Source organism: Ovis aries, chromosome X (genome assembly GCF_016772045.2).
Source record: "Ovis aries strain OAR_USU_Benz2616 breed Rambouillet chromosome X, ARS-UI_Ramb_v3.0, whole genome shotgun sequence".
In the NCBI taxonomy this organism is placed as follows: domain Eukaryota; kingdom Metazoa; phylum Chordata; class Mammalia; order Artiodactyla; family Bovidae; genus Ovis; species Ovis aries.
This window is the reverse complement of record NC_056080.1, coordinates 99,727,287-99,856,520: the sequence shown is the minus strand read 5'-3', so window position 1 is coordinate 99,856,520 and position 129,234 is coordinate 99,727,287. Positions and strand designations below refer to the sequence as shown.

The following is a 129,234-nucleotide window of genomic DNA, read 5'->3' as shown; positions in this document are numbered from 1 at the left end:
AAAGAGTCGGACACGACTGAGCGACTTCACTCTCACTTTTCACTTTCATGCACTGGAGAAGGAAATGGCAACCCACTGCAGTGTTCTTGCCTGGAGAATCCCAGGGATGGGGGAGCCTGGTGGGCTGCCGTCTATGGGGTCGCACAGACGGACACGACTGAAGCGACTTAGCAGCAGCAGCAGTTAAGGCAAATTCTGAACAGAAGATACAAAGAAACCAAAAAAAAAAAAAAAAAACTAAACGCAACTGCCACTTTTGAAGAGCCGTGAGCAAAAGCAGGGTACTTACCGAGCATGCTCCCTGCGCACAACAACATCAAGGAGAGGGCAAAACTAAGGCATCCCTCCAGCCAGACTCCTGGACACACCTCTACCCTCACCCTATATAAGGAACAAGCTTGCCCCACGTGGAGGAGTGAGCAAGCAAGTGAAGTTGTTTGTTCTTGCTCCCTGCTACTGCAGCAGGGGGCACCAGTAAAGTCTTGCCTAAATTTCTTGTCTGGCCTCTAGTTAGTTTCTATTGATTTGGGTAGACCAAGAACCTGTAAAATCTGTTACTTTTCTCAATATCTTTAAAACTCTTACAGGCTGCACCTGACAAGCCTCAGAAATAGCCCCAGACTCTGGAGTCTGGAACAGTGCACACTATCTCCATGTGCAACCTTCCCTGGACAGTGGGCAGCTTAATATCCATAGCATCTAGTGGTTGTCCAGCCTTTCCCTTCCCATTTATCAAGTTGAGTATTTCCACTCTATTCTCAGTTTTTGGAGTGACTTTATCATGAAAGGTTGTGGCATTATGTCAAATGTTTTTTTTAATTGAGATGATCATGTGATTTTGGCCTTTCCTATTAACATGGTGTACAACATTGATTTTCAAGTTTAACCAACCTTGTGTTCCTGGGATAAATCCCACTTGGTCATTGCTATGGACTGAATTCTGTCCCCTAAAATATATATGCTAAAGTCCTCAGACCTCAGAATGTGACTGAATTTGGAGATAGGGTTTGTAAAGGTGTAATTGGTTAAAAGGAGGTCATTAGGATGACACTGATTCAATATCAGTTCAATATCAAATTCCATTTATCAACCCTTGTAAGAGGAAAATTTGACACAGATTCAGATAGAGGGAAGGCAAAGAAATAAAATAACCATCTATAAGCCAAGGAAAGAGGCCTTAGGAAAAAATCAACCTTGTTGACATCTTGTTCTTGGACTTCTCAGCCTCTAAAATTGTGAGAAAATGAATTTCTTTTGTTTAAGCCACCCAGTCTGTGATACTTTGTTATGGCAGTCCTAGAAAACCTACAGTCATTGCAGACAGTTCTTTTATGTGTTACTGGATTGATTTGAGGATTTTTGCCTTTGAATTCATAAAGGACATTGGTCTTTAGTTATTTATTTTTTCTTGTGTTGTTTCCATCTAGTTTTTGTATCAGTTAGAATGAGTTTGGAAGTATTCTCTCCTATTCTGTTTTTTTTGGAAGAGTTTGGGAAGGATTGCTATTCATTCTTCGTAAAATGATTGGTAGACTTCAACAGTGAATCAATCTAGACCTGGATGTGTGTGTGTGTGTGTGTTTGTGAAGGGCTTTACTTACTAATTCAATCTCTTTACTTGCTATAGATTTATTCAGATTTTCTGTTTCTTTCTTATAAGGGTTTTTGGGATTATGCTTAATTTTTATAACAGCATTATTGAGATATATTGTTACTGTTAGTAACTCAGTTGTGTCTGACTCTTTGTGACCCCATGGCCCATAGCCTGCCAGGCTCTTTGTCTATGGGATTTCCCAGGCACGAATACTGGAATGGGTTGCCATTCCCTTCTCCACGGGATCTTCCCCACCCAGGGATTGAACCGGGGTCTTCTGCACAGCAGGCAGATTCTTTACTGTCTGAGCCACTGGGGAAGCCCCTTATTGAGATATGATTCACATACTATTGAAAATTGCTCAGTTGTGTGCAACTCTTTGCAACCCCATGGACTATATAGTCCATGGAATTCTCCAGCCTAGAGTACTGGAGTGGGTAGCCTTTCCCTTCTCCAGGGGATCTTTCCAATCCAGGGAGTGAACCCAGGTCTCCTGCATTGTGGGCAGATTCTTTACCAGCTGAGCAAAGGGAAGCCCTCGTATACTATAGTACTGACCTATTTATACAATTAAATGTCTATTTCTTCTTTGGTTAGTTTTGATCATTTTTGTCTTTCTAGGTCATCTAATTTTTTAGCATACAGTTGTTCATATCATTGTCTTATAGTCCTTTTTATATATAGGGATGTCCTCTCTTTCCTGATTTTAGCAATTTGAGTCTCTTTCTTTGGTGGGTCTAAGTAAAGGTATATTGATTTCCTGATCATTTCAAAGAACAAACTTTTGATTTCATTTATATTCTCCCTTTCTTCTCTATTGTCAACTTCATTTATTTCTGCTCTGATCTTTGATTTCTTTCCTTCTGCTTGCTTTGGGTTTAGATCACTCTTCTTTTTCTAGTGTCTTATGGTAGAAGGTTAGATTATTGATATGATATCTTTGTCCTTACTCTGCAATTTCTAAATTGATTCTCACTAATACTCTTTAGTTGCTCTCACAATAAGGCCCAACACCCCAGTGGGCCCTTGGCTTGGCAACTTCATCTTGGATCCCTTACACTGGGTCAGCTGTCAAGGTGCCCAGACATACCACAGGTGCTCAGAGACACCAGCATTCTGAAAAACCTCCTGTGAACATACACTGCCTTGCTGTCTCCCTTTCCTCCAGACACTGAGTCTCATTTCTCTATTTTTCTTAGCATAGTGCTTGGCTCTGGCGTAAGCCCTCATCAATTTTTACAGACTGACTGATAAACTGACCAGTGGACCTATCATGCTATGCGGTAACTGCCTATTCCCTTGGCCATATCCCTCTTATTAGAAGTTCAGGTTCAATGCATGATACTGGATGCTTGGGGCTGGTGCACTGGGACGACCCAGAGGGATGGCACAGGGAGGGAGGAGGGAGGGGGGTTCAGGATGGGGAACACGTGTATACATGGTGATGTATGGGAAAACCAATACAATATTGTAAAGTAATTAACCTCCAATTAAAATAAATAAATTTATTAAAAAAAAAGAAGTTCAGTGAAGGCAGGACCTTGTCTGCCTTGCTCCCTGAATCAGTTGAGACCAGTCAGTTTAAAAGAAAACATTACAGGCATTTCAAGAAGGAAAAAAAAACCTAATGCTGGAATTAGATGTTGACTAATCTGTTTAAGGTCTGGAGGAGCAAAGGTCAAGGACTATGGATACCACAAAGAAATTAGCACAGTGCCGAAATTAGTATGTACCGAACCCATAGAGCTTTCCTGATACCCCAGTGCTGGAGACTGACAGGTAAGGGTGCTATTCAGGAAAGCTGCAGGAACCTCCACCCCTTAAGCCTGCCACCACCAATATTAGAGAAAGAATGCATTCCTTCTGGCCTCCACATCTTGCAGCAATGTCTCTCAGAGAGACTGTGATTCGAACCTTACCTGCAAGTGGTTATGGGCATGAGAATGGGTCCAAATGCAAACAAAACCCAGCAGTAATGACTTGCTTGAGTAAACTGTGTGTGGTCCTATGAGCATGCAACATTTGGCTGATACCTGCCTTTTATATTCTGACTCCCTTTATGGATCCCAATAGTAATTTATCATGGACTTATTTCTTAATCACAACTACTATTTATTAAGTGCTTACATCACTATGCCATCCAATCGCTCTGCCAAATACTTTCCATTTATATAGTCATTTAATTAATATTTGTTGAATGCTATGAGCCAGACAACTCTTCTGAGCACTTAGAATAAATCAGTGAACAAAGAGACATAAACCTTGGTCCTTAGAACTAACCTTCTCGTGGCGGGAGAAGGGTAGATGATAAAAGCAAAAAAAAAAAAAAAAGCAAAACATGTGGTATGTTGGAAAGTAACAAGTGCCATGGAAAAAAAAATATCAAGACAACGAAGTTCTGGAGTGCTGGGGAGGATTGGTGAGTCGTATTTTAGAATAGGGTAGTCAGGGTAAGCTTCATTAGGAAATAATAATTAAGCAAGGGCTTGAAGGAAGTTAGGGAGGTAGATATTTGGAGTAAGAACTATCCAGGGTAAAACTTTAAAAGCATAATCTTTAAGATCAAGATAAAGACAAAGGAAACTCCTGAGACTAAAGGTTTTAACAAGGTTTATAATGCAACAAAAATCAGTTTTAGGGTTGGAAAGGAAGATACAAAACAATCATTCTTTTTTTTTTTTTAAATATACTTTACAGATGATAGCATTTTCTACTTAGAAACACAAAGAACCAGATATTAATTTCTGGAATTAATAGGAAAATTTAGCAAGGGTGCTAGATGTAAAGTCAATATAAAAATCAATTTTATTTCTACCAAACAATCCAATAGAAAACTGGATAGAACATATGAAAGAAACAGTTGTTAAAGGAGGAAACCAAATTGCCAATAGACGTTGACAACACACTCAGCTTCATCAGTAACTGGAGAAATGTAGATTAAATAGACAATGACAAGCCAATTCACATGTCTCAGATTGGCACAGATTTTAATTTGGTTATATCAAGAACTGGAAAGAATGTGGTGGTACAACTTAGACACTTTGGAAAACAAATTGGAATTAGCTGTTAAGTGTTGAGATGCACATACATTTTGACTCTGGATATCACTCCTCAGTGTCTACCATAGAGAAACTCATATATGCATGAGCAGACAAGTAGAAGCATGTTCATATCAGTACCGTTTGTACTAGCAAACACTAGAAATAACCCGTATGTCCATCAATAAGCCCCTAAAACAGTGCCTGGCACATAGCAGCATCCATTAACTCTAGGGAGAGGAGCTGCATAGATACATAAACTATGAACGATTCATAAAATGGCATGTTACTTAGCCTTCTACTCAAAGTGTGGTCCAGGACCTCAGGGTTTATTCTTGCCTTCCTTCTTGCTGACTTGCAACTTCTTTTTCCGACAGTGAAGAACCTGACTTTCAATGTCCCATGTAGGTATTTTTATTTTTACCAGAATGGTGCTTTATTATAGGTCTCATCCTGTTTCTTACATTTTTTCATTTGCACTGGTCAAGATCTTCCTATGTTGCTGTGTGTACATCTAGTCTCTTACTTCCAACTGCTGCTGCTGCTTCTAAATCGCTTCAGTCGTGTCCGACTCTGTGCGACCCCATAGATGGCAGCCCACCAGGCTCCCCCGTCCCTGGGATTCTCCAGGCAAGAACACTGGAGTGGGTTGCCATTTCCTTCTCCAATGCATGAAAGTGAAAAGTGAAAGAGAAGTCGCTCAGTCGTGTCCAACTCTTAGCGACCCCATGGACTGCAGCCCACCAGGCTCCTCTGTCCATGGGATTTTCCAGGCAAGAGTACTGGAGTGGGGTGCCATACTTTCAACTACAGCATACTATTTCATCATATGTATCCCCCTGTCTTACTGACTTGCATCATTCTTTGCAGAAAAATATATGTTACCACCAAAAAGATCTTAAGCAAAGACCTCATCAACAGTCCCTAGGGAGAATCAACCTCAATGTCTTTGCAATCGCTGTTTCCTCAGCCTGGAATGCTCTTCCTCTAGCTTTTTCATGGCTATTTCTTTCCCACAATCCCTTGGATTTCAGCTCAAATGTAATCTTAGAGTTCTTTTCCGTACAGGATTCTATAAAAGTGTTCTCTCCTCCTTCTACCATGAAACATCTTATCACATATTCAAATACTGCTCTATTCTCTTTATGTCCCTGGTCACTAGCTTCAAAATCTTATTTACTGATTTATTTACAAATGTACTGCCAGTCTCCCTCAACTCAGATATTGACTTCTTTTTAAATTTCATTCTTACACTTTTTAATGTTCAGGATTCCATAAAATGCTGAGTTTCCAGAAAATAGGGTTAGTTTCAGGGCTGTCGCGTGAAGCTCCTTGGGTTGTGCACTGCATATTTACATCGTATTCTGTTGTGACTGCATAGGCTTCCAGGGAAAATTGCTAGGAGGCCGGGAGATGTGACTCTTGACTGGTCCTTCAGGAGCAACTCTCAGAGGCACATCTCCAAACCTGCCCATCTTGGAAGCTGCTTGCTCTGCCAGTCAGGAAGGTGGGGAGGGGAATTTGCTGGATTTATTCATTGGAACTTTCATCTCAGGATCTGGAAGCTGTCTCTTGCCACCACCATACCTGCCTCTCAGCTCCCAGGAAGCTATTGATTGGTCACTGAGAAACTGCTACAGAAAAATCAACATCTCCATGACTACACTTGCCAGCATAAAAAAGAATTTCAGTTTCTTGAGGGCAGGGATTCCGTTGGCATTTTTCTCTGCTATGTTTCTAGCACCTAGAACAATTCCTGGCATTAAAGAATAATTGAATGAAAGAAAGTTAATGTTCTGGGCAATTCCAGATGACCTATAGGGAGGATACATTTCATAACCAAGATGAGTCAGACCAAATCAGAATATTTTACTTTCCCACTTGTCCCTTACTCAACAGACTTCATCCCTACTCCAGATAGTGTTAATGTTATACAGCTGGCTGTAAGCAGAGGGGTGTTTCTCAGAAGTTAACGTGGTTCAGTCCTTAACCCTTCCTCATCTTGATTTTGTGACCTGCCCTTAGGGCTCAGGCTATGGCAATAACTTGCAAGTAAAATCACCCGATAACATGGAGTTTCTGTGATATTGGTGACATTAACTCCTCAGTGTAAGTGAAGTGCAGTCTGTAGTAAAATGATGTTTTAAAGCTACAAAGGGTCTTTTGCCAATAAATATTTTACTAATGTTTACAGAAACAACTCTCTAAACTTACAGTAGCATTGCTTTTAACTTTATTTAATTATTTATTTGGCTGTGTTGGGTCTTAGCTGCAGCACACAGGATCTTTATTGCATCATGTGGGATATTTTGCAGGACACAGTCTCTCTAGTTATGGCACATGGGCTCATCATTCTAAGGCATGTGGGGTCTTAGTTCCCTGACCAAGGATCGAACCTACGTTCCCTGCATTTAAAAGCAGATTCTTAACCACTGAACCGCCAGGGAAGTCTCTCTCCTTCACTTCTGAAGGATGTATTCACAAATATAGAATTTGGGTATACGTTTATGGGTGGTAAACTGAACCACAGATTAATCCTGGTCCGTACCACTTCTTTCATTGTCGATGCTTCAAGTTTGCCTTTTTTCCCTTGACCATGTAGGTAGGACAATTGTCTAATCAGTGTATATAAATCTGTTGGGTTTCTTAAGAAGTCACATGGATGCCATAGAGATGTTCAAGTGTGCCGAACAGGCATTTTGAGAAAGCGTTAATACTCAGATCAGCCCTTCTTGTGAAACTGGGATGGAGTCATGGTGACTCTACCTCTTGCAGACAGGTTTCAAAAAGTTATGACTAAAAGGAGATATGAGGATTTTTCCACTTCCTTAAATAGTCTTGAAAACATGGTCAAGTTTGGGTTGGACTTGGTTTAAAATAAAGATGAAATGGGCTTTTGAACACACCAGTAAGAAATGCCATGTATGAGGGCAAGGCAAATGAAAACCTGAGTGATTTCTGTGCAGGGTCCAGGGCAAACAAAGGATTAAGACAAGTGTTTAGAAATCACTATGAGGTATGAAGAAGTTTAGTACGTGCCAACTCAAAATATGCCGTTTCAGTTATACTGATTATTTTTATCTGACGTCATTTGAAAAAGGAGAAGGCAATGGCCCACTCCAGTACCCCACTCCAGTACTCTTGCCTGGAAAATCCCATGGATGGAGGAGCCTGGTGGGCTGCAGTCCATGGGGTCGCTAAGAGTTGGACATGACAGAGTGACTTCACTTTCACTTTTCACTTTCACTCATTGGAGAAGGAAATGGCAACCCACTCCAGTGTTCTTGCCTGGAGAATCCCAGGGACGGGGGAGCCTGGTGGGCTGCCGTCTATGGAGGTCGCACAGGGTCGGACACAACTGAAGCAACGCAGCAGCAGACTGCCCATATCCTCCCTCCCCTATCCCTGGCAAAGTGGCATTCAGTTCAGTTCAGTTCAGTTCAGTCGCTCAGTTGTGTCCGACTCTTTGCGACCCCATGAATCACAGCACGCCAGGCCTCCCTGTCCATCACCAACTCCCGCAGTTCACTCAGACTCACGTCCATTGAGTCAGTGATGCCACCCAGCCATCTCATCCTCTGTCGTCCCCTTCTCCTCCTGCCCCCAATCCCTCCAGGCTATGGTTTTTCCAGTAGTCATGTATGGATGTGAGAGTTTGACTGTGAAGAAGGCTGAGCACCGAAGAATTGATGTGTTTGAACTGTGGTGTTGGAGAAGACTCTTGAGAGTCCCTTGGACTGCAAGGAGATCCAACCAGTGCATTCTGAAGGAGATCAGCCCTGGGATTTCTTTGGAAGGAATGATGCTAAAGCTGAAACTCCAGTACTTTGGCCACCTCATGTGAAGAGTTGACTCATTGGAAAAGTGGCATTATAAGATCTCAAATCTCACTGTCTTTCTGGGTATTTTTTTTCTTATGATGCCCATGCTGAAATAATATTAAAAATTAAGAAGTATATATACATTTTCTGTTAATCTGCATGTTGTCAGTTTTTTTTAATTGACCTATGAAGTGTATATAGCTGATAGAGTAGAGGGAAAATCTGCTCCCAAGCAGGTAAAATGTAAGGACAATGGGGCAATTCAAGAATAGAGAAATACACAGCATCAAGCGAATATACCAGAAAGGGAAAAAATATGCGTGTGGATTTGGTGAAACTCTATAGTGCAGAGTTACCAGGGGGAAAAATTATGAATTAAAGAAAAGTTGGGACTTCCCTGGTAGCTCAGAATGTAAAGAGTCCACCTGCAAAGCAGGAGACCTGGGTTCCATCCCAGGGTCGGGAAGATACCCTGGAGAAGGAAATGGTTACCCACTCCAGTATTCTTGCCTGGAGAATTCCTTGGACAGAGGACCCTGGTGGGCTATATACTCCATGGGGTCACAAAGAGTCGGGCACCAATGAGCGACCAACACACACATACACACAAACACACAGTGGGTTGACTGCCCTGGTTTTCTGCGGAGTCAGGGAAGGGGATGGTGTAAAGGGGCAGAGCGCTCCGGGCGGGCTTTCCTTGCAGAATAACGCATTCTGCAAAAGGATCCCTGGAGGGCAGCGCCTTCCGAACCATTCAGGCCCTCCGGCTCTCTTTTTGGGAGTCCAGGAGGAGGCGGGGCTTGTCGGAGGGGCGGATCCCGGGGGTGGGGCGGATCCCGGGGGTGGGGCAGAGTCGCTGGCAGCAGCTCTGTGGTACCCGGCAAGGGGCGGGGCCACGTTAGGGGTGGAACTGTGCTGGCTGTCGCCAATGTGCGTGCAGGCAGGGGGCGGAGCTGTCCCTGGACAGCTCAGGCCTGGCCTTGGATGTGGCAGAGGAGGCAGTGGGAGACCATCCCCCGAAGGGAGACTGAAGGCGGGGCGCGGCGGGGAGGGGCGAGGTGGGATGTGACTGCTGTCTGCCAGGAGCTCCAGGCATCGAGTCCGCTTGCCCGCCAGCTCGTGCTGCGGTCGGTCCGCGGGTCCCGCGCCGGCCCGGGCCCATGGCGGCGTCGGGGGCTCTGTCTGCGGCGGCGGCAGCAGCGGCCCTGTCGGGCGTGGCAGTGCGGCTAGCGCGCTCAGCCGCGATCCGCGGGTCGTACGGCGCCTTCTGCAAGGGGCTCACGCGCACGTTGATCACCTTCTTCGACCTGGCCTGGCGTCTGCGCATGAACTTCCCCTATTTCTACATCGTGGCCTCGGTGATGCTCAACGTGCGCCTGCAGGTGAGGATCGAGTGAACGCCCACTACCACCTCCGCCCGGCCGCGATGGCCGCATCGGCTTGAAGGATTACGGGGCCGGGGGCCTCCAGGACGTGCCGGGGAAGGGGCGGCCCAGGCCTCTAAGCCCTAGACCACAGCGGAGGACGAAGCCACCGAGACCCGGCTCCAGCCAGCCACGTCGCGGCTGGTGACGAACTGCACAGAAAGCTAGCGAAAAGGGCCCTTTCCGTCGAACTCAAGAAAATTATCTGAATGCAGCCGACCTGTTGCCTCACTTTGGCCGAAGGGGGGAGCAGAAGGAAGAAATTCTTCAATAGGAACATGAATGATTGACCCTGACCGAAAAGGTAGGAGGCCAGAGGTTGGACTTGCAGGCTGGAGGGAGGCGGTTGCCATGGCATCTAGATATCCAGCCCCTGGGCGGCTTGGGGGAGGAAGGGACCCGTGGAAGCCAGCCTGGAAAGCTGCCGAGCTGAGAGCAGGCAAGGCAGGGTGCACGCAGGCCCTCTGGACTCCCTTGTCATATTTCCAACTTGGGGATGAGAGGCGGCTTCCTGGGCATCTCCGAGGGTCAGCCCATCACCTCGGCCCACAGCCCCGGTAGTGTCACCTGAACACGGGGGGAATGGAGGGAAATGGCCCTGGAGAGGCCCGGAGAAAGCCCTAGAAGAGAGCGGATGCTGGCCCCCTTGTCCTCCACCCCTCGAGAGACAGCCTGGATGGATGGTTGTGTTCTTGGCCCAAGCTCAGGTCTGCCTCTTTCTCAGCCCTTCACAAGACTTCCTCCTGGCGGGTCTCTGGGACTGCTCTCTGCCTGCTCCTGCTGTCTCTGTTGCTCCTCTCCACCCTCCAAAGCTTTGCATCAGGGGACAGGGAAGAGTGGGAAAGACGTGTTCCTCCCAGCCCTGCCCCGTCTCAGCCACGCTCCCTCCACCTCCTACCAGTACCCTCCCGGTGCCACCGAATGTGCTGCTCCAGTCCTGGACAGCCTCCAGCAGCCCCTGTGTCCCACAGGATTTGGGAAAGTGAGGGTCTCGTTGAGTGGAGGGCAGCTGTCAGGCTGGGATGGGAGAGCAGATGGAGAAGAGGCTTGTAGGGTAGGTGACAGTTGGGGAGACGAGGATGTCTCTGGGTGAGGAGGCAACTCTCAAGTCCCCATGTTTTTCTTGCAGGAACTGGTGTTATAGAAGGTGAACCGCCCCTTCTGTGGTCTTGAGAGAGTCAAATCCCTGCCTGGGGCAACCCTGACCCTAGAGTTGCCTGGAGAGCAGCCAAGAGAAGGGCCTGACCCCCCCCCACCCCCCGAGGAGAGGAAGGGCCTTCCAGGCAGAGAGCCCGAGGGGTGGAGTGACCTAGTGGTCCGGTTCTGGCATGGGGAAGGAAGTACAGAGCTAGAGACACTCTGGCGAAGCTCTGTTCTCCCCGCCCGCTGGGCTCTGGGAAGGGAGACATTTGCCCTTGTCACATAGATCACAAGTGGGGGAGCTGAACCTGCCTCCGGGCCTGCATTCCCCACCTGCCCCCAGTCTCTGGGAGACCTGGCACAGTGGGATGGGGAAAGGGAGCACAAGCTCCCAAGAGGTCTAGAGAGAGAAAGGCCCATGGCAGGGAAGGTGGGGTGTATGGCAAGTCACAGGGAAGAACCAGGGGACAGTCTAAGCTGAAATGGTCACAGGAGAGATGAGTCCCAGACCCCCCTGGGGAGCAAGGTCCTCACACACAGTCAGGCCTCCCCACCCCAACCCAAGCCCCACCCAAGGCTTAACCAAGGATTCCTTGGTGTTGAGTGGCACAGGCCTCTCAGTTTGGGTGGGGGTGTTGGCTGGCTCCTGGGCCCAAGTGTAATAGGAGGGAAGGGATACATGTGGGTGGGGTGGAGCTGAGACCCACGCATGACCCCATGTCTCTGTCTCCAGGCTGCCCCTCCTGCTAGGATCACACAGGAGCGTCTGCTCTGGACGGGCCTGCAGCGGCCCTGGCTGTGCTGCTGATTGGTGCACCAGGAGCGGCACTGAGGGGAGCCGGGAGAGGCCCTGGCCCTCACCCCCCATCCCAGATCCACATCTGCCCCCTCACTGATTGCTCGCGGTCCTGGTCCTCAGTTCCTGGGACTAAGAGCCACAGCAGCCTGGTTGCCCCTGGGACAGAGGGGCTGAGCCTCACACCATGTGCCCTTCTCAGCCACCCAGGTCCCGGCTGAAGATCTCTGCCTGCCTCACCCCGAGGCCTGAGGCTGCACCCGGGCTACCACATGCCCCCCGCAGATTCCCACAGACGGAAGGGCGCTGATGGCTTCCTCCCTTGTGCCAAGTTGCCTGGAAACCCCTGGTCCTGGTGGCCCCTCCTCCACCCCAACTGTGTTCCTCCAGGACCATTTCCGGGAGACTGCCAGCCTTTGGAGTGCATCCCTGGAGTTCTGAGAGACTGTGACATGGGGCTGCAGGGGTGGAGAGGAGCGGAGGACCAGGGGCCTCCTTGGGGCTAATGCACAAATGTGTGCACTTTTCAAGTACATGTCTCACCCTCTGGGTGACTGGATCCCCAGCCGCAGCCTCTTCCTGGGCCAGCCTGAGAGGACCTGGGGAGGGCACTAGGGAGGGTCTTTACTTAATATGTGCGTGCCTGTGTGTGAATGTGTGTGCGAGTGCACATGTTGAGTGCATGTGTGAGTGTGGGATGTGTGTGGGGATGTATGTGCGAGTATGTATGCACATGCATGAGGGCTTGAGTGTGTGTGTGGGGGTGTGTGTGGATGAGGGTGTGGGTATGAGTGCAGATGCATGAATGCACAGATGTTTGTGTGTGAATGTATGGATGTGAGTGTGTGTGTGTGAATACACATGTGTCAGTGTGCATTTGTGAATGGGTGTATGTCTGTGCACAAGTGTGTGATTACTTGTGCACACACGAGTGACTACGCGCTGCAGAGGGTGCAGAGCTGTTTAGCGGGTGTGCAGTGCAGGAAGGGCTCCCTGTCCTTCCCGGGCTTGTGGCTCTGTTGGAGCTGCCTGGGCCCTGGGAGGCCGCTTCCCAAAGTGGAGAAAGTATGTTGGAGATTCAGGGGCCTCGAGCAGAGACCCTTCGCCACCTGCAGAGAATCCCCCCTCCTTGTGGGGCTCTGGCTGGGGGCTGTCCGCCCCCAAAGATATTGGCCGTGGGAGGGGCGGGGACACGTCCTCAGCACGTGCTCCTGCCACTGCTTTTCTTACTGTTTTGATCTTGAGTACTTTGCTGCTTCTGCTCTCCCACCACTTCCTCATCTCCCGACTGGGCCCCTGCTGCTCTCTATGCACTTTGTTTGCAGTCTGTTTTTCAGGCAGTGGAGCTTATATACACAATCACTGACTTGAATAAGACAACTTTTCCTTTTCTGTGTGTGATGAACTCGGCACCAGTCAGCGCAATCTGGTCAGAGAAATGTTCTTGTTTCCAGTGTTGTCAAATCTTGTGTCTATCTAAGTTAATAAAAAATATTCTTTGAATTGAATAAAATACAAACTGGAGGCCTCTTGTTTCTGGTGTGGTGCCCCCTTGGAGGAGAGGGGCTGGTGGTGAGCTCACCCCACTCTGGTGGCCAGAAGCTGGGGGAGGGGAGCATCCTGAGGGCTGTAAGTGGGTGGGGTCATGGCAGGGATGGTGGCCTGTTCAGAAGTTGCTCTGAGACAGGACTTGACTTGGAACACTGTTCCCGGGATGAGAACTCAGCAGCATAGGCCTGGCCTAAGATATGGCAATTGTCCCAGTTTGTCCCATTCACAAACTATTTGAAAAACCAGACAGCTAAGCGTTTTCTTTATTTTAAAGCCTGGTGTTAGAAAGCACTTAATTCAGTTGAACCCAAGGATGGGCTGAGGTGAAATGGACCATCTGCAGATCATTTTGTGTCACCTGGAGGCCCCTCTGCAGCAGCAGGTGGCAGGGACCCATCGCTTCCCTGGCAGCCAGGTTGGTGCCCAATTTTGGAGAAGATCAACGTTGGGGACCAGAGACCAGCTTCCCTTCCCTCCACCTTAGACGCAAGCTGTCCCATCACAGGGCCCGGAGTGGGGACTCTGAGACTGCCGTAGAGGAAGAGGGGGTGGTGGTCAGAGGCTGGGGGAGGGAGGCCTGCAGAGAAGCACAGCACCCACCTCAGAGGAAGGAAGGTAGGGCCCTCTTCTGCTCACAGAAACAGAAACGTCAGGTCATGGGGTGGCTGAGACCTGTGCTTAAGCAGAGTCCCACGACAGGACCAAGGCTCTGAGCTACTGGCAGATCTTAAGGCCCGGCCCTGGCATCCCCTGAGGGTCCTGTCACCCCACTGGAGGGACTCATTCTCTGCTCTCCATCCTCCCTGTCTGTCTCCTGACTCTGCCCACCCTTAGACCAGGATCCAGCTCAGACCCCACCTCCACACCTGCACTCACCTACCCAGGCAGGGAGGAAGAGCACACAGCTCTCCCAGCCCTTATCTGGGCACCCTCGGCCCCCCAAGAGATGATTCTGTCTGCTCTCCCTCCTTAGCCTCAGCCTCTGGTCTCAGCCAGACCTCTCCTGCTGTGTCTTTCCTGCTGCCTCCTCCTCTGCTCCTTCACTTCCACCACCCTGAGCTAAGGGCTCACTCAGCATCTGGGCCCAGGCACAGCCCGTGACTTTCGGTCCAGTGTTCTCGCTGCCTCTGGGTCTCCTTCTTGGCACCCATGATTGTCCTGGAGCTGAGGCTGCTTCTGAGCCTGCACCCTGCACCCCGTCCAGCTCTCAGCTCCCTGCACCCACTTGCCCAGCCCCTCCAGGGAGGCCCGTTCCAGCCCTTCTGCTGCCCTCCCCCCACACCCAACCAGGCAGGAGGAAGACAGACAGTGCCTACCCATGAAAGCCAGCATGGTGGGGCTTCCCCTCTGGCCAGAGCACCTCCTGGGGCCTATAACTGACTTTCCCAACCTCCACAAACAGCAGGCCTCCATGGGCCACAGCTCCCCACCAAGGCACTGGGTATCCCCCCCAATCCTGTGCACTCAGAGACTATCTCACTCCCCACTGCCGTGCTGACAGTGGCAGAAGCTCCTGATTATCTTGAGGCTGTGTTCCACCTCAGCCCTGGGAACCAGGCGGAACCTGGGAGCCTCTGCCTCTTCTGCAGAGCAGTCCCCAAGGCTACCTTAGGCCAGCTTCTCCCTTGCCTGGTCACCAAGCCTTTCTCGAGGCTTCCCTCAGTGGCTGCCATGACAGCCCTCCCTCTCTGTGGCCACCACAGGATCCATCTGCAGCAACCGCCACTGTTCATCTACCCACAACACCCCTTAGCCAGAAATCAAAAGCCTTCTCAGGAATCCCTCCTTCCCCTGCCTCCCACATCCCAATTTATGCCACACATCCCCTGTAGCTCATTAACATTCACCCTGATAATGGGGTCACAGTGGCACCCAGAGGGCCTCAGGGAAGGCAGTTCTTCAGAGACCCTCAGCCGCTCATTTGGCAAGACATATTTCCTGGGCTCCTCTCCATGCCCGACCCCAAAGTAGGCCCTGAGCACAGAACCCATGGGCCAGTCAGAGGAGCCCACACAGGCCATGTGAGAGCAAAATAGGTGCAGGGCTCATGGGAGGGTTCAGTCAGGAGGAATGCAACCCCTCATGTACCCAGGAAGTAATCTGGGGTGTCATTGCTATGGCCAGCTCCAGGTACAAGGTTAACTCAGAGCAGCCTGGCCACCCAGACCAGCAGAGCCATAGGTGACTTTCCCAGTTCCCAGAGACTGGCAGCCAAAGATTGCATTTTTACATGGTGTAGATTAAAAAGAAATGTCAGGACACATGTGGCAGGAATTCCAATGAATGCACCAGACACAACTGGAAGGTAATTCCATCGATGTTCTCGAGGAAATTTTTCTGGAAAGTCTTATCTAAAGTTGTTTCCAGGTGAATACCACGGCAGATCTGAGCACTTTTTAAAACGTTTTTTATTCAGATATTGTGCACATCCTTAACCCAGACCCTTTAGAGTGTTCTCCATCCTGCTTTTCCTACCTCCCTCTACAACAGGGTTTTGCACCCAGGAGTACAGAGGGCAGAGCCCCAGCCCAGGAATCAAAGGCCCGGTGGGGTTCCAGCTCCACAAATCACCAGCTATGGGGATGTGGGCATGGCACTGTGCCTCACTGCACCTGTTTCCTGGCCTACAGGCACAGTAGTGCAGGCCCCAAGGAAGCAACATCTCAATTCTTTTTGATGTTTTGAGACCAGTAGACTATTTTCTCTATGTTTCTGTTTTCTCATTTTCTATGACTTCATGATGATGGCAACTCTCCATGTACACGCCACCTGCAAAATACTGCAGTTTGACCTTGCCCTTCTGGGCGCCCTTTCCGCAAGGTCAAGTTTAACAGAAAGTCAGTCTCTGTCACCCTGGGAATCCCAGTCATATGGCTAAAGCAGAGGCTCTACAACCTCATTTTGACACTCATTCCTCCCACTCCCTTTCTGTGCCCCAAGACCTCTCTTCTCATTCCTTTAGCTTGTGCCTGTTGGCCATCTATATGTCTTTTTTTTTTTTTTTTTAAGAAATGTCTGTTTAGCTTTTCTGCCCATTTTTTTTTTCATGTTTTAAAATATTGAGTTTCCTGATTTGTTTGTATATTTTGGAAATTAAACCCTTGATAAATTAGGAGTATGGTATTAATGTACACACACTGCTGCTGCTGCTAAGTCGCTTCAGTCGTGTCCGACTCTGTGCGACCCCATGGACGGCAGCCCACCAAGCTCCCCTGTCCCTGGGATTCTCCAGGCAAGAACACTGGAGTGGGTTGCCCTTTCCTTCTCCAATGTATGAAAGTGAAAAGTGAAAATGAAGTCGCTCAGTCATATCTGACTCTTAGCGACTCCATGGACTGCAGCCTACCAGGCTCCTCCATCCACAGGATTTTCCAGGCAAGAGTACTGGAGTGGGGTGCCATCGCCTTCTCCAGTATACACACTACTATATATAAAATAAACAAGGATTTACTGTAAAGCATAGGGAACGATATTCACTATTTTCTAGTAACAGAAAAATTTTAAAAAGAATATACATATATAAAACCAAATCACTTTACTGTGCTCTTAAAACTAACACAATATTGTATATCAGCTATACTTCAATTTAAAAAACAAAACTGACTGTATATGGATGACTGCTTCTGTCAATGAAGTTCCTGTTCACACAATACCTATGGGATTTTCTGATATAGTTCAAGGAATCCACCAGCACTGGCCAGCCTTGGACTGGAGCATGGAGCCTTCACCAAGTTTTGGCAGAATTTGCTTTCTGTAATGAACACACCATGAGGATGAGATATACAGGTTTTCGAGTTATAGGAGGTGCAAGATCTTGAGCAAATAAGAATCTATGAACTGACTATGTGCTTCAGATTTCTATGCATACCACAAGATTTGCAAATACATCTGGGATGCAGGGTACCCCCTTAAGTCACCAGGGACTTTTCAGAACACCAGCAGTACTTGAAATTGTCATTACCTTTTGTACACCAGGCACATGGTGCTTAGAGCAGACTTGGGAGGGGAGACTAGCTGGTTTCGAACCCGGACTCTTGAGTGGAGTCATTTTGGCCAGGTCCTTCAGATTCTCTGGGCTTCCCTGGTGGGCTGAGTGGTAAAGAATCTGCTTGAAACCCGCTTGAGAGGCGGGTTCGATCCCTGGGTCTGGAAAATCCCCTGGAGAAGGGAATGGCTACCCACTCCAGTATTCTTGCCTGGAGAATTTCAGGGACAGAGGAGCCTGGTGGGCTATGGTCCATGGGGGGTCATAAAGGATCAGACAGGACTGAGTGACTGAGCACATTCAGATTCTCTGTCTTTCACTTCATCTGCGAGATGGTGAGTAATTCCGTGGTTCTCTGAGGAACATGTGAACCAATACACATCAATCACTGAACACTGAGCACGGTGACTGACTCGTGGAAGTGGTCTGTATATGAGACCTTGTCTTTGTTAGTGATCAGCTTGATTCAGAGCTGGTCAGAAGAGCTACTCAGTCTCAGGATATCAAAAGACAAGCTGCTCTTGCTGAAGCTGGGGAGGGGCTGGTGACTAGAGTCCTGCCTCTGGCCTTCCATCCACACCAGCAGTGAGAGCCCTTGAGCCACTTCTGTAGTGTACGCTTGCCTGCTACTCACAGTGTGGTCCAGGGACCAGCAGCATCAGTATCACCTGGGAACTTGTCACTCTGAGGCCTCCACCACAGACCTATTGAATTAGGACTTACACTTTCATAATAACTGGTGATTCCAGTGCACATTAGAGTTTGAAAAGCACTACCCCCTGGTATCTTGAGAGTCAAGAGGTTGACATAAGTAAAGTGTATTTTAAATGAACTAAAAAAAGACTTACAGTGATGTACCCAAAACCACAAAACTAATGGGTGGAAGAGCCAAGATTAGCATCCAGGTTTCCTGACTTTCAGCTCAGGCTTTTCTGCACTATTCTGGTCAGTTGCACCCTGTGGCAGATTCCCCTCTGGTCCCAGAGGACAAGTTCATGCCTTGTTTCTGCAACCAAGCCCCTGTCATATGTCCTTGCATCTAAATCCATGACTTGTGAGACTTCCTTGGTGATCCAGCAGTTAAGATTTCACCTTCCAGTGCTCCCTTGATGGTTGGTTCAGTGGTTGAGAATCATCCTGCCAGTTCACTGCACAAGGCTTCCGTCTCTGGTCCAGGAAGATTCCACTTGCCACAGAGCAACGAAGCCAGGGAGCCACAACTATTGAAGCCTTCTGGCCCTAGAGCCTGTGCTCCGAAACAAGAGAAGCCACGGCAATGAAAAGCCCACGTACTGAAACCAAGAGTAGCCCTGGCTCGCTGTAGCCAGAGAAAAGAAGACCCAGCACAGCCAAAATAAATAACCTAGGAACCGACTACATTCTCCCGATTTCTGAGTGGAGCAGCGCCACCTGCTGGTTGATTCCTTGAACTACATCAGAAAGCCCTAAAGGTGTTGTGTTGCCAAGGCCTTCAGCGACAGGGACAGTCATCCGTGCACAGCCAGTTTTGATAAGGGCAAGATAAGAAAGAGAAGAGAGGCCTTGGGACACACGAAGGGAGTGGGAGGAATATACGTCAACGTGAGGGTGCAGAGCCTCGTATAACTCGAAAACCCAGTGGAGCTGCGCCGTCTACTGGTGGATTCTTTGAATTACATCAGAAAACCCTGGGGGTGTTGTGTTGGCAATCCACATCACATCAATCAGTGGACACTGAGCACAGTGGCTGACACGCAGAAGCGGTCTATCCATGAGGACCCGTCTTCGTTAGTGATCAGCTTGATTCTTAGCTGGTCAGAAGAGCTGCTTAGTCTTAGGACGTCAAAACGCAGCACCGCGTCAGGGTCAAGGGCATCAACTCTCTAGACACAGCAGCTCTACCACTTAACTGGGACAGGCTACTGGGCCTTTCTGAGCCGCAGCCTCATGACTGGTCAAATTGGCGTGGGTAGCACCCACCTGGTGACTATTGTGGGTCCGATGCGGCCGCGAGCATGGGTAAGGGCCTGGCTCGTCCTGGGACCGGTTCGGTGGGTGGCAGCTTCTGTGTGAAGCCGGCTGCGGGGTCGCCTTCACTGCGCACCATCCGGAAACAACTCACTCCTTCCGCCTCGTCTGTAGCTCCTTCACCCGGTTCTCATCTGCTTGCCCTCAGCTGCACAGAGTGGGTAGGCGAGATCCAAAGGAAGAAAAAAGAACACAGGAAATGGAAGGGATTCATTCATCAACCTTCCCTGGATTTGGGAAAGACAAAGCCACCCTGTGACTTTCAGGGCGTACTTCAGCTGAAACCCCCTCATAGTCTCCCCCTGCTGCCTCTTTGGTGTACCTGAACCTTTGGCCTCCCGCAGCCACAGGAGCAAGCCAGTTGGTACTACTGCCTCTCCTCCCGGGTGCGGGGAGGTGGCCCGGTGGGAGGACAACTGAAGGCTGAGACCTCCGCTAGATTCCTGCCCTCACTCGGTTCTGCCCTCTGCTTCCACCAATCCCTGTCGATGCTTTTCCATCACCTGTGTGCTCCATGGAGCATACGGATTTGCTCAGCCTTTTATGCCACAGAGGACTTAAACCTGCAAAGTCAGCCACATTGTTTTCCTCTGGAAAATTTATGGAACTGTAGACTATTATTTTTCACCTGGGGCTTCTCAGGTCCCCAGTTAAAATACATCTGTTCTGGCTTCACTTTCCTTCAAGAATACCTTCTGCTTTCTAATTCGTGTTGGTATTTTACCCTGACCATTATAGTTCCCACTGTAGTTCTCATCGTGAAAGCTGCTTAGCATTCTAGCTTGTAGATCAGTCTCTGGTGAGTATATCTTAATTTTTGACTCTTGCAAAAATGAGTTCATTACCCTGCAATATCAAGAACCAACCCTTAGTGGTAACCAAGCAGATTCTCATCAGAGATCTAGCTGCTTTTGGCACAGTCTAGTGTTCATAGTCAAACTGTTCCAAGTTGAATTTGTCTTTTCTAAAAACCCAAAATACCCTTCTCTTCTTTTTTGGTTCCCTATTTTGTGTGGTGTCACCACCATCCACTCCAAAATCAGGAGTCGTCTCTGAATTGGCTGTGTCCTTCTCCCTCATGCATCCAGTTAGTAAGACTCCACTTCCTGTTGTTTCTTGAATCCATCTCCCTATCAGCTTTGCTTTGGTTTAGATACAGCTTATTTTGCTGTTGACTCTCTACAAGTTTCCTGTCACTGTTTACCCATTCCCAGGTTTTCAGCCCCACCCCAAGCAATGCCAAGTTCACCCTCCTTCTCCTAGATAATTCGGTTCAAGGAAATCATAAATATAGCCATTCCATTCTTCTCTCAATATCTTTCAACAAATCTCAAAGTTTAGGATTAAACTGCATCTCCAGAGCACCTCTGATCCCTTCTCGCTGATGCACATTGTGCACTATGAGGTTTATTTTCTTGCTCTCCAGAGAATAATGAGCTTAAAAGAGCACTTCATGTGCAGAAGGGCCTGAACTTGTAGCTTCTCGCCAAACAGATTGCATTTCACAAACTTCACGACAATGATCAAAACACATGGAAGTTGAAAAATAATACAGAGAAACTGCATGTTCTCATTATCTACGAGCAATAAGTATCAACCCATACTCAATCAGAATGGATCTCTGCCCCCTTCTCTTTCCTACCACCATGGAATTAATTCAAAATCAATCCTATATGAGTACATACAGGAAATTGCTTTCAAAAGGTGAACTGGAAAGCCTTATGAATAACACTAAATAAGCAATTTTTGGATCTGTTGTATTCATCCATTTTATTGGCTTGTGAGATAATTCAGACATCCCCCATGCAGGAATAATGTTTTGAGTTTCTAGGTCCATGAACAATACACAGCCTTATAGGAAGAGAAACCTTTGCAGGTGACTCCAGCTGATGCAAGTGAGTGTACTAGGCCATGTGGTGTGGTGCATGATGGTGCTGTATTGCATATCAGGTGGCTGTAAGAAGTCTATGTCAAGCCAATAGATGAGAGTCTTCCTGGCATATACTAGAGGAACTGCATGCTCTCTTCATCTTTTCATTGCCTCCCTGATACTAGATGACTAAATGCCCCACTGTGAGATACCAGGTCTCTCAAGCTGCCCTGCATAATTGGTGATTTCTGAGGCTTAACGATTCATTAAGGAAAGAGAGTAGGTAAATAAATAGATCCCTATGAGAAATTATCCTTTGGGCCACAACACAAAGGCCACACATACATATTTGAGGACTATAAGAATGTTTAAGGAAATCTCCTGACCCTGCTAAGGTAAGGCAGAATTAGAGTGATTGGTATGGTCCTAGGCATGGTCACAGAAGAAGTCAGGAGGTTCTGACACAAAAAGCAAAGGAACAAAAGCAAAAACTAAGCAAGTGGGGCTATATCAAACTAAAAGGCCTCTGCCCAGCAAAGGAAACCATCAATGAAATGAAAAGGCAACTACTAAATGGGTGAAAATATTTGCATGTCATATATCTGATAAGGGGCTAATATCCAAAAAAAAAGTATGGGAACTTCCCTGGTGGCTCAGATGGTAAAGAATCTGCCTGCAACTCAGGAGACCCAGGTTTGACCCCTGGGTAGGGAAGATCACCTGAAGGAAGAAATAGAATATATAAAAACCTCATACAACTCAAGAGCAGAAAAGCGAATAGTGCCATTAAAACTGGGCAGAGGATCTGAATAGAAATTTTCCCAAAGACATACAGATGACCAGTGTTACTCGCTCAGTTGTGTCCAACTCTTTGCAGACTCCATGGACTTTAGCTGGCCAGGCTTCTCTGTCCATGGACTTCTCCAGGCAAGAATACTGGAGTGGGTTGCCATTCCCTTCTCCAGCGGATCTTCCCAACCTAAGGATCAAACCCAGGTCTCTCACATTGCAGGCAGATTCTTTACTTCTGAGCCACCAGGGAAGCCCAGATGGCCAACAGGTACATTAAAAGATGCTCTCACCACTATTATTCAACATAGTTTTGGAAGTCCTAGCTACAGCAATCAGAGAAGAAAAAGAAACAAAAGGAATCCAGACTGGAAAAGAAGTAAAGCTCTCACTGTTTGCAGATGACATGATACCATACAAAAAAAAACCCCTAAAGATACTATCAGAAAATTACTAGAGCTAACCAGTGAATTTAGCAATGTTGCAGGATACAAAATCAATACACAGAAATAAATTGCATCCCTATACACTAACAGTGGAAAATCAGGAAAAGAAATTAAGGAATCAATCCTATTCACCATTGCAACAAAAAGAATAAAATATATAGGAATAAACCTACCTAAGGAGACAAAAGAATTGTATACTGTATACAGAAAATTAGAAGACATTGATGAAAGAAATCAAAGATTTAAAAAAAAACAGGTAGAGAGATATTCCATGTTCCTGGGTAGGAAGACTCAATATTGTGAAAATGACTATACTACCAGATGCAATATACAGATTCAATGTGATCCCTATCAAATTACCAATGGCATTTTCACAGAACTAGAACAAAAATTTCACAGTTCATCTGAAAATACAAAAGACCCTGAATACCCAAAGCAGTCCTGAGAAAGAAGAATGGAGCTGGAGGAATCAACCTTCCTGACTTCAGATACTACTACAAAGCTACAGTCATCAAGACAGCATGGTACTGGCACAAAAACAGAAACATAGACCAATGGAAAAATATCCAGAAATAAACTCATGCATCTATCCATACCTTATTTTTGACAAAGCAGGTAAAAATATACAATGGGGCAAAGATAGCCTCTTCAATAAGGGGTGCTGGGAAAACTGGACAGCTACATGTAACAGAATGAAATTAGAACACTTCCTAACACCATACGCAAAGATAAACTCAAAAAGGATTAAAGACCTACATGTAAGACCAGAAACTATAAAACTCTTAGAGGAAAACATAGGCAGAAAACTTGATGACATAAATCAAAGCAAGATCCTCTATGATCCACCTCCTAGAGTAATAGAAATAAAAACAAAAGTAAACAAGTGGGGCCTAATTAAACTTAAAAGCTTTTGCACAGCAAAGGAAACTATAAACAAGGTGAAAAGACAACCCTCAGAATGGGAGAAAATAATAGCAAATGAAACAATTGACAGAGGATTAATTTGCAAAATATATAAGCAGCTCATACAACTCAATACCAGAAAAAGAAACAACCCAATCCAAAAGTGGGGAAAAGACCTAAACAGACATTTCTCCAAAGACATACAGACGGCTAACAAGTACATGAGAAGATGCTCAACATCGCTTATTATTAGAGAAATGCAAGTCAAAACTACAATGAGATATCACCTCACACCAGTCAGAATGGCCATCATCAAAAAGTTTACAAACAATAAATGTGGAAAAAAAGGAACCCTCTTGTGCTGTTGGTGGGAATGTAAATTGATACAGCCACTATGGAAGATGGTATGGAGATTACTTAAGAAACTAGGAATAAAACCACCATATGACCAAGCAATCCCACTCACAGGCATATACCCTGAGGAATCCAAAATTGAAAAAGACACATGTACTCCACTGTTCATTGCAGCACTATTTACAATAGCTAGAACATGTAAGCAACCTAGATGTCCATCAACAGATGAATGGATAAAGAAGTTGTGGTACATATACACAAAGGACTATTACTCAGCCATAAAAGGAATGCATTTGAATCAGTTCTAATGAGGTGGATGAAACTAGAGCCTATCAGAGTGAAGTAAGTAGAAAGAGCAAGATAAATGTCATACACTAATGCATATATCAAGAAGGTCAAGGTCAAGAAGCAACAGTTAGAAGTGTACATGGAACAATAGACTGGTTCCAAATCAGGAAAGGAGTATGTCAAGGCTGTATATTGTCACCCTGCTTATTTAACTTATATGCAGAGTACATCATGAGAAATACCAGGCTGGATGAAGCACAAGCTGGAATCAAGATTGCCGGGAGAAATATCAATAACCTCAGATATGTAGATGACACCACCTTTATGGCAGAGAGCGAGGAAAAACTAAAGAGCCTCTTGGTAAAAGTGAAAGAGGAGGAAAAAAAGCTGGCTTAAAACTCAACATTCAGGAAACTAAGCTCATGGCATCTGGTCCCATCACTTCATGGCAAATAGATGGGGAAACAATGGACACACTGACAGACTTTATTTTCTTGGGCTCCAAAATCACTGCAGATGCAGCCATGAAATTAAAAGATGCTTGCTCCTTGGAAGAAAAGCTATGACCAACCCACTGCTGCTGCTGCTAAGTCGCTTTAGTCGTGTCCAACTCTGTGTGACCCCATGGACAGCAGCCCACCAAGCTCCCCCGTCCCTGGGATTCTCCAGGCAAGAACACTGGAGTGGGTTGCCATTTCCTTCTCCAATGCATGAAAGTGAAAAGTGAAAGTGAAGTCACTCAGTCGTGTCCAACTCTTAGCGACTCCATGGACTGCAGCCTACCAGACTCCTTCATCCATGAGATTTTCCAGGCAAGAGTACTGGAGTGGGGTGCCATTGCCTTCTCCGATGACCAACCTTTTTAACAGCATGTTAAAAAGCAGAGACATTACTTTGCCAACAAAGGTCTATCTAGTCAAAGCTATGGTTTTTCCAGTAGTCATGTATGGATGTGAGAGTTGGACTATAAAGAAAGTTGAGTGCTGAAGAATTAATGCTTTTGAACTGTGGTGTTGGAGAAGACTCTTGAGAGTCTCTTGGACTGGAAGGAGATCCAACCAGTCAATACTAAAGGAAGTCGGTCTTGAATATTCATTGACTGATGCTGATGCTGAAACTCCAATACTTTGGCCACCCGATGCAAAGAACTGACTCATTGGAAAACACCCTGATGCTGGGAAAGATTGAAGGCGGGAGGAGAAGGGGACGACAAAGGATGAGATGGTTGGATGGCATCACCGACTCAATGGACATGAATTTGAGTAAACTCCGGGAGTTGATGATGGACAGGGAAGCCTGGCATGCTGCAGTCCATGGGATCGCAAACAGTCGGACACGACTGAGCGATTGAACTGAATGCATATACATGAAATCTAGAACGATGGTAACAAAGAATTTATTTGCAGGACAGCAGTGGAGAAACAGACATAGAGAACAGACTAATGGACACAGGGAGAGGGGAGGAGAGGGTGAAATGTATGGAGAGTAACATGGAAACTTAAATTACCATATGTAAAATAGATAGGCAATGGGAATTTGCTGTATGTTTCAGGGAAATCAAACAGGGCCTCTGTTTGAGACCCACAACCTAGAGGGATGGGATGGGTAGGGAGATAGGAGGAAGGTTCAAGAAGTAGGGGACATATATATACCTAAGGCTGATTCATTTTGAGGTTTGACAGAAAACAACAAAATTCTGTAAAGCAATTATCTTTTAATTAAAAATAGAAAAAAAAGGTGCACTATGCTGTTAACCATCAAGGAAATGCAAATCAAAATGATGATATGATATCACGTCACACTTGTTAGAATGGCCATTATGAAAAAGATGAGCTATAACAAGTATTGACAAAAATGTGAAGAAATATGAATCTTCCTACACCACTGGTGGAAATGTAATTGGTGCAGCCACTATGGAAAACAATATGGATGTTCCTCAGAAACAAACAAATAGAGCTACCATATGATCCAGCAATTCCACTCCTGGGTACATATCAAAAAAGAAAAAGAAAAATGCTAGCTTGAAAAGATACATGTGAGCCCTTTCCCAAGTGTTTTGGAGGAGACAAACCCAGTTGGCAGAAGAATCTGTAAAATACTTATGTTTTTCAGGAAGATATGTATATTGAAAAAGCTCCCACTTGTAGATGTTATTATTTGTGATGACTACAAGCATGATTGATGAAGATATGGCTCTGTGTGCATCACTCCAGGTTACCGAGTGGGACTCTGGGCTCAGTAATCTGGGCATTGATGAGAGGTCGTGGGTGGTAAAAGAAGGGGTCTCCAGGCCGGAATTGAAGTTCTCCCCTTGTTAAGGTAAGAAAGGTTGTAGGTAATCTGACACCTTCCTATGTGAAGTGATCATTTTGCCTACTACATGAGGGCCACAATACATGTTCAGATATTGTGGGGGTGTTGGGCAGTTCCTGGTAGAGTGAGGCAAAGTTAGGGTGACCAGCACGGTTCTGCAGAACATCATTGCAGAAGTCACAGGGAACAAAACTGGAACTAGTGAGCATGCAGAGTAAGATGGTAATTGATGTGAATGGTAAGTCTCATAAGGGTGTACCCTCTCCCCACTGCAGCCACTGTAATAGCCCCATACAGATCTTATGATGTCACCAAGCTGATGTTGCTCCTACTTGGAATGTTTCCCTTGAAGCCTGAGCAGAGGAGGCCCATATACAGTAGCAAAAGCATGGGGTATAACAGGAGACCTAACTTGGTCTAAAATCTGCCACCTGTAATCCACATGACTCTGTGGATGCCGCGTCCTGTATCTGAATTTCTTTGTATGTCAAAGAGAAATATAAATGTAAGGGACACCATGAGGTTAAAGCCTACCTAACAAGAACAAACAATAATAGTTGGGAAGCACGTGCCTGCAAACCAGAAAAGGATTTTAAAAATATCAGGGACTGCTGCTTCTGATGCAGCGAGGGGTCTGGCCAGGAGGACCAAAAGCCTCTTAACTCGAGTCCCGGGACAATCCTAGTCATGACTTTCGGAGATCGGGGTCCTAACCAGGCGAACTTCCCGGTAGAAAAGGCCACCGGCTGTTGGAATGCGATTCAGTAGTAATCTGGATGCAAGACACGCAGCAAGTCGGGGGTTCCGAGATCGCGGACGGTCGCAGGAGACAGCCTCCTTCGCGGCGCCGCTAGGACTCCCTTGAGCCCGAGACTCGGTGACCTGAACTGTCCTCTTTTTTTTCTGCATCCGGGGCTGAACCCAGGATGGGGCGGACGTGCGGGACACTTCCGGACTCGCGCGCGCGCGACCCCAGACGTGCGGGACACTTCCGGACTCGCGCGCGCGCGACTCCGCAGGTGGCGGGAGGGCGGTTATGGGCGTGGCTATCACGCAGCCACCGGAAGCCACACTCTCTCTTCCGGTTGGCGCCCGGCCCGCAGCACGAGACCCCAAAATGGCGTGGCGGGGTACGGTCTCGAAGCGCTAGAGGGGTCGCGCCGGGGACTGAACTTCCAAGGTCCGTGCGCTCCCGGGGCCTCGCGCCTTCCCGGCACAGCCCCCGGGGGCGCGGGAACCCGGACCTGCCTTCCTCCCCGCGACGGCGTGAGGTGTGGTGACTCCATAGCCGAGCCCAGAGAGGGAAGTGGCATCCACGGAAGCCAGAGCTGGGTGGAGGTAATCGAGAAGCTGATTTTCCTTCTGGGTTTGGTCAGGAGACCCCCGAGAAATAACCCCCGATACCCTTAGAGATACCTCACGAGCCAGCTGCGTTGCGGTGAGCGGGGGTGGGGGAAGGGCGGAAGTTAGCCGGGGCGCAGCCTTTTCGTTTCGCTGTGGCGTCTTTGCCGGGAGGCGGGTGGCTCTGAGAACCGGCGGTACCTGTTCTCGAGGAGGCCGGTACTCAGACAGTCACATCTAACCTCCGGAAGCAAACTTTTGTACACTGTGTGGAAATAACACCCAGGGTTGCTGCTGAAGTAGACTCGGAGGCTGCTGGTGTGTTGAGAGCTTTTGGTACTTTCGACGCAGAAGGTGTAGGTGGGGCATAGGGCAGTAAAGCCTACCAGTGCACCCAGCGAAACTTGCCCGTTTCTGCTGGCTTATGAGCATATTACTGGTGAACTTGAAAGTCGCTCAGTTGTGTCCCAACTTTTATGAATACAGTCCGTGGAATTCTCCAGGCCAGAGTACTGGAGTGGGTAGCGTCTTCCCAACCCAGGGGTCGAACCTAGGTCTCCCACATTGTGGGTGGATTTTTTTACCACCTGAGCCACAAGGGAAGTCCAAGAATATAGGAGTGGGTAGCCTATCCCTTTTCCAGCAGGTCTTCCCCGGCCTAGGAATCGAACTGGGGTCTCCCGCATTGCAGGTGGATTCTTTACTAACTGAGCTATCAGGGAAGCTCCGAGAAAGAGATCATTTCAGCCTCCAAGACATTAGTGTCTGCTGACAGAGAAATGCAGGAAGTGTCCCTGTACCTCTCGAGCCTAGATAGGCAGCAGGAACCAGCCATTTCTTTGAATACCTGTGGCTTCCTTGAAAGAGCTTTGTTGTTGTTTCTCTTGGGTCACCTCTGAGAAAATCAAACTCTCAAGGCCATCCTCAGCCTTGCTTAAAAATGTCTATGACCCTGAGAAAATGTAAAGTCAAGACAAGGGTTACCTTTTCTAGGACCTTTCTTGTTTCCGAAGCACCTTAATCGTCGCTGTTTCTCCCCCCCCCCTTTTTTTTTTTACAGTGTGACCCTTTGGATATCTTGTAAACAAAGCCAGCTGTGAGTTTTCCTAGTAAAGTGAGCAGAAATTTTCATACATAGGTAGAAAGGGGCAGTGACTTTTATAAGTGTTCCCAGGAGGTACGAAAGAAGCAGTGTTGATGCCATCTGATAGCTTAGTGGGGAAACTTGCTGAAAGGAATAAGGTTACTTTTCCTCTAATTCTTTCCTGATCTGGGTGTCTCAGTTTCCTTTCCAGTATTAATATGATGGAAAAGAGAATATAGATGTTCCATGAAGCAAAGGAATCAGTCTTCATAAGAAGATGAAGGGACAGAGCAGTTATCCCTCATCTCACTGAGGATAAGAAACTGGAAAGATCTATTAAAATGTAGAGAAAGTCAAATACCCCCGTTTATAAAGGTGGGACAGGAAGTGCACAGATCTTATGATGTCACCAAGCTGATGTTGCTCCTACTTGGAATGTTTCCCTTGAAGCCTGAGCAAAGAGGAGGCCCGTATACTTGCTCTTAGGCACTAAAACGGCATTCCAACAGGGGTCTTCACCTAGTCCCCAGATCAGCCCCCCTTCTGGTAAGCTTTCACCAGTGGTAAAGAACCCATCTGCCAGTGCAGAAGATGTAAGAGACACGGGTTCCATCCCTGGGTCAAGAAGATTCCCTGGAAGAGGACATGGTAACCCACTCCAGTATTCTTGCTTCCACCTATAAAGTTGTTTGCTGCTCAGTATCGCATCTTGATTCCTTGGGTGACTCCAAAGTTGAAGTGTTTAGAGGAAAGAAAATCCTTTTACACAGATTTTACACAGTTTCTTTTTACTTAGTGTTTCAAACATATTAGCCAAAACATAACTATGGAAGGGATCTGGGTGTTATGGATTTAAATTATAAGTAAGTTATAAACCTTTAATTATGCATAGTTTTATAATGGAAAACATGGGTCAATGAATGCTTAAACCACTAATCATATTACTAATATGTAAGGAAATTTAAGTGAATTACAACCTGTCTTCCTGGAGTCTATAGTCATTTAACTTTTTTCCTTTTCTTTGAAGCATATAAGCATATAAGCCATAGTAGGTTATAAGGAAAACTGGAGAGATCATCATACTTCTTTCCATATTCATTTTAAATGGCTAACTGTATAATCTAATTTCTTTTCAAGACAATTATAAGGAATAACTTTTAGCAGATTAATACTAAATTTCACATGGTTTAAAAATCTCACTATTTAAAAAAGAGGAAAAGAAAATGCCTTTATCTGACCATCCTCACTGGTTAGTGACTGAGCTGAAAGGTAAGCCTGGGAATTATCCAGAAGCAACAAGGCTCTGACTTCTCTTCCATTGTCATAAAACATTCGGTTGAGAATGCCTGAAAACGACTCCCTGGTGAAGCAAACATCTTTACTAGTTTTACAATCACAGATAATGCACTGCGTCCTCTCACACTTTTGGGCAGCTTTGCTCTGCAAATAAGGATTAACCTTATCTTCTGAGTGTAATCTTAGTTTGCATGTTAAAAGGCGGAAAGGCGCTCCTTGTTTATTTTCCTCCTTGGCTTGCAGATCTCTGGTATCCTTGCCAGAGTAGTTTCTCACACTGATTTTTCACACTGACGTCAGTTTCGTCTCCACTGTACAACTGAGTTACACATAGTTTCTCCTCTTTGATTCTTATAGATAACTTTTGTCCAAATGGCTCAATACTAGGTAAAAAGTGAAAATTTGGAGACACTGACAACCTGAGATATCTGGGTTCTTAGAAGGATGCCTTCTCCAAAGAACTATGCTAAGCACTACAGGACGTGTAAGACCAAACAAGATTCCTGTCCTTCAGGGAAGCATAATATAGTAGCAAAAGCATGGGGTATAACAGGAGACCTAACTTGGTCTAAAATCTGCCACCTGTAATCCACATGACTCTGTGGATGCCGCGTCCTGTATCTGAATTTCTTTATATGTCAAAGAGAAGTATAAATGTAAGGGACACCATGAGGTTAAAGCCTACCTAACAAGAACAAACAATAATAGTTGGGAAGCACGTGCCTGCAAACCAGAAAAGGATTTTAAAAATATCAGGGACTGCTGCTTCTGATGCAGCGAGGGGTCTGGCCAGGAGGACCAAAAGCCTCTTAACTCGAGTCCCGACAATCCTGGTCATGACTTTCGGAGATCGGGGTCCTAACCAGGCGAACTTCCCGGTAGAAAAGGCCACCGGCTGTTGGAATGCGATTCAGTAGTAATCTGGATGCAAGACACGCAGCAAGTCGGGGGTTCCGAGATCGCGGACGGTCGCAGGAGACAGCCTCCTTCGCGGCGCCGCTAGGACTCCCTTGAGCCCGAGACTCGGTGACCTGAACTGTCCTCTTTTTTTCTGCATCCGGGGCTGAACCCAGGATGGGGCGGACGTGCGGGACACTTCCGGACTCGCGCGCGCGCGCGACCCCAGACGTGCGGGACACTTCCGGACTCGCGCGCGCGCGACTCCGCAGGTGGCGGGAGGGCGGTTATGGGCGTGGCTATCACGCAGCCACCGGAAGCCACACTCTCTCTTCCGGTTGGCGCCCGGCCCGCAGCACGAGACCCCAAAATGGCGTGGCGGGGTACGGTCTCGAAGCGCTAGAGGGTCGCGCCGGGACTGAACTTCCAAGGTCCGTGCGCTCCCGGGGCCTCGCGCCTTCCCGGCACAGCCCCCGGGGGCGCGGGAACCCGGACCTGCCTTCCTCCCCGCGACGGCGTGAGGTGTGGTGACTCCATAGCCGAGCCCAGAGAGGGAAGTGGCATCCACGGAAGCCAGAGCTGGGTGGAGGTAATCGAGAAGCTGATTTTCCTTCTGGGTTTGGTCAGGAGACCCCCGAGAAATAACCCCGATACCCTTAGAGATACCTCACGAGCCAGCTGCGTTGCGGTGAGCGGGGGTGGGGAAGGGCGGAAGTTAGCCGGGGCGCAGCCTTTTCGTTTCGCTGTGGCGTCTTTGCCGGGAGGCGGGTGGCTCTGAGAACCGGCGGTACCTGTTCTCGAGGAGGCCGGTACTCAGACAGTCACATCTAACCTCCGGAAGCAAACTTTTGTACACTGTGTGGAAATAACACCCAGGGTTGCTGCTGAAGTAGACTCGGAGGCTGCTGGTGTGTTGAGAGCTTTTGGTACTTTCGACGCAGAAGGTGTAGGTGGGGCATAGGGCAGTAAAGCCTACCAGTGCACCCAGCGAAACTTGCCCGTTTCTGCTGGCTTATGAGCATATTACTGGTGAACTTGAAAGTCGCTCAGTTGTGTCCCAACTTTTTATGAATACAGTCCGTGGAATTCTCCAGGCCAGAGTACTGGAGTGGGTAGCGTCTTCCCAACCCAGGGGTCGAACCTAGGTCTCCCACATTGTGGGTGGATTTTTTTTTACCACCTGAGCCACAAGGGAAGTCCAAGAATATAGGAGTGGGTAGCCTATCCCTTTTCCAGCAGATCTTCCCCGGCCTAGGAATCGAACTGGGGTCTCCCGCATTGCAGGTGGATTCTTTACTAACTGAGCTATCAGGGAAGCTCCGAGAAAGAGATCATTTCAGCCTCCAAGACATTAGTGTCTGCTGACAGAGAAATGCAGGAAGTGTCCCTGTACCTCTCGAGCCTAGATAGGCAGCAGGAACCAGCCATTTCTTTGAATACCTGTGGCTTCCTTGAAAGAGCTTTGTTGTTGTTTCTCTTGGGTCACCTCTGAGAAAATCAAACTCTCAAGGCCATCCTCAGCCTTGCTTAAAAATGTCTATGACCCTGAGAAAATGTAAAGTCAAGACAAGGGTTACCTTTTCTAGGACCTTTCTTGTTTCCGAAGCACCTTAATCGTCGCTGTTTCTCCCCCCCCCCCTTTTTTTTTTTTTACAGTGTGACCCTTTGGATATCTTGTAAACAAAGCCAGCTGTGAGTTTTCCTAGTAAAGTGAGCAGAAATTTTCATACATAGGTAGAAAGGGGCAGTGACTTTTATAAGTGTTCCCAGGAGGTACGAAAGAAGCAGTGTTGATGCCATCTGATAGCTTAGTGGGGGAAACTTGCTGAAAGGAATAAGGTTACTTTTTCCTCTAATTCTTTCCTGATCTGGGTGTCTCAGTTTCCTTTCCAGTATTAATATGATGGAAAAGAGAATATAGATGTTCCATGAAGCAAAGGAATCAGTCTTCATAAGAAGATGAAGGGACAGAGCAGTTATCCCTCATCTCACTGAGGATAAGAAACTGGAATGATCTATTAAAATGTAGAGAAAGTCAAATACCCCCGTTTATAAAGGTGGGACAGGAAGTGCACAGATCTTATGATGTCACCAAGCTGATGTTGCTCCTACTTGGAATGTTTCCCTTGAAGCCTGAGCAAAGAGGAGGCCCGTATACTTGCTCTTAGGCACTAAAACGGCATTCCAACAGGGGTCTTCACCTAGTCCCCAGATCAGCCCCCCTTCTGGTAAGCTTTCACCAGTGGTAAAGAACCCATCTGCCAGTGCAGAAGATGTAAGAGACACGGGTTCCATCCCTGGGTCAAGAAGATTCCCTGGAAGAGGACATGGTAACCCACTCCAGTATTCTTGCTTCCACCTATAAAGTTGTTTGCTGCTCAGTATCGCATCTTGATTCCTTGGGTGACTCAAAGTTGAAGTGTTTAGAGGAAAGAAAATCCTTTTACACAGATTTTACACAGTTTCTTTTTACTTAGTGTTTCAAACATATTAGCCAAAACATAACTATGGAAGGGATCTGGGTGTTATGGATTTAAATTATAAGTAAGTTATAAACCTTTAATTATGCATAGTTTTATAATGGAAAACATGGGTCAATGAATGCTTAAACCACTAATCATATTACTAATATGTAAGGAAATTTAAGTGAATTACAACCTGTCTTCCTGGAGTCTATAGTCATTTAACTTTTTTCCTTTTCTTTGAAGCATATAAGCATATAAGCCATAGTAGGTTATAAGGAAAACTGGAGAGATCATCATACTTCTTTCCATATTCATTTTAAATGGCTAACTGTATAATCTAATTTCTTTTCAAGACAATTATAAGGAATAACTTTTAGCAGATTAATACTAAATTTCACATGGTTTAAAAATCTCACTATTTAAAAAAGAGGAAAAAGAAAATGCCTTTATCTGACCATCCTCACTGGTTAGTGACTGAGCTGAAAGGTAAGCCTGGGAATTATCCAGAAGCAACAAGGCTCTGACTTCTCTTCCATTGTCATAAAACATTCGGTTGAGAATGCCTGAAAACGACTCCCTGGTGAAGCAAACATCTTTACTAGTTTTACAATCACAGATAATGCACTGCGTCCTCTCACACTTTTGGGCAGCTTTGCTCTGCAAATAAGGATTAACCTTATCTTCTGAGTGTAATCTTAGTTTGCATGTTAAAAGGCGGAAAGGCGCTCCTTGTTTATTTTCCTCCTTGGCTTGCAGATCTCTGGTATCCTTGCCAGAGTAGTTTCTCACACTGATTTTTCACACTGACGTCAGTTTCGTCTCCACTGTACAACTGAGTTACACATAGTTTCTCCTCTTTGATTCTTATAGATAACTTTTGTCCAAATGGCTCAATACTAGGTAAAAAGTGAAAATTTGGAGACACTGACAACCTGAGATATCTGGGTTCTTAGAAGGATGCCTTCTCCAAAGAACTATGCTAAGCACTACAGGACGTGTAAGACCAAACAAGATTCCTGTCCTTCAGGGAAGCATAATATAGTAGCAAAAGCATGGGGTATAACAGGAGACCTAACTTGGTCTAAAATCTGCCACCTGTAATCCACATGACTCTGTGGATGCCGCGTCCTGTATCTGAATTTCTTTATATGTCAAAGAGAAGTATAAATGTAAGGGACACCATGAGGTTAAAGCCTACCTAACAAGAACAAACAATAATAGTTGGGAAGCACGTGCCTGCAAACCAGAAAAGGATTTTAAAAATATCAGGGACTGCTGCTTCTGATGCAGCGAGGGGTCTGGCCAGGAGGACCAAAAGCCTCTTAACTCGAGTCCCGACAATCCTGGTCATGACTTTCGGAGATCGGGGTCCTAACCAGGCGAACTTCCCGGTAGAAAAGGCCACCGGCTGTTGGAATGCGATTCAGTAGTAATCTGGATGCAAGACACGCAGCAAGTCGGGGGTTCCGAGATCGCGGACGGTCGCAGGAGACAGCCTCCTTCGCGGCGCCGCTAGGACTCCCTTGAGCCCGAGACTCGGTGACCTGAACTGTCCTCTTTTTTTCTGCATCCGGGGCTGAACCCAGGATGGGGCGGACGTGCGGGACACTTCCGGACTCGCGCGCGCGCGCGACCCCAGACGTGCGGGACACTTCCGGACTCGCGCGCGCGCGCGACTCCGCAGGTGGCGGGAGGGCGGTTATGGGCGTGGCTATCACGCAGCCACCGGAAGCCACACTCTCTCTTCCGGTTGGCGCCCGGCCCGCAGCACGAGACCCCAAAATGGCGTGGCGGGGTACGGTCTCGAAGCGCTAGAGGGGTCGCGCCGGGGACTGAACTTCCAAGGTCCGTGCGCTCCCGGGGCCTCGCGCCTTCCCGGCACAGCCCCCGGGGGCGCGGGAACCCGGACCTGCCTTCCTCCCCGCGACGGCGTGAGGTGTGGTGACTCCATAGCCGAGCCCAGAGAGGGAAGTGGCATCCACGGAAGCCAGAGCTGGGTGGAGGTAATCGAGAAGCTGATTTTCCTTCTGGGTTTGGTCAGGAGACCCCCGAGAAATAACCCCCGATACCCTTAGAGATACCTCACGAGCCAGCTGCGTTGCGGTGAGCGGGGGTGGGGGAAGGGCGGAAGTTAGCCGGGGCGCAGCCTTTTCGTTTCGCTGTGGCGTCTTTGCCGGGAGGCGGGTGGCTCTGAGAACCGGCGGTACCTGTTCTCGAGGAGGCCGGTACTCAGACAGTCACATCTAACCTCCGGAAGCAAACTTTTGTACACTGTGTGGAAATAACACCCAGGGTTGCTGCTGAAGTAGACTCGGAGGCTGCTGGTGTGTTGAGAGCTTTTGGTACTTTCGACGCAGAAGGTGTAGGTGGGGCATAGGGCAGTAAAGCCTACCAGTGCACCCAGCGAAACTTGCCCGTTTCTGCTGGCTTATGAGCATATTACTGGTGAACTTGAAAGTCGCTCAGTTGTGTCCCAACTTTTTATGAATACAGTCCGTGGAATTCTCCAGGCCAGAGTACTGGAGTGGGTAGCGTCTTCCCAACCCAGGGGTCGAACCTAGGTCTCCCACATTGTGGGTGGATTTTTTTACCACCTGAGCCACAAGGGAAGTCCAAGAATATAGGAGTGGGTAGCCTATCCCTTTTCCAGCAGATCTTCCCCGGCCTAGGAATCGAACTGGGGTCTCCCGCATTGCAGGTGGATTCTTTACTAACTGAGCTATCAGGGAAGCTCCGAGAAAGAGATCATTTCAGCCTCCAAGACATTAGTGTCTGCTGACAGAGAAATGCAGGAAGTGTCCCTGTACCTCTCGAGCCTAGATAGGCAGCAGGAACCAGCCATTTCTTTGAATACCTGTGGCTTCCTTGAAAGAGCTTTGTTATTGTTTCTCTTGGGTCACCTCTGAGAAAATCAAACTCTCAAGGCCATCCTCAGCCTTGCTTAAAAATGTCTATGACCCTGAGAAAATGTAAAGTCAAGACAAGGGTTACCTTTTCTAGGACCTTTCTTGTTTCCGAAGCACCTTAATCGTCGCTGTTTCTCCCCCCCCCCCCTTTTTTTTTTACAGTGTGACCCTTTGGATATCTTGTAAACAAAGCCAGCTGTGAGTTTTCCTAGTAAAGTGAGCAGAAATTTTCATACATAGGTAGAAAGGGCAGTGACTTTTATAAGTGTTCCCAGGAGGTACGAAAGAAGCAGTGTTGATGCCATCTGATAGCTTAGTGGGGGAAACTTGCTGAAAGGAATAAGGTTACTTTTTCCTCTAATTCTTTCCTGATCTGGGTGTCTCAGTTTCCTTTCCAGTATTAATATGATGGAAAAGAGAATATAGATGTTCCATGAAGCAAAGGAATCAGTCTTCATAAGAAGATGAAGGGACAGAGCAGTTATCCCTCATCTCACTGAGGATAAGAAACTGGAATGATCTATTAAAATGTAGAGAAAGTCAAATACCCCCGTTTATAAAGGTGGGACAGGAAGTGCACAGATCTTATGATGTCACCAAGCTGATGTTGCTCCTACTTGGAATGTTTCCCTTGAAGCCTGAGCAAAGAGGAGGCCCGTATACTTGCTCTTAGGCACTAAAACGGCATTCCAACAGGGGTCTTCACCTAGTCCCCAGATCAGCCCCCCTTCTGGTAAGCTTTCACCAGTGGTAAAGAACCCATCTGCCAGTGCAGAAGATGTAAGAGACACGGGTTCCATCCCTGGGTCAAGAAGATTCCCTGGAAGAGGACATGGTAACCCACTCCAGTATTCTTGCTTCCACCTATAAAGTTGTTTGCTGCTCAGTATCGCATCTTGATTCCTTGGGTGACTCAAAGTTGAAGTGTTTAGAGGAAAGAAAATCCTTTTACACAGATTTTACACAGTTTCTTTTTACTTAGTGTTTCAAACATATTAGCCAAAACATAACTATGGAAGGGATCTGGGTGTTATGGATTTAAATTATAAGTAAGTTATAAACCTTTAATTATGCATAGTTTTATAATGGAAAACATGGGTCAATGAATGCTTAAACCACTAATCATATTACTAATATGTAAGGAAATTTAAGTGAATTACAACCTGTCTTCCTGGAGTCTATAGTCATTTAACTTTTTTCCTTTTCTTTGAAGCATATAAGCATATAAGCCATAGTAGGTTATAAGGAAAACTGGAGAGATCATCATACTTCTTTCCATATTCATTTTAAATGGCTAACTGTATAATCTAATTTCTTTTCAAGACAATTATAAGGAATAACTTTTAGCAGATTAATACTAAATTTCACATGGTTTAAAAATCTCACTATTTAAAAAAGAGGAAAAAGAAAATGCCTTTATCTGACCATCCTCACTGGTTAGTGACTGAGCTGAAAGGTAAGCCTGGGAATTATCCAGAAGCAACAAGGCTCTGACTTCTCTTCCATTGTCATAAAACATTCGGTTGAGAATGCCTGAAAACGACTCCTGGTGAAGCAAACATCTTTACTAGTTTTACAATCACAGATAATGCACTGCGTCCTCTCACACTTTTGGGCAGCTTTGCTCTGCAAATAAGGATTAACCTTATCTTCTGAGTGTAATCTTAGTTTGCATGTTAAAAGGCGGAAAGGCGCTCCTTGTTTATTTTCCTCCTTGGCTTGCAGATCTCTGGTATCCTTGCCAGAGTAGTTTCTCACACTGATTTTTCACACTGACGTCAGTTTCGTCTCCACTGTACAACTGAGTTACACATAGTTTCTCCTCTTTGATTCTTATAGATAACTTTTGTCCAAATGGCTCAATACTAGGTAAAAAGTGAAAATTTGGAGACACTGACAACCTGAGATATCTGGGTTCTTAGAAGGATGCCTTCTCCAAAGAACTATGCTAAGCACTACAGGACGTGTAAGACCAAACAAGATTCCTGTCCTTCAGGGAAGCATAATATAGTAGCAAAAGCATGGGGTATAACAGGAGACCTAACTTGGTCTAAAATCTGCCACCTGTAATCCACATGACTCTGTGGATGCCGCGTCCTGTATCTGAATTTCTTTATATGTCAAAGAGAAGTATAAATGTAAGGGACACCATGAGGTTAAAGCCTACCTAACAAGAACAAACAATAATAGTTGGGAAGCACGTGCCTGCAAACCAGAAAAGGATTTTAAAAATATCAGGGACTGCTGCTTCTGATGCAGCGAGGGGTCTGGCCAGGAGGACCAAAAGCCTCTTAACTCGAGTCCCGACAATCCTGGTCATGACTTTCGGAGATCGGGGTCCTAACCAGGCGAACTTCCCGGTAGAAAAGGCCACCGGCTGTTGGAATGCGATTCAGTAGTAATCTGGATGCAAGACACGCAGCAAGTCGGGGGTTCCGAGATCGCGGACGGTCGCAGGAGACAGCCTCCTTCGCGGCGCCGCTAGGACTCCCTTGAGCCCGAGACTCGGTGACCTGAACTGTCCTTTTTTTTTTCTGCATCCGGGGCTGAACCCAGGATGGGGCGGACGTGCGGGACACTTCCGGACTCGCGCGCGCGCGCGACTCCGCAGGTGGCGGGAGGGCGGTTATGGGCGTGGCTATCACGCAGCCACCGGAAGCCACACTCTCTCTTCCGGTTGGCGCCCGGCCCGCAGCACGAGACCCCAAAATGGCGTGGCGGGGTACGGTCTCGAAGCGCTAGAGGGTCGCGCCGGGGACTGAACTTCCAAGGTCCGTGCGCTCCCGGGGCCTCGCGCCTTCCCGGCACAGCCCCCGGGGGCGCGGGAACCCGGACCTGCCTTCCTCCCCGCGACGGCGTGAGGTGTGGTGACTCCATAGCCGAGCCCAGAGAGGGAAGTGGCATCCACGGAAGCCAGAGCTGGGTGGAGGTAATCGAGAAGCTGATTTTCCTTCTGGGTTTGGTCAGGAGACCCCGAGAAATAACCCCGATACCCTTAGAGATACCTCACGAGCCAGCTGCGTTGCGGTGAGCGGGGGTGGGGGAAGGGCGGAAGTTAGCCGGGGCGCAGCCTTTTCGTTTCGCTGTGGCGTCTTTGCCGGGAGGCGGGTGGCTCTGAGAACCGGCGGTACCTGTTCTCGAGGAGGCCGGTACTCAGACAGTCACATCTAACCTCCGGAAGCAAACTTTTGTACACTGTGGAAATAACACCCAGGGTTGCTGCTGAAGTAGACTCGGAGGCTGCTGGTGTGTTGAGAGCTTTGGTACTTTCGACGCAGAAGGTGTAGGTGGGGCATAGGGCAGTAAAGCCTACCAGTGCACCCAGCGAAACTTGCCCGTTCTGCTGGCTTATGAGCATATTACTGGTGAACTTGAAAGTCGCTCAGTTGTGTCCCAACTTTTTATGAATACAGTCCGTGGAATTCTCCAGGCCAGAGTACTGGAGTGGGTAGCGTCTTCCCAACCCAGGGGTCGAACCTAGGTCTCCCACATTGTGGGTGGATTTTTTTACCACCTGAGCCACAAGGGAAGTCCAAGAATATAGGAGTGGGTAGCCTATCCCTTTCCAGCAGATCTTCCCGGCCTAGGAATCGAACTGGGGTCTCCCGCATTGCAGGTGGATTCTTTACTAACTGAGCTATCAGGGAAGCTCCGAGAAAGAGATCATTTCAGCCTCCAAGACATTAGTGTCTGCTGACAGAGAAATGCAGGAAGTGTCCCTGTACCTCTCGAGCCTAGATAGGCAGCAGGAACCAGCCATTTCTTTGAATACCTGTGGCTTCCTTGAAAGAGCTTTGTTGTTGTTTCTCTTGGGTCACCTCTGAGAAAATCAAACTCTCAAGGCCATCCTCAGCCTTGCTTAAAAATGTCTATGACCCTGAGAAAATGTAAAGTCAAGACAAGGGTTACCTTTTCTAGGACCTTTCTTGTTTCCGAAGCACCTTAATCGTCGCTGTTTCTCCCCCCCCCTTTTTTTTTTTACAGTGTGACCCTTTGGATATCTTGTAAACAAAGCCAGCTGTGAGTTTTCCTAGTAAAGTGAGCAGAAATTTTCATACATAGGTAGAAAGGGGCAGTGACTTTTATAAGTGTTCCCAGGAGGTACGAAAGAAGCAGTGTTGATGCCATCTGATAGCTTAGTGGGGGAAACTTGCTGAAAGGAATAAGGTTACTTTTTCCTCTAATTCTTTCCTGATCTGGGTGTCTCAGTTTCCTTTCCAGTATTAATATGATGGAAAAGAGAATATAGATGTTCCATGAAGCAAAGGAATCAGTCTTCATAAGAAGATGAAGGGACAGAGCAGTTATCCCTCATCTCACTGAGGATAAGAAACTGGAATGATCTATTAAAATGTAGAGAAAGTCAAATACCCCCGTTTATAAAGGTGGGACAGGAAGTGCACAGATCTTATGATGTCACCAAGCTGATGTTGCTCCTACTTGGAATGTTTCCCTTGAAGCCTGAGCAAAGAGGAGGCCCGTATACTTGCTCTTAGGCACTAAAACGGCATTCCAACAGGGGTCTTCACCTAGTCCCCAGATCAGCCCCCCTTCTGGTAAGCTTTCACCAGTGGTAAAGAACCCATCTGCCAGTGCAGAAGATGTAAGAGACACGGGTTCCATCCCTGGGTCAAGAAGATTCCCTGGAAGAGGACATGGTAACCCACTCCAGTATTCTTGCTTCCACCTATAAAGTTGTTTGCTGCTCAGTATCGCATCTTGATTCCTTGGGTGACTCAAAGTTGAAGTGTTTAGAGGAAAGAAAATCCTTTTTACACAGATTTTACACAGTTTCTTTTTACTTAGTGTTTCAAACATATTAGCCAAAACATAACTATGGAAGGGATCTGGGTGTTATGGATTTAAATTATAAGTAAGTTATAAACCTTTAATTATGCATAGTTTTATAATGGAAAACATGGGTCAATGAATGCTTAAACCACTAATCATATTACTAATATGTAAGGAAATTTAAGTGAATTACAACCTGTCTTCCTGGAGTCTATAGTCATTTAACTTTTTTTCCTTTTCTTTGAAGCATATAAGCATATAAGCCATAGTAGGTTATAAGGAAAACTGGAGAGATCATCATACTTCTTTCCATATTCATTTTAAATGGCTAACTGTATAATCTAATTTCTTTTCAAGACAATTATAAGGAATAACTTTTAGCAGATTAATACTAAATTTCACATGGTTTAAAAATCTCACTATTTAAAAAAGAGGAAAAAGAAAATGCCTTTATCTGACCATCCTCACTGGTTAGTGACTGAGCTGAAAGGTAAGCCTGGGAATTATCCAGAAGCAACAAGGCTCTGACTTCTCTTCCATTGTCATAAAACATTCGGTTGAGAATGCCTGAAAACGACTCCCTGGTGAAGCAAACATCTTTACTAGTTTTACAATCACAGATAATGCACTGCGTCCTCTCACACTTTTGGGCAGCTTTGCTCTGCAAATAAGGATTAACCTTATCTTCTGAGTGTAATCTTAGTTTGCATGTTAAAAGGCGGAAAGGCGCTCCTTGTTTATTTTCCTCCTTGGCTTGCAGATCTCTGGTATCCTTGCCAGAGTAGTTTCTCACACTGATTTTTCACACTGACGTCAGTTTCGTCTCCACTGTACAACTGAGTTACACATAGTTTCTCCTCTTTGATTCTTATAGATAACTTTTGTCCAAATGGCTCAATACTAGGTAAAAAGTGAAAATTTGGAGACACTGACAACCTGAGATATCTGGGTTCTTAGAAGGATGCCTTCTCCAAAGAACTATGCTAAGCACTACAGGACGTGTAAGACCAAACAAGATTCCTGTCCTTCAGGGAAGCATAATATAGTAGCAAAAGCATGGGGTATAACAGGAGACCTAACTTGGTCTAAAATCTGCCACCTGTAATCCACATGACTCTGTGGATGCCGCGTCCTGTATCTGAATTTCTTTATATGTCAAAGAGAAGTATAAATGTAAGGGACACCATGAGGTTAAAGCCTACCTAACAAGAACAAACAATAATAGTTGGGAAGCACGTGCCTGCAAACCAGAAAAGGATTTTAAAAATATCAGGGACTGCTGCTTCTGATGCAGCGAGGGGTCTGGCCAGGAGGACCAAAAGCCTCTTAACTCGAGTCCCGACAATCCTGGTCATGACTTTCGGAGATCGGGGTCCTAACCAGGCGAACTTCCCGGTAGAAAAGGCCACCGGCTGTTGGAATGCGATTCAGTAGTAATCTGGATGCAAGACACGCAGCAAGTCGGGGGTTCCGAGATCGCGGACGGTCGCAGGAGACAGCCTCCTTCGCGGCGCCGCTAGGACTCCCTTGAGCCCGAGACTCGGTGACCTGAACTGTCCTCTTTTTTTTTCTGCATCCGGGGCTGAACCCAGGATGGGGCGGACGTGCGGGACACTTCCGGACTCGCGCGCGCGGGACTCCGCAGGTGGCGGGAGGGCGGTTATGGGCGTGGCTATCACGCAGCCACCGGAAGCCACTCTCTCTTCCGGTCGGCGCCCGGCCCGTAGCTCGAGACCCCAAAATGGCGTGGCGGGGTACGGTCTCGAAACGCTAGAGGGTTCGCGCCGGGGACTGAACTTCCAAGGTCCGTGCGCTCCCGGGGCCTCGCGCCTTCCCGGCACAGCCCCCGGGGGCGCGGGAACCCGGACCTGCCTTCCTCCCCTCGACGGCGTGAGGTGTGGTGACTCCATAGCCGAGCCCAGAGAGAGGGAAGTGGCGTCCACGGAAGCCAGAGCTGGGAGGAGGTAATAGAGAAGCTGATTTTCGTTCTGGGTTTGGTCAGGAGACCCCCAAGAAATAACCCCCGATACCCTTAGAGATACCTCACGAGCCAGCTGCGTTGCGGTGAGCGGGGGTGGGGGAAGGGCGGAAGTTAGCCGGGGCGCAGCCTTTTCGTTTCGCTGTGGCGTCTTTGCCGGGAGGCGGGTGGCTCTGAGAACCGGCGGTACCTGTTCTCGAGGAGGCCGGTACTCAGACAGTCACATCTAACCTCCGGAAGCAAACTTTTGTACACTGTGGAAATAACACCCAGGGTTGCTGCTGAAGTAGACTCGGAGGCTGCTGGTGTGTTGAGAGCTTTTGGTACTTTCGACGCAGAAGGTGTAGGTGGGGCATAGGGCAGTAAAGCCTACCAGTGCACCCAGCGAAACTTGCCCGTTTCTGCTGGCTTATGAGCATATTACTGGTGAACTTGAAAGTCGCTCAGTTGTGTCCCAACTTTTTATGAATACAGTCCGTGGAATTCTCCAGGCCAGAGTACTGGAGTGGGTAGCGTCTTCCCAACCCAGGGGTCGAACCTAGGTCTCCCACATTGTGAGTGGATTTTTTTTACCACCTGAGCCACAAGGGAAGTCCAAGAATATAGGAGTGGGTAGCCTATCCCTTTTCCAGCAGATCTTCCCCGGCCTAGGAATCGAACTGGGGTCTCCCGCATTGCAGGTGGATTCTTTACTAACTGAGCTATCAGGGAAGCTCCGAGAAAGAGATCATTTCAGCCTCCAAGACATTAGTGTCTGCTGACAGAGAAATGCAGGAAGTGTCCCTGTACCTCTCGAGCCTAGATAGGCAGCAGGAACCAGCCATTTCTTTGAATACCTGTGGCTTCCTTGAAAGAGCTTTGTTATTGTTTCTCTTGGGTCACCTCTGAGAAAATCAAACTCTCAAGGCCATCCTCAGCCTTGCTTAAAAATGTCTATGACCCTGAGAAAATGTAAAGTCAAGACAAGGGTTACCTTTTCTAGGACCTTTCTTGTTTCCGAAGCACCTTAATCGTCGCTGTTTCTCCCTTTTTTTTTTTATAGTGTGACCCTTTGGATATCTTGTAAACAAAGCCAGCTGTGAGTTTTCCTAGTAAAGTGAGCAGAAATTTTCATACATAGGTAGAAAGGGGCAGTGACTTTTATAAGTGTTCCCAGGAGGTACGAAAGAAGCAGTGTTGATGCCATCTGATAGCTTAGTGGGGGAAACTTGCTAAAAGGAATAAGGTTACTTTTTCCTCTAATTCTTTCCTGATCTGGGTGTCTCAGTTTCCTTTCCAGTATTAATATGATGGAAAAGAGAATATAGATGTTCCATGAAGCAAAGGAATCAGTCTTCATAAGAAGATGAAGGGACAGAGCAGTTATCCCTCATCTCACTGAGGATAAGAAACTGGAATGATCTATTAAAATGTAGAGAAAGTCAAATACCCCCGTGTATAAAGGTGGCACAGGAAGTGCACAGATTAAGTACTGGATAACATCAAAGCTCCTTTTAGCAAATGCATGCAAGTTTTTTCATCCCTCAACCTTAAAGAAAAAGTGATGAACTAACATTTGTCTTTCCAGAGCTGTATATTTGTTTCAAAGTTGGGTAACAGAAGAAAGGTTGAGAACATGTCCTGAGTCTTGAGCCTTCAGGAATGGCAGTTAATTTTAAAGAGGAGGCAGAACAGTTACTTTCTGTTCCTCCTTTTCTGATAACTTTCTGTTCCTTCTTCTTTGATAACTATAAATAGTAAATGTGCGTCATGTGGCTTTATTCTTGATGTGTACTTTTTTTTTTCCTCCCCTCTCTCAGTGCCCTTGGGGAGAAGATCCACTCACTGGTTTTGTACCAAACCTGACAAGGCCTCAGTTATCAGGTGGCCCAGGAGGATGTCACAAGTAGGAGAAAAAGTGTTCCCAGAGCAAATAATGATGAGCCATGTGGAGGCGAATGCATGCTTGTACCCACATGTGGAGGTTTTGCAGGGTACTAAGAGGTCTGTGAAAGAGAGTTCCGATAAGAGTAAGAAATCCAGCCCACAGATGGGCAGTCTTAGTCCTGAGAGTGCTCGCCAGCGCTTCCGGAGCTTCTGTTATCATGACGCACCTGGACCATATGAGGTTATCAGCCAACTGCAGGAATTATGCTATCAGTGGCTGAGGCCACAGATCCACTCAAAAGAGCAAATCTTGGAATTGCTGGTGCTGGAGCAGTTCCTGGATGTTCTGCCCAGTCATATCCAGAACTGGGTGCAGAAGTATCATCCACAGAACATCAAAGAGGCTGTTGCCCTGGTAGACCGCTTTAAGAGAGAATCTGGTGGAATAAGCAATGAGGTGAGCAGAAAGATTCCTTACATGTACACTGTGAAAGAGGGTGAAAGTGGGGTCAATAATTGGAGAATGAGATGGATTAAGTCACTCTTCTGTTGTTCCTTTAGAATAACTAAGTGCGATCTGAAATCACAGACTTGAGCAGTGATAGCTTCCAGGTTTGGGAGTTCCTGAGAGTCTTTTCCTAGCCTTAGAAAAAAGAAATGCATTTTGCCCTCTTTAGGACCAGGGTGAATTGAAGGTGGTGGGCCTGGCCTAGATGGCCAAGGAGACAGGACTTAGCAGCCAAGAAATAAAAGGCAAGAAAATGCTAGAAAGGGAGGAAAAAAACCTCTGAATGCAGGGTTTTAAAGGTCAAAGGCAGGAGAGGGTAGCAGCCAAAGTATAAGTCAAACCTTTCTGGGGAGACTGCAAAGAAAGAGAAGAAATGGAAAGAGAAAAGGGAAACAAGGATCAGAAAGGAGAAAAAAGCTAACAGAAAAATGGAGAAAATCTGAATGCTGAGGGGTGGTGCTCTCTGGGATGGGAACACACATCTCAGGGCCAGGAGAAAACAGCCTCTGTGGCCTTCCTTCATGCTTTCCCTTGGCCTTGCTGGTGAGTGGGTAACCAGGTATGCCTTGGGGAGATGGCAGCATACTTCCTCTCCTTGAGAGCCCACCTTGAGGAGCACAAGTGTCTTATACACCTGAAGTGTATGGAGGAAAGTTGAATCCAGTTCTTCCCCCATTTTTTCCTCTGCTGCATCCCCTTTCTCCATGAAATTGTTCCCTGGACGTGGGAGGATTGGAAAATCTAACTGACTGAAAACCCTTTTTTATTCATTTTCTTATTCTTTAGAGAAAACTAGAAAATAAAAGTCCACTAAATCAAGGATCCAAGTCTAGAAAGCGAGAGAGTGGAGGCAGTGAGAGAACAGGCAGCCTGCCCCTACCCTGCTCTTGGCCTGAGCCGTGGCTGTCCAAGGAGGTGTGGAGGCCAGCAACAGTCATAGCTTCTCTCATTTTAATCTGATTTCCCCAGATCATGTGTACAGTTTCTTGTGAGAAAATCATGGCACAATATCTCTTCATTTTTTAAAATTACTTCCCTACACACTCCCCAAACGTGGACTCGACTCTTGTTTGTTCTTCTGTCACCACCCCAAAACCAAAAGCTCTTTGCTAATGAGGATGGGCATTATTTCTAGGTCACAGCCCATGAACTGGGAAAGGACACAGTGCTCTTGGGAGGAACAGCAGTGGCCCCAGGCTTTAAGTGGAAGCCAGCAGAGCCCCAACCAATGGGTGTGTTCCAGGAAGAATGTTCGAATATATACCAGGTACTGCAAGAGCCGGGCTGGAATACTCACAAAGAAACCCAGCCTGTGTATGAAGGAGGTGAGGAGTTTTATCATAATTATCTTTTCCTGGGAGCTGTGATAGTAATTGGTTCAGGTAGCATGTCATGGGAATTTTCCAGGTGCCCAGTCATGCTTTCAGTTAGGATGTCTTTCTAGTGGGAGTACAGTAGGTCAGTGGTGGGTGACGGTGAAGGTCATTCTGGGGTGCAGAAGCATCCAGACCACAGAACCCTGGTGTTCACAGTGTGGACCTTTTTCTATAGAAATTTGAGAGGGGAGAAGAAGGTAGAGCAGGGACAAGGCGGGGTCATCTCACCGTTAGAGGAGAAATTGGGATCAGAAATGGGCTGTCAGTGGCAGAATGGGAAGAGAATTGTACACCAGGAAAAAAGTAATAAAAGAAATCTCCCATGTTTCCCACCATACACTGGAGGACCCAAGGTTTTAATTTTCAAACACCTCTAATGCTTGCCCAGCTCAGTGAACATTTTCTTCAATGAGAGGAAAAACAATGGATTTCCTTTTATTTAATGAAACCTGGGAACCAGTTCTATGGAGTGGTGGCTTTTTGGTTTTAATTTATAAGGAGAAGGCCACTTCTGGTGCACATATGTGAGCAAGTGCATGCGCACACACGCGCACGCACACATGTGAAGGTGAGCTGTCTTTACTGAAGGAGTCCTAAACTGTAGAAATTGGTTTGGGGTGTTCATAAACAGAAAATATATTTTTTTTTCTGGCTTCTTCCCCACAGCTGTGCCTGATGAAGAGAATCTAACCTTTTGTGAGCAGAAAAGCACCCTAAGCTGGAAGATGGCGTCTGAGCTCACCTTGCCTAAGTCCCAGGTGAGCTGTACTTTACAAGCTTTTTCAGGTAGCCTGAATGGGGCCTTGTCCACTTTTCTCTGCTGCCCATGATCCTACCTTACACAGCAGATGCTCTGAGGCACATTAGCCCCAGGTGTTCCCTAGGCAACTAAGATTGACGCTGTGGGATTGGGCACCTCCCAAGCTGTGTACTGATCTCTTGGGCACCTTTTCTGTCATCTCACTTCTTTTCCCTTGAATCTTAACTTTTTTGGTAACTCTCCCATGTAATTCAGAGATGAGTGATAGGATGGCTTCTGTTGTAGCGAGTACTGAACTACAACTTACTCTCTTCTTTAGAGGCCGTTGACATTTGAAGATGTGGCCTTGTATTTTTCCGAGGAAGAATGGCTAATAATGGACCCTAATCAGAGGACCCTCTACCTTGATGTAATGCAGGAACTCTATGAGAATGTCACCTCTCTAGGTAAAGAGTCTTCCTTTCTTTTGTATAGCAATTGAGCAATCTGTTACATCCTCAGTTCATGGAAAATACACACCGGTGAGAGTGTCCCAGCAGTGGGTTGGTTTTCAGCTTGATGGTGTGAGGGAAAGGGAAGGCAGATCCAGATCACCTGGAGAGCTTTTTACACACGTCTTTCTCCTAAGTAGACTGCTTGATTTATCATACTCTTGCCCTACCCTGCAAGCCCACTCTTTCCACATCTTTTCCATGTCAGTAGAAAGGACAGTTTACCCAGTTGTTCAGGCCCCAAACCTCTCAGTTATCCTTTTTTCCAGTCCTTTTGTTATACCCTACCCCCCAGCCAATCAGTGAGCAAGTACTCTTAACTCTGTCTTCAAAATAAGTCCTGAATACAACCATGTCTCAACCTCTTCTGCTCTTACCATCCTGGTCTCTGCCACCTCATCTCTAACCAGGTCTGCTGGAATACCACAGGACTCCCAGTCCCATGACGTTTCCATGTGTCCTTAGGGTTAGTTCCTAGCTTCCTCATTGCACATCCACTCACAGCCACGGTAGAATATAAAGAAGATATTGAGTTTAAGATTCCGCCCATTTAAATGTTTGGAGTAAATAAAAGTATAAAGAGTTATTCACTTTTTCTGAAATAGTCTAGAATTTAGATGGCAGTCCATGACCTCCAAGTTTTATTCTCAGAGCATTATCATTGCACCCTACAAGGGCAAGAACCATAGACCTAACGTCCCTAAGAGTTCAAGGACATTCTTGGAGAGTCTCTTTGAGGTAAATGTACATATAGGAAAAGGAGAAAATTCCTTAATAGGAGCCTTTATAAGGGCTTAACAATTTTAAGATTTTGTTCCTACATATTAAAAAAATTAACCTCTTTATTGACTTATTTGTAGATTCACATGCATATTTTAAATGTAATACAAAGAACCCATATACACTTTACCCGTTTTCCCTCAATGATAACTTTTGCAAACGTATATAATGTCACAACCAGGATAATAAAATGGGTACAGTCCACTGACCTTATTCATATTTCTATTTTTCCTTGTATTCATTTGTGGGTGTGTATATATTTAGTTCTGTAAGGTTTTATCACATGTGGAGGTTTGTATATTCACCACCCCAATCAAGATACATTACCACAAGGATGCTTCCTGTTGCCCTTTTATCAATATAACAACACACACTTCCCTCCCACACCCTACCTCGTCACCAACCTAGGCCAACCACTGATCTGCTTACAGTTTTTAAAAATTTTGCCATTTCAAAAATATATGATTAGAGTCATAAAATACGTAGCTTTGGGAGATTAACTTGTCTCCTTCACAATAATTCCCTGGAAATTCATCTAAGTTATTGTGTGTATCAGTAGTTCATTCATTTTTACTGCTGAGAAGCATTCCGTAATATTGATAAACCACAATTTGTTTAACCATTCATCCATTGAAAGATATTTTTGCTGTCTTCAGTCTTGGGCTATTGCGAATAAAGCTGCCATGAACATTGCTGTACAGAATTTTGTGTAGAGATGGTAAGTTTTCGTTTCTCTGGGATAAAGAGTGAAAGAATGAAATTGCTGTTTCATGTGGTAATTAGATGTTTAATGCTAAACTGTTTTTCAGAGTGGCTGCATCATTTTACCTTCCTAGCCAGCAATGGATGTGATCCAGTTTCTCCACATTCTTGCCATTGTTTAATAGTATTACCATTAAAAAAATTTTTTTTTGGCATTCTGTTAAGTATGTAATGTTATCTCATTGTGGCTTGGACTTGGATTTTGCTAATAGCTAATGATGTTGTAGTTTTTCATGTGTTTAGTTGCCATCTTTATATTATCTTCAGTGAAACGGCCTTTGCCATGGTTTTCATTAGGTTGTTTTTTAACTGTTGAATTTTGAGAGTTCTCTTACAGATTGTAGTGCTTTCTTGGGTATATGGTTTGCAAGTAGTTTCCCCAAATCTGTATATTTTTCTTTTTATCCTCTTCCCATGGGTTTCCACAGAGTAAGTTTTTTATTTTGATGCCCAATTTTTCACTTTTCCTTTTACTGATTTTATTTTTGCTATCAGGGCTAGCCATAGATCCCTAAAATTTTCTGTGTTTTTCCTAAAAGTTTTTTAAGTTTGCATTTTAGTCTGTGATTCATATTGAGTAAATTCTATATAAGATACGAAGTTTAGATTGAAGCTCATTTGTTTTTTTGCCTATGTAGGTCCAGTTGCTTCAGCTTTGTTTATTGAAAAGGCTGCCCTTCCTCCCTTGAGTTGTTTTTGCACTTTTGTCAAAATCAGTTGGGCATACTTGTGTATCTGCTTTGTTCCATCGAGTTATGTGTCTATACCTCTGCCAATATTGCACTGTCTTGATTACTGTAGCTGTACAATATAGAAAGCCTGAATCAGATAGAGTCTCTCTTGCCACTTTATTCTTTTGTCAAGATAAATTTTAAGCTATGCTAGGGCCTGTCCCTTTCCATGTAAATTTTAGAATAAGCTTATCTAGAAGAAACTTTTTTGGAATTTTGCTAGAAATTACATTAAACCATATGTTAATTTGAGGAGGAATGATATCTTTATTGTGTTGATTTTTCCAAATAATGAACACAGTATGTTTGTTCAAGTTTTCTTTGATTTCTTTCATCATTTAAAAATTATTTATTTATTTATTTTGGCTTCACTGGGTCTTTATTGTGGTGTGCAGGTTTCTCTAGTTACCGCTTGAGGGCTCTCTCTAGTTACACCGTGCTAGCTTCATTACCTGGAGAAGGCAATGGCACCCCACTCCAGTACTCTTGCCTGGAAAATACTATGGACGGAGGAGCCTGGTAGGCTGCAGTCCATGGGGTTGCTAAGAGTCAGATACGACTGAGCGACTTCACTTTCACTTTTCACTTTCATGCACTGGAGAAGGAAATGGCAACCCACTCCAGTGTTCTTGCCTGGAGAATCCCAGAGACGGGGGAGCCTGGTAGGCTGCCATCTGTGGGGTCGCACAGAGTCGGAACGACTGAAGCGACTTAGCAGCAGCAGCAGCAGCAGCAGCTTCAATGCCCTGGGGCATGTGGGATTTTAGTTCTCCAACCAGGGATCAAACCTGAGTCCCCTGCATTGGAAGGTGGATTCTTAACCACTGGACCACCAGGGAAGTCCCATCACCAACTTTTTGATAGGAAAAAAGTTCATTTTATTTACGTTTTTGTTGGAGTATAGTAGTTCATCTACTTTTTATAATTTTCAGTCTGCATATCCTCTACATGTTTGCCAAATATATGCAGAAGCATTTAATTTTCATTGGCACAGCTGTAAATGTTCACTGTTTTTATATAGGTATGCCTCTAATTTTATGTTTTATTCTTTTATCCTGTGACCCTACTGAACTTGCTTATTCTAAGAAGGTTTTTCCTGGGATTTTTATACATAGTCACATGATCTACAGTCCTTTTTATTTATTTTTTACCTTGTTGCAATAGGTCCAACTTCTGGTACAATGTTGAATAAGAATGGTGAGAGCAAACATCCTTGCCTTCTTCCCAATTTTATCATGGAAACGTTATGTCTTTCACTATTACATGTGATGTCAGTGCAGGGTTTTTATTGATATTTTATCAAGTTGATATAATTCCTAACTTTCCTAGGGTTTTATTTATTTATTTTTGGCTCTGCTGGCTCTTCGTTGCAGCACTCAGGATCTTTTTAGTTGAAGTGTGTGAACTCTTAGTTTTGGCATACAAATTCTTAGTTGCATCATTTCAGTGTCTAGTTCCCTGACCAGGAATTGAACCTGGGCCCCTTGTATTGGGAATGTGGAGTCTTAGCCACTGGTCCACCAAGGAGGTCCTTCTTGAAGTTTTTTTTTTTTTTAATCGTTAATGGATGTAGGGTTTGTCAAATACTTTTCTGTGTCAGTTGATGGGATTATGATCTTTCAAAGCTTGTCGGTATATGGTGGGTTATGTTGATTGATTTCAAATATTGAAATCCTACTTGATCATGGTATATAATGCTTACATATTGTTACATTCTGATTGCCAATATTTTGTTGAGGATTTTTGTGTTGAAGTTCATGGGAGATGTTAGTCTGTAGTTTTCCTTTTTAGTACTGTCTTTGTGTGATTTTGTTATCAGGGTAATTACTGGCCTTATGAAATGGTTTGGGTAGTATTTTTTCTTTTCTGGAAGAGATGATATAAAAGTGGTGTTAATTGTATAGATATTTTGTAGAATCCTCCAGTAGCACTATATGAATCTGGAGATGTCTGTTTTGGCAGCTTTTTAATTATGAATTCAATTTTTAATTTTCAGTGTGCTGTTCAGATTATCTATTTCACACTGGTTGAATTCTGATAGCTTGTAGATTTTGAGAAATTTACCCATTTTCCCCTAACTTAAAATTTGTGAACATAAGTTGGTTATAGTATTCCCTTATTACCTCTTTAATTGCTGCAGAATGTGTAGTGATAGACCCAATTTCCTTCCTAATATGGATGGTTTGCGTCTTCTTTCATTTTTGCCTAAGTTAATACAGGTTTATCAATTTTATTAATTTTTTGAGGAGCAAGTTTTTTGTTTAATTTCTGCTATGATCTTTATTATTCCTTTCTTCAACTTTTATTTTCCTATTTTTCTGGTTTCTTGAGGTAGAAACTTAGATTATTTGAGAGCTTTCCTCTTTTCTATTGTATGCCTTTAGGGCTATACATTTTCCTCTGAGCATTGCTATAGCTGCATTCCACATATTTTGATATATTATAATTTCATTTTCATTTAATTATGTATTTTTAAATTTCCCTTGAGACTTTCTCTTTGAATCATGGATTATTTAGAAGTATATTTCCATTTGTTTCCATATATTTAAATTTTTTCTATTGTCTTTCTGGTTTTGATTACCAATATGATTCCATTTTTGTCAGATTGCCTTTTTCACTCAAATTGTGATTTTTTTTTTTTTTTTTTTGGTTCTAGGTGTGCTGTGTGATTTATTTTTTTGTATCCTGATCATTTTGTCTATTATGTTAGGAGAGTCTGGGTCCTATTTAAATATTTTAATGGGCAGTCACTCTGTTTTAGTTTAGCATGTAAGTTCTTTCCTACTTTGTGGGATATGTGTCTAGTGACATAATTTTCAGAGCCTTTATGGTATTATTTTGGTTTCCTTGATTTATGTGGTACTGCTGGGATTCCCATGTGCTCATGCTCATGCTGCCAAAGAGTGAGGAATGAGGAAGATCTTTACTTAGGCTAGAGTGTCTCTCGGTAGGAATCTCTGACCCATAGGAATGAAGAAGCTTCCTGGGGCAGGCTGCTAGTGGCTGGTTAGCGAGGTCCATCTTGCTAGTTCTGCATGACAAATCTGATGTCTCCGATTGGAGTTCTGATGTTGTCAGAAGGTTTCCCATTTCAGATTGCAGATGGAGTAAGCCTATTCAGGTAGCCTTCTGTTGCTCAGTTGAGATTTAGAAAACACTAGATCTGGGTTGCCTACATTTTTTGGATGTGGGGATGTAAGATACCTACTGTGTTACTCTTATAGTCCTGGAGTCCCAAACAATTTTGCCTTCCTCTTACCACTTTTTAGAATTCTCTGTTCATTGTATCTTGCATTCTTGAATGGATTTGTTGTTGTGCCCAGAAAGGAAGACCAGGGAGAAATGGGTCTGTGCCATTTTGTCCAGATTGGACCAAAAATCCCTTGTTCCTGTATTTTTAAAAAGCTGTCAGCGTTGATTTTTCTTTCCATGCCTGCAGTTTTCTTGTTCTGGGAAACAGGTGGCTGATTCTTCTGTTTATTCCAACAGGGTTAAAGCTCAAAAATGACACTGGAAATGACCCACCTGTATCTCTTCCTACATTAGAGATACAACCATCAGGATGCGAAGTAGTAAGAAAGGCCACAATGAAAGATGCTGAGACAACAATGGGCAATGAAAATTACGGTTGTACATGCAGGGTACGGAAACGAGTTCGTGCTTTTCCAGGGAGGAAAAGAAAGAAACTTAAAACTTGTAAACAAGAGCTTCCAAAACCTGTAGGAGTTCATGGGAAAGGCTATGAGGGAGAGAAACCTTTTAAATGTCAGGAATGTGGAAAAAGCTTCAGAGTTAGCTCTGACCTTATTAAGCACCAGAGGGTTCATACTGAAGAGAAACCCTATAAATGTCAACAATGTGATAAGCAGTTTAGATGGAGTTCAGATCTTAGTAAGCACTTAATGGCACACCAAGGAATTAAACCATATAGGTGCTCATGGTGTGGAAAAAGCTTTAGTCATAACACAAATCTACACACACACCTAAGAATTCACACTGGAGAGAAGCCCTTTAAATGTTATGAATGTGGGAAAAGATTCATTCAGAACTCCCACCTTATTAAACACCAGAGAACCCACACAGGTGAGCAGCCTTATACCTGTAGCATATGCAAGAGAAATTTTAGCAGACGTTCAAGCCTTGTTAGACACCAGAAACTCCACAAGAGAAGGGAATCATGTCCAGTGTCTCCAGTCTGAGGAAAGTCACCATTTAGAGATAGATCCTGGATGTGATGAAAGAGTGCATAATGTTGAAGTAGCCAGTAACAATGTTTTTAGGAGGGGCACATGGGATGTTTTGCAAAAAGGAATCTAAACTCTCTGTTTTATGCAGCTTTGTATCTTCAGTGCCTACTACCAATACCTGGCAAGTTCTTTATAAATAAAAGAGTGGAATTGTTCTTGTATATCTGAAGTTACCTGTTTGTATCTGTCTGGTTACTCAGCCTCCCCATCCTCCATGATCTAAATTCTTCAGGTATCAGGTACTCAGTAAATACATGATGGTGAGGAATCCTACTCCCATTCTTTCTCAGTAGAGATGGATCATAAGAGTACACAGTTTCTCTGAAGGGAGCTCAGAATGAATTACTAAGTTTGAGGCAGTATCTGTGGCTGTCATCCTATCTACATGAACAGCCTAAGTCCAGGGTTCAGGGAACTGTATCCTGAAACAGGAAGAGAAGTTTCAGTGTTTGCCCTGGGAGAAGTACCCCCATTCTAGTTGCCTCTCCCCTGAGCACCCACTACTGCAGTGTTTTCTGTCAATTAATTCTAGCATTAAGCAAAGGCCTGGGGGCCTTGGAAACACTTGATACCTTTCTTCCTGCTGAGCCTTCAGCACTGAGGTATTTAGACTGAAATGATGAAGGAGGCAGCCTGGGCTCTCTTCCGAGTACCTATCTCCATAGAAGGGATAGGGCATGTGAGTGGCCTTTTTGTTTTTTTTTTTTTTAACTTTCGTTATATGGACTAGAAAACTTTGAAGTTGATGCCACCCTGCTCCAGGACCTAACAGGAGGCCAACTTGTATGGCACTTGAGGCATTGCTTCATATGTATGGATGCTTTGCAGGAAGATCTGGAGATTTTGCAAACTGAATTATTCAGAATGGTAAGGAGAGCTCTATGGCCTCATGGTCTTGTAGCCTCAGTGAACATTGGATGCTAGGAGGGGATGTCCAGTCAGAGCAGGGTAAGGCCTATGACTTAAAAGTGATGGCTCACTGAAAGCCAAGTCAGACAGAAACTGGTTTGTTCACATTGGGATTTTAGTTCCCAGACCAGGGATCAAACCTGTGCCCCCTGCAGTGGAAGCATGGAGTCCTAACCACTGAATAGCCAGGAGAGTCCATGTGTAGCATTTAGAAAGAAGAGATGGACTCAAAAATTGAAGGAAGTACTGTGCAGATGGAGCCAGTAGTTATTGCCCATTCACCAAAGTTCCTGAGAACAGGTTGGCAAAACGGCACTCCATCTTCCCAAAGCTGCTGTCCCCACTCAGAACACTTGTAGCTTCAGCACCTGGCTGGGCTCTGTGTTGGACAGCAACTTCTCACCTGCTACAGAGATTTTTTTTTTTTTTTAAGGCATAAATGGCAGGAAGACCTTTTAGATGTAAATAGAAACAGGAAGAGGATTGGGAATTCCTGGTTCCAAGTTCAGATACTCCACTTCTCCAGGAAGAAAGGACATTCTTGTAGTGGAACAGAATGTAGAAGTTGGGTCTCCTGACTGACTCATTAGTACCTATTTTTCCCTTTCAACCCTCTGCCACGGCCTCGCAGGGCCCCTTTCCCCATGCATCTTGACCACTCATATCAGCCCTCACCATCTCAGAAGTGGGCACTAAGGGAAGAAATGGCAGGATGGAATGAAGGAGAGATGTCATTCTGCTTCATACTCGCTAGCCATCTCCCCAGAATGTGGCTAAAGAGGTGAGAACTCCAATGCTTTTCTCAGGACAACGGAGACAACATACAAAATCCAGGGGACTGGAGATGCAGGCTGGATATTCATTCAGGGGACAAAATGGAGAGACCACTTAAGATCCCACAGGCAGAGATGGCACTGAAGAGAAGAAAGATGACCAGAGCCGGGCGTGAGGGCTGTGGGCTCCTCTATTTCCACCACTGTGCTCCAACTCAGAGCAAGTGAGAGATATCAGGGAAAAGATTGGCTGAGAATGGAGCCAGGAGAGCAGCAGGCAGTGGTCTTTTGCCTTCCAATCTCTGTGATGCCTGAGGTTGGGAGTCAAGGGCTCAGGGAGCAGAGTGCCACTGCCCACTGTGACCAAGGTACCAGGACCTGTCCTCATGTGTAGGCCAGTTCATTCAAGACATGTTTCTTCAACTTCTGCCCAGAAAACTGACATGGCTGCTACCAAAGAGCCTGTGGGGCGTCCCTTCCAGCCCTTCTCCCATCCCAGCAGCCTCTTCCTCCATCACTACCTTGCTCCCTTGGCCATGGCCATGCCCGCTTCAGCCGCCACGAATTGTGAGTGTCAACTGTCCCTCTGTCCCCAGGGGAATAGGCACAGTGACTGAGAATGGGCAGGAAGAGAAGAATGAAATTATGGTCTTCTTGTCAGATTCAAAAGCTCTCTTTGCTACCTCTTCTCTGTAGTTTTTGAAAAGCATGAGATGTTAGGTTGTTGGTCACCATGTTGACCCTGTTGGGGTGGGATGGAGGGAAGCTATTCCTAATGAGGGGATTCCCTACAAAAGCCTGTCCCAGGCTGGGTGGTCAGACGTAGTGGCTGTGAAAGCCGTCCATTCCTGTCACTGTCTTTGCCTTCTTCCCTCCCTCTGTGCCACCTCCTCCTCCCTACCATCATGGGCCAGGCGAGGGATGCAGCTGTGGAAAAAGTGAAGGGGAGGAAGGGCCATCCTCCTGAGGATCAACAGTCATGAGCACGTGAGGAGGAGTGGTGAGCACCTGTCACCTCTTGATCTTCCAGACCACCTGGGGAAGGAGGGAGGGAGGAGGCCAGGCCAGCTCTGGGAAGCAGTTCTGCCCCAGGGTTGGCATTTCAGGTGAAGTAGAAAGATGGAGAAGGAAATGGCAACCCACTCCAGTGTTCTTGCCTGGAGAATCCCAGGGACGGGGGAGCCTGGTGGGCTGCTGTTTAAGGGGGTGCACAGAGTCAGACATGACTGAAGCGACTTAGCAACAGCAGAGAGAAAGAGCCAGGAAACGCCAAGAGAGGTTTCCCTCATCCATCCTTAGGCTCTGATGTGTGACCGGGGGTGACAGGAAAGAACTGACTCCAACCCCTGGGCTGCAGACACCTCAGAGGAACTTGAGTTTGGTGACAGATCTCATGGCTGAGAGTGTTCTCTCTCGAGGTAGTACCCATATATCTGCCATCCCCAGGCCTCCCTTGGGGAGGCCCTTAGCTTCCCTAACGGGTGTTATTGTGGGTTTTCTTCTTAACCTTATGCCCCATTCACTGAAGTGTCAGCACCATATTTTTTGGGCATTCCCCATGCTGGAGCCAGTGCAGGTTCTCACATAAAGTTGAGGTGGTACAGGCACAAGCTATCTGCGCATTTTGTGTGTGTGTGTAAAAAGTAAACCTAAAGGGAAACATCTAATCCCTTGCCAAGACTGAAAAATAGCCATCTTAACTCTGTCTATTGTTTGCTTTTAAGGAATAGTTAGGGAGTTTTGGGGAGAAGGCAATGGCACCCCACTCCAGTACTCTTGCCTGGAAAATCCCATGCGTGGAGGAGCCTGGTAGGCTGCAGTCCATGGGGTCGCTAAGAGTCAGACACGACTGAAGTGACAGCAGCAGGAGGGAGGTTTGGATGGACATGTACGCACTGCTGTGTTTAAAATGGATAACCAACTGTAGGGCACAGGGAATTCTACCCAATGTTGTGTGGCAGCCTGGATGGCAGGGGAGTTTGGGGGAGAATAGATACACGTGTATACATATGGCTGAGTCCCTGGGCTATGCACCTGAAACTATCACAACATTGTTAATCGGCTATACCCCAAAACAAAAGTTAAAAAAAGGCCCTTCTTAAAACAGGTAAGCAGGAATGTGAGCTGAGAGAAATGTAACAGCAGGGGGCAGTCTATGTGGCTCATATTCTGCTTTGTCCAGCCCTTACCCCCACAGATCCTGACACAACGGGTGAAACCTTTCTGAAAATTCACAACAAGGGAGAAAATTCTCAGGTCTTCAGGCTCAGTGGACACAGGCCTACCCAGGCCCAGGCTCCTAATGGTCCTTGTACAAAGACTCGCCCCTCCTTTGCCAAAGCCTTTCTGCCTATTGTGCTGGCCAGGGCCCCTCTGGGAGCTGGCATCCCTGTGGGGTAGATCAGCATGAAAACAATATATCTTCCCTTCAGTGGTCTTCGACAAGTCTGGGAAGAAAGGCTTCCTTATCTGTGGTCCATGGATGAGTTCAAAGGACTTTCAAAATTCTGAGTATGTGGGCATTTCTCTGAGAAGCTAGGTGGTAACTTTTGTGGATTATTGAAAGTCTTTGTGACCCCTGAGCCTTTAGGCACAATTACTGCTGCAGTTACTTAAAGCTGTGTCCCTGACTCCTCAAGTCTTGTAGTGCATTAGGGCTGAAGGGCCCTTGGAAAAGCCAGGGAGACCATTCCCCTGGATTTACAGAATAGGCAACTGAAGCTTAGATGGTTTCCTTTCCAGGGTTTTGAGGTAGAAGGGGGATTGCAATAGAGTCTCCCAAGATCCAAGCCTTGAGACTAAGGTCCCTCTCTCCACACATCACAGTAACTTCACCCTGGCAGTGGCATCTCAGGAAGTGTCATCACTTTCAAAAGGTGATCGCTTGGCTATCTCCCATGGGACTAGGGACTAGGAATTCGTTTTTAGCGATGGTCTGTTTTGTTGTTGCTTCCCAGGTGGCTCAGTGGTAAAGAATCTGCCTTCCAATGGAGGAGACATAAGAGACAGGTTCAATCCCTGGGTCAGGAAGATTCCCTGGAGGAGGTCATGGCAACCCACTCCAGTATTATTGCCTGGGAAATCCCATGGACAAAGGAGCCTGGTAGGATACAACCCATGGGGTTGCAAAGACTCGGACACAGCTCAGTGACTAAACAGCAACAATATCCTTGCACAGGCAGGTCCAAAATCCTCTGATAAAGGAGAACACACTTCAGAAGTTGGGGTGCTGCAGTTCCCTAGCCCCTGCCAGTCAGCAGAAGCCTGGGTGCTCGAGGCCCAGAGAGGCTTCTTGGAGATGCTGTCTGAGGAGTACCTCTGATGAGTCCTTTAGTCCAACAGGCTTCAAACCAAGGTTCACTTATGCCTGGGGGGCACCCAAAGACTGCCCAAGGGAGACTGGGCACAGATAGTTTTAAAGGAATCTATTTCTGGGGCCTCCTTGGTGGTCCAGTGGTCAAGACTCTGCACTCCTAATGCAGGGGGTGAGGATTCGATACCTGAATAGGGAACTAAGAGTTCGCCTAGTGGCCCAAAATAAATATGTAAAAGAATCTATTTCCAAATCCTTAGTTTCATATCTTTTTCTTCCTAAAACTGATCTGGGGAGACCCAAAGGACAGTATTCCATTCCCACCTTCCCTTCTCCTCAAGCCTCCCACCACCCTCCCCTGCCCTGACCTCACCATGGTACCCCACCCCAGAGTGAAAAGTGTTTGAGGAGCCAAAGAGGCCTCATTATTAGTGCTGTTTGGAATCTTGGTGAAGAAATCGTCACCTGCCCCAAGGTCATGAAGATATTTTCCCATGTTTTCATTTACAATTTTACTTTATATATTTAGATCTATAATTCTTCTGGAATTGATTTCTTAAACAAAATGTAGCATATCCATTCAATGGGTAATTATCTAGCCAAAAAAAGAATGAAACATTGACACATGTATAATATGCTGCTGCTGCTGCTGCTGCTAAGTCGCTTCAGTCATGTCTGACTCTGTGCGACCCCATAGACAGCAGCCCACCAGGCTCCTCCGTCCGTGGGATTCTCCAGGCAAGAACACTGGAGTGGGGTTGCCATTGCCTTCTCCGATGTATAATGTTAATGAACTTCAAAAAACAATATGCTAAATAAATCAGGCACCAAAGGTCACATATGATTCCACTTACTTTAAATACCCAGGAGAGGTAAACCCATAGAGACAGAAAGCAGATAAATTTTCCAGAGGCTGAGGAGGCTGGAGTTTGGGTTGATGAGAGTGTTTTCAAAGTTGATGGATGTCATGGATGCACAGCATAGTGAATGAACTAAGTGCTACTAAACTGTAGCATTTTTTGAGGTACACTTTTTGAGGTCCATCAGTGTTGTAGCGTGTGTCAGTTTTCATTTCTTTTTATAGCTGGATTAGATTCCATTGAATAGATAGGCATATTTTGTATCCATTCTTTCACTGAAGGACATTAGGGGTATTTTGATCTTTTGGCTATTGTGAATAGTACCATATGAAGATTCATGTACACATATTTGGATGCCTCTTTTCAAAATAGGGATTCCCTAGTGGCTCAGATGGTAAAGAATCAGCTTGCAATGAAGGAGACCTGGGTTTGATCCCTGGGTCAGGAAAATCCCCTTGAGAAAGGAATAGTTACCCACTCCAGTATTTTTGCCTGGAGAATTCCATGGACAGAGGAGGCTGGCAGGCTCCTCAAAATAACTGAAAAAAGCAATTCTTTTAGGTATATACCTAAGAATAGAATTTCTTGGCCACATGGTAGTTGTATGTTTAACTTTCTGAGCAAACTCCAAATGGTTTTCCACAGCATATGCACCATTTTACATTCTCACCATCCAAGTACAAGGGTTCCAATTTCTCCACATCTTCACCAAGTCTTGTTAATGTCCATTTACTTTTCATTATAGTCATTCTAGTGGATGTGAGGTTGTACCTATCATTGTGGTTTTGATTAGATTTCCCCAATGACTAATAATTGAGCATCTTTTCATGTGCTTGTTGGTCATATGTATATATTCTTTGAAGACATGTCTGTTTGAGCCCTTTGCCAATTTTTAATTGGGTTGTGTTTTTTTGCAGTTTGTTATTTATATATTCTGTTTATTATTTATATATTCTGTTATATATTATTATAAGTAATAGTTATTTTATATATTCTATATATAATAAATAATAGTTATTTATATATTCTGGATGCTTGAACCTTACCCTATATGTGATTTGCAAATATCTTCTCCTATTCTGGAGAAATGCATCACTTTCTTGCACAGAAGTTTTTACTTTCATGAAGTCCTATTTTTTTCTTTAATTTCTTATGATTTTGGTGCTATATCTAAAAACCATTGTCAAACACAAGGTCATGAAGATTTGACCTATGTTTTCCTCAGAATTTTTATGTTTTAGCTCTAACATTTAGGTCTTTGATCCATTTTGAGTTAATTTTTGGTTGTATTGTAAGGTAGGGGTCCAACTTCAAACTTTTTCATGCGGATATACAATTATCCCAACACTATTTTTTGAAGAGCCTATTTTTCCTCATTGAATGATTCTGACACCCTTGTCAAGAATCATTTGATAGTAGATGTATGGGCTTGTTTCTGAACTCTCAATTTTATTTCATTTGTCTATATGTCTGTCTTTATGCCAGTACCATACTGATTTGATTACAATAGCTTTATGACAAATTTTGAAAAAATCAGAAAGTGGGGGTCCTCCAATATTGTTCCTCCTTTTCCATGTTGTTCTGATTATCGGCATGTCTTGCAATTCCATAGGAATTTTAGGGTTGGCTTTTCTGTTTCTGCCAAAAGAGCTGTTGAAATGTTGATAGAGATCATATTGAGTTTATAGATTGCTTTGTGTAGTATTGTCATTCTATCAATAAATCTTTCAATCCATGAACACAAATAGTTTGCATAATCAAAGAAGGAATTACTTTGATGATTAAGGTCTTTTTAAAAATGCAGCTTTTAAGTAGATAAACATCAGGTAGATCTGGGTGGGCCATATTCCAGGCCTTGTAAAATCCACTATAAGACCAATTGTAAAGAAGGCAGAGAAGAAAAAGGTAATAGGTAAGAAACTTCTAATTGCATATTAATTACTTGATCATATGAAATATTTACTATGCCTGGAAAGCAACTCCAAAAGGTATATTCTGTAATGACTGAATGGTACTGATTTGGTTAGTGCTTTCATTTGCAACAACATCTCTCCAATACTAAATAAGCTTGTTCTAAAATTTTAAGTTATAACTAATATTTTAAGAAATATTAGACTCGATTATACTTACCAAAGGAACATTAATATTTTCCTTTGTGTTAAATATGGATTTAGACTTTTACTTAAAAAGGAATTAATGTGATCAAACTGATTAATTCCAGTCATCATTGTTGGGTCACACCTAGTACCAATCAGTCTCTGAAACTTTTGCTTCTGTCTTCCCTTTCATGGCACGGTTCCTAGTCAACGTACTCAGTTGGATTTGGGGGCAGACCATTAGGAGGCTTCACAAAAGCTATAACATTCCTTTCCTCAGGTGGCCCTGGCATTCTAGGAGCTCTGGGTCAGCATAATGGCTCATTCTGATAACTGTGTGAGGATGATCCCAGGGCAAGGTACACTTATGTCCTTGTACATTTAACTTATAATTTGCACATGACTGTGCACAACTGGCAGGAAATTACAGATACAAAGGGTCAGCATTTCCACATATTTTGGTGGGAGGGGGGCAGAAATTCAACCCATAACATCCTGTTTTAATTTGTATTGGACTGTATTAACTATTTTATGTGGGATTGAAGGTTCAAGGTCTTCCATTTTATAGAGCAAATTGTGTCAAAGACTTTATTTTTCATTAAATCAGAGCATATTTTAGGGTAATGGGCTATGGAGGAATTTATGCAAGGCAACAATTCTGATGGTTACAGTGAGGTATAGTTTTTGTCCTCTATTTTTGTGTTTGGTAACTCTCTCCAAACTAAGAGTAATAGGTTCCTTTTTAAAATTTAGTGAAGACCCCCAGGTATAACTGTGTTTCCTAAGCCTGGTGCTGATTAAGGCTATGAAGCTTTGCCAATTGGTGCATATGAACAGATCCTAAAGTTAATTTAGAACCTATATTGTAAGGGTACAAAAGCCAATTCAGTTCAGTTCAGTTGCTCAGTCATGTCTGACTCTTTGCAACCCCACGGACTGCAGCACGCCAGGCCTCCCTGTCCATCACCAACTCCCAGAGCCTATTCAAACTCATGTCCATCGAGTTCGTGATGCCATCCAGCCATCTCACCCTCTGTCGTCCCCTTCTCCTCCTGCCCCCAATCCTTCCAAGCATCAGAGTCTTTTCCAATGAGTCAACTCTTCGCATGAGGTGGCCAAAGTAGTGGCGTTTCAGCTTTAGCATCATTCCTTCCAAAGAACACCCAGGACTGCTCTCCTTTAGAATGGACTGGTTGGATCTCCTTGTAGTCCAAGGGACTCTCAAGAGTCTTCACTCATAAATCAAAGACCTGTGAGAAGTCCAAGAGATTCTACACCTATATAGAAAAAATAGCACAGGCTGTGGTGGGTGGGCTTCTGTTTAGTTGTGGCCTGTGGGTTCCAGAGTACGTTTGCTCAGTAGTTGTGGCATGTGGGTTTAGTTACCCTGCAGTATGTGGCATCTTAGTTCCATGACCAGGGATCACATCCCTGTCCCCTACATTGAAAGGCAGATGCTTAACCACTGGACGGCCAGGGAAGTCCTGGCTCTTCCTTGACTTGAGCAAAATCTCTCTGTTAAAACTTCTCCCATGGGAGGAAATACAAAAAGTATCCTATGTTCATTGCATTTCAACAGGTCTGCTGGGTAATGTCAGCAATTATGGTCTCAAGATCCAATCATCCAATGAAAGCTTCAAGGCAATTCAATTCAAGGTAGGATTCTCTATACTTCCTTGATCTCATTGCCAGGCTTGGCAATGAGTCTCAAATTATTGCTTTTTGTTAAACACCAATTCACATAAATGGGGTGTTAAGTTGTAGAAAATATAGTTGTGAGTGGTCAGACTTCTCACACTGTATTACTTTGTGAGTCTCTGATATAGAACAACTAGATAGTTAATGTTAAAAGTGTGTGACCCATGTGGATATTGTCTCAAAGTAGGACATAGATTTCTACAGGATGTTTTTATTAACAGTGAAGACTGGACTTTGTGTTTTTTACAGTACTACTGTTTAAGGAACTAAAATGACTATTATGAGGAAATGTGACTTGGCCCCACACTGGCTGCCCTGCTCAGTCTCACATGACAACTGAGGAAACCGAGATATGGATGCCTGGAAGAGGGACCCAGGCCATGTGCCCCCTTCCTTGAGTGGCAGGGAAGGCTTGGCCATCCGGGTTTCCTCTCAACCATGTAGGACCATGTAAAGGCACTAAGATACTGTTTTCCATGTTCAGAACAAATAGAGGGATGGGAATTGTTTCCTTGTCTTCCATAAGGATCAAGAGGAGGCAAACTGAAGGGGTAGAAGGCTGGGGCCCTTATGCCAAACAAACTGGGTTCACTTCCTGGTTCTGCCACATACCAGCTGTATGACCTTGGGCCAATTACATGATTTTCCTGTACCTCAGTGCCCTCTTCTGGGTAAGTGGGCGTGACAATGGACCCACCAAAGCTATTATGACATTACATGAGCCAGAGTATGTTAAGCCCTTTGGAGAAGTGCCTAGCAGACAGACACCCTGAGCAGAGGTCTGCTGCCGCTGCCGCTGTTCTTATCAGGAATGTATTCCTCATAAAATGGAAGCCTGAGACTGGAGAATGCATATCATCACCTTCTCTTTCTCTCCTGAATGAGAACCTCTTAAAGCCACAGACTGGTAGAGAGTCTTCCCTGGCAAAGTCTGTGCCCTTGCCTTGAACTCTAGTTACAGGTTGGTTCACTGTTTGTTTGTCTGGGGGTTTTGATATCTTTCTTCTGAGCCCCAATGCTCTTTTCTTGGAGAAAACAGGCTGAATTTGGGTCAACCTGCCTTGATATTTGCACTCTCTGTGTCTCAAATTTATGCTTCCAGGAATCTTTTTTAAATTTAAATAGTTTTATAGAATTGACTCACATTTTTAGATTCTTGTAGAAAATACAAGAATTATATCTACAGAGATCAACTAATAATCCATCTCTCTACCCCTTCTCTGTATTCCCCCATCTTACACTCCTACCCCAGAAGAACTGCCATTTGCTTGCTGTAAACATTTCAGATTTTATTCTTTGCATTTACTTTTATCAATATAGATGACTCTGAAGAAATACAAATGTGATACTAAGACACATATTGTTTTTCAAGTTTCTTTCTTCAACTATCATTTCTTGGATATTCTTTCCAGGTCAGTACATAGAGGACCCCTTCACCATTTTCAGTAGCTGCATTTTATATCATACTATTGATATACTATAATTTATTTACATAAGGAAAAATTGCCTTTGTCTTAAATGGCTGTCTCTTTGGAATAACAAGTTATTCACCCAGATATTTTATAAAAACTATTGGATATCAGTTAAATACATAAAAGAAGATATGTGTCTAACAATAAAATATGAAATAGTAGAAATGATGTGTCCATTTCACACTGACTACAAAACACACATGAATATAATTTTTAAAACTAGAGAGAAATGTGCTTAAAGCTTTTTATTTTCTGTTTTAAGACTAAAAATACCATTTCTTGCATGACAGGAAAATTAATTACTGCCATCCTATCAGTTCTTCCCAAAATACATCTTTGAATTCAGTGCGAGCACAGTCATGAACCTCAACAGGATTTTGCCATGAAATGAACAGTTTATTCAATCAAATAAAAGAGAATCTATGTGAAAGCTTCGCAGGTGGCTCAGTGGTAAAGAGTCCTCTTGCGTGTTTGATCCCTGAGTCAGAAAGATCCCCTGGAGGAGGAAATGGCAACCCACCCCAGTATTCTTGCCTGGAGAATCCCATGGACAGAGGAGCTTGGTGGGTTACAGTCCATGGGGTCACAAAGAGTTGACATAACTGAGCAACTAAACAAGATGTGGAAACAGCCATGATTGTGAGCTGTTTCAAGATGTGAAAATCTATACTATAGATTTAGCGACTAAAACAAGAATCAAAAATATGTCAGTGGAACAGAACAGAGATTCTCAACACAGACCCATGTATATGACAGAATGAAGGAAATGATAAGGTTGACATTTCAAATTATACTATGCCCGAAAGCAATATCTTATGACCACTTGCTGAAAGCAAGTGTGTGTGGCAAGAAGGTGGCAGGGGTGTGGGGCAAGAAGTCCCTCGGTCCACTGGATTAAGTGGGTTTCCCATCTTTTTCAGGCCCTCTCAGCTGTGCTCTCTTCTGAAAGCTGTCTGTGGAATCAACCAGTCATGGATAAAGGAACCTCTAAAGTCAGTCCTAACACACCCATACCAATCATCAGAAGGCTGGCAGATAAATACCTAAAACCCACCTTGGCTTCCAAAAACATAAAGAGTTTTTTACTTGGTAGGCAACTGGGAAGGCACAGAAATGATCTGGATTTGTCCAAATGGCTGTGGATGCTGACACGAGCTGCACCAGGGTGGAGTTGGCCATTGCCAAAAAGTCATATAACCTACCTGCTTATGCCTGTCCATAATCTTGGAAAATGCAAAAAAAAAGTAAAATAACAAAATCCTCCCTTGTTTCACTGGTTAAAATGAAAGATGCCTGTCAGTCCTTCTAGTTTGATATGTTTTTATGTTGATATAATTTTCCTGGGTTACACTGTAGAGGAAATTCTATTCATTCTAACAGTCTTTGCAGGGGCTCTCAGACACAGTGGAGATGGTGAGCTCACACTTCATATCAGATTTCTTTCAGCTTTAATCTGAAAAAAACATCAAGGGAATAGTTGGGTAGTTCTAGGTCACTCAAGGACCCAAGACTCCTGTCCCCTAGGAAAGACATTCACTGCCATTCACTGCCAAGGAAGCACACTGCTTCTCTGCTGGGCCTGAAGCTGCCCTCCCCACTCCCCCAAGAGACACTCTGCTGCTGGGAGACACCAGCAAAGGGAAGCAGGCCACAAAGAGCCCAGGCCCAGGAAATACTCCCCAGCCCCACTGGTCCCTGCCTCTTGCCTCCAGAAGCTCCCCACATAGCAAGCATTCCTGTCTCTGGAGGCAGCAGAGGGAATCCTTTCCCTCACCTAGAATCCCAAGGTGGCCTGGCCTGGGAAAACTCCTTCCATTTCCCCAGGCAGCATCCCCAGGAACTCAAGGAAGCCCCAGTAGCCTGCAATAAACCAAGCAAGACAAAGGCCCCACAAAGGCTCTGAAAATCTCGCTGTCCACACAACCACAGCCCAGAGTAGGAGGCCAGGGCCTGCTCTCCAAACCCAAACAGGGAGACTACCTGCTACACTACCAAGCTTCCAGAGAACCCAGTGTCTCCTAACATGACACCAAAAGTCCAGGACACAATGGAAAATCACCCTTCATACAGAGAAGCAGGAGATTCACAACTTGAATGACAAAAGACAACCAAGTAACACTAACTCCAAAATGAATTAGGGGTCAGAATTATCTGACTGTGATTTTAAAGCAACAACCATAAAAATAATTCAGCAATTAAATGTTCATACCAGCTTGTTTGGGGCTTCCCAGGTGATGCTAGTGGTAAACAACCCATCTGCCAATGCAGGAGACATAAAAGACGGGGGTTTGAGCCCTGGGTGGGGAAGATCCCCTGGAGAAGGGCATAGCAACCCACTCCAGTATTCTTGCCTGGAGAATCCCCATGGACATAGGAGCTTGGTGGGCTACAGTTCATGGGGTCACAGAGTTGGACACGAATGAAGTGACTTAGCACACACACACATACCAGCTTGTTTGTAATAGCCAAAAGCTGGAAATCACCCCCAGGTCCTTCAGTGGGTGAGTGGTTCAACAAACTGTGATACATACATACCATAGCATGCTACTCAGCAATAAAAAGGAACAGATATTGTTACACAGAAGGATTTATATAAATCTCTGGAGAATCATGGTGAATGGGGAAAAAGCCATCTCAAAAGGTTACAAACTATGATTCAATTTATAAAACATTCTTAAAATGACAAACTTCTAGAAAAGGAGAACAGGTTGGTGGTTGCCAGGGGTGAGGGGTTTGGGAGTGGATAGGAGAGGGGTGAATGGGAAGGACAAGATGAGGGTGAGTCTATGAAAGAAAAGCAGGAGGGCCCTTACAGTGATGAACTAACTGTTCTGTATCCCGACTGTATTCATGTCAATATTCTGGGTGTACCTTGTGCTGCAATTTTGCAAGTTATTACTACCAGGGCTTCCCTGGTGGCTCAGATGGTAAAGAATCTGCCCACAATGCAGGAGACCTGGGTTCAGTCCCTGGGTTGGGAAGATCCCCTGGAGGAGGAAATGGCTACCCACCCCAGTAGTCTTGCCTAGAGAATCCCATGGACAGTGGAGGCTGGCAGGTTACAGTCCACGAGGCTGCAAAGAGTTGGACATGACTGAGCGATTTTCACTTCACACCACTAGGGAAATGAGGGAAAGGGGAAAGAGACATCTCTATTTCTTTCAACTGCCTGTCAATCTACAGTAATATCAAAATGAAAAGTTTAATTTAAAAGCGGGACTCGAAGACATGCTCCTCCCTTCCAGAAAGACCCCAAACCACCATTTCTGAGGTCTTTCACTCCACACTCACTCCACCTTGACTTCCGAAACTCTCTCTTGTTAGTAGCCACGCTCCATCCTGTCAGTGAGGCCATTCCACAGCCCTGACTGCTGACCTTAATACAACACCTAACAACTTCGTTTGTTTGGTGGTGGAGGGCGAGGTCTCGTGATGTTGCCCAGGCTGGAGGGCAGTGGCTACTCACAGGTGCAGTGTGGTACTGATCAGCAGGGCAATTTTGACCTCTATAGGCCACCTGGTGGTCCCCTGCTGCTGGGATGTCCCCTTGTGGATGATCACAGAGTGCCCTGGATCCCAGAAGTCCTGAGCTCAAGAAGATCTCCTGTGTCAGCCTCAGGAGCAGCAGGGTGTGCCATAAGCAGAAATCGCACCAGGCCTGCTCAGTTTTAAGCATCGACTATGTGATCCAAATGTACACGCTGCTGCTGCCAAGTCGCTTCAGTCGTGTCCGACTCTGTGAGACCCCAGAGACGGCAGCCCACCAGGCTCCCCCGTCCCTGGGATTCTTCAGACAAGAACACTGGAGTTGGTTGCCATTTCCTTCTCCAATGTACACTCTGGTCTCCCTTAAATCCTCAAAATCCCAGATGCCATTTTACCAAAAGGGAATTGAGGCCCAAAGAGGAAAGTGATTTGCCCCAAGTCACGTTGCCACTGAGCAGCAGGCAGAGCCAGGATCCAAAACCCTCTGATCCAAGATGACACTGACTATTTGCAGCAGTGACCTGCCTCCCTGTGAAGACAGGCACTCTACACTGTTCCTCTGTGTGCTTGGGTTGGGGGTGGAATCTGGAGGATGAAAGTTCCAGACTAAACTACAAAGTCACTTGCCCATGTCGTTCTACTCAGGAGACTACTGAGGGGAAGTAAGAGATTGTGATGTCCCAGTTGGGGCCACCGAAGCGCACATAAAACATCTCTCAGTCACCTCTTCCCTCATTCTCGAAAGCTCTGTCTGCATGCATTTTAAAAGAGTCACAGCTTCTTGGCAAGTTTATCTATCAGATGGTGCAGAAGCTGCATGTGCACCCTGCTGTGGGTCTCCTGGGACAGGATGGTCAGGAACTGTTCCATCACCAGCAGCTTCAGGACTTGCTCCATGCGCTTCTCCAGCCAAAGGCACACATCCATGGCAAAGCTCAAGGAGCTGCCTAAGTGATTCCGGGGACCAGCAGCGGAATCCACAGAAGTGCAGATGAGAGGCCCTGGAGCTGGGCCTCCTTTGGCTCTAGCCACAGAAACTACTCTGGTTTCACAATGAGGACCACTTTTTGCTCTTGAGAGTTAGGGTCAAACGCAGACCATCTTGGCTGGGAAACCATCCAAAACAGCTGGTGAAGGCACCTGGTGCCCCATGCAACAATACACAAAATCTGCAGGAGTCAGCGTGTCCCTGGTGCCAAGTCCCAGTCCATGAGCCCAACTCCAGCTCAGACAGAGCTGTTTGAAGTGCTTTGGCCTCTGTGGGTTTGGGATGGTGGTGTGCCTGCCTGTCTAGCTTCCACCAGCGCCTCTGGGAGGCACAGTTGCCGGCAGCTCTTTCCTCTCTGTCTTGGACCAACACCAAAGTTTGGCGTCCAAAGAGACACACACACACACCCAGCCCAGGCACACACACACACACACACACACCCAGCCCAGGCACACACACACACCCACACACACACACCCAGCCCAGGTCAAATGTGAGGACACACACACAAACTAGCTCGGGCCAAATGTGAGGACTACATCTTCCGGATGACATCATTGCCTCTGGCCTGGCCAAAACACCGCTGACCACCCAGAAGTGAAAATTTGACTCCAGAGGCGGGAACAGCGAAAGACCAATTGGAAGACAAGAGGCGGGGCCGTGTTGGCGACCTAAAGATTCAAGAGCTCTCTAGTGGCAGCCGAAATCAGAGAGGGGTATCAGTCCTGAATATTCATTGGAAAGACTGATGCTGAAGCTGAAACTCCAATACTTTGGCCACCTGATGCGAAGAACTGACTCATTTGAAAAGACCCTGATGCTGGGAAAGATTGAAGGCGGGAGGAGAAGGGGACGACAGAGGATGAGATGGTTGGATAGCATCACCGACTCAGTGCACATGAGTTTGAGTAAACTCCGGCAGTTGGTGATGGACAGGGAGGCCTGGCGTGCTACAGTCCATGGGGTCGCAAAGAGTCGGACACGACTGAGCGACTGAACTGAACTGAACTGAACTGAGCTTCGTCAAATCCTAGTTCTTTAAGAGGAAAATACAAAGATAGCTCAAGGGCACTATGATACGGAAGGGAAAGATCAGGGTCATTATCCCCAGGAAAGCTTATTAAAATGCGAATCCTCCAGCTCACGCGAGATCCAATGCATACGGGTGTCGGGGGAGAGCCCAGAAAGCTGAATTTTTAACAGGTCCTCACAAGAAATTCTTCCTAAAAAGAGGTTTGAGAAGCATTGATCCAGTCATAACAGATTTCAGGAAGTCCCCAGCCGCTCCAGTTACTCTAGGGCTGATGGGAAAGAAGCCATCGCTAGGATCTAGAACAGCGGCATGCCCCACCCAATCCCCGGGCGTTTAAGACCGGAAGTGGGATCGCTTCCAAAGCGGCCTCGGGACCGAAGGAGGCCAAGGAAAATCCCAGCCTCTCCCGCGTCAGCATCCTTAGAGACTGAGATCGCTGGGCGAGTGTTGTGGAGCCTGCCGGGAGTTGTAGTCCGCAGCGCGGCCGCGCGCCTGCGCCATGGGCAGCTGCACCCGGTGAGCCTGGGAGAGCCGCGGGCGCTGAGGCGGTGAGTCCCGGAGCGGCCAGAGGGCGTGGCCGTCCCTGGGGCGCGGGCGCGGGGAGCCGGGCTCCCATCTCTCTCGGTCTGAGCTAACCCGCCGCCTCCAGTCCCGATCGGGCGGCGGGCGCGGGAAGGAGCGACAGGCGGAGGGCCCATGTCCGGCCCGGGTCCCCGCCGCCGTCCCCTGCGACCCGCCGGGCCTTCCCGGGCTTCTCCCGGGCGGGGAGCGCAACATCCTCCCCGGGGAGCACGCTGGGGCCGCGCAGCACCGCGGGTACCCGATTTTCAACCCGCTTTTTGGCTTGTCCCCCGATCCTTTTCCCGAGTGCCCTCTCTTTACACCCTTATTCATCCACGGGCCCTGTGGGCCCGAGTTCGCTCAGGAGGGTTTGGGGAGGAGCCAGCCGCCCAGGGATGGAGTGAAGTTTTTCTCCGGAGGGGCCGACGCGGGGGAAACCCGGAGGGTCAGTTCCCTGGTCGACGTGGTGTAAGGTTTGGGACCGTCGGGGGAGGGCTGCCCAGCTGCGAGGCTGGAGCACGTTCAAGGCATGTCCCTGGATGCCCCCCAGAGACATTTAGGTGCCTTGGCAGGGTGGAGGTTAAATAGAAGCTTCCTAGGAAATGACCTTTCCTGAGTGCTTCCTCTGTGCCAAGCATGCTGCTGTTCCCTGCAGTGGGCTCTGCCGAGGGAACTTCTAGGAAAGAGATGCTGTGATTATCTCCTGTTGACGACAGAAGCCCTGGGTGTCAGCATCACGTGGCTAGCAGGTTATCACTAGATGGGTCTGACGCCAAAACCCAGACTACCATCAAGATAAAGGTGAGATGGGGACTGTGTTCATTTGGGATGACTGGCTGGAATCATGAGTAATTTTTCCTTGTCCCACTCCCAAGAAGGAGGAGTCCCCGAAAATACAGGCTGAGAAGAGCCACAGTGCCCGGGTGGGTACTAGGGTTGACATCTGAGGAGACATGGATGTGAGGACCTCTGTGACCTCAGAGATCGCACTTAAAACATTTGGATGTTTTTAGACTTTAGTATTTGGAGAAGGCAATGGCAACCCACTCCAGTACTCTTGCCTGGAGAATCCCAGGGACCGAGGAGCCTGGTGGGCTGCCATCTCTGGAGTTGCGCAGAGTCAGACACAACTGAAGCGACTTAGCAGCAGCAGCAGCAGCAGACTTTAGCATTGCAGTAGTAGGTTGATTCCAAACTCCTCGCCATTCCCCTCTGGCATTTACCATGTGACTTGGAGCAAGTTATGCAGTCCTCCTCATCCTTACCTCAGTCTCTCACCTGTGTTCAGGACACGGTACTAGAGCCCACTTCCTGATGTTGGGTAAGGGCTAAATGAACCAATATATGTGGGAGGTGTAGAACAGTTCCTGGCACAAGGCGTGAGAAATGTCCTTGGTTATTAATGCAGACCTGATTCCTGCTGGCCTGCCCTGTTGCCATGTATTTTTCTCATGAGAAAGTCACTTAGAATGCTGTTTCAGGGTGAGGGTCATGGTGATGTTGGCTGAACTACAGGTGACCCCTAGCGGGGAGGAATAAGGGATTGATGGTTTACTGTCTTTGCAAGGCATGATTCTAGCTAAGATCCCCATGGTTGAAGATGACTAAAGGCTCCTCAAAGGTAGATGAACTTTTAGGGTTCTTCACCATTGTAAATATTGCTTGCCATTTCTTCTGTGGCCTAGCTGTATTCAAAACCACAAGACAGTGGGAATTAGGTTGGAAGTGGGTTCAGAAGCGACTAAATCTGTAGGGGTTCGTTTAATGGAAGGGTTTCTTTGCTTTAGGTCCATGGAATCCTAGAGCAGAGCTGTCCAATGGAACTTTCTGCAGAGATGTCTCTCCTTTTTTGAAAAAATTTGTATTGGGGTATAGTTGATTTACAGTGTTGTGTTAGTTTCAGGTGTACAGCAAAATGGATCAGTTATACTAGGCCATTACAGGGTATTGAGTAGAGTTCCCTATACAGTAGGTACTTATTAGTTATCTGTTCTGTACATAGTAGTGTGTATGTCAATCCCAATCTTCCAATTTATCCCTCCCCTCCTTACCCCCTCATAACCATAAGTTTATTTTCTACATCTATAACTTTTTGTTTTGTTGATAAGTCATTTGTATCATTTTTTAAGATTCCGCACATTTGATATCGTATGATATTTGTCTTTCTGTGTCTGACTTACTTCACTCAGTATGACAATCTGCAGATCCATACATATTGCTGCAAATGGCAATATTTCATCCTTTTTATGGCTAAGTAATATTCCATTGCATATATGTACCACACAGAGATGTTACTTGAGCACTTGAAATGTTGCTCAAGTATGAATGAGAAGTTGAATTTTTAGTTTAATTAATTTAAACATCCATGTAGGCCTGCTTTTTTCTATTGAAAGTGAAAGTGTGAAAGTCACTCAGTTGTGTCCGACTGTTTGCAACCCCGTGGATTATACAGTCCATGGAATTCTCCAGGCAAGAATACTGGAGTGGGTAACCTTTCCCTTCTTCAGGGGATCTTCTCAACCCAGGGATCGAACTCAGATCTCTCACATTGTAGGCAGATTCTTTACCAGCTGAGCCACAAGGGAAGCCCAAGAATACTGGAGTGGGTAGCCTATCCTTTCTCCATTGGATCTTCCCGACACAGGAATTGAACCGGGGTTTCTGGCATTGTGGGTGGATTCTTTACCAACTGAGCTATCAGGGAAGCCCACTTTTTCTGTTGAGGTGTGGTTAATTTACATTGTTGTGTTATAGGATATTACAAAATATTGAGTATAATTCCCTGTGCTATACAGTAAGTCCTTGTTGTTTACCTATTTTATATATAGTAATGTGTATATGTTAATCCCAAACTCCTAATTTATCTCTCCCCCCAACTCACATGGGACTATTGAATACCAGATTGGAGAGTACATTTCTAGAGAATCCATAGATGGTCTTGAAGATTTTGTAGCCTTATTGAAATTAACTGCAGAATTTCATGTGGTGTTTATTTTTCTAGAAGAGAGTTCATGGCTTTCATCAGATTCTCAATCTCCCCCACCCCTCAAGACTGATTTGCTTCCTTAGGGCTTTGGAGAAAAGTAAGCAAGTTAAGGGAGGTAAATCTGCCCTCTGGTAACCACTACTGTTTCTCTTTTCTCATTTTGTCCCAACCTCAGCGTATACATAGGTGGCTCCCCCCGGAGGATAACAGAAGTAAAGAAATTTGAATCTGCCACTTCAAGTTCCATATAAATTGCACATTGCTGGAAGAGGGCGATGGCTGTGGCCCTGGGTTGTGCAATCCAGGCCTCCTTGAATCAGGGCTCGGTGTTTCAAGAGTATGATACTGACTGTGAGGTCTTCCGCCAGCGCTTCCGGCAGTTCCAGTACAAAGAAGCAGCTGGGCCTCATGAAGCTTTCAACAAACTCTGGGAGCTCTGCTGTCAATGGCTGAAGCCAAAGATGCGTTCTAAGGAGCAAATCTTGGAGCTGCTGGTGTTGGAGCAATTCCTAACGATTCTCCCCACAGAGATAGAGACTTGGGTGAGGGAACATTGCCCAGAGAACAGAGAAAGAGTTGTGTCACTGATAGAAGACTTACAGAGAGAACTTGAGATACCAGAGCAGCAGGTGAGAAAAGAGGTTGGGATCTTGGTAATTAGACCCAAAGAAGTAGCAAGGCAGCTGGGACTGGATCAGACCTTCTGACTGGTACCACAGGATTTCCCTGCTGGAGCTTTCCAATTTTTCCTTCTACTGGAATCAGCATAGGTTCCAGACAGTCTCAACTATTAAACCCAACTCCACTTCTATAACAAATATTTGATAATGTCCCCTTTACTATCCTAAAATGAAATTTATGAATAATATAAATTACATATACAAAATTAGGGAAAAAATCAACATAATAAGTGCCCTGTGGGCCAAATATTACACAAAGCCTATTTTTATACAACCCACGAAATAGTCATGGTTATTACCTTTTAGAAGGATGGTTAAAAAAAGAAGACAACAAACCAGTACTCCAGTACTACCCACAAAGCCTAAAATATTTACTCTCTGTCTCTTTACAAGAAAATATTACCAACCCTGAGTTGAGTAGAGTTTAGAAGGAATATAAAGGAAAAGGATTGTGATTTCTTATGAAATCACATTTCATTGTGCATGTATTTGGGCTTGACTACACCAAAACTTTAGGGAGTTGTCATTTGCTTGAATCTATGCATAGATACACTGGGAATGTGACAGCCAGAACTTCTGAGTGATATGGTACACTCAAACATTATGAGTGGTGTTGCTGCTGGTCATATGATTTCTCAAGATGACAAACAACTCTTGGTCAATTGGAACAATAAGTAGTATAGTCTTTCTCTGATTGCCAAAGTAATGCTTTTCTAGAAAATCCAAGTCATGCTACAATATGCAAAAATATTTTGTGTTTATATAACCAACAGGGTGAGATTCTTGACAGGTTCTTTTTACCTATGTGAGTGTTTGAGGGAACATTCCTAAATGGTTTGGGAAGTGGAACAGTTCTTCCCTGTGAATTATATAGACTCCCATCTCTGGTTTAGAATATTCTGATAGCCACCACCTACCATCCTAGGCAAAATGCCCCATAGAAGTGGTGGCATTAGTCTCTGTTCAGAACCATCGATTGAAACCCATAGCTGAGCAGAGGCAGAATCTTTGGGAGAAGGCAGGAAGTACTTGTGGGTGGGCATTAGGGGCGCTCCAGCAGGGAGTGTCGATGGGGCTCTGTAGTTAGCCTGCCTGAGCAGGAGTCATCCAAGGTTCCCTGCCCCCTAGGATAGGATGAATTTGTGGTTTCCCTTTCTCTGTCTTTCTGGTTTAGCTTACCATATAAGATTTTATCTTTGTATGGTCTAATCATGCACCACCCAGCACAGCAGCCAATAGCCAAGTGTGGCTCTTCAGCACTTGCAATGTGGCTATTCCAAATTGAAATATGCTATAAGTATAACATACACAGCACATTCTGAAAACTTAATATGAAACAAGAGTAGGTGAAATATCTCACTAACAATTGTTTATATCAATTACATTCTGAAATTATGATATTTTAGATATATTGGGTTAAATACTGTATATTGTTAAATTAATTTTATTTCCTTTTTTGTTTCATATGGCCTCTGGTAAATTTAAGAGGACATGGGTAGCTTGCATTATATAGCTACTGAGCAGGGTTGGTCTGGACTTTTAGTGATGGTTCTGGCATTTCCTCCAGCTGGATAGGCAGGAAATGCTCTTGGAAGAACTGGCACCAGTGGGAATGGCACACATACCACCAAACATCCATCTGGAGTCACCCCCACTCCAAGTAATGGGACCTGCCCCGGAAGTCCCAGTGGCAGAGGCGTGGATCCCACAAGCCGGGCCGCAGGAGCTGAGCTTCAGTGCTGCTGGGGAAGGCCAGCCCTTTCTCGACCCTGGTAAGGCAAGGGTTTGCTTTCCTTTCTTTGGTTTCTGTTTTGAGAGCTCAAGAGCTCTCTAGGGTTGGGGAATGCCTGATGGAAATGGGCCACTCTGATCAAGAGTAGAAGGAGGAAATATCTTTCTGGGAATAGCTGGTCACAAAGCACCTTAGATTGAGGGGGACTGAAAATCCCTTAAGCTAATGACCCTGCTCAGGAAGCCTATTTTTCTCTTCAATTTTTTTTTTAATCATGATAAAATACCCACAACCAAACATTTACAACCTCAACCATTTTTATGTGTACAGGTCAGAGGTATTAAATACATTTGTAATTTTGTGAAGCCATTCCCAACATCCATTTCCATAACTGTTTTCATCTTATAAAATTGAAACTCTATACCCATTTACACAGCTTCTTATTTCTACATTCCACACTCTGCCCCCCATCACCAGATCCTGGTTACCACCATTCAACTTTCTGTTCTAATGAATTTGACTACTTTGTGTACCTCATGTAAAATAATGCAGTGTTTGTCTTTTCATGACTGGCTTATTTCACTTAGCACAATGTCCTCAGGGTTCATTCATGCTGTAGCATATGTCAGAATTTCCATCCCTTTAAAGGCTGAATAATAATCCCTTGTATGTATATGTCACATTTAGCTTATCCATTTTCCATAAATGTGTACTTGGGTTGCTTCTGTATTTTCAGTTCAGTTCAGTCGCTCAGTCGTGTCTGACTCTTTGCGACCTCATGGACTGCAGCGTGCCAGGCTTCCTGTCCTTCACCATCTTTCAGAACTTGCTCAAACTCATGTCCATTGATTCAGTGATGCCATCCAACCATCTCATTCTCTGTTGTTCCCTTCTCCTCCTGCTTTCAATCTTTCCCAGCATCAGGGTTTTTCTAATGAGTCGGCTCTTCGCATCAGGTGGCCAAAGTATTGGAGCTTCAGCTTCAGCATCAGTGCTTCCAGTGAATATTCAGGATTGATTTCCTTTAGGAGTGACTGGTTTGATCTCTTTGCAGTCCAAGGGACTCTCAAGAGTCTTCTCCAACACCAGAGTTCAAAATCATCAACTCTTTAGTGCTCAGCTTTCTTTATGGTCCAACTCTCACATCCATACATGACTCCTGAAAAACCCATAGCTCTGACTATATGGGCCTTTGTTGGCAAAGTAATGTCTGCTTTTTAAGATGCTGTCTAGGTTTGTCATAGCTTTTCTTCCAAGGAGCACGTGTCTTTTAATTTCATGGCTGCAGTCACTAGACGATGGGAACTCAGGTCAGAAGGGTGGGGGACGGGTCAAGGGGAATGGTTAGTGGCCTCCACTGACATGGGATTTGAGCATAGGTTGGGAAATACAAACTGGTGATAGTGTCAGAAGCAGTACTGTGAGAGTCCAGGAAGAGGAGACTGAATGCAGCAGAGGCATAAGGATCTGTGTGTTATGCAGGATAATGGAGGTGGGTAGGGGTGGAGTTGGTATATAATTAAAAATTGCAGGAAGTTAACATTCAGGAAGAAGCTCAAGTTTGAGCACACATTTCCTGTCTGCATCCAGGGTATGGTGTAAGGTGTAAAGTTAGGTTATTGAGATTTTTCTTCCTTTTTAATATAGGCATTCATAGCTATAAATTTCCCTCTAACTAAGCACTGGTTTTACCTCCCAAAGTTTTCATTTTCATTTACCTCAGAATATTTCTAATCTCCCTTTTGATTTCTTCTTTGACTGATGGGTTACTTAGGAATGTGTTGTTCAGTTTCTTTTTATTTGTGATGTTCCCAATTTTTTTTCTGTTACTTATTTATAATGTCATTTTAGTGGGGGAATGTAGTTTGTCATTGTGATCCTTTAACATTTTTGAACATTTGTTTTGTGGTGTAGCATCTCAACTGTCCTGTAGAATTTTCTCTGCACCTAAGAAGCATGTATATTCTGCTGTTGCTCGCTGTGGAGTGTTGTCTGTAAATGTCTGTGATGTTTAGTTGGTCTATGGTATTTTTAAGTCTTCTATTGTTGCTATTCTGCCTAAGTTTTCTATCTAGTAGTGCAAAGAGGTATTAAAGTCCACAACTATTGTTATCAATTGTCTATTTCTTTTTACATTTTTTTCTTCATATATTTTGCACTGTGTTATTTAAGTGCACATATGATTATAATTGTTGCATCTTCCTAGTGGATTGATCCTTTTATCATTATGAAGTGATTCTCTTGTTCTACTATCTATTTTGTCTGATATTAATATAGTCATTCTGGCTGTCTTATGGTTACTTGCTGCTTGCATGACATATCTTCTTCTGTTCCTTTACATTCAATCTGTTTGTATCTTTGAATCTAAAGTGTGTTTCCTTGGACAGCATATAGTTGGATTTTAAAAAATCCAGCCTGACAATCTCTGCCTTTTGACTGAGTTGTTTAATTCATACCATTTATTCTTATCTTTGATTGGTTGGGTTTATATCTGCTATTTTGAGTTTTCATTTTTGGATATGTCTCATATCTTTTTTGTCCCTCTATCTGTCATCGTAGATAGCTTTCTTTGCTTTCTTTGACACCAAGTAAATATTTTAAATGTAACATTTTACTGACTGTAATGAATTTTCACAATTTTTAAAGTTATTTCCTTAGTGGTTACTCTAGTTAACATGTACATCTTGACTTGTAATCAGCTTCAGATTTATATTGACTTAATGTCAGTGAGATGTAGAAATATTTCTTGTATGTAACTCTATTCCATTTTACCCCTTCTATTAAAAATAGATGTTTCTTAATTTTCTAGACTTTAAATGTTTCTTGTATTATTTTTAATAATTGTCACCAGTTAAAGTGGGAAATAGATCTACAGAGCTTCTCATGGTATCATACTTGAAGTCTGTCTCCCTTCCTGCATTGAGGTTATACATCAGTATTTCACACATAGGCCTTTGCTACTCTCTCTGCTTATTTCAAGTTTCAGTTTGCTTCCGTTTTTAATACATAATGACAGCTTTCCTTTGACCTGTGACCTCCAGTTTATTTGACCTTGGTCTCATTGCCCTGTCATCCTATTCTTAGCTTTGAAACCCAAACAAAAACAATATAGTGAATTTAAACAGAATTTTATGTGAAGCACATTTTTGTTTCTTAATCTTAAAAGATCTTTTTTTCCATGAAAATATAAAATAAGATATTTTAGTCCACTTCCTATGTTTTGATATAATGGTTAAAATTCATCAAATTAACCTGCTAATGTTATTTTAATGGTGCTAATATTTAAACATCATGCTGAGTTTCTATCTCAAGTGAGCTACTTCCAACCCACACTTGATGATGGACCAGTTAACTTGGGCAGAGCAGAGAAGGTGAGGAAGGGGTGTGGAGAGAGACTGTGAGCCAGAGAGACTCTCAGTAAGGAGAGGGTAATAGGCCACAGTGGGGGCGGGCACTGAATGGAGAAATTTCTTTGGTTGTCCTTAACCTGACAGTGAGAAACACTCTTTAATGGTTACTTGGGGGTAATTTCAGGAGAATCAGTCCACTTCCAGATTTCAGCTGAAGCAAACAAAAACTGCTTTTCTGGTTGTCAGCCCAGTCAGTTTCCATTATAATTTGGAAATCTCAATTGAAATTATTCCAATAAGCAGTTGCATAACTTCTGGCTTTACCTCTCTCTCTTCACGTAGTACTCAATATCAGCATTTCTCAGTTTCAATGCCAACTTTATGGAGATTTATTTCATATTTTGGTTCTAACCTAGGGTCTTCCCTGGTGGCTCAGTTGGTAAAGAGTCTGTCCACAGTGCAGGAGACCTGGGTTCAATCCCTGGGTCGAGAAGATCCCCTGGAGAAGGAAATGGCAACCCACTCCAGTATTCTTGCCTGGAAGATTCCATGGACAGAAGAGCCTGGTGGGTTACAGTCCATGGGGTCACAAAGGTCAGACACAACTGAGTGACTAACACTTTCACTTCACTTTCTTGGCTCTAACCCAGATAAATCTATTATCAAAATAGATAAAGTAGCAATTTAGTGTATTGATTTCAGCACAGAATTGATTCACTCCCCTTCCATAGGTTAGAGGAAGAGTGCCTTAAGTTGAATGCAAAAGGTTCTCTCATTTTTTGCTTTTCTCTTTAAAAAAAAAAAAAAGACTTGCAAGAGATTCCAGGTGATGTAATAGTAATTGAGGAGGAAGTGAATATTAAGCAGCCACATGTCCAAGATATCAGGCTAAACTCTGTAAAAACCTTTGATGATTCAAACTATTATGCTTTTCATCTTTCTTCTGGCAAGGATACCCAATACCAAAACTTGACGTGAGCTTTCCATTGGAGCATAGAGAAGAGGCATGGGTGAAGGAACTGCAAGATTCCAAAGAAATTAAGCAATTACTTGATTCCAAGTTAGGTAAGTAATTGTTCATTGATACCACACAAGAAAGAAAAGAAAAAAATAAACCTTGATCAGGGTAAAGAGTTTTGGATTCTACTAAGGAACATCTCTTATTTCTATGAATGGTTTAATATAAACTCTTCATTTTCCCTCATGTTCTTTTCCATGTGGGACATGGTGAGATCTGTATTCTGTTTCTTCTCTCAGGTTTTGAGATTGGAATAGAAAATGAAGAAGATACTTCAGAAAAACAGAAAAAACTGGAGAATATGTATCCATTTATTGTTACTTTAGAGGGGAATGCTCTTCATGGCCCCATTTTGCAAAAAGACTATGTACAGCTAGAAAATCAATGGGAAACCCCTCCAGAGGATTTACAGAGAGATTTAACAAAACTTGTAGAGCATCAGAACCCCTCAGCAGGAGAGAAACCTGAGAGCTCCAACTTGGAAGAACCTCTCAACCCGAGACCCCATAAGAAGAAGAGTCCGGGTGACAAACCTCACCGATGTTCTCAGTGTGGGAAATGTTTTGCTCGAAAGTCACAACTTACAGGGCACCAGAGAATTCATTCAGGAGAGGAACCTCATAAGTGCCCTGAATGTGGAAAGAGATTCCTCCGTAGTTCAGACCTTTACAGACACCAGCGACTTCACACAGGGGAGAGACCCTATGAATGCACTGTGTGTAAAAAGCGATTCACTCGGCGCTCACACCTTATAGGGCACCAGAGAACCCATTCTGAAGAAGAAACATATAAATGTCTTGAGTGTGGGAAAAGCTTTTGTCATGGATCAAGTCTTAAAAGACATCTGAAAACTCATTCGGGTGAGAAACCTCATAGATGTCATAATTGTGGGAAGAGTTTTAGTAGGCTGACAGCTCTTACTTTGCACCAGAGAACACACACTGAAGAGAGACCTTTTAAATGTAATTACTGTGGGAAAAGCTTTAGACAGAGACCAAGCCTTGTTATTCATTTAAGAATTCATACAGGGGAGAAGCCATACAAGTGTAGTCATTGTTCTAAAAGCTTCAGACAGAGAGCAGGCCTTATTATGCACCAAGTCACTCACTTTAGAGGACTTCTTTAAGGATTATTAAAGGAAACAAATCCTACAGAGATTGATAACTAACCCCAACACAAAATCTTAAACATGCAACAGCCTGTTTGTCTTGGAAGAATTCGTTTGAGCTTGTAAGAAAAGAAAAGCTTTTTTTTCTACTTTAAAAACCCATCTTCCAAGTTATATGAATTCTAGAGTATCTACCTACTCTTGCAATTTTCATAGATTTGATTTATTCTGTCTCTGCAACTCATTTTTTATTACATTGACAATTTTTGTGAACCAAGTCAACCATATCATAAATGTCAGCATAAAAATAATGGCAAGCCTTTTCAGGGTAGGGTCAACATAATGGATTATCATATTTGTCTGGCATATCTATTACAGTATTACCATAATTATTCTGCTGTCATTATTAAAGGTGATTATATTAGTTTAAAACTTTATATGTGTCCCAGGTGGCAACAAAGGAGACAGTGTATTTTATGAAATAATAAAAATATGTTAGGAACACATGGATGAAGAGGATTTCGTTTGCCTGCTATGAACTGGGTTCTTTCCATTGAAAATTTTGTCTTTGAAGAAATTAGAATTTTAATCTTTACTTTTGAATTTTGCAAAGTTGACTAATCTGCTTAGTTGGCAGTCTGGGGTGATGCTACTCAGAGCTGAGTATTGGTTTGATGATTTATTTTGTTCCCAGGATAAGTCAACTCTTTGTGGAAGAACCCATTTGCCAGTTGAAGTCATACAAGTAGACGCTAATTTAATTTACACTGACTGAGGAACCAGTATCCATTGCTTTTCACTCTCCTTTGCTATTCAACTGTGTCTCTCTCAGTGCTTTAAAATTTTATCCATTCTTTGATTCAGTGTCTCCCTAAGTGTGTGTCATAGAACACCTATTTCTATAAGATAGTTTGCAAATAAGTTTGGGAATCCCTTCCTGCTGTTTCTGCTTTGTAGATTCACAGTGCACATCAGCCTATGAGGATTCTGAGAGGTCCTCTCATGAAGGTGGAAAAAGTACCTCTTTTGGCTCAGTGTTTTGCAATCCTGTTTGACCCCAGAACCCGTTTTCATGTACACCCAATAATAACCCACAGAGCACTTATTCTGCAAATATTCTTGGAACACACTGCCTTTAACACATATTTCTATAGCTATCTATATAGCCTGATTGTTCCCAAGCCTAGCTATTTCCAGTTGCTTCAAGTGTGTTATGAAAAAAGTCTTTACACTTATTTTTTTAATGTAACATACACACATCATTTAAGGAGGATCAGTAATTCAGATATTTATGTGTTGCTCAGTGATTTGTAACCGCTTTGAATTTTGCTTATAATCTCACACACACATTGCTACTTATATAAATGTTCTCATATACTAGTGGTTATGACTCAAGTTCCTATAGCAAAGGAAGAACTCTCTTTGTCAGTTAAAGCTGTTAATACATGAAAATATTCATTCAGCCTTGTTCCTTGTTAAAAAATACAAGCAATAGGACATTTCCCTTTGTGAGGATACCAGTCATCCTTTCCTTAAACTAGAATTAGGGAAAGTATATTTTTTTCTATTCCATTAAAGTTCTTGCAACTGATATTTAATACAAGCATTGTGGGGATATGTACTATGTGCCTAACTAGTCCTGTTCTAGGCTTAATGGAAACTATTAAAAATTAATTCATAAAGAGTTTATAATATCTTTAGTTAAACAAGAGTTGGGAAACAAATGGCCAGCAGTGCAAGAGAGTTTGTAGTTAAGTGTCAGTTCATACAAGTACTAGAGCCAGGATGTGTCCTTCATTTTTGTCATCCAGGTCCTAGTATGATGCTGCTATAAGTTTGGGGATAAAATTGAGATCCCAGTAGCAATAAACATGGAACAGGGGAGGAGTCTGAATGTAGAGGTAAATAATACTGAATGTAATGGCTTCTCTTTTCTCTCTTGTGGAATTGCATTCAAACCAGGACAGTGCCTTAGAATGGATGAGCCCAACTGCTCTGTATCTATGCAATATTTTAATAAAGTGAAAACGTATGTGCTCTTCCTGCTTTGATCACATTAACTAATTGTTTGAACTTAGAGATGCTTCCCTGAGCAGTGGCAACAAGCACCACAATGGACTCCTGCCCTGACTTCAGTTGGAATCTTTATTCTCTGCAACCATGGGTTTATGTATCAGTTTTAGCATGTAATGCAATCAATTTTAGCTAGTAGAGTTAGTTGCAGTCATAAAAGGAGCTGTATCATCTACGTCATAAACACACATGACTGGATTTTATAGGGTAGAGAACATCTATTCTTTATCTCTTTGTCATAGTATCCTGTGTATAATGAGCACTAATAAATATTTGTGGCATTGGATCAAGTATTACATGAAGTAGTTCTTAGAAACATGTCATAGTTAGAACATGGTATGGATGTGCCTAATTATATTTCTGAGCATTTAAAATAGGGCAAAATATAGTACCTGCCTCCTAAGTATTATGAAGGGCAAGACATAGTACCCAACTCCTAAGTACTATGAAGATGAAATATATTTTGTTCAGGCCCTGCACAGTGTACACTTGCAATAAATATCCAGCATATTGTATCCTAAGTATTTGTTGTTTAATGATAAAAGCATTTTAAGGCTATGAATTTTCCTTTAAATATAGCTTTGGTCACATTCCATACATTTTATATATAATGCTTGTATTAGCCAGGATTCTCCAGAGAAATAGGGAAGATGGATAGATGGAAATGTATACATAAAATTTGTATATACATAATATATGTTTTTATATATAATTAGGTTTATTATAGAAATTCACCCATATAGTTACGAAGCTTATGTCCTGTAATCTGCCGTCTGCAAGCAGATGAAAAAGGAAAGCTGGTGGTGTAATCCAGTCCAGGTATGAAGATGTAAGAACCAAGGGAGCCAATGGTTTATCTCTCAGTCCAAAGCCAAAAGCCTGAGAATGGAGATGGGGGGGTGGGAGGCAAGGCAAGGGGAGCTGCAGGTGTAGGTCCCTGAGTCTGAAAGCCAGAAAAGCAGGAGCTCCAATGTTCAAGGGCAGGAAAAGATGGACATTCCGGCTGAAGAGGGAATTCGCCCTTCCTCTGCCTTTTTGTTCTGTTCAGGCCCTCAACAGGTTGAATGATGCCTACACATATCAATGAAGGTGGAACTCTACTCAGTTCACTGAATGAGTGCAAATCTTTTCTGAAAATACTCACAGACATGCCCAGGAATCATGTTGTACCAGCAATCTGGGCATCCTTCAGTTCAGCCAAATTGCACATAAAATTAACCATCACCATGTTATTATTGATGATTTCAAAGTTATTATCACAGTTTTCATTATAATTTCTCTTATGACCCAAGAACTGTACAGCATTGCCATTTTCCTCTTAATTTTGGCTTTCCTGCACTGTGATTAGAAAATGAGGTTCACTTTATTTCTACTTTTAAAGTTCATTTAGGTTTTTTTAAAGACACATATTTAATAAAATTTGCAAAGTGTCCTTAGACCCTAGAGAATCCGGATTCTCTTCATCCTTTTCTAGTCCTCTGTAGCAGATATGGAACAGATGAGAAGAAAACTCATCTCCTAGTCTTTCCTCAGGATTAATAATCAGTTTACTCAATCCCCTAATTCTGGAATTTTAACTACTGGTATTGAGGAGTGATGTATAAGTTAGTCTATCTAGCCTTTTCCAGGTTGCATTGTCAGACAGGACTTATCAGAGGTCTAGCATGACCTAAGTTCACATTTTTTAAGGATTAACAGGTATTAAAATATTACATATCCTTCCTCTGAGTGAGTGAAATCCATTACAATCCCCAACATGATACAAAAACAATATTTTATCTCCAAGGAGTACCTGGAAACATGATTTATATATTAGAGAACCACTTTACATTCAAAAGATATATAACTCCTGAGTCACTGAAGAATTCCCCTAGAAGTTTATTACAAATAAACAATGTTAGTAGTCTGCGTGGATTGTATGCAACAACTTACTGCTGCACTGAGAGTTATCTTTCAACATGATGATAATGAGTCTGTCCATGGTCTTCTCTCTCTTGCATACTCCTACTGCTATCTTCACCTTTCAGTGTGGCCTTCACTTTCAAGTGCTTAGTACTAAAGGGAATGTTATCAAACTCAGGTTTGGCTGGTCACTGCTCAAAAAGTCAATATTCGAGAGACAAGTGTTGGTTGGAAAGGAAAAGTTGCTTTCATCAGGAAACCAGCTACCCAGAGTGAGGGTGGATTCATATTCCAAAATCAACTTCAGATTCAGCTTGGACATGAAAATTTTTAAAGGGATAAAGGGGAAACAATCTCAGTTAATCATTAGGGTAGGGGGATTGGATTGTGTCATTTTTCTGTTGTGTGCAGATCTGCTGATTCATGCTCTTTCTTTGAATGCTGTCTTGCCCACATGGTCCGCCTGCAAATTTGCGAAGGGGGATACTAGGGGTAGAAAGTCAGTCATTCCTCAACTATTTAATTCTTCATTCTTACTCCTTATAATCCGGGAAGGGACTCACCAAGATAGGGAAGGCATTGTGTACATTCAGTAGAGCATAAGTCAGGAGTTAGGTTACATTTTACCCAGTGATCTCATTTTTCTAATCAAGTTCTGAGGGGAGACAGAAAAGGGGCAAAAGGGCTGCTTACAAGAAGACTGTGCAGGATGGATAATATTCTGTACTTCACACCACACTTTACAGCCCTTAAACTTCTTGCTTCTTCATACTCCCTTTGAAAATAGCATTGTAAATTATCTATGCTTCAATTAAAAAAAAAAAAAAAAAGAAGCATGAAGATGACCACTGGAGTAAGCTTACCTTTTAGCATATATATGGCCACAAGATGATGATGAATGCTGATAGAAGGCAATTATTCATTTCTCTGACTCCTATGTAAACTGACCCAGAATGGATGCTTCTAGAGAATTCAAAAGCATGAAACAGAGAAACTACACCACCCTTCTTCATGCAACTTCAAGCTTATCCTTCAATTCCAGCTGCAGAAGAACTAAAGAAGTTAAACTCTTTGTGTTGTGTCTGCAGCATGAATGTGGCAACTTCAAAGGAGTATACTGCAGCATGAGACTAGAGTCCCACTGCAGTAAGGGCAAGTTTCAGTGTAAGACAACCAGCATGATGATGCCAGCTGTAAAATGTGTAAGTTCAGTGTCCTAAACAACAAGCTAACAAGAAGAGTGATGGCTCCTGGAATACAGTCACTGGTCAATGTAGACAGTAAACATGATGTTGACCACTTGTGTAAGGATAATGTTCAGTTCAGTTCAGTCTCTCAGTCGTGTCCGACTCTTTGCGACCCCATGAATCACAGCATGCCAGGCCTCCCTGTCCATCACCATCTCCTGGAGATCACTCAGCCTCACGTCCATCGAGTCAGTGATGCCATCCAGCCATCTCATCCTCGGTCGTCCCCTTCTCCTCCTGCCCCCAATCCCTCCCAGCATCAGAGTTTTTTCCAATGAGTCAACTCTTCGCATGAGGTGGCCAAAGTACTGGAGTTTCAGCTTTAACATCATTCCTTCCAAAGAAATCCCAGGGTTGATCTCCTTCAGATTGGACTGGTTGGATCTCCTTGCAGTCCAAGGGACTCTCAAAAGTCTTCTCCAACACCACAGTTCAAAAGCATCAATTCTTCGGTGCTCAGCCTTCTTCACAGTCCAACTCTCACATCCATACATGACCACAGGAAAAACCATAGCCTTGACTAGACAAACCTTAGTTGGCAAAGTAATCTCTCTGCTATTGAATATGCTATCTAGGTTGGTCATAACTTTTCTTCCAAGGAGTAAGAGTCTTTTAATTTCATGGCTGCAGTCACCATCTGCAGTGATTCTGGAGCCCCAAAAAATAAAGTCTGACACTGTTTCCACTGTTTCCCCATCTATTTCCCATGAAGTGATGGGACTGGATGCCATGATCTTCGTTTTCTGAATGTTGAGATTTAGGCCAACTTTTTCACTTTCCTCTTTCACTTTCATCAAGAGGCTTTTTAGCTCCTCTTCACTTTCTGCCATAAGGGTGGTGTCATCTGCATATCTGAGGTTATTGATATTTCTCCTGGCAATCTTGATTCCAACCTGTGTTTCTTCCAGTCCAGCGTTTCTCATGATGTACTCTGCATAGTGTGAGACAAAAAGCATGCTGATGCCTACTGAAATAAGGTTAAGATTCAGTGTGAAATAACCAACATGACAATGAAAACTAGGATAAGGAGAAGGTTCAATGTAATGTAATGTAATAAGCATGAAGATGGCTACTGGAATGATTTTGAGGTTCATTGTGGGGCTATGAACAAGAAGGTGACTGCTGGAGAAGTGTAAGGTTCAGTGTGTGACAAGCAGGAAAATGTCATTAATAAGCTGTGTCTTCAAATATGATCATGAATGCTGGAATAATCAATCCATCTGTAGAGATGTAGATAGAAGTATTAATAGTACTTATAGGATGGTTGAGAAGATTAAGTGAGATAGATGAAAAAAGCTGAGCACAGATCTTGCTCCCAGTAAGCTTTAAGTCATCATTTTCTTAGGATCATCACCTCCACCCCCACCAATAGCACCATCACAGAGCTTGGTGCCAGCAAACTGGTGCCTCTTTCAAAATGACTGTTGCCGCCTGCGTTCTCTATTGGCTGGATTTAACAAGAACCCTTCTTTTAGGAAAGTAGACACACAGTTACATTGTTTTGAGTGGCTAATGGCTCCCATCTGTGGTTAGAATTTAGGCTCCAGAGAAACAACACAGTCCATGGGAGGACTGACGTTGGCATTCAAGTTGGGAAGGAGAGGCATGAAGTTTCCAACAAGGGGTGAGGGTAGGGTAGGGTACATTTTCCCTATCTGTAATTTTTTTTTTCCCAATTAAGGCTTCTCCCTCCACCTGCAATGCAGGAGACCCCAGTTTGATTCCTGGGTTTGGAAGATCCCCTGGAGAAGGGAAAGGCTACCCACTCCAGTATTCTTGGGCTTCTCTGGTGACTCAGGTGGTAGAGAATCTACTTGTAATGTGGGAGACCTGGGTTCAATCCCTGGGTAGGGAAGATCCCTGGAAACGGGAATGGCTACCCACTCCAGTATTCTGGCCTGGAGAATTCCATGGACTATTCCATGGGGTCGCAAAGAATCAGATATGACTCAGCGACTTTCACTTTCACTTTCTGTTGCTCACACATAGACAAATCCTCACTTTACAAGGATCCTGAGAGAGGCAGACACTGAGCAGCCAACAGTTAAAATGATAAATTGGGTCTGTTGTGTACACAGTTCATTTAGACAAAGAAAAAAGCTACTGTCTGAGTGGGAGGCTGTACAGAGTCCTTTGTGCAATATGAATAGTCCTGCTTCTCTCACTACTCCTTTCCCACTGTGCTTCTAGCTGACATGTCTTACCTGTCTCCTTTAGTGAAGTTGTTGCCCAGACATCAATCACTGTCATCAGATGGAGAAGAATACAAGCCAGGTCAGACTGGAACGAAAGCTCTAGCAGAAGCTCACAGCTCTGCTCTTTGGAAATCTAGCAGTTCCTAGGCTAGTCTGTGCCAGTTTATACAACAGTACAGCAGAGACAACTAGACCTTCTTCTTTGTCTAGTCAGGGAGTTAGGAAAACCTAACAAGAAATACACTAAAATGCGAACAGTGGGTGTAATTCTAGGTGGATGGATTTTTTGGTGATTTGAAATGTCATTATACACTTCTAAAATCTCTAGACCTTTTCACATAAGCACATATTTCATCTATAGTTAGACAAGTGGTTTCAAAAAGAATAAAAATTGAACACATCTAGTCTTTTTTGTATGTTCTGCTTTTTCAAGTACTAGCAAAATTGCATTCTACATAGATAATCTATAGAGTTGAAGTCAATGGCTTTGCCCCGAATTGGCAAAAATCTTCACCCAGTCTTCAACTAATTAATCACTGTCTGGAAAAGAAGTAACTTTATATAGAAAGAGAAAGAGTAGAGACCTTTCTGGCACTGCCGGGTAACCGGCACCCTCTGGCCTGCACAGAGTTCACACCCTGGAAAGTCCTCACAGGTGCAGATGCGAAGCCATGTCAGCCTCCACATGAGGTGTCTGAGTTGACCAGAGCAGAATGTCACTCCCAGCAAGGAAAAGCCTGGAGTCCTGGGCTGCCTCTTGCTTCACAGCAGGACTAAAGACATGTGATTTCCAAAGAGAAGCCCATGTAATCTCTGAGGAAATTTGCTGCTCTGGGAAAGAAAAACAATGAAAGGAAATGACAAATAAGTCCAGAAAGCTTGGAAGGAAGTGAGGAGAGGGATGAGGGATGGGAAGACAATCAGGGAGGAAGCAATGCTAAAACAAGCCCCATAATGTTCTGCTCCAAAATAAGGATATGGCGTACTAATCCCTTGAGCATTTCCTGTGTGCTGAGCACTTTACAAAGATAATCACACTTGATCCTCAGGACATCACTGATGGCAAAGTATGGTTCCCATCTTGTGGCTGAGGAAACTCAGATTTGAAGATTGGATTTAGTGAGAGTGAGCCAAAGGTCCTTCTATTAACAAAACTGAGGGGGGTCTGGCTGCTTGCTGCTCAAAAACCAATAAAAAGGACAGGTGGGTAGAAAGGGAAGTTTGCTTTATTTTGGATGCTGTCAATGGGAGGTGGGAGGTGGGGAGATAGGCGAGTGGGGGAGGTGGGAGTAGGGGGAGCGTGGATATCTGTCCAAAGGCTGAGTTCCCCCCACTGACAACCACTGGGCAAGAGCTTTTATAGATGGAGGGAAGGAGCTACATGCAGAAACAGCACAGTCAGCTCTGATCATCTTGAAATTGGCCATGCAGTGGTCTGACCAGCATCATCTTGATTGTTTTAACTATAATTAATCTTTAGTTGGTGATGGACAGGGAGGCCTGGCGTGCTGTGATTCGTGGGGTCGCAAAGAGTCGGACACGACTGAGCAACTGAACTGAACTGAATCTTTAGTTCCACGCTTCCCAGGTGACTCTAGTGGTAAAGAACCCACCTGACAATGCAGGAGACATAAAAGACACTGGTTCGATCCCTGGGTGGGAAGATCCCCTGGAGAAGGGAATGGGTACTCACTCCAGTATTGCCTGGAGAATCCCCTTGGACAGAGGAGCCTGGCCAGCTACAGTCCATAGTATCACAAAGAGTTGAACATGACCGAAGTGACTTAGCACACAATCTTCAATTCCAGGGTCGATTTATTCCCATTTCCTCAAGGCCATTTCTCAGACCTGTGGCAGCTTATGTTATGAACATAAGGAGGAGGGTGTAGCAAACCACTCCAGTACTGCCTGGAGAATCCCATGGACAGAGGAGCCTGGCAGACTACAGTCCATAGTGTTGCAAAGAGTCGGACATGACTGAAGGGACTTTGCACGCACATGCTATGGCTACAGTATGGTCATCATGTAGTTAACTTCTTCCACCTCCTGGGGGTTCCAGTAGCTACAAGACAGTTCACAGGATATGGCTCAGAATATTATCTATAGCCCTTGAGAAGGAACTAAAGATCCTTGACTTGGCTTACTGACAAACTGCTATTGTTCTGTCCTGTTTGACTGTTTTTCTTTGCTTCTATATTTTCTCACCTCTCTGATTAAACTTATTCTTTGGCTAAAGTTGTTCCACAGACAAAAGGCAGGTGGAATACATGGGGAGAAGGACCATAGGGTACTGCTCTATTTCATTTCCGACTCAGATAATGGAGACTCATGGATGGACATGGTTTGTGATCTCAGCAATGTCTGCAAAACAAGAATGGACAACAGTGTATCAGAGGTAAAGATGCAGAGTAATACTGATGTATATTATTACTTTGATTGTTGGTCTGTGCCTTCAGGACTCCAACCACATGCCTACCACACCATTGCAGGGGAAGACTTGCAGAGCACGGTCCCCACTGCCCACTAGGTGCATGGCTCCCATCTTTCCCCTTTTCTATGGTTAACACTGGTTTTAAATAACATTTAGGCAGGTCTCTGGTGGCCCAGGGGTTAAGACTTTGCCTTCCAAAGCAGGAGATGTGGATTCGATCTCCAGTCAGAGAGCTAAGATTTCACATGCCTTGCAGCCAAAAACCCAAAACATAAAACAGAAGCAATATTGTAACAAATTCAAAAGTCTTTAAAAATGAAAAAAAGACTAAATATGGTCCACATCAAAAAATTCTTTTTTTGTTAATTGATTAGTTTAATTGGATTTTAAATTTAATTAATTTTAATTTTAATTGTTTTACAGTATTGTGGTGGTTTTTGCATACATCGATATGAATCAGTCACATGTACAGATGCGTACCCCCATCCTGAACCCCTTTCCCTCCTCCCTTCCCACCCCATCCCTCTGGGTTGTCCCACAGCACTGGCTTGGAGTGCCCTGCTTCATGCACTGAACTTGCACTGGTCATCCATTTTACATATGGTAATATACATTCTTCAATGCTATGCTCTCAAATCATCCCACCCTTGCCTTCTCTCATAGTCCAAAAGTCTGTTCTTTACATCTATGTCCCCCTTGAAGCTGCCCTGCATATAGGATCATTGTTACCATCTTTCTAAATTCCAACTATGCGTCAATATACTGTATTGGTGTTTCTCTTTCTGACTTACTTCACTCTATAATAGGCTCCAGTTCCATCCGCTTCATTAGAACTGACTCAAATGCATTCTTTTTTATAGCTGAGTAATATTCCATTGTGTATATGGACCAAAACTTTCTTATCTATTCGTCTGCCAATAGACATCTAAATTGCTTCCATGTCTGAGCTATTGTAAACAGTGCTGCAGTGAACATTGGGGAACATGTGTCTCTTTCTATTCTGGTTTCCTTGGTGTGTATGCCCAGCAGTGGGAGTGCTGGGTCATATGGCAGTCCTATTTCCAGTTTTTAAAGGAATCTCCACACTGTTCTCCATAGTGGCTGTACCAGTTTGCATTCCCACCAACAGTGTAAGAGAGTTACACTTTCTCCACACCCTCTCCAGCATTTATTGTTTGTAAATTTTTTGATGGCAGCCATTCTGACCAGTGTGAGATGGTACCTCAGTGTGGTTTTGATTTGCATTTCTCTGATGATGAGTGATGTTGAGCATATTTTCATGTGTTTATTAGCCATTTGCATGTCTTCTCTGGAGAAATGTCTGTTTAGTTCTTTGGCCCACTTTTTGATTTGGACATTCGTTTTTCTGGTATTGAGCTGCATGAGCTGCTTATATATTTTGGAGATTAATTCTTTGTCAGTTGCTTCATTTGCTATTATTTTCTCCCATTCTGAAGGTTGCCTTTTCATCTTTCTTATAGTTTCCTTCATTGTACAAAAGCTTTTAAGTTTAATTAGATCCCATTGGTTTATTTTTGTTTTTATTTCCGTTACTCTGGGAGGTGGACCATAGAGGATTATTCTGTGATTTATGTCAGAAAGTGTCCCGCCTGTGTTTTCCTCTAAGAGTTTTATAGTTTCTGGTCTTACATTTAGATATTTAATCCATCTTGAGTTTATTTATTTATATATATTTTAAAAGTTAGTGCTTTTTTATTGTGGTAAAAGGCACACAATATATGAAACCATCCTCTTGACAAAACTTTTTTCTTTGTTTTTTAATTTATTTATTTTTAAAATTTCTTTATTTTTTAATTGAAGGATAATGCTTTACATAATTTTGTTTTCTGTCATACCTCAACATGAATCAGCCATAGGTATACATATACCCCCTCCATTTTGAACCTCCCTCCCATCTTCCTCCCCATCCCACCCCTCTAGGTTGATACAGAGTCCCTGTTTCAGTTTCCTGAGCTATACAGAAAATTCCCATTGGCTATCTATTTTACATATGGTAATATAAGTTTCCATGTTACTCTCTCCATACATGTCACCTTCTCCTCTCCTCTCCCCATGTTCATAAGTCTATTACACATGTATCCCATTGTTAATTGCAGCACTATTTGCAATAGCCAGAACATGGAAGCAACCTAGATGTCCATCGACAGATGAGTAGATGAAAAAGTTGTGGTACATATACACAATGGAATATTACTCAGCCATAAAAAGGAATGCATTTGAGTCAGTTCTGATAAGGTGGATGAACCTAGAACCTATTATACAGGGTGAAGTGATTCAGAAAGAGAAAGATAAATATTGTATTCTAACATACATATATGGAATCTAGAAAAATGGTTCTGAAGAATTTATTTACAGGGCGGCAATGGGAAAACAGACATAGAGAATAGACTTATGGACATAGGGAGAGGGGAGGAGAGGGTGAGATGAATGGAAAGAGTAACATGGAAACTTACATTACCATATGTAAAATAGATAGTCAACGGGAGTTTGCTGTATGGCTCAGGAAACTCAAACAAGGGCTCTGTATTAACCTAGAGGGGTGGAATGGGGAGGGAGATGGGAGGGAGGTTCAAAAGGGATGAGATATATGTATACCTATGGCTGATTCATGTTGAGGTTTGACAGAAAACAACAAAAATTTTTTTTAAAAAAAGAATGCATTTTAGTCAGTTCTAATGAGGTGGATGAACCTAGAGCCTATTATACAGAGTGAAGTAAGTCAGTAAGAGAAAGAAAAATATCATATACTAATGCATATATGCAGAATATAGAAAAATGATACTTAAGAATTTATTTGCAGGGCAGCAATGGAGAAACAGACATTTTGAGTTTATTTTTGTGTATGGTGTTAGAAAGTGTTTTAGTTTCATTCTTTTACACTTGGTTGACCAGTTCTCCTAGCACCACTTATTAAAGAGATTGTCTTTTCTCCACTGTATATTTTTGCCTCCTTTGTCAAAGATAAGGTGTCCATAGATACATGGATTTATCTCTGTGCTTTCTATTTTGTTTCATTTGATCTATATTTCTGTCTTTGTGCCAGTACCATACTGTCTTGATGACTGTAGCTTTGTAGTATAGTCTGAAGTGAGGAAGGTTGATTCCTCCAGTTCCGTTCTTCTTTCTCAAGATTGCTTTGGCTATTCGAGGTTTTATCTGTTACCATACAAACTGTGAAATTATTTGTTCCAGTTCTGTGAAAAATACCATTGGTAGCTTGATAGGGATTGTGTTGAATCTATTGCTTTGGTGGGGGGTGGGGCTCATTTTCACTATATTGATTATTCCAATCCACAAACATAGTATGTTTGTCCATCTATTTGCATCATCTTTGATTTTTTTCATCAGTGTTTTGTAATTTTCTATATATAGGTCTTTTGTTTCTTTACATAAATTTATTCCTATTTTATTCTTTTTGTTGCAATGGTGAATGGGATTATTTCCTTAATTTCTCTTTCTGTTTTTTCCTTTGCTAGTGTATGGGAATGCAAGGAATTTCTGTGTATTAATTTTATATCCTGCAACTTTACTATATTCATTGATTAGCTCTAGTAATTTTCTGGTGGAGTCTTCAGAGTTTTCAGTGTAGAGGATCATGCCATCTGTAAGCAGTGAGAGTTTTACTTCTTCTTTTCCAATCTGGATTCCTTTTATTTCTTTTTCTTCTCTGATTGCTGTGGCTAGGACTTCTAAAACTATGTTGAATAGTAGTGGTGAGAGTGGGCACCCTTGTCTTATTCCTGATTTTAGAAAAAATGCTTTCAATCTTTCACCGTTGAGGATAATGTTTACTGTGGGTTTGTTATATATGGCTTTTTATTATGTTGAGTTATGTTCCTTCTATGCCTGCTTTCTGGAGAGGTTTTTTTTTATCATAAATGGGTATTAAATTTTGTCAAAGGGTGTCTTGGCATCTATTGAGATAATCATATGGTTTTCTTTTTCAATTTGTTAATATGGTGTATCACATTGATTGATTTGTGAATATTGAAGAACACTTGCATTCCTGGGATAAAACCCACTTGATCTTTTTAATATGTTGTTGGATTCTGTTTGCTAGAATTTTGTTGAGAATTTTTGCATCTAGGTTCATCAGTGATATTGGCCTGTGGTTTTCTTTTCTGTGGCATCTTTGTCTGGTTTTGGTATTAGGGTGATGGTGGCCTCATAGAATGAGTTTGGAAGTTTACCTTCCTCTGCAATTTTCTGGAAGAGTTTGAGTGTTAGCTCTTCTCTAAATTTTTGATAGAATTCACCTGTGAAGCCGTCTGTTCCTGGGCTTTTGTTTGTTGGAAGATTTTTTATTACAGTTCCAATTTCTGTGCTTGTGATGGGTCTGTTAAGATTTTCTATTTCTTCCTGGTTCAGTTTTGAAAGGTTATACTTTCCTAAGAATTCCATTTTTCCCAAGTTGTCCATTTTATTGGCATATAATTGTTAATAGTAGTCTCATGATCTTTTGTATTTCTCTGTTGTCTGTTGTGATTTCTCCATTTTCATTTCTAATTTTATTGATTTGATTCTTCTCCCTTTTTTTCTTGATGAGTCTGACTGTTTGTCTATTTTATTTATCTTCTTAAAGAACCAGCTTTTAGTTTTGTTGATTTTTGCTATAGTCACCTTCATTTCTTTTTCATTTATTTCTGCTCTTATTTATGATTTCTTTCCTTCTGCTAGCTTTGGGGTCTTTCTTTTCTTCTTTTTCTAGTTGCTTTAGGTGTAAAGTTAGGTTATTTATTTCATGTTTCTCTTGATTCTTGAGGTCAGCTTGTATTGCTATGAATCTCCCTCTTAGCACTGCTTTTACTGAATCCCATAGATTTTGGGTTGTCGTGTTTTCATTTTCATTTGTTTCTGTGTATATTTTGATTTCCTTTTTGATTTCTTCTATGATCTGTTGGTTATTCAGAAGTGTGTTGTTTAGCCTCCATGTGTTTGTATTTTTAATAGTTTTTTCCCCCCTGTAGTTGATATCTAATCTTACTGCACTGTGATCAGAAAAGATGCTTGAAATGATTTCAATTTTTTAAAATTTACCAAAGCTAGATTTGTGGCCCAATATGTAATCTACCCTGGAGAATGTTCCATGTGCACTTGAGAAAAAGATGAAATCCATTGTTTTGGGGTTAAGTGCCCTGTGGATATCAATTAGGTCTAACTGGTCCATTGTATCATTTAAAGCTAGTGTTTCCTGGCTAATTTTCTGTTTGGTCGATCTATCCATAGGTGTGAATGGGGTATTAAAGTCTCTCACTGTTATTGTGTTACTGTTAATTTCCCCTTTCATACTTATTAGCATTTGTCTTACATATTGAGGTACTCCTATGTTGGCTGAATATGTATTTATAATTGTTATATCTACTTCTTGGATTGATCCCTTGATCATTATGTTATGTCCTTCTTTGTCTCTTATCATGGTCTTTATTTCAAAGTCTGTGTTATCTGATATAAATATTGCTACTCCTGCTTTCTTTTGGTCTCTATTTGCATGAAATATCTTTTTCCAGCTCCTCACTTTCGGCCTGTATGTGTCCCTAGGTTTGAGGTGGGTCTCTTCTGGACAGCATATATAGGGGTCTTGTTTTTGTATCCTTTCGGCCAGTCTTTGTCTTTTGGTTGCATTTAACCATTTACATTTAAGGTAATTATTGAAAAATATGATCCAATTACCATTTACTTTGTTGTTTTGGGTTCAAATTTATAAACCTTTTCTGTGTTTCCTGTCTAGAGAAGATCCTTTAGCATTTGTTGACAAGCTGGTTTGTTGGTACTAAATTCTCAGCTTTTGATCGTCTGTAAAGCTTTTGATGAAAAAGCAATAATACACAGAAGAACTGTACAAAGATGATCTTCAAGACCCAGATAATCATGATGGTGTGATCACTCACCTAGAGCCAGACATCCTGGAATATGAAGTCAAGTGGGCCTTAGAAAGCATCAATATGAACAAAGCTAGTGGAGGTGATGGAATTTCAGTTGAGCTATTTCAAATCCTGAAAGATGATGCTGTGAAAGTGCTGCACTCAATATGCCAGCAAATTTGGAAAACTCAACAGTGGCCACAGGACTGGAAAAGGTCAGTTTTCATTCCAATCCCAAAGAAAGGCAATGCAAAAGAATGCTCAAACTACCACACAACTGCATTCATCTCACATGCTAGTAAAATAATGCTCAAAATTCTCCAAGCCAGGCTTCAGCAATACATGAACCGTGAACTTCCAGATGTTCAAGCTGGTTTTAGAAAAGGCAGAGGAACCAGAGATCAAATTGCCAACATCTGCTGGATCATGGAAGAAGCAAGAGAGTTCCAGAAAAACATCTATTTCTGCTTTATTCACTATGCCAAGGCCTTTGACTGTGTGGGTCACAATAAACTGTGGAAAAATTCTGAACGAGATGGGAATACCAGACCACCTGACCTGCCTCTTGAGAAACCTGTATGCAGGTCAGGAAGCAACAGTTAGAACTAGACATGGAACAACAGACTGGTTCCAAGTAGGAAAAGGAGTATGTCAGGGCTATATACATTGTCACCATGCATATTTAACTTCTATGCAGAGTACATCATGAGACATGTTGGGCTGGATGAAGCACAAGCTGGAAACAAGATTGCTGGGAGAAATATCAATAACCTCAGATATGCAGATGACACCACCCTTATGGCAGAAAGTGAAGAGGAACTAAAAAGCCTCTTGATGAAAGTGAAAGAGGAGAGTGAAAAAGTTGGCTTAAAGCTCAACATTCAGAAAATGAAGATCATGGCATCTGGTCCCATCACTTCATGGCAAATAGATGGAGAAATGTGGAAACAGTGTCAGACTTTATTTTTTGGGGCTCCAAAATCACTTCAGATGATGACTGCAGCAATGAAATAAAAAGACACTTACTGCTTGGAAGAAAAGTTATGACCAACCAAGATAGCATATTAAAAAGCAGAGACATTACTTTGCCAACAAATGTCCATCTAGTCAAGGCTATGGGTTTTCCAGTAGTCATGTATGGATGTGAGATTTGGACTATAAAGAAAGCTGAGCGCTGAAAAAATTGATGCTATTGAACCATGCTGTTGGAGAAGACTCTTGAGAGTCCCTTGGACTGCAAGGAGATCCAACCAGTCCATCCTAAAGGAAATCAGTCCTGAATGTTCATTGGAAGGACAGATGTTGAAGCTGAGACCCCAATCCTTTGGCCACCTGATGTGAAGAGCTGACTCACTTGAAAAGACCCTGATGCTGGGAAAGATTGAAGGTGAGAGAAGAAGGGGATGACAGAGGATTACATGGTTGGATGGCATCACCGACTCAATGGACATGAGTTTGAGTAAACTCCAGGAGTTGGTGATGGACAGGGAGGCCTGAGGTGCTGCAGTCCATGGGGTCACAAAGAGTCAGACATAACTGAGCGACTGAGCTGAACTGAAAGCTTTTGATTTATCCTTCATATCTGAACGAGATCCTTGCTGGGTAGGGTAATCTTAGTTGTAGGTTTTTCTCCTTCATCACTTTATGTCCTGCTGTTCCCTTCTGGCTTGAAGAGTTTCTATTGAAAGATCAGCTATTATACTTATGGGGATTCCCTCATGTGTTATTTTTTGCTTTTGCCTTTGCTGCTTTTAATATTTGCTCTTTGTGTTTGATCTTTGTTAGTTTGATTAATATGTGATGTCTTGTGGTGTTTTGCCTTGGGTTTCTCCTGTTTGGGACTCTCTGGGTTTCTTGGATTTGGGTAGCTATTTCCTTTGCCATTTTAGGACAGTTTCCAACTATTATCTCCTCAAGTATTTTCTCATGCCCTTTCTTTTTTTCTTCTTCTTCTGGGACACCTATGATTCAAAAATTGGGGTATTTAACATTGTCCCAGAGGCCTCTGAGGTTGTCTTCATTTTTTTTCATTCCTTTTTCTTTTTCCCTCTCTTTTTCATTTATTTCCATCATTCTACTTCCACCTCACTTATCCTCTCTTCTGCCTCAGTTATTCTACTGTTGGTTCCCTACAGAGTGTTATTAATCTCAGTTATTGCATTGTTCATTATTTAATGGCTCTTCTTTATTTTTTCTAGGTCCTTGTTAAACACTTATTGCATTGTCTCAATCCTTGTCTCTAGTCTAGTTATCTGTAACTCTATTTTGTTTTCAAGATTTTGAGCCATCTTTACTATCATTATTCTGAATTCTTTTTCAGGTAGATTCCATATCTCCTCCTCATTTGTTTGGTTTGGTGGGGTTTTATCATGTTCCTTCACTTGCTGAATATTTCTCAGCCTTTTCATTTTGTTTAGATTGCTGTATTTGGGGTGCCCTTTTTGCAGGCTGGAAGTCCATGGTTCCTCTTAATTGTGGAGTCTGCTCCCTGTGGGTAGGGTTGGACCAGTGGCTTTTCAAGGTTTCCTGGTTGGGGGAACTTCTGTCTGTGTTCTGGTGGGTGGAGTTGGATCTCTTCTCTCTGGAATGCAATGAAGTGTCCAGTAGTGAGTTTGGGGGTGTCCATGGGTTTGGTATGTTTTGGGCAGGCTGCCTTTAAACGTCCAGGCATGTGTTCCTGTTTTGCTGGAGAATTAACCTGGTATGTCTTGCACTGGAACTTGTTGGCTCTTGAGTGGAGCTTGGTTTCAGTGTAGGTATGGAGACTTTTTGGTGAGCTCTTGTTTATTAATGTTCCCTGGAGTCAGGAGATCTCTGATGTTCTGAAGTTCTGGATTTGGGCCTCCTGCCTCTGGGCTTTGGTCCTCCTTTTACAGTAGCCTCCAGACTTCTCTATCCATACAGCACAGAAGAGAAAACCCCTAGGTTAATGGTGAACCAACTCTCCACAGCCAGGAATACCCAGAGAGATTCACAGAGTTATATAGAGAAGAGAAGAGAAGGGGAAGGAGGGAGATGAAAGTGATCATGAGGAGAAAAGGGAGAATCAAAAGTGGAGAGAGCAAGCAAGCCAGTAATCATATCCCTAAGTGAAAATGGATACCAAAGATTAGATTCTTAAAGGTACAAAATTGATAACAAATATCAAAAAGCAAAGGTTAAAAACCTAGAATAGAAGTTAGACTCTCAAAAATACAATATAAAAAATACAAAACAAAATCAATCACAAAAAAATGAAAAATATATATGGAATTGATTTTTAAAAAGTTTTTTTAAAAAAGGAAAGGTAATAGTAGGCTATAAAAATGAAAGTTAAAGGAGTAATAAAGAACAAAAATTTTTAAAAATAAAAAAATGATAATAGTAAAAATATATCTAGGCATTTCTCTGGACCTTTTATGGGCAGTGTGGGGTCAGTTCAGTGTCAGATAACCCCTTATTCTGGCTTGTATATCTGGCATATATATCTTATATATATTCTGGCTTACCTCTGGCTTGAGACCTTGTTTTCAAGGTCTCTAGGTGCCTCTCAAGTGCACAGTCTCAACATTAACTGCAGGGTTTTAATCTGTTGCACCTGTCACTTCCAGAGTAGTTCCCCCTTCTTTGTTTATTTTGACTTCCTGTTTTCAGTTCTCTTCCATGTCTAATTTTTGCCCTGATACAAGGGGGCAAATGTAGCCACTTATTTAGGCTCACTTGTTTAGTTGTGTTGTGGGGAGGGAGGGACACTGCAAACAAATGCCACTGGTGTGTGTGGGGAGTGCTTGCAGTGGGTGGACCACACTGGGTTTGCCACAGCCCAAGGTGGCGTGTACTTCCCAGGTCCACCCTGCTCAGGCTCCAGGGTGCTCTGCAAGGGCACTGTCCCAAGTGGGCCCTGCATTTTGTGCACTTCCCAGGTCTAAGCTGCTCAGGTTCTCGGGTGCTCTGCAAGGGCATAGACCCAGATGGGCTGTGAGTTTTGTGCCTTTCCCAGGTCCGAGCAGCTCAGGTAACTGGGTGCTTGGTGAGTGCACTGTCCCAGGTGGGCCATGCATCTTGTGCACCTCCCCGGTCCTGGCCACTTGGTTTCCGAGGTGCACTGTGACAGCCTCAGGTGTGCTATGTATCTCCTCTGGGGAGCTGATCTCAGGTTGTGACGCTCCTGGCAGATGTGAACTGTCCAGAATCCCAGGAAGACATGATTAGCAACTGGGAGCCTGATCACAGTTTGGTGGAAGATGCAGTCTCTGGGGCCAAGATTGCAGCAGCCCGTTGCCTTCCAGCTCTGGCTGTCACACAGCTGCCTCTCTGGCACTGGGGAGGGAAGGCCCTAAATGGCAGCTGGCTTGCTCTCATTTGGTATTCGCTGAATCCTTTGTTCTGTGAGCACACCAGGGGTCATCGTGTGGTGTTAGAGCCTTTCACAGGAAAGGTTTATTTCTTTTTTTCATCTCTCTAGCAATCCCATGGTTTAGGTTGCTATCTCACATTGGCTTCCTCATATTGTCCTCAGGGCGTTCATGCCTGGTCCTTGCCCTCCCAGCCCAGCCCCCACTTGCTGGTGGCGGAAGCGAGTGTCTGTGCCATTTCTCCATCTCTGCTTGTAGTTGTGGTTAGGCGCATATTCTGTAGGGTATCCCCCCCCCCATCCCTTCCTGTTATATTGCCCTCTGAGATCCCAAAACTCCCCACAGACATGCCTATGAAAAGGTTTTCTACAATGTGGAAACTTCTCCTTCACGACTCCCTTTCCAGGACGGGTCTCTGTCCCTAAATCTTTTGTCTGTTTTCATCTTTTATATTTTGTCCTACCTCCTTTTGAATAGATTGGGCTGCTTTTCTGGGTGCCTGGTGTCCTCTGCCAGTGTTCAGAAATTATTTTGTGGAAGTTGCTCAACATTCAAATGATCTTTTGATGAATTTGTGGGTGAGAAAGTGGTCTCCCTATCCTTTTCTTCCACCATCTTGGGACCACCTCCCTTCTCTTTATCTTGCCCATATCAAAACTGTCTGTGCTGGATGACTGTTCCTGTACCTGAAGGTCAAGGACACACAACACCCACAAGGCTTTATGATGTCCTTCAAGAATTCCACATGCAGATGGCGCTGCCCCACAGGTTTTCCAGTTATATAAGTATCTACAGTCTCACATTGACATACACTCCCCCTACTTTCTTCCTGTACCCCAAGACCTCTCTTCTCTTTTTTATCTTGCTCTTCTGAGAACTGGGTGTGCAGGAGGAACTGTCCCTGTGACTGAAGGCCTTGGCAACACAATACCCACAGGCTTTTCTGATTTAGTTCAACAAATCCACGAGCAGATGGTGCTGCTCTACTACATTTTCTGAATTCTATGTGGCTCTACAGCCTCACATTGACATTTACTCTCCCACTCCCTTCCTGTGCCCCGAGACCTGTCTTTTCTTTCTTCTCTTGCCCTTATCAAAAGTGACTGTGCAGGAGTGACTCTCCCTGTCCCTGAAAGCCTTGTCGACACAACACCTCCATGGCTTTCAGATGTAATTCAAGGAATACACCATCAGAAGGCACTGATTCACTAGCTCTTCGAGTTCTACTTGGCTCCACAGTCTCACAATGATATCTACTCCCACTCCCTGTGCCTCAAGACCTCTCTTCTCTTTCTTCTTTTGTCCGTATCAAAATTGTGCAAGGGTGACTGTCTCTGTGTCTGAAGACCTTAGCAACACAACACTCCAAGGGACTTCTGATGTAATTCAAGGAATCTACCAGCAGATGGCTCTTCTCCACTAGCATAGAAATCGGAAGCACATAATCAGTTAATAGGTTCCTTTTAATTTTTTATTTATGTATTTATTTGGCTGTGATGGGTCATCCTTGCTTCAGCGGGCTTTTATCTAGTTGCAGCGATCCAGGGCTTCTCTTGGTTCAATTTCATGAGCTTCTCATTACTGTGACTTGTTTCCTAGCACAGGCCCTAGGGTGTGATGTCTTCAATAGTTGCGGTGCCCTTGGCATGTGGGGTCTTCCTGGACCAGAAACTGAACCTCTGTCCCCTGAACTGGCAGGTGGAATCTTAACCACTGGACCCCAAGGGAAGACCTGGAAGGTGAAGGAATCTTAACTACTGGACCACCGTGGAAGTTCCTCCAGGTCATAGATTTAGATGCAAAGACATATGATGGGAGCTTGGTCCATCTCTGCAACTGACCAGAATCATGAAGAAATACCTGAGCTGAAAATCAAGCAATCTGGCTGCTAACCTTGAATCTCCCACCCCCTAGTTCTGCGGCTTTTGTACATCATTGTAAGTCTTTTTAAACTCATTTAAAATACAGTTCACTTATGTTAACCTCTTGGCCCTCAAGCTACCAGGGAGTAGTGCTTCTCAAACTTTAATGTGCTCTGGAATCACCAGGCATATTATGAAAGTGCAAGTTCTGGTTCAATAGGCCTCTGATGGAGGCCTCAGAATCAGAAATTCCCAGGTGATGCTAATGCTGCTGGTCCCTGGACCACACTTTGAGTAGCAAGCAAGCATACACTACAGAAGTGGCTTAAGGGCTTTCACTGCTGGTGTGGATGGAAGGTCAGAGGCAGAACTTTAGTCATCACGCTCTTGCAAGCTTCAGCCAGTGCCTTGCCTTTTGAAGTCCTGAGACAGGAGCTCGTCTGATCAGCTCTGAATCAAGCTGATCACTAACAAAGATTGATCCTGGAGGATAGACTGCTTCCATGTGGTCAATGTTCCCCTTGGTCAGCGTTTATTGATTGATGTAAAATGAGTGGCCAACACATCCCCAGGGCCTTCTGATGTAGTTCATGAGATCCACCAGCAGATGGCGTTGCTACACTAGGTTATTGAGTTATACTAGGCTCTACGGCCTCACATTGACATCCGCTCCTCCCACTCCTATGCTGTGCCCCAAGACCTCACTTCTCTTTCTCCTCTTGCCCCCTTATCAAAACTGGCTCTTCTCAGGTGACTGTCCCTGTTGTTGAGGCCTTGGGAACACATCTCCCCTAGACCTTTCTGATGCAGTTCAAGGAATCCACCAGAAGAAGAAGCTGCTCAAATGTATTTTCGAGTTATACAAGATTCTATAGCTTCACGTTGACATCCACCACCACCCCCATTCCCTTCCTGTGTCCCAAGAGCTATCTTCTCTTTCTTCTCTTGACCTTATCAAAACTGGCTGTGCAGCAGTGACTGTGTCTGTGGTGAAGCCTTTAGCAACACAACACCCCAAGGGCTTTCTGATATAGTTCAAGGAATCAACCAGCAGACGGCGATGCTCTACTAACATAGATATCGGAAGCACATAATCAGTTCATAGGTTCTTTATAATTTTTTATTTATATATTTACTTTGGCTGTGCTGGGTCTTTGGAGAAGGCAATGGCACCCCACTCCAGTATTCTTGCCTGGAGAATAACATGGACGGAGGAGCCTGGTAGGCTGCAGTCCATGGGGTCTCTAAGAGTCAGACACTACTGAGTGACTTCACTTTCACTTTTCAGTTTCATGCATTGGAGAAGGAAATGGCAACCCACTCCAGTGTTCTTGCCTGGAGAATCCCAGGGACGGGGGAGCCTGGTGGGCCGCCGTCTATGGGGTCGCACAGAGTCGGACACGACTGAAGCAACAGCAGCAGCAGCGGCAGCTGGGTCTTTGCTGCTGTGGTGGGCCTTTCTCTAGTTGCGGTGAGCCAGAGATACTCTTTTTTGCAGTATTCAGACTTCTCATTGCCCTGAATTCTCTTGTTTCAGAGCACAGGACCTAGGGCACCAGGGTTTCCATAGTTGTGGAGCCCAGCTTCGTTGCTCCGTGGAAAGTGGAATCTTCCCAGACCAGGGATCGAAGCCACGTGTCATGCAGGCTGATTCTCAACTAATGAACCACGTGGGGAGCCCCCAAGTGTGAAATCTTAACTGCTGGACCTCCAGGGAAGTCCCATAAGTCATGGATTTAGATGCAAGGACATGTGACAGGGGCTTTGTCCCAGAAACAAGGCATGAACTTGTCCTCTGGGATGAGAGGGGAATCTGCCACAGGGTGCAACTGACCAGAATAGTGCAGAAAAGCCTGAGCCGAAAGTCAGGAAACCTGGCTGCTACCTTGGATCTCCCCATGACTAGTTGTGTAGCTTTGGGTACATCATTATGAATCTTCTTAGTTTGTTTGTAAAACACAGTTCACTTACGTCAACCTCTCCGCCCTCAAGCTTCCAGGGAGTAGTGCTCAGTACTGCAGTACTTTGCAGGTGGCATGTATTTCGGTTTTGTCTCATATGTATGTCATGATATCTAGTTAACTTTTGTATGTTATGTGAGTTTTTTTGTTTTTAAAGATGTGCTTTTCCAATGTTTCCAGTATTTTGCTGAAAATGTTGTTTTTCTCTGTTGTACTGCATTTACATCTCAGTCAAAAGGCAATCGTCTTCCTGACTTACTTCACTCTGTATAATAGGCTCCAGTTTCATCCACCTCGTAAAGTAATTAGCCTCCAATTAAAATAAATTAATTTTAAAAAGGCAATTGTCCTATAGTTTTGAGTATATTGTGAACTCTCTGTTCTGTTCCATTGATCTGTAAATCTGTCTTTATACCAAGATCACACTGGATTATTGTTGATCTATACCAAGTTTTGAAATGAAGTAGTATAAATCCTGCATCTTTGTTCTTTTTCAAAAATGTTGGCTCCCCTTAGCCTTTTATATTTCTATGGAAAGGTGGAATCACTTTGTCAATTTATTTTAAAAGTCCTACTGTTGCTTCACTGGGAATGCATTGAATCTATAGGTCAGTTTTCTAGAGCTCACATCCAGCAATATTGAGTGTTCAAATCTGTGAGCATGATATATCAGTCAATTTATTTATGTTTGTATTATTTAATTCCTTCTGTAATTTTCAGTGTACAGGTCTCCCAGAAATTTTGTCAAATTTATCCCAAAGTACTAATATTTCTGCAAAGAAAACATATAAATGGCTACCAAACAAATGAGCAGATGCTCCACACCATTAAAAGTTGAAAGTGTCAGTTGTTCAGTCATGTCCAACTCTTTGCAATTCCAGGGACTGTAGCCTACCAGGCTCCTCTGTCCATGAAATTCTCCAGGCAAGAATACTGGAGTGGATAGCCATTACTTTCTCCAGGGGATCTTCCCAACCCGGGATGAAACCCTGGTCTCCTGCATTACAGGCAGATTCTTTACTGTCTGAGCCACCGGGAAGTCCAATTTCACATCATTAGCCTTAGGGAAATGCAAATGAAAATTACTGCTTCACACATACTAGGATAACCATAAATTAGAAAAGAAAAATAACAACTGTTGGAGAGAGTGTGGAATCATACATTACTAAGTGGGACTGTAAATGGTGCAGCCTCTATGTAAAACAGTTTGGTGAGTTCTTCAATTAGTTAAACATAGAATTAACATGTGATCCAGCAATTCTACTCCTAGTTGTGGACCCCCAAAATTGAAATCAGGTGTTCAAACAAAACTTGTACTTGAATGTCCATAGTAACCCTATTCACAATGGCAAAAAGGTAGAAACAACACAAATGTCCACAAACATATGAATGGATAAATAAAATGTCATGTATCCATAAAATGGAATATTATTCAGCCATTAAAAGGAACATACAATAATGTGAATGAACTATAGATAATGTGAATGATACATACAATAATGTGAATGAACTACAAAATATTATGCTAAGAAGCCAGGCATAAAAGGTTACATATGATTCCATTTGTATGAAATACCCATAAAAAGCATATACATAGAGACAGAAAGCATATTTGTATTTGCCAAGGAGTAGGGTAGGGAGGTAATGAAGACTGACACTTAATGCACATGGTGTTCTCTTCTGTGGTGATGGAAATATTCTAGAATTAGATAATGGTGATGCTTACATATCGGGGATGTACTTCATGCTACTGAATTCTATCCTTTAAAATGGTTAAAATGGCAACATTTGTTATGTGTATTTTGCCATAATAGAAGACCCATTTCATCATAAATTTAAGGATTTGTTCATCCTTTCTCAATCTGTTCCACTGATCTACATGACTATCTTTGTACAAGATTCATACTGTTTTGATTATTGTGGCTTTATGACTTCTGGAATAGGTATGATAAATCCTTCAACATCTGTTTTCCTTTTTCAAAATGTTTTGGTTATTTAAGGTGATATAAATGTATATTCCGCATATATTTTAAGATCAGCTTGTCAATTTCTACAGGAAATTCAGCTGAGATTTTGATAGATATTGAGCTCAATCTACAGATAAACTTGGGAAAGGTTGCCATATTGAGTCTCCCAATCCATGAACTATCTTTATTAAGTTTAAATTTTCTCAGCTATAATTTTTTAGTAATTTTTAGTTTGCAGGTCTTATTCATATTTTATGGGATTTATCCCTAATGATTTATTCTTTTGAAGGCTATAGTGTATCCAGTTGCTTTCTTAATTTCATTTTTGGAATTTTTGGTGCTAGTATGTACAAGTATAATCAATATTTTCATGTTGATATTGTGTCCTGCTGGCCTTGCTAAATTTGTTTATGGGTCTAGTAGCTTTTTTGTGTCTGTGCTTTACTTGATATTTTCTCCATACAGGATGATCTGTGAATAAATAAAGCTTTATTTCTTCCTTTCCAATTAGGATGGATTTATTTTGTCAGGGTAGGGGGCTTATTCCATTTGCTCAAGCTTCCAGTACAATGATGAATAGAAATGGCAATGATAAACACCATGCATTGTTCCCAATATTAGGAACATTCTTTCACCATTAAATATTATGCACACTGAGGTTTTTTATAGACTATTTGCCAGGAGAATGAGTTCCTAACAATTTCAATGTTCTTAAAAGATTTTAAAATCATGAATGGGTATTGAATTTCACCAAATCCATTTTTTAAATCTTTTGGAATGATTATGTATTACCCCTTTGTTCTATTAATATGAAGTATAACATTCATTGGTTTCCTGCCATGACCTCACCCAATTATAGCCCTCAGGATGCTCCCCTCCCCCAGCTTCTGGCTACCAGAGTGGGATGAGCTCACCAACAGCCCCTCTCCTCCAAGGGGACACCACACCAGAAACAAGAGGCCTCTGTTTTTTTTTTTTTTTATTGAACTCAAATAATTATTTTTATTAACTTAGATAGACACAAGATTTGACAACACTGGAAACAAAAACATTTCTCTAACCAGACTGCGTGGACTGGTGCAGAGTTCATCACACACAGAAAAGGGAAAGCTGTCTTATTCAAGTCGGTGATAGCATAGAACCTCCACTGCCTGAAAACGAGACTGCAAATAAATAAAGTGCATAGAGAGCAGCAGAGGCACAGTGAGGAGATGAGGAAGAGGTGGGAGAGCAGAAGCAGCAAACTACTCAAGATCAAAATGGTAAGAAAAATAGTGGCAGGAGCACGTGCTGAGGATGTGTCCCCGCCCCTCCCACGGCCAATATCTTTGGGGGTGGACAGCCCCAGCCAGAGCCCCATGGGGAGAGGGGATTCTCTGCAGGTGATGAAGGGTCTCTGAGCCCGGGGCCCCTGAATCTCCAACATACTTTCTCCACTTTGGGAAGCGGCCTCCCAGGGCCCAGGCAGCTCCAACAGAGCTGGGAGCCTGGGGAGGACAGGATGCCCGTCCCCCAGAGCACACCCACTAAACAGCTCAGCACCTTCTGCAACGCACAGCCACTCATGTGTGCATAAGCACTCACACACAAGTGCACTCACACATGCATTCACACATGCACACTGACATGTATTCACACCCACAGACACACTCTCACACCCACACATTCACACACAGACATCTGTGCACTCATGCATCTGCATTCATACCCATACACTAGCCCACACTCACATATCCACACACACATCCCCACGCTCACACACTCAAGCCCTCATGCATGTACATGCAAATTCACACACACATCCCACACTCACACATGCACTCAACATGCACACTCACACACACATTCACACACAGGCACACACATATTAAGTAAAGACCCTCCCTAGTGCCCTCCCCAGGTCCTCTCAGGCTGGCCCAGGAAGAGGCTGCGGCTGGGGATCCAGTCACCCAGAGGGTGAGACATGTACTTGAAAAGTGCACACATTTGTGCATTAGCCCCAAGGAGGCCCCTGGTCCTCCGCTCCTCTCCACCCTTGCAGCCCCATGTCACAGTCTCTCAGAACTCCAGGGATGCACTCCAAAGGCTGGCAGTCTCCCGGAAATGGTCCTGGAGGAACACAGTTGGGGTGGAGGAGGGGCCACCAGGACCAGGGGTTTCCAGGCAACTTGGCACAAGGGAGGAAGCCATCAGCGCCCTTCCGTCTGTGGGAATCTGCGGGGGGCATGTGGTAGCCCGGGTGCAGCCTCAGGCCTCGGGGTGAGGCAGGCAGAGATCTTCAGCCGGGACCTGGGTGGCTGAGAAGGGCACATGGTGTGAGGCTCAGCCCCTCTGTCCCAGGGGCAACCAGGCTGCTGTGGCTCTTAGTCCCAGGAACTGAGGACCAGGACCGCGAGCAATCAGTGAGGGGGCAGATGTGGATCTGGGATGGGGGGTGAGGGCCAGGGCCTCTCCCGGCTCCCCTCAGTGCCGCTCCTGGTGCACCAATCAGCAGCACAGCCAGGGCCGCTGCAGGCCCGTCCAGAGCAGACGCTCCTGTGTGATCCTAGCAGGAGGGGCAGCCTGGAGACAGAGACATGGGGTCATGCGTGGGTCTCAGCTCCACCCCACCCACATGTATCCCTTCCCTCCTATTACACTTGGGCCCAGGAGCCAGCCAACACCCCCACCCAAACTGAGAGGCCTGTGCCACTCAACACCAAGGAACCCTTGGTTAAGCCTTGGGTGGGGCTTGGGTTGGGGTGGGGAGGCCTGACTGTGTGTGAGGACCTTGCTCCCCAGGGGGGTCTGGGACTCATCTCTCCTGTGACCATTTCAGCTTAGACTGTCCCCTGGTTCTTCCCTGTGACTTGCCATACACCCCACCTTCCCTGCCATGGGCCTTTCTCTCTCTAGACCTCTTGGGAGCTTGTGCTCCCTTTCCCCATCCCACTGTGCCAGGTCTCCCAGAGACTGGGGGCAGGTGGGGAATGCAGGCCCGGAGGCAGGTTCAGCTCCCCCACTTGTGATCTATGTGACAAGGGCAAATGTCTCCCTTCCCAGAGCCCAGCAGGCGGGGAGAACAGAGCTCCACCAGAGTGTCTCTAGCTCTGTACTTCCTTCCCCATGCCAGAACCGGACCACTAGGTCACTCCACCCCTCGGGCTCTCTGCCTGGAAGGCCCTTCCTCTCTTCGGGGGGTGGGGGGGTCAGGCCCTTCTCTTGGCTGCTCTCCAGGCAACTCTAGGGTCAGGGGTGCCCCAGGCAGGGATTTGACTCTCTTGACAAGACCACAGAAGGGGCGGTTCACCTTCTATAACACCAGTTCCTGCAAGAAAAACATGGGGACTTGAGAGTTGCCTCCTCACCCAGAGACATCCTCGTCTCCCCAACTGTCACCTACCCTACAAATCTCTTCTCCATCTGTTCTCCCACCCCGGCCTGACAGCTGCCCTCCACTCAATGAGACCCCCCACTTTCCCAAATCCTGTGGGACACAGGGGCTGCTGGAGGCTGTCCAGGACTGGAGCAGCACATTCGGTGGCACCAGGAGGGCACTGGTAGGAGGTGGAGGGAGCGTGGCTGCTGGGAGGAACACGTCTTTCCCACTCTTCCCTGTCCCCTGATGCAAAGCTTTGGAGGGTGGAGAGGAGCAACAGAGACAGCAGGAACAGGCAGAGAGCAGTCCCAGAGACCCGCCAGGAGGAAGTCTTGTGAAGGGCTGAGAAAGAGACAGACCTGGGCTTGGGCCAAGAACACAACCATCCATCCAGGCTGTCTCTCGAGGGGTGGAGGACAAGGGGGCCAGCATCCGCTCTCTTCTAGGGCATTCTCCGGGCCTCTCCGGGGCCATTTCCCTCCATTCCCCCCGTGTTCAGGTGACACTACCGGGGCCGTGGGCCAAGGTGATGTGCTGACCTTCGGATATGTCCAGGCAGCTGCCCCTCATCCCCATCTTGAATATATGACAAGGGAGTCCAGAGGGCCTGCGTGCACCCTGCCTTGCCTGCTCTCGGCCCGGCAGCTTTCCAGGCTGGCTTCCTCAGGTCCCTTCCTCGTCTCCCCGAAGCTGCCCGGTGGCCTGGACATCTAGATGCCATGGCAACCGCCTCCCTCCAGCCCACAAGTCCGAACTCTGGCCTCCTACCTTTTCGGTCGGGGTCAGTCATTCATGTTCCTACTGAAGAATTTCTTCCTTCTGCTCCCGCCTTCGACCAAAGTGAGGCAACAGGTCGGCTGCATTCAGATAATTTTCTCGAGTTCCATGGAAAGGGCCCGTTTTGAGAGTTTCAGTGCAGTTCGTCACCGGCCGCGACGTGGCTGGCCAGAGCCAGGGCTCGGTGGCTGCGTCCTCCGCGGAGGTCTAGGGCCCGGAGGCCTGATCCACCCCTTCCTCGTCCCCTGGAGCGTCCCGGCGGCCCCCGGCCCCGTGATCCTTCATGCTGATGCCCCTGCCGTCGCGGCCGGGCGGAGGTGGTAGCGGGCGTTCACTCGATCCTCACCTGCAGGCGCACGTTGAGCATCACCGAGGCCACGATGTAGAAATAGGGGAAGTTCATGCGCAGACGCCAGGCCAGGTCGAAGAAGGTGATCAACGTGCGCGTGAGCCCCTTGCAGAAGGCGCCGTACGACCCGCGGATCGCGGCTGAGCGTGCTAGCCGCACTGCCACGCCCGACAGGGCCGCTGCTGCCGCCGCCGCAGACAGAGCCCCCGACGCTGCCATGGGCCCGGGCCGGCGCGGGACCCGCGGACCGACCGCAGCACGAGCTGGCGGACAGGTGGACGCGAGGCCTGGAGCCGCTGGCCAACAACAGTCGCGTCCCACTCCGCCCTGTCCCGCCGCGCCCCGCCTTCAGTCTCCCCTCCGGGGCTCCGAATGACTCCTCCGCCACAGTCAAGGCCCCACCTGAGCTGCCCAGGGACAGCTCCGCCCCCTCGCCTGCACGCACATTGGCGACCGCCTGCGCAGCTCCGCCCCTAGCCCGGCCCTGCCCCTTGTCGGGTACCACAGAGCTGCTGCCAGCAACTCAGCCCCACCCCCGGTGCCCGCCCCTCCGAGAAGCCCCGCCTCCTCCCGGACTCCCAAGAGAGCCGGAGGGCCTGAATGCTTTCTTTGGAAGGTGCTGCCCTCTTGGGATCCTTTTGCAGAATGCGCTATTCTGCAAGGAAGGCCCACCCGGAGCTCTTTACCCGTTTACACCATCCCCTTTCCCTCACCGTCTCCGCAGAAAATCTGGCCAACTAGCCACTGTACTTTTAATTCATGTTTTTTCTGGTAATTCTGCACTGTGGAGTTTGACCAAAGCTACATGCTCATTTTCCCCGTGTGTATTTCGTGAATGCTCCTTTACGCCATTGTCCGTACCTTTCATCCCATAGTGATTTCTATGCACTCCTCTTTGTCTTTGCCCTGGATGCTGCGCAAGGTCTTCTCAGGTATACATTTGCCCTCATTCATTGCTTTTTACCTGCTGTTGGGTATTAAAGCCTTTTCGTGGTTTCATCTAATCTTTTTCTAAACCAAATCCAATTCAAACTCCATGACATTTTCAGAATTATTGAAATGTGCTTGCTTCATTGTAGTCAGGACTTTTAAAAAGCGGTCTGCAAGAGTTGATTCGTGAAGATTTCATTCCAGTTTTTACAAGGAGGGCTGGCCTAAGTTAATACCTTACTAATTCCTCTCAGAATGCCTGTTCACAGTCTTACTGAATATCTCTGTGACATCCGTATAAATGTTTAAGAAACCCAGCAGATTCATATACACTGATTGGGCAGTTGTCCTACCTACATGATCAGGGGAGAAGAGAGAGTTTGAGAGGCACTAGGTTATTGGATCACAACAATATAACCATGCATGAATATGAATGCATAAAAAAATCAGAGTAGGTAAATGTCACATTATTGAACATCATTTACTCTGGCTAAGGAAGTGGGAAGAAAGACATAATTTTTGTTTCTCGTGTATATGTATGTATATCCATTTGTGTATCTGTAACTATTACTTGTATAATACAACAAAAATATTTGAAAAAGAAGGGGCCATATGAATATAGACTTAAGCTACATAGAAATCTTTTTTTTTTTTTTTCCTAGACTGGATCCTGCCTCATTCATGTGCAGAGCCTGTTCCCTCCAATCATTTCTGAAACCTCTCCTTGGCCACATCTCATTTATTTTTAGCATTTTATTTTGAAATAATTATAGACTCAGGGAAGTTGCACAAATAGCACAAAAAAGACCTTGTGCCTTTTACCCATGTTCCCCAAAGGTGACATTTTCTATAGATGCAGTATAAAATTAAAACTAGGAAACTGACACTGGTATATTACTCTTGACTAGACTATAGGCCCAATTCAGATTTCTCCATTTTTCTAATCTGCATTAATTTGTGTGCATGTGTGCCTGTATCACTCTGGCAATTTTATCCCATGTCAGGATTCATGCAACCACCACTGTGATCAAGATACAAAAATATTCCAACACCACAAAAGAACTGATTTGGGCCACCTCTTTGTACTTACTCAGCAACCTTATACATATTTTGTTAGAGTTTCATCTGTTTCATTTCCTTTAGAGTGTCTGTAAATGGTACTGTGTGTTTAATTTTGGTTTCCACATGTTCACTTTTCATATACAGAATGCAATTGATTTTTAAAATTTATTTATTTGGCTGCACTGAGGTCTTAGTTGTGGCACACAGGATCTTCCATCTTCGTTGTGGCATGCGGGATCCAATTCCCCGCCCAGGGATAGAACCTGAGCCCCCTTCACTGGGAGATCAGAGTCTTAGCTACTGGACCACCAGGGAAGCCCCTGCAATGGAATTTTTAATGAAACTTTTTATTTAGAGATAACTGTAGATTTACATACAGTTCCAAGAAAAAAATAGATCCAGCGTACATTTTACCCAATTTTCCACAGTTTTCCACATCTTTCAAAACTGCAGTATGGTGCAATATCAAAATCAGGATATTGATACAATCTACGTATCTTGTTCAGATTTCCCCGATTTACTTTTTCATTTGTGTGTGTGTGTGTGTGTGTGTGTGAATTGCTCTATGCAATTTTATCACATATGTGGATTCATGCATCCACCATCACAGTCAAGATACAGAACAGTTTCATAACTATAAGGATGTCTCATGCCCTTTTTTTTGACCACACCCACTTCTCTCCTGTTCGCCTTCCTTAATGCTTCACAACCACTAATCTGCTGTCTATTTCCATAATTTAGTCTCTTTGAAAATGTTGTAAAAATTGAATCTTATAGGATGTAACTTTTTGGGATTGGGTTGTTTTTTTTTTTTTTTTTTACTTTGGAGATTGGCTTTTTCACTCAATCTGGGATTTTTTTTTTCATTCTTCTTTGGAGCATCCTCCAAGTTGCTGGAAATGTCAATTGTCAATAGTTCACTGCTTTTATTGCTAAGTTAGTATTCCTTGGCATGGTTGCACCAGAATTTGTATACCTCCTACCCAAGAAGGACACCAGGGTTTCCAATTTGGAACTATCGGGGATAAAGCTGCTGTGAATATTTGTTCACTGATTATTGTGTGAACAAAATTTTCTCTTTATCTGGGATAAATGCCCAAAAGTACAATTTCTAAGCTGTATGGTAAGTGCGTGTTTAGTTTCATAAGACTCAGTTAAAATTTCCAGCGTGGCTGTAACATTTTACACTCTCAGTCAGCAATTTCTGAATATATTGTTTCTCTACATGCTTGTCAGCCTTTGACGTTATCACTATTTTTAAAAATTTTAGCCATTATGATAGATGTACTGTGATATCTTATTGTGGATTTAATTTATATTGGGGTTAGCCAAAAAGTTAATTGAAACTTCTTGGCCAACCCAATATTTCCCTTATGGCTAATAATGGTGAAAATCTTTTTATGTGCTTATTTTCTATATGTATATTGTCTTTGTGCATGCGTGCTAAGTCGCTTCAGTTGTGTCTGACTCTTTACGACCCTATGAACTGTAGCCTGCCAGGCTCCCCTGTCCATGGGATTCTCCTGGCAAGAACAGGGAATCTTCCCTACTCATGGATCAAAGTGGCATCTCTTATGTCTCCTGCATTGGCAAGTGGGTTCTTTACCACTAGCGCCACCTGGGAAACCCCATATATCCTTTTTAGCTAAATGTCTTGTCATGTTCTAATTGAACTGCTTGTTTTTATTATTAAGTTTTGTGAGTTCTATATAATATATTCTAGATATGACTCTTGTTAGATAGATGGTTTGCAAATATTTTCCACCCAGTCTGTAGCTTGTATTTTCATTCTGTTAACAAGGGCTTTCTCACAGCAAAATTTTTAATTTCATGAGGTCCAATTTATTTATGGATCATGGCTCTGGTACGTACTATATGTAAGAACTTTTTACCAGGCCTTAGGTCTCAAAGATATTCTCCTATGTTTTCTTTAAAATTTTTTAAAGTTTTATTTCACATTTAAGTCTGTGGTCCATTTTGAGTTAATATTTATGTAGAGTTTGGCGGTTTAAATCCAGGTTCAATTTTTGACTAAAAATGCCCAAATTGCTAGAGCACAATTTGTTTAAAAAGGCTATCCTTCCTCCCTTAAAATTTTTTTTCTTTCATCTTTGTCAAAAACCAGTGGAGCATATTTCTGTGGGTCTATTTTGATGTTTTCTCTTCTGTTGCTTTGGTCTGTGTGTCTATCCATCCTCTCTCCAATATCACACTATTTTGACTACTGTAGCTATAGAGTATATGTTAGTATTGGTTAGAGTGAGTCCTCACACTTTATTTTTCTTCTTCAACATTTATTTAGCTATTCTAGGGCTGGTGCTCATCTGTACAAATTTTAGGATAAACTTGTCTATGGGTACAAAACGCTTGCTAGAAAGTGTGAAATTTACAGATCAGTTTGGGTGAGAATTGACATCATTTATATGTTTAATATTCCAGTCCATGAACACAGTTGTTATTGTTGCTGTTCAGCTGCTAAGTCATGTCCAACTCTTTGCAACTCCATGAACTGCAGCAGGCCAGGTTCCCTGTCCTTCACCATCTCCCAGAGTTTTCTCAAACTCAAGTCCACTGCGTCGGTGGTGTGATCCAACCATCTCATCCTCTGTCATCCCCTTCTCCTCCTGCCTTAAATCTTTTCAAGTATCAGGGTCTTTTCCAAATAAGTCAGCTCTTCGCATCAGGTGGCCGAAGTATTGGAGCTTCAGCTTCAGCATCAGTTCTTCCAGTGAATATTCAGGATAGATTTCCTTTAGGATTGACTTGCTTGATATCCCTGCAGTCCAAGAGACTTTCAAGAGTCTTCTCCAGAATCACAGTTTGAAAGCATCAGTTCTTCGGCTCTCAGCCTTTTTTATGGTCTAACTCTCACATCCATACGTGACTACTGAAAAATCACAGCTTAGACTATATGGACCTCTGTCAGCAAAGCAATGCCTCTGCTTTTTAGTATGTTGTTTAGGTTTGTCAATAGATTTTCTTCCAAGGAGCAAGCATCTTTTAATTTTGTGTCTGCAGTCACTGTTCACAGTGATTTTGGAACCCAAGAAAACAAAATCTGTCATTGTTGCAATTTTTCCCCCATTTATTTGCCATGAAGTGATGGGACCAGATGCCATGATCTTGGTTTTTTGAATGTTGAGTTTTAAACCAGCTTTTTCACTCTCCTCTTTGACCTTCACCAAGAGGCTCTTTAGTTCCTCATTGCTTTCTGCCATTAGGGTGGTGTCATCTGCATATCTGAGGTTGTTGATATTTCTTCTGGCAATCTTGATTCCAACTTATGACTCATCTGGCATCTCCCATGAGTATATCTCTTTATTTATTTATTTAGATCTTTGATTTCTTTCACCAAAATTTGTATAATTTTCTGCATTCAGATCCTGTACATGTTTAATAAATATGTTCTTAGGTATTCATTTTCTTTGAAGCAATTATAAATTATATATATATACATATATAAAAATTTACATTTTCACATGCTTGTTGTTGCCATGTAGAAATTATGGAGAATTAATTAGAAGTGTGTTTTTTTTCAACACATTTGGAGACTTTCTTGCTATCTTTCTGTTATTAATTTCTAGTTTGATCCCATTGTGGTCAGAAATTAAACTCTGTATACTTTCAATTCTTTTAAATACTTAAAGATTTGTTTTACGACTTTAAAGCATTCTTCTGGAGTGTTTCCAGAGGAAGGCAATGTGGGTGATAAAAGAGCTGGATCCATGTCTTGTGATGAATGGATGAAAGAAACATTTGTAGTTTAGAGCAGCAGTCCCCAACCTTTTTGGCACCAAGGACTGATTTTGTGGAAGACAATTTTTCCATGGAAGAGTGTTGGGGGGTGGTTTCAGGATGATTCAAATGCATTACATTTATTGTGCACTTTATTCTTATTATTATCACATCAGCTCCACCTCAGATCATTAAGCATTAGATCCCCGATGTGGGGGACACCTGGTTTAGAGAACAAAGACTTGAAAAGGAGATATGACAGCACGTTCAAATACTTGAAAGTTTACCAGGCCTGAGAGGAATGAAATTACCACTGTACTATTGCATGGTTTAGAATTAAGACCGAAGGGCTGCAACTGTCCTTGGTCAACCTAGGGAATGGATAGACTCGAGGAGTAGTAAGACTACTGCCATCTTAAGTATACTAGCATCATCTAGAAATTCATTGTTGGTCTAGGATATTGTTAAACTAAGTTTTCCATGATGAGCCCATTAAACTAGATGGCACAAAAGATCCTTCACAGTTCAGGCTTGGTTGCTTTCAAGTTTCCTATTGTTTATGTTCATTATAAAATAAAGTAATTTTATTTTATTGTGTGTAAGAAGCATAAAACTATGCTTAGAATGAATAAATCTTTAAAACAACATGAAAATTTGAGGTTCTTGTGTACAGCATAGAATTTGGTGGTGTTTTTTTTAAAATCTACTCTGCTAATTTCTGTCTTAATTGTTATTCCACACCATTTACATTTAAAGTAATTATGTCATATTAAAGCTCAAGTCTGCTGCTTTATTATTTGTTTTCTGTTTCTCATTCCTCCATTTTCCTTTTCTTGCTTTCTTGTAGGACACCTGAGCATTTTTTAGAAATTCCATTTTTATTTATTTATAGTGCTTTTGAATATAGCTCTTCATATGGTTTATTTTATTGTTTTATAGTTTTCAATGCAATATACATGTGTACATATCCCAGTTTACTGGTATCATCATTTCAATCACTTCATCAAGTAGAAAAATTTTGCTTCCATTTTGGTTCCTCTATCCTCCCACTTTTAAATAGAAATAGCTTAAGTATTTCCTCTGTGCACATTGAACTCACATCACATGATGGTACAGTTTTTGCTTTAACGATGAACCATGATCTTAAAAATTTCATGAGGAGATGGTATTCTATTTACCTTAACTTTTACTCACTTTATCCCTCTTCTTTCCTAAAGACCCATCCTTGTTGTGTTATAATTTTCTTTCTGGTTAATGAATTTCTTTTAGCCATTCTTTAAAGGTAGGTCTGTTGGCAACCAGTTCTCTTAGATTTCCTTCATCTGAGGATAGATTTATTTCACTTTCACTCCTGAAGGTTGTATTTGATACAGAATTGGCTGTTGACATAAAAAGGAACGAAATGTGCTATCTGAAGAAACATGGATGGATCTAGACATTGTCATACAGAGTGAAGCAAGTCATAAAGAGAAAAGCAAATATTATATATCACTTATATGTGGAATCTAGAAAACTGATGCAGATGAACTTATTTGCAAAGCAGAAATAAAGACACAGATATAGAGAACAAACATATGGATACCAAGAGGGGAAGGGGGTGGGATGAATTGGTAGATTGAGATTGATGTATATACTCTACTATGTATAAAATACATGACTAATGAGAACCTACTTGTACAGCACAGGGAACTCTACTCAAATGCTCTGTGGTGACCTAAATGGGAAGGAAACCCAAATCCAGAAACGTTATATGTATATGTATTGGAGATGGAAATGGCAACCCACTCCAGTATTCTTGCCTGGGAAATCCCATGGGCAGAGGAGCTAGGCAGGCTACAGTCCATGGGGTTTCAAAAGAGTTGGACATGAATTAAGGACTAAACAAGAGCAACATTTATATGTACAGCTGATTCATTTCGCTGTACGTGAGAAACTAAAACATTGTAAAGCAACCATACTCCAATAAAAATTAATTTAAAAATAAAAGCTAAAAACTACTAATAATTGGCTACTGACAGTGGGTAGAAAAGCTAAGGATTGATTAGTCCTGCCCTCTTATTTTCACGAGGAGGTTGAAGTGGGGATTGAAGACCAGCTCCCCACCCAGCCCTGCTGAAACTGCAGAAGAGACTTGGAGGAAGGTGACTATTATCAAAAAGGTGTCCTGCTCTGTTAGGCCACCTTTTCCCAGTCCCTTGGCTACGGGGAACAGCTCTTCTTAGAGCTTTTCTTTGTTGATGGTTCTGGATTGCAGGCTCCTCCAGTACCCTTTTGGGGATATGTGAGAGGCAAAAAGAACACCCAGGGAGTTCACTGCCAGTTCTTTCCTTAAGCCCCAGGGTCCCTATGGAGTCCCTACTTCCACCATTCAGAGTTTTCCTGTGTTTGATGCATAATTAACATACAATGAAATGCAAAGCTAATAAGAACACATTTTGATGAGTTCTGTTAAAAGTTTTCATTCCTCTGGGTAGCTATTGCCACAATCAAGATACCAAATATTTCCATCACAGCAGAAAGTTCCTTTCTACGGACAATGCCTTCTCTTCATGCCCAGTCCATCCTTGATCTGTTTTCTGTCATTCTACATTTGCTTTTGCTATTACAGATTTGTTATTCTGTTCCACAAAATGGAATTATACACTATGAAATCTAGCCTCCTGTGCTAAGCATATTATTTTTGTTGTTTTGTTTTGTAATCTTTTAAAATTTGAACTAAAAAGCCTCTTGATGAAAGTGAAAGAGGAGAGTGAAAATGTTGGCTTAAAGCTCAACATTCAGAAAACGAAGATCATGGCATCCAGTCCCATCACTTCATGGGAAATAGATGGGGAAACAGTGGAAACAGTATCAGACTTTATTTTTATGGGCTCCCAAATCACTGCAGATGATGATTGCAGCCATGAAATTAAAAGACGCTTACTCCTTGGAAGGAAAGTTATGACCAACCTAGATAGCATATTCAAAAGCAGAGACATTACTTTGCCAACAAAGTCCGTCTAGTCAAGGCTATGGCTTTTCCAGTGGTCATGTATGGATGTGAGAGTTGGACTGTGAAGAAAGCTGAGCGCCGAAGAATTGATGCTTTTGAACTGTGGTGTTGGAGAAGACTCTTGAGAGTCCCTTGGACTGCAAGGAGATCCAACCAGTCCATTCTGAAGGAGATCAACCCTGGGATTTCTTTGGAGGGAATGATGCTGAAGCTGAAACTCCAGTACTTTAGCCACTTTATGCAAAGAGTTGACTCATTGGAAAAGACTCTGATGCTGGGAGGGATTGGGGGCAGGAGGAGAAGGGGACAACAGAGGATGAGATGGCTGGATGGCATCACGGACTCGATGGACGTGAGTCTGAGTGAACTCTGGGAGTTGGTGATGGACAGGGAGGCCTGGCGTGCTGTGATTCATGGGGTTGCAAAGAGTCGGACACAACTGAGTGACTGAACTGAACTGAACTGGATAGTTGATTTACAATGTTATGTTAGTTTCTGGTGTACAGCAAAGTGACTCAGTTATACATACACATGTATTTTTCCCCCAAATTCTTTTCTCATTTAGGTTGTTACATAATATTGAGCAGAATTCTCTGTACTATACTGTAGGTCCTTGTTTTCTTACCCATTTTAAATATAGTAGTGTGCATATAAGTGTATTATTTTTGAGATTCATGCTTGTTGTTGCAAGCAAATATTTAATTCGTTTTTATTGCTAAGTAGTTTTCTATTGTATAGATATGTCACTAATCACTGAACAATTCACTTATGGTAATCAGCCTTTAAGACTGCACCCAGTGATCCCAGCTGCTTGGTATTCACTCCCTTGGACAATTGCAGTCATGAATGTAGGCTTGACCTACTGACATACATTTAATAGCAACCCTTGGCAGTTTGATTGTTTTTTTAAAAAATTAATTTATTTGTTTTAATTGGAGGCTAATTACTTTACAATATTGTGGTGGTTTTTACCATACATTGACAAGAATCAGCCACAGGTGTACATGTGTCCCCCCACCCTGAACCCCCTCTCACCTCCCTCCCCAGCCAGTCTGAAGTGAAAAGTCGCTCTGTTGTGTCCAACTCTTTGTGATCCCCTGGACTATATAGTCCATAGAATTCTCCATGCCAGATTACTGGGGTGGGTACCCTTTCTCTTCTCCAGGGGATCTTCCCAATCCAGGGATTGAACCCAGGTCTCCCGCATTGCAGGCAGATTCTTTACCAGCTGAGCCACAAGGGAAGCCCAAGAATACTGGAGTGGGTAGCCTATCCGTTCTCCAGTGGATCTTCCTGACTCAAAAATCAAACCAGGTCGCCTACATTGCAGGTGGATTCTTTACCAACTGAACTATAAAGGAGGCCCTTACATATGGTAATAAACACATTTCAATGGTGTTCTCTCAAATCATCCCACCCTCGTGCACTGATATTTCACTGTGGATTTCTTTTGCATTTCCCTTACAACTAATGATGCTGAGTATCTTTTCATGTGCATGTTTGCCATTCAGTATCTATTTTCTTGTAGGGTATCCATTCAAATCTTTTACTCCTGTAACAAATTAGCTTGTTTATTTATTATTGGGTTGTAAGAGGGCTTTATGGGTTTCACTGGTCACTCAGTGGTAAAGAATCTGCCTGCCTATGCAGGAGACGTGGGTTTGATCCCTGAGTCAGGAAGATTCCCTGGAGGAAGGCACGGCAATCCACTCCAGTATTCTTGCCTGGGAAATCTAATGGACAGAGGAGCCTGGCAGGCTATAGTCTGTGAGTTAGCAAAAGAATCGATCATGACTTAGCAACTAAACAACAACAATAAGAGGGCTTTCTATTGATATATTCTAGATATCAAGCATTTGAGGGATATATGTTTTGAAAGCACTTTTTCGCACTCTATGCCTTGCCTGTTAAGTATCTCAAAGTATTTCAAAGTCGACTTTTCTTTCAAATTTTGACAAAATTTATCAGTGTTTTCTTTATGGTTCATGGTTTTTGATGCTATGTAAGAAATCTGCATGATACAAAGTTGCCAAGATCTCCTAAGCCTTGTTTTTGAGTTCTTTTAGTTTTGCATTTTGATCTGTTACACATTTCAAAATAATGTTTGGTTTTCCCCTGCCCTGCTGCAGTGGTGGCTGGGCACTTCTCACTCATGGTGCTAAGGTCTGCGAAGAAAGTAGGCAGGTGGGCCCACTGGAGTTGTCTGCACACAGAAGAGAATTTGCCTGGTCTGGCCAAAAAATGTGTGCATATGGCATGAGATAAAAGAGAATGTTCATTTTATTTTTTTAGACACTTTTGTTGAAGTAAAATTGACTCACAATATAAGGAATACATTTAAAGTATATGATTTGATAACTATTTAAGTATGTATGCCCACTTGAAACTATCAGTACAATCAAGTTAATGTATCCATCACCCACAGGTCTCCTCGGGCCCTTTTGTAATTTTTTCCTCCTGTCCTTTCCTGCTTCCCACTTCTCGTCAACCACCAATCTAGTTTCTGTCATTACAGATTCATAGAGGAAGGGCCACTCACCAGCAGCCACAATTGTGGAAGGACACAGCCACTGCCAGAGACACAACGGAACTGAGTAGGACCCTATGGGGCCATACCCCTTCCCCATATCCTTTACTTTAGTTTCTCTCTGAAGTACCTAGATAATTCTATGTCATGTAAATTTCCTGAGTTTTTCAGATGCTAAACCCACCAAAATCGTATGGAAGAAATTAACTACTTGAGGATCATGATCACTAGCCCCTAGACCTTCTGGTGCCTAAGAATTGATCACCACCAGCCAAGCAGAGAGTTGTGCACAAGCTGATCACAGGCCCTGACACATGCCTCCCTCACTTGGCCTTTAAAAATGCTATGCTGCAACCTTCTGGGGAATTCAGGGTTTTAAAGTAGGATGCACTTGTCATCCTTGTATTGGAACCTTTAGAAAAAATGCTGCATTTTCCTTCTCCACAACCTGGTGTTAGTATACTGGCTTGACCGCCTGTGGACGAATGGACCCAAGTTTGGTCTGGTGACAATAACGACAATTCAGGGTTGTGGTAGGGATTAAACACTTTGGCCTCTCCCCTCCCCCATCCTTGGAATTCATGAAGTTGCTTACCGTTGACCAAACCCAACCACCAGCCAGAGGCTGAGGGAACCCAGTCTATGAGTTTCAGTCTTCTAGTACACATAGCATACAGAGATAGTTATGTGTATATAGCATGCGCAATAGTCAATTTTTCAGGACCTGTTGTTGGAAAAATTCAATACTGGTTAGCCTAGGGCCTTGTGAAGAAAGTGGAGCCAGACCTAATTGTTAAGACCAGCCAGAAAAGTAGTACATCTCCATTTAGGGAGGTAGGGGTACTGGCAGAGGCAGCAATTCTCTCCCATCCTCTGTGCCATCACTGAAGTTGGTGTTGAAATCCATTCCCTGGGTCTCTAGAGACAGGAACTAACAGTAGTGGCAGGGTCACTCCAGGGCATTGCTGATTTGCTCCATGATAGAGACAACCTACTCCTCTCACTGGTCAGTAGCATCTGTTTCCCAGTCTATATTTGTATTCCTCTGTTCATTGTGGGTACTGCTGTAACAAACAGATTGAGGTTATTAGATGGTTCTCATTTAAAATTAATCTAACTTTGACCTTCTAAGCACCGAAGTTCTGGTCTTTATTTTTATGATTTATTTTAAAAAAATGCCTTATCTTACTTGAGATAAATGTTCCAAGTGGTATTATCAGAATGTCTTCCATCTCCCTGGTATTGATTAGCCAGTATGTAGCAAGGTTCTGGTAACTGGATCTGAGGACTTGTTTTTGCATTTTTAACCCTCTCAGCTTTGAATCTGTTCAGTTACTACTCAGTTTGTGGTTTGGGAGGAAATATAATTAAGACAGTTAGCTAGCTATTCAATTTAAAAAGACACAACCCATGTGATGTATCATCGTCTTATAATCAGTAATCCCATGTGGGGAAAACTGTTTACACTCCTTGAATGTAAAAAATAATTTAACCTTTAATGTTAAAACATGTGGCATAACACAGAAAGCATCTGCAATGAATGAAAGATACTTTCAGTAAAACATAATTTACACAAAAAAATAAAGCCTCACCATAGTAGGAAGCAGCAGGAAGATGGATGGACAGGAGTGTACAATAGGAGTACTCCTCTGGTGGCTTTGAGGAAGCTCACAGGCTGCTCAGTGGTAAAGAATCTGCCTATTGTGTAGGAGATACAGGTTCGATCCCTCGGTGAAGAAGATCCCTTGGAGGAGGAAATGGCAACTCACTCCAGTATTCTTGCCTGGGGAATCCCATGGACAGAGGAGCCTTGGGTCTACAGTCCATGGGGTCACAAAGGGTTGGACAAGACTGACTGAATGTGAATGGTTCAGGTGCCTTTGTCCCAGGGGTGAGAATGTAGATCTAAATGTTATTTATTTTATGAATTTTTTGAGGGGGGAGGTCCCAAGGCGGCAGAGGAAGACCACTTTCTTCCCCCAAAATTCATCAAAAGATCATCTGAATGTTGAGCAACTTCTACAAAACAACTTCTGAATGCTGGTGGAGGACACCAGGCACCTAGAAAGGCAGCCCAATCTCTTCAAAAGGAGGTAGGACAAAATATAAAAGACAAAAACAGAAACAAAGGATTTAGGAACAGAGACCCATCCTGGGGAGGGAGTGGTGAAGAAGAAGTTTACACACAACAGAAAACCCTCTCATGGGCACGTCAGTGGGGAGTTTTGGGATCTCAAGGGCAACATAACTGAAAAACAAAAACAACCCCATAGAATACGTGCCTAATGACAAATATTTGTGGAGAAGCAGCTCAGAAGTTCACATCTGGCAGCAGTGAGTGGGGCCTGGGCAGGGAGGCATGGGCTGATTCATCGGTCCTTAGGGTAAGGACCAGACTTGAATGCCCTGAGGACAATCTGAGGGAGTTAATGAGACATAACAACCCAAACCTTGGGATTGCCAATGAGACAAAAAAAAAAAAAAAAGGACCTTTCCCACGAAAGGCTCTAATGCCATGTGGTGACCCCTGGCATGCTCACAGAACAAAGGGTTGTGCCCTAGAGAACAAGGAGAACAAGCCAGTTGCTGTTTAGGGCCTTCCCTCCCCAGAGCTGGAGAGGCAGCTGTGTGACAGCCAGAGCCAGAGGGCAAGGGGCTGCTGCAGTCTTCCCCCAGAGACTGCATCTTCCACCAAACTGTGAGCAGGCTCCCAGTTGCTCACCGTGTCTTCCTGGGATCCTGGACAGTTCACATCTGCCAGGAGCGTCACGGCCTGAGATCAGCTGCCCAGAGGAGTCACACAGCACACCTGGAACTGTACCCTCACGGTGCACCTGGGAAACCAAGCAGCCAGACCGGGGAAGTGCATAAAATTCATGGCCCACCTGGGTGCTCACCAAGCACCCAGTCGCCTGAGTGGGTTGGACCAGGGAAGGGCACAAAACTCACAGCCCATCTGGGTCTGTGGCCTTGTGGAGGACCTGAGAACCTGAGCAGCTTAGACCTGGGAAGTGCATGAAACACAGGGCCCACTTGGGACAGTGCCCTGGCAGAGCACCCTGGAGCCTGAGCAGGGTGGACCCGGGAAGTACACGCCGCCTTGGGCTGTGGCAAACCCAGTGTGGTCCACCCACTGCAAGCACTCCCCACACATGCCAGTGGCATTTGTTTGCAGTGTCCCTCCCTCCCCACAACACAACTAAACAAGTGAGCCTAAATAAGTGGCTACATTTGCCCCCTTGTATCAGGGCAAAAATTAGACATGGAAGAGAACTGAAAACAGGAAGTCAAAATAAACAAAGAAGGGGGAACTACTCTGGAAGTGACAGGTGCAACAGATTAAAACCCTGCAGTTAATGTTGAGACTGTGCACTTGAGAGGCACCTAGAGACCTTGAAAACAAGTACAAGCCAGAATAAGGGATTATCTGACACTGAACTGACTCCACACTGCCCACAACAGCTCTAGAGAAATACCTAGATATATTTTTACTATTATCATTTTTAGAGTTTTTAAAAATTTTGATTCTTGATTACTCCTTTAACTTTCATTTTATAGCCTATAACGTTTCTTTAAAAAACTCCTATTTTTAACGATAATCTCTTTAACAAGTGGTGCTGGGAAAACTGGTCAACCACTTGTAAAAGAATGAAACTAGAACACTTTCTAACACCATACACAAAAATAAACTCAAAATGGATTAAAGATCTAAATGTAAGACCAGAAACTATAAAACTCGTAGAGGAGAACACAGGCAAAACACTCTCTGACATAAATTACAGCAAGATCCTCTATGACCCAGACTATTGGAAATAAAAGCAAAAATAAACAAATGGGACCTAATTAACATCTTCTGCATAGCAAAGGAAACTATAAGCAAGGTGAAAAGACAGCCTTCAGAATGGGAGAAAATAATAGCAAATGAAGCAACTGACAAATAATTAATCTCAAAAATATACAAGCAACTCCTGCAGCTCAATTCCAGAAAAATAAACGACCCAATCAAAAAATGGGCCAAAGAACTAAATAGACATTTCTCCAAAGAAGACATACAGATGGCTAACAAACACATGAATAGATGCTCATCATCACTCATTATCAGAGAAATGCAGATCAAAACCACAATGAGGTACCATTTCATGCCAGTCTGAATGGCTGTGATCCAAAAGCCTACAAGCAATAATTGCTGGAGAGGGTGTGGAGAAAAGGGAACCCTCTTACACTGTTGGTGGGAATGCAAACTAGTACAGCCACTATGGAGAACAGTGTTGAGATTCCTTAAAATAGAAATAGAACTGCCATACGACCCAGCAATCCCACTGCTGGGCATACACACCGAGGAAACCAGAATCGAAAGAGACACGTGTACCCCAATTTTCATCACAGCACTGTTTATAATAGCTAAGACATGGAAGCAACCTAGATGTCCATCAGCAGATGAATGGATAAGAAAGCTGTGGTACATATACACAATGGAGTATTACTCAGCCATTAAAAAGAATACATTTGAATCAGTTCTAATGAGGTGGATGAAACTGGAGCCAATTATACAGAGTGAAGTAAGCCAGAAAGAAAAACACGAATACAGTATACTAATGCATATATATGGAATTTAGAAAGATGGTAATGATAACCCTACATGAGAGACAGCAAAAGAGACACAGATGTATAGAACAGTCTTTTGGACTCTGTGGGAGAGGGCGAGGGTGGGATGATTTGGGAGAATGGTATTGAAACATGTATAATATCATATGTGAAACAAATCACCAGTCCAGGTTCGATGCATGATACAGGATGCTTGGGGCTGGGGCACTGGGATGACCCAGAGGGATGGTATGGGGAGGGAGGTGGGAGGGGGTTCAGGATGGGGAACACGTGTACACCCGTGGCAGATTCATGAAGATGTATGGCAAAACCAATACAATATTATAAAGTAATTAGCCTCTAGTTAAAATAAATAAATTTATATTAAAAAAACTCTATTTAAAA

The 129,234-nt window shown here is 44.0% G+C and overlaps 4 protein-coding genes and 1 long non-coding RNA gene across 17 annotated transcripts; 4 read left to right on the top strand and 1 right to left on the bottom strand.

Moving 5' to 3' along the window:
- The first annotated feature begins 9,408 nt into the window (after positions 1–9,408).
- Positions 9,409–13,337, top strand: LOC114111389 (small integral membrane protein 10-like protein 2A). Its single transcript, XM_027963181.3, has 2 exons — positions 9,409–10,181; positions 11,751–13,337. Exon 1 carries the CDS (start codon positions 9,614–9,616, stop codon positions 9,848–9,850), a length of 237 nt encoding a protein of 78 aa, XP_027818982.1. The 5' UTR covers positions 9,409–9,613; the 3' UTR covers positions 9,851–10,181; positions 11,751–13,337.
- Positions 13,338–38,850: 25,513 nt separating this feature from the next.
- ZNF75D (zinc finger protein 75D) lies at positions 38,851–66,982 on the top strand. Of its 11 annotated transcripts, none has more exons than XM_042242129.2 (8): positions 39,127–39,237; positions 44,877–45,400; positions 46,587–46,776; positions 47,494–47,585; positions 47,907–48,033; positions 64,129–64,205; positions 65,568–65,659; positions 66,640–66,982. In XM_042242129.2, exons 2-8 carry the CDS (start codon positions 44,954–44,956, stop codon positions 66,764–66,766), a joined length of 1,152 nt encoding a protein of 383 aa, XP_042098063.1. In that variant the 5' UTR covers positions 39,127–39,237; positions 44,877–44,953; the 3' UTR covers positions 66,767–66,982. The 11 variants fall into 11 exon arrangements, with proteins under 11 accessions (XP_042098060.1, XP_042098063.1, XP_042098062.1 ...); XM_042242128.2 differs by lacking the exon at positions 65,568–65,659 and adding an exon at positions 53,841–53,992; XM_042242131.2 differs by lacking the exon at positions 66,640–66,982 and adding an exon at positions 66,010–66,569.
- A 4,721-nt stretch (positions 66,983–71,703) lies between these two features.
- ZNF449 (zinc finger protein 449) lies at positions 71,704–84,700 on the top strand. Of its 3 annotated transcripts, XM_027963179.3 has the most exons (6): positions 71,704–71,774; positions 72,443–72,588; positions 74,949–75,402; positions 77,021–77,225; positions 81,487–81,600; positions 81,793–84,700. In XM_027963179.3, the coding sequence occupies exons 3-6, from the start codon at positions 75,049–75,051 to the stop codon at positions 82,677–82,679; spliced, it is 1,560 nt and encodes a 519-aa protein (XP_027818980.1). In that variant the 5' UTR covers positions 71,704–71,774; positions 72,443–72,588; positions 74,949–75,048; the 3' UTR covers positions 82,680–84,700. The 3 variants fall into 3 exon arrangements, with proteins under 3 accessions (XP_027818980.1, XP_027818981.1, XP_004022374.1); XM_027963180.3 differs by lacking the exon at positions 72,443–72,588; XM_004022325.6 differs by having other exon boundaries at positions 71,704–72,588.
- Positions 84,701–96,398: 11,698 nt separating this feature from the next.
- Positions 96,399–109,022, top strand: LOC132658847 (uncharacterized). The gene is made up of 2 exons (XR_009598923.1): positions 96,399–104,662; positions 106,125–109,022. It is a non-coding gene; the product is annotated as an uncharacterized LOC132658847 (long non-coding RNA).
- A 455-nt stretch (positions 109,023–109,477) lies between these two features.
- LOC114111382 (small integral membrane protein 10-like protein 2A) lies at positions 109,478–113,408 on the bottom strand. Its single transcript, XM_042242123.1, has 2 exons — positions 112,642–113,408; positions 109,478–111,077 (listed from the first exon to the last, which is right to left on the bottom strand). Exon 1 carries the CDS (start codon positions 113,216–113,218, stop codon positions 112,982–112,984), a length of 237 nt encoding a protein of 78 aa, XP_042098057.1. The 5' UTR covers positions 113,219–113,408; the 3' UTR covers positions 109,478–111,077; positions 112,642–112,981.
- Positions 113,409–129,234: the final 15,826 nt, after the last annotated feature.

Bases quoted from the DNA above. Each gene is read 5' to 3' on its own strand.
- LOC114111389 (XM_027963181.3), top strand. From the start codon at position 9,614: ATGGCGGCGTCGGGGGCTCTGTCTGCGGCGGCGGCAGCAGCGGCCCTG.
- ZNF75D (XM_042242124.1), top strand. From the start codon at position 44,954: ATGTCACAAGTAGGAGAAAAAGTGTTCCCAGAGCAAATAATGATGAGC. The intron at 46,777-47,493 runs GTGAGGAGTTTT...TCTTCCCCACAG, and splicing joins CCAGCCTGTGTATGAAGGAG to CTGTGCCTGATGAAGAGAAT. The intron at 48,034-53,840 runs GTAAAGAGTCTT...TTATTCCAACAG, and splicing joins TGAGAATGTCACCTCTCTAG to GGTTAAAGCTCAAAAATGAC.
- ZNF449 (XM_027963180.3), top strand. From the start codon at position 75,049: ATGGCTGTGGCCCTGGGTTGTGCAATCCAGGCCTCCTTGAATCAGGGC. The intron at 75,403-77,020 runs GTGAGAAAAGAG...CATTTCCTCCAG, and splicing joins TTGAGATACCAGAGCAGCAG to CTGGATAGGCAGGAAATGCT. The intron at 81,601-81,792 runs GTAAGTAATTGT...TTCTTCTCTCAG, and splicing joins ATTACTTGATTCCAAGTTAG to GTTTTGAGATTGGAATAGAA.
- LOC114111382 (XM_042242123.1), bottom strand. From the start codon at position 113,218: ATGGCAGCGTCGGGGGCTCTGTCTGCGGCGGCGGCAGCAGCGGCCCTG.